Source organism: Pimephales promelas, chromosome 2, assembly GCF_988280905.1.
Source record: "Pimephales promelas chromosome 2, fPimPro1.hap1.1, whole genome shotgun sequence".
Lineage (NCBI taxonomy): Eukaryota > Metazoa > Chordata > Actinopteri > Cypriniformes > Leuciscidae > Pimephales > Pimephales promelas.
Window position 1 is genome coordinate 48754961 of NC_142770.1, and position 144179 is coordinate 48899139.

At 39.3% G+C, this 144179-nt stretch overlaps 3 protein-coding genes and 1 long non-coding RNA gene across 13 annotated transcripts; 2 read left to right on the top strand and 2 right to left on the bottom strand.

Annotated features, from left to right (window-relative positions):
• Positions 1 to 15836: 15836 nt before the first annotated feature.
• LOC120478913 (uncharacterized) lies at positions 15837 to 17681 on the bottom strand. Its single transcript, XM_089119102.1, has 5 exons — positions 17173 to 17681; positions 17011 to 17072; positions 16849 to 16925; positions 16628 to 16746; positions 15837 to 16508 (listed from the first exon to the last, which is right to left on the bottom strand). Exons 1-5 carry the CDS (start codon positions 17368 to 17370, stop codon positions 16317 to 16319), a joined length of 648 nt encoding a protein of 215 aa, XP_088975228.1. The 5' UTR covers positions 17371 to 17681; the 3' UTR covers positions 15837 to 16316.
• A 4313-nt stretch (positions 17682 to 21994) lies between these two features.
• LOC120473870 (NLR family CARD domain-containing protein 3) lies at positions 21995 to 89119 on the top strand. Of its 10 annotated transcripts, XM_089119079.1 has the most exons (14): positions 21995 to 22147; positions 32879 to 32966; positions 33077 to 33190; positions 33856 to 33981; positions 34270 to 34365; positions 34447 to 36174; positions 39725 to 39796; positions 44926 to 44994; positions 45848 to 46021; positions 73183 to 73356; positions 78953 to 79126; positions 82804 to 82977; positions 83656 to 83829; positions 84419 to 86093. In XM_089119079.1, the coding sequence occupies exons 2-14, from the start codon at positions 32917 to 32919 to the stop codon at positions 84423 to 84425; spliced, it is 3132 nt and encodes a 1043-aa protein (XP_088975205.1). In that variant the 5' UTR covers positions 21995 to 22147; positions 32879 to 32916; the 3' UTR covers positions 84426 to 86093. The 10 variants fall into 10 exon arrangements, with proteins under 10 accessions (XP_088975205.1, XP_088975206.1, XP_088975207.1 ...); XM_089119080.1 differs by lacking the exon at positions 44926 to 44994; XM_089119081.1 differs by lacking the exon at positions 33856 to 33981.
• A 15198-nt stretch (positions 89120 to 104317) lies between these two features.
• On the bottom strand, positions 104318 to 107747 carry LOC148997691 (uncharacterized). Its single transcript, XR_016146392.1, has 4 exons — positions 107643 to 107747; positions 106457 to 106485; positions 106196 to 106217; positions 104318 to 105149 (listed from the first exon to the last, which is right to left on the bottom strand). It is a non-coding gene; the product is annotated as an uncharacterized LOC148997691 (long non-coding RNA).
• A 21716-nt stretch (positions 107748 to 129463) lies between these two features.
• On the top strand, positions 129464 to 130568 carry LOC148997692 (uncharacterized). The gene is made up of 3 exons (XM_089119107.1): positions 129464 to 129831; positions 129974 to 130169; positions 130329 to 130568. The coding sequence occupies exons 1-3, from the start codon at positions 129711 to 129713 to the stop codon at positions 130381 to 130383; spliced, it is 372 nt and encodes a 123-aa protein (XP_088975233.1). The 5' UTR covers positions 129464 to 129710; the 3' UTR covers positions 130384 to 130568.
• The last annotated feature ends 13611 nt before the right edge of the window (positions 130569 to 144179 follow it).

The following is a 144179-nucleotide window of genomic DNA, read 5'->3' on the forward strand; positions in this document are numbered from 1 at the left end:
TATGTATGTTTTATAGATTCAGTTATAAGTCATTTACAATTGTTTAGTTAATGATTAACTAATCATTTACAAAACATGAACATGCGTTTCAGAAATGTTTAATAAATGTTTTTATTTTCTCCCTACTCTTACACAATTACAAACAACCATCAGAAAAACACATGTTGTATGAAGACTGTTTAAAACACCCCTCCTCATCCTCACAGAATTTGCAAGACAGTGTCTAACACCTGGGCTTATCGATACTGCGGTCTTCCTTAAGTGCCATCGATACTGCGGTTTTGTTACAAACTGCTCTGAGAAGAGTTGAGATCCAAATGCAGCTTTATTTGAGGGCAATCCAGAGGTGTAATCCAGTTTACAGGCAAGGGTCATACACAGACAGGCAGTCCAAGACAGATACACAGAGAAACAAACAGGCAGGGACCAGAGGCAAGAGAGTAATCCAGGGAACAGGGCAAGATTTCCAAAACCAAGAGACAAGAAAACCATAAGAATGCTCAGAAATGCAGTGTAACACTTAAACAAGACTTTGCGGTGAGTGAATGAATGAACATGGTATATATAGACAGACTAACAGGATGATGAGACACAGGTGAATAGGGATGGGTACCAGTGATGCGCGGGTCAATGTATAAACAACCCTCAACCGATCGACGTTTTCAGCTACCCGCCCGCAACTCGGACCGCAAAAAAAAAGTTTAAAAAAAACATTGTACTCGACCCGCTTCCTGACCCCATTTTTTAAAGTAGTAAATGCTCATCGGAGCGTTATTGGGCCATAGATGTGTAACAACACGGCATCGCAAGAAGACGTAGGCCTACACATAACAAAGGCAAAGCCAGTAACTTTGGTCATCATCTTTCATTATTTCAGCAAATGTCTCCCACACTTTTACTCTTTCTATTTGTGTATTTGCGGAGCTTCCACTCCCCAGTCTTCACCTTTTCTCTTGCCGCCTCCATCTCTCTGCAGACTGTAGTGATCATAGACATGGCCGGTTCGTGAACGAATCGTTCTTTTGAACCGGTTCTTTTTACTGAATCGTTCGAAACAGTTCGCGTCTTGCGTCAGTGCTGATCCAGAAGTTACTAAAGTTACTCACTTTCAGACATGCCTGACAGTCGCCTCTGAATCGAAATAAATCAATATCCTGAATTATATTTTACTCCAGTAACTCCAACAGTTCACTGAACCGAGACATGTTGCTGCCACTGTTGAGAGAAGTGATGAGCACGAGCAGCTGATACTGCGTATACCGAACACACAGGGACAGCGGTTCTCCAATCACCAGTACAGAACCGAGAACTGTTTAGACTGAGCTTGTGTTTTATCTTCGTGCCAGTTATTCAGCCAATACATGTAGCCTGTAACACGCTCTCACGCGTTTCTTTTTTTTTTTAGCATTTTTGGGAGTATTAACATTTACATATGTGGTTTCAAGAACCAGATGCATTTACACTTGTCCAGTTTCGTCTGGAATGCGGCCCAGACTACCTTCTGAAGTGGTTTGAGTGATCGGATTCAAATCCGTCTCGAATGCGTTTCGGGGGCATTTACACCTGGTCTTTTCACGATCGGATCACAGAAAACGCATGAAGTGGCCAGGTGTAAACGGCCCCTATAATGTAGCATAGGGTTCTTTAATCAACTCCGAAAGACATTTTATGCTAAAAAAGGTTCAAAAATGACAAGAAAGAACCCCTTTGGCTCAAAGGTTTTTTAAAGGCTATTATTCATTCATATATTACATTATTCTGCAACATTTGTAGTTGTTATTAAATTATTGTTTATTAAACTGTTGTAGTAACTTAATATCACATTTTAATCATGCAGATTTTTGGAGGATAAAAAGTGAAATGGCACTCTTCGTCTGATATTGATTAATTACATTTTTAACCACCATATCTTGAATTTTGTGATCATTCACATGCATTGCATTTTAGGGGTTCCAAATACGTAACGCTTTAGAACCTTTTGGTTCTATATTGAACCTTTTCTTCTAAGAGTGTAATTGTTACAGCAGACACAAAGCGAACAGAACATTTCAGGGTAACACTTTAGAATACGGTTCCTTCGTTAATGAATAACTACACAAGAACTAATGAGTAACACAATATTAACAATCTAGTAACTATTATTAACTAACAAGAAACTCTGATTAACAAACTAGTAAGTAATAGTGCACAGATGAAAGTGGTAGTTCACTATTAACTAATCAATAACTACTATTTTTTTAATACTTCCCAGAGAACTACTGAAAAAGTTTATTAAGAATCTAGTAACTAATATTAACTAAAAGAAACTCTTATTAACGAATTAGTAAGTAATAGCTCACAGATGAAAGTGTTACTAGATACTTCTGTGGGAATTACTAATTATTTGGATTCGTATTATAAAGTGAAGATCATTGGAACTAACTAGTAATTACTCAAGTGTTACTACATGATCTAATCATGATTTGTGCAACCGTAACCTGTTGTGTTATCACAAATAAATTGGATGTTGCACTTAAAATGCAATGGTTTAACTAAATAAATTATCGCCTAATACGACAATTCATATTGTGTCTTTCTGTCATTTGCACTAAAAACATCCCTGTCTCATGTTAAGGTCCCTAACCCCTCACATAATGATGACACATTGCACTCGCACATTTATCAATTAGACATTATTAGTGTCATAAGGGAGTTCAATCCATTGTTTATGGCCTGACGAGCCGCGCGTGAGTTTTAGTAATAGTAGTTTTTGACAATCAAGTGCCACCCCAAATAAAAGACTGGCACAAGCTGGCCCCCCCCAGAAATAATGTCCTGGTTATGCCCCTGTTGATGATGATATAAGTAGGGGAAGCTACAGTGAAATGTGTTAAATTTATGTTTTATTTTCCTAATTCTAATCTATAATCTTTTTCTTATTCATGATGAGGTGACTGCGGGTCTGATTTTTATCAGGAGTGCAAAGTGATTATTCATTTAGCCCGGCTTCAGGTGAATTGCTTTAGTTGCTTGCTAATTATTAAGGGGCTATCCCCACAAAAACAGCCTTAGCTCTTTCTTTTCAAAACACTGTTTTCGCAAATGTTTAAGAAGAGTGATCATTTATATGAAAGTCAGAAATGAAGAGAATAAATGTGATGATATGACTTAAAATTTGCTCTAAAAAAATGTTTATTATTATGATTTTGAGAATAAGAATGATAAAAAGGAGGGACTGTAGTGGGAAAAAAAATTAAGTTAGCCTGATTCTATAGTAATTATAAAGAGTTAATTATTAGAAGTTGATCAATTAATGATTTGATAGGTTTGTGTTGAACAAGATGCATGTACAGCATGTGCTTTTTTACGAATCCTACGTGAGGAACATGCATGAGGGGACATATAGAAACAGGTGGAAAGAAGACCTCTGACCCCAGATGTCATCCTGACTAGGCCAGTCAGCAAGTGCTGACCTTTTCTTTAGTAGCATAAGACTTCCTTATCAGGAACTTGTACAACAAGAAACCTTGAGTTTGGGTATAAAAGCTGTGTGGAGGGGGCAGACTGGGTGTCACTCTCATGCACAGCGTTACTTCTGTGTGTCAGACTGAACCTTCTTGCAAGAATAAAGTACTTCTTTTATTTCATTAACTCGACTCTGAGTGTCTCTTACGCAGTGATGATGTTGGAAAGGATTTTTGCCGCAACAATAGCATGACCCTCTCTAAAACAATAGGAAATGCTTTATTGCGGACCTCTTTAACAAAAGAAATATAATATTACAGAATGGTCTATGAGTTTTATAAATAAAATGTAATGTGATTGGGCAACTTGTTATGTAATATAAATTATGCCAGTTCTCTTAATTTGACTGGTACCATTAAATTCATTAAAGGATTAGCTCACATTTAGTTCAAGATTAGTTCACAATTTTTCAAGTCAAGTCAACTGATCACTTTTTACAGTGAACAATCGTTCTTCCAGTCACATTACAGTCTTCCTCATTCGCTGAAACTGGGATCCACCTGATCTTCATCGTCACATTATTAGCAGAGTGGAAGTCTTCTCTTGCAAATGTTTAAACACTTTTTCATTTGTTACACACATTTGTGTAGTTTAGAATCATGATATAGGCTAGCTAGCTTTGCAATAAGGGGTTTTCCTCTCTCTGAACACACTCAACGGGTGTTAAGAACATGCCTGCTTCTCACCTTTATCATAGTTTAAGAAGAAAGAAAGACGCTGCTTCTGTCCGAGAGGATGTTGTTTTAACAACTGCAGATGAAGGAACTGTTAAATGTATATTAAGCTTTCTAGGTGGCAAAAGATGAGATATGCGTGTGTGGTTTTTACAAAATAGCTTTAACTGTGAAAGTTCCAGGCCAGTTATTTGACCTTGTAAGGGATTGTATTATAAGTACAGCCCCAAACTGTTAAGACGGCCCCAATTAAAACATATAAAAGGTTTTGTTTTCTGTTGTTCGGGGCCACAAGTCGGGTGAAGATCTATATGCATTTGATGTTATTTTTTTCCTGAAATGTATTATTCTGAAACTTTTTTTAATTAAAAAGAAACCAATTTTGCTGATTTGAAAAACTTTCAAAACAAGTCTCAGAGGGATCTTTTCCTAGAAGTATCTTTACTTGGTTGTAGATATTAATACTAAGCAAACGCTCAGTGAAACGGACCCAGGACTGAACTGAACCGCCGAGGACCCTGAAACTACTTCTAGCATCTTTGACCTGCAGGTAAAGGCAATTTATGATTGTAATCGCTTATAGAAATGTTGTAGAATGATTACTGCGGTATACAAACTTGGAGAACAGCCTCCAAAGCATGGAGTTACAGAAAGAAAGTATATTGTGACAAAGAAAAACAATTTTGCAATTATGTATAATAATCACAACTACTGTATTCACTGCAATTACAGCATTGAACTGAATAATGTATATGTATGACTGTCTTTAAAAATACAGTGACCCAACTGCAAAAGTCATAAAGTCGGTTTGGTCGCATCATTATAACATCAACTGTGTTGAACTGATGTTTAGAGACTGTAGTGCTCTTACGTTACTGGAAATGTTATTAGATCTTTTAAATCTGTCGTTTGTTGTTATAAAGGGTTTGATTTTTAAAATGCATCAAGGTACCATCAACTATTTTGTTTTCTGTTTCTTTGTATTGCAATTAAACAAGTAAAAATGCACTTTTCTATGATTTTATGGTTTGTGGCAACAGTGAATCTACAATCTGAGATGTTAATCTTACAATAATATCTCCAGATGCTAATAATGCTGTTGTTCGTGGTCATCTCGACTCTCACACTCCCGCCGGCTCTGGGTCTGGGTCAGCAGCGCTGTGATGATGTGGGGAATGCAACTCTACATGGAAAACAATATGAGACATTCCTTAAACATCACCTAAACAACAACGTCCCAAAGAGTGACGACATCGGTCAATGGAATAAGTTCATTAACTACATTGACACCTGGCACCGGCCGATTCAGAGCTTCTTTCCTTTATCAGAACATAATAATGTGTTAGGTGTGTGTTCAAAAGCGGGAAAGATATATCCGAACACAGTTAACCTCTGCATCAGCAAGAAGCCTATCAAGTTCTACGAGGTTTACGTCAACATTAAGAGGAAGAAGGTCACGAAGGTCAAACAAATAATAGATCAATATGTGATTCTTGGCTGTGAAAAAGTCGACAACGCATGTAAACCTATTCATTTCGAGAAAAATAGAAATGATACTGAACCAGATAATAATCAACCAGACTGCAGTGCTCTGTAACACACACACGCTTTATTCCTGACGAGTGTTTAACGTGTTGTGACCGGCAGAAATGAGATGATGGATGATGTCACTCTTCAGCTTTGCTTCTATCACTTTATCAAACCACTGTTGAAAAGGAATTAATGTGAAGATGTCTTCATTCTGCTCACACAGCTTTCTATTCACCTTTTGTGTTATTATTGATCATTAAATAAAGAGCATTAAAAAATCTGGATTTTTACTGGAACACACACACACACACAGTTCTTGCATGACACAGGATAGTGTTAACAATATTTATTAAGAAGTGAATCACTTCCAGGGTTGTTATTATTAACTCCAATATATATATATATATATATATATATATATATAAATATTAGATTATATATATATATATATATATATATATATATATATATATATATTTCTTGACAATAAACAGAAATAAGTTTAAGTTGAAGCATCAAAACATACAGTAATATATATATATATATATATATATATATATATAATGAACATGAATACACACGTAATATATGTATAGTAATATATATATATATATATATATATATATATATATATATATATATATAGTAATATATATATATATATATATATATATATATATATATATATAAGGCTTTATTTAGCAAAAGAACAACATTACGTAATTTCAAAACATAAAAATTACCAAAACAAATATTAAAATTAAAAATATAAAATTATTTTAACATGAACAACTTAAGATAATAAAATAGAAAACTCTGTTGCTGCTGGGAAGTTGGTCATCATCACAGCATCTGCCAAATAAGAATAAAATAATTAGCACAAGAAAAGCATTGTTGAAAGTATTTTACCTGTACGTTTGTGTGTGTGTGTGTGTGTCTGAGCTATTTGCATTATTGATATACTGCCAGATACTTTTTAGATTTGCTTATTTTATATAGCCAATCATTTGTATTTTTATGCTGTATTATAAAAATTAATTTGAAAGTTTCAAACTTGAATTAATGAGGGCATTTTGAATGAAACCTCATCTTATTGTGCTTTTACAATAACAAACATTATTCTACTCTATTAGCTTATGCTCTCTAACAAGCCAATGTTCAGACAAATTCAATTTTATAATTTATATCAATGATGAACTTTGTCAAAGATGAGAGATTTAGTGAGGAAATGCTATTTTCATATCACAAGAGTCAAATATAATTGTGGCTTTCATAACACTTTATAATAGGTTGCATGTGTCTTATGTTTACAGCTTTGGATTCAGTATCGTTCCGTCACAATGTCTTGTAGGGCACAATGTCAACTGGGCACAATGTCTTGGATGTATAGTTTGTGTAGAAAATTTTGTACATTTTAAGGTTAAATGCATCAATCTGGTGCACTTTGAGAGCTCAAAATTAAGAGCTTTAACCGGCTTCAACCCATGAACTGTGACATTGAACAAAGCAAAAGCCTCGACTTGTACCTGAACATTAAAGAGCGATCAAACATCTTTTTAGTTATGATATAAATGTAACAGGTACATAAAGTGTACTGTTAAATGTATTTATAGTTTATTAGAATTCCCACAAAATTGTTTGTTGACATATACCTGATATTACTGCTTAAGTGAAGTTGAGTGTCTTTCCCTTTAATTGATGTGATGTCATGAGTCAATATAATTTCCTGTTCTGTCCCCTCCTCTTCCTCTTTGCACTGGTGATGCAGTGAGAGGTGAGGTTATTTTGGGCTCCTGATAATCATCTTTAATCGTAATCTTAATTGTTGCTTTTATGTCTAAATTTTCATTCTAATTCCTGTGTATAATGTTATTTTACTTCTCTGTGTGGCTATTTTCGTAATGTCTCGTCCCGATTAAGTGATGTTTTAACATCTGGGCCTAAACGTGAAATGAGAGCACGTGTTGTAACGAGTAGAAATATGGTGTGACCCCTTTAAGAATCTGTGACGGGTGATAATAGGGTGTGGCCCCTTGAAGAGCTACGCGCTCCTGTTAGATAGTCGGCATTATTGGTATTCTATGTGATATATGCCGTGTGCCTCGAACACCCCCATGTGTGTAATTTATGTTTGATGCCGACTTTTATATTATTTTTACTTTGCTTGTTAAGTAACGATGTGGATGGGAGGACGTGCAACAGATAGTTATATGCACGAGTTCGATGTGGAATAAAACACGAGTTTTGAGATGCATATCGACTCCGTGAAATCTGTCTGGCCTCCGCACGTAATATCTTCAGTCGTGAGTTATCCATCTCCTTCTTCCTGAAGCAGCGCGTTACAAGTGGCGCCCGAACATTTTATCTCTGGCCTTGGATTTAACGCGAGGACACGGACGACGGACCGGTTTGTGACGGACGGCTCCGAAAATGCTGTGAACATCCAGCCAGTCATGTGTGAGTTTATACGAGGAAAATTTCACTGCGTATGCGTGTAAGGCCCAAGTCGCTTGAAGCTGGAGCGGACATTTTGTGTTGCTGACGCAGTGGATATTTCTTCACATTCAACTGGATTTAAGTCGTCACGGACGCATTCTTTGTGAATTTGTACTGTGCACGTTGTATTGTGTTTCGTTGAGGAGGTAACGTTAACCTGAAATTCAACTGTTGGTGTACTTTGACTGTTTCAGTAATTCGGGCCTGGTTTCTACGTTCATTTGTGGCCATTTGCTGGAACTAAATGGTGAACTGGTTGAATTAAACATGGACATTTCTTCGTTTTTTTGAAAAAAAAAAAAAAAAAAAAAGAGACATCCACTGGATTTTTCCTGAACTTCTGTATTTTCATTTATCGTTGGGTAATAACTCCTCGACGCCCACGCTGTGATTGCTCGTCGGAAAAAAAAAGAAAAAAAAAAGAAAAAAGTGACTATATATGGTTATATGGTTAATTTTTTAAAAAAAGAGTGTCCAATTGTTATTACATTTGTCTTGCTTAGTTACTCACATACAGTAAGTTAAGGCAAGTTGGATTTATTGGTTGCATGATATTGCTGTAATTCATTATTTTGAGTTTCATATTGACTGATTTTGTTATAATGGCCAGACGTGTTGATGACGAGACTGATTTATTTGACCAATCTGCCTGCTTTGAGTTTCCGGCCAGACGGAGAGCGCCAGTGGCAGTGCCAGAGTCAGGAGAGCGCCTGGAGACACAAGTTAAGTCGTTGAAGGAGGAAGTGGAAATGCTGCGGAGGTGCCTGAGTGAGTCTCTGGATCTTCAAAGAGGTATTATTGACCGTTGCACAGAAAACTTGCATGTACCTGATTCTTACCAAGTGCCTTCACAAGTCAGGCCTGTTGCTTCATCTACTCCACATGCTCAAGCACCAGCTGGTCACTTACAGGGGCCTTGGTCCTGTGAAGTAGAAATGAACGTCAGAAACGAAAATGCGTTTGGCCTGGCTCAAAGCTCTCACGATTTGAATAATGCCACCAGAACTTTGGCCTCCGTCTTGCACCAATCGAGACTGGAGCCCCCAGTGTTTGAAAATGATGAGAAGATTCAACCTGATGATTGGCTTATTCTTGTGGATGCCTATAGAACTTCTTTGGCTCTCAACGATGCTCAAATTTTGCTTGAATTACCACGGTTCTTGGCTAAAGAGCCCAGGAAGTGGTTTGCGGTACTGAGTTCACATGTCACATCTTGGACACAGTTCTGCACCCTGTTCAAGACTGTGTTTCTCCCAGCAGATATCCAAGAGCGTGTCTGGAGGGGTATTCTTGACCGTGTACAAGCTCAAGGAGAACCATTTCCAACTTTTGTAGCACACATGTTATCTGAATTCAAGAAACTAAAGTCTCCCCCACCAGAACAGGAGCAGATTGATCTTATCTGCAAGCATGCACTTGAGCGCTACAGAGTTGCACTGTACGGCGCACGTATTACTTCAGTCATAGACCTTGTGATGTGTGCCCATGAGCTGCACTCCGCTCTCGGCCCTGCCAGCCGTAATGAACCAGTACTGCCGAGGAGCAAAAACAAGCAAGAGCCTTATTGTTTCAGATGTTCTGCGCCTGGTTTCACTTCAAGAAACTGTCCGAACTGTAACTTTACACAGCAGACTGTGTCTTTTACAGCCAGGGATATACGGACAAGTCCAGGCTCGAATGAGCCACAGAGCGCTGAGGAAGACACTCAAGCTAGGACATACGAGAACAGGGAGGAGCAAAAGCACAATTCGGTTCGGCAGAAGGTAAACTTCAAAGGGGGGAGGACGTTTCACCGAGGCAATCCTCCCTCCAGAAGATAAATGCGCCTCACCCTTGTCTTATGTCCCCACCTGAGCCGCTTGTCCTCGGCCATGTGGAGGACCGTACTTCTCCTTCATTTTGGAACACACCGTTTATGATCAAGGTCAATCTCTTTCATAAAGCCAGCGACGCAGCACTGGACACCGGTGCCTCACTGTCAGCTGTTCGTACAAATATGATTTCTGATGATTTACGACATTCTCTGAAGGTTCAGCCTTGGACTTTTCCCCCGATTCAGCTCGCAAACGGTGCTGCTTGCACTCCGACTGGTGTTGTGTGGTTGAACATTGGCCTCCAAGGGAAAAAGTTCTACCATCGGTTTGTCATTATCCCTGATCTATCCTCTCCAATCATCTTAGGGATGGATTTTTTGCTGCGGGCGTCAGTCAGCATTCACATACCATCAAGGACGGTGACCCTGGGGGAATCTACACCCCAAGAGGTTCTGAGTGAGTGGTTGGATGAACCTGAGCTCGCGAGTTTAATGTTCTTAAATGTCTGCCCGTCTGCCTTGGATGAGAAAGTTGAGAGCGCTTGTCTGAAAAGGGAAGAAAAAGGGAAATTGTTGGACCTTCTTAAAGACTTTTGGAGCCTGTTTGATGGACACTTGGGGCACACTTCATTGGGGGAGCACGAAATCAACACGGGTGACGCAAAACCAGTTCACCTCCCACCGTACCGGAGCTCACCAGCTAAAAAGCAAATCATTGAAGATCAGATTCAGATGATGCTGGAGGAAGACATCATCGAACCATCTTCCAGTCCATGGGCTGCGCCTGTGGTAATTGTCAAGAAGCCATGTGGAGACCACAGGTTTTGCGTAGACTACAGAGGCCTTAATCAACTAACACGTAAGGATTCGTACCCCCTGCCCAGAGTCGACGAATCATTGGATTTCCTGGCTCGTGGAAAATTTCTTACTACAATTGATTTGGCTCGAGGGTACTGGCAGGTGTCGGTAGAGAAACAGTCAAGGCCAAAGACAGCATTTGCATCACACTGTGGCCTTTTTCAATTCAAAGTCCTTCCTTTTGGGCTTAGTAACGCACCAGCCACTTTTCAGAGAGTAATGAACAATGTCCTTGCTGGATTGGTATACAAGTGCTGTGCAGTGTATTTAGATGATATTGTCATCGTGTCCCCAACCTTTGAACAACACTTGCAAGACCTCCGGGAAGTCCTTTCTAGACTTGAGTCAGCTGGTCTTACTCTCAAGCTAAATAAGTGTCAGTTCTGCTTGAGTGAGCTCATCTTCCTAGGATACAAGGTCACTCAGGATGGTATTTCTCCTGATCCGAGGAAAGTGGAGGCGGTCACAGAGTTCAGAACGCCGACAGACGTGAAACAAGTGAGAGGATTTCTCGGCCTCACAAGCTATTACAGACGGTTCATTCCAAATTATGCTCAAAAAGCTGAGTCACTTTTTAAACTCACAAGAAAGGAAACTCCATTCACCTGGGACAACAGTTGTCAAGCTTCAATGGATTACTTGAAAAACTGCCTAACGTCTGAACCCATTCTGTGCCTTCCGGATTTCACACGCCCATTCTCCATCCACACTGACGCTTGTGACTTGGGCCTTGGTGCGGCCTTGATGCAGAAGGATGACATGGGGCGAGATGTGGTGATAGCTTTCGGGAGCAGGACGTTGCACAAAGCGGAAAGACCCTACTCAACACCTGAGAAGGAGTGTTTGGGAGTGATTTGGGCTCTGGAACATTTCAGACCTTACATCGAGGGCCTTCAAGTAACCATTTATACAGACCACAACAGCCTGAGGTGGCTAATGAACCGTCCCAACCCCTCTGGACGACTGGCGAGATGGTCCTTGCGCCTACAAGATTTTGATTTTAATATTGTCCACAGGCCAGGAGTTCAGAATAAAGTTCCAGACGCTCTATCACGCAACCCACTGCCGCATTGTGAGGGCCCTATTGACATTCTTCCTCCGCATGCAGTCATCGCTGGGTTGGATCTGCGCAGTCTCTCCTCAGTCCCGATAACAGACAGAGAACAGTTGACGCAGTTACAAAAAGGCGACCCAGTGGTTGGAAATCTTCTTCGAAACCTTGAAATGGGCGGTACGGACGAAGAACATGTCATCCATGATGGTCTGCTCTATTTCAAGGACCCTAAGATAACCTGCAGTCTCCACCCAATGAAGCAGCTTAAGTTATATGTCCCAACACTAATTCGATCCACTGTACTCAGATATTTTCATGACCATCCTACAGCTGGACACCTGGGGGTGACAAAAACGCTGGCCAGGCTGAAACAAAGGTTCTTTTGGCCCAAAATGGGGACAGATGTGAAAAGATACGTTATATCTTGTCCTGTGTGCCAGTTGACGAAGACGAGCCAAAGAAAACCAGCAGGGCTGATGATTCCGATCAGGCCAATGAAACCCTGGGAATACACAGGAGTGGATTTTGTTGGTCCGCTTCCACGTACTCAGAGTGGCAATGAACATTTGATTGTCTTTGTTGATTACTTTTCGAAATGGGTGGAAGTGTGTGCAGTGCGGTCAGCGACAGCTCAAGTGGCAGCGAGCAAGTTTTTGAGTGAGATATTTGCTCGACATGGTGCACCAACCTACCTCATATCGGATCGTGGGACACCGTTTGTGAGCAATCTTTTTGAGCATGTGCTTGGGGTCCTTGGTACTGAACACCGGCTGACAACTGCGTACCACCCACAAACGAACGCCACTGAGAGGATAAACCGCACACTTAAGACTGCCATACGTGCTTACGTGGAGGACAAGCACACTTCGTGGGATAAATATCTTCCACAGCTCTGTTTTGCTCTTCGAACTGCTTGCCATGAGAGCACGGGTCATTCGCCGGCAATGTTGTTATATGGCCGTGAGTTGGACACGCCACTTGACTTGATAACACAGCCAAATTCTGCGGGAGTAGATGATCCTGGGGTACCCTATCCTGAGAGTTTGAGATGTTCCCTGCAGGATGCTCACGATCATGCCAGAGCTGCTCTAAGTGCAAGCCATTCAAAAAAGAAGCGATATTATGACAAGAAGCGACGCTCTGTTTCCTATGCTGTGGATGACTTGGTCAGGGTTAAAACCCACCCCAAATCTGATGCTGGTGCAAACTTTACAGCCAAGTTAGCCCCAGTTTATGCCGGACCATTTCGCATCTCTAAGAAACTTTCAAGTGTTAATTACAGACTTGCGAACGTGGACACTGGAGAAGATGCTGGCGTGTTTCATGTAGTAAATCTGCAGCCTTTTCATTCATGGGACACGGCCGTGCCCACAACAAGTTCCTATGCTGATGTTGGGATATCACTACCTTTGGGTGAGGACTTTGATTATCAAACAGGCAGTGAGGAGTCGGGTAATGCTGACCAGAGTGTTGGTATTGACTACTCAAACGAATCTTTGTATCGACACTCAGATGAAAATTCGCCGGAACGTTGTACTGGACACTCACTTGACCTTACTCCTGACATTATTGACGGGGTGGGGGTTTCTGACTCTCATGACTTGACATCTGAAGCAGTTACTGCAGAACCCGCAAATCAGGGTCTGAGTCGTTATGCGCTGAGACCAAGAAGAGTCCCTAGGGTTACTTCTGACTGGACGGTGAATAAGTGGACTAATCCCTACCATGTTAAAAGGTTTGACTTAGATTAAGGATGACAGGCTGCATTAGACTGTTGTTCTAGAGTGTTAATTGTTATTGTTCCTGTGTGTTCGGGGGTCTCAGGGAAGGAAAATTGAGCGTTTCATTTTTGGGTCGTGATCAGACTTTTCTCATGTGTTACTGAACTAAAGTAAACTGTGCTAACATGTATGTTCGTACTGTTTGTACTTTATCTATCCCTATGTCTTGTTAACTTTTCAAATCAGTCATGTATGAGTGGTTGTTAAGTAGAAGTCTTCCTTTGCTGTGTACGGCTGAGGACAGCCTTTTTTTGGGGGGGGGAAATTTGTAACGAGTAGAAATATGGTGTGACCCCTTTAAGAATCTGTGACGGGTGATAATAGGGTGTGGCCCCTTGAAGAGCTACGCGCTCCTGTTAGAGAGTCGGCATTATTGGTATTCTATGTGATATATGCCGTGTGCCTCGAACACCCCCATGTGTGTAATTTATGTTTGATGCCGACTTTTATATTATTTTTACTTTGCTTGTTAAGTAACGATGTGGATGGGAGGACGTGCAACAGATAGTTATATGCACGAGTTCGATGTGGAATAAAACACGAGTTTTGAGATGCATATCGACTCCGTGAAATCTGTCTGGCCTCCGCACGTAATATCTTCAGTCGTGAGTTATCCATCTCCTTCTTCCTGAAGCAGCGCGTTACAGTGTGACAAGTGTACATCACATTTGTTTTATAGAGCTAGAGAGGGCGATTCTCACTAAGAGGCTGATTACATTTTGTTTGTGCATCAGAATAAAAGATCGCTGAAACTGCTGAGTCCTGTCCTGTTCTTCTCACATGAATGAAAAACACAACGCAGAAAAGAGACCAGTTACATTACCATCACAGAGAGCCACAGATTCACATTACCATGCTGGAGGAATGATCCGGCCACCGATGCAGAATCCCTCACAGCTTTCAAGACAACTGAAAACTCATCTTTTCAGTGAGCACTTAACATAAAAAAACCTTTGTATTTTGAGCACTTCTTGCGTTGTTTTGGCTCTTCATGATGACTCGCTTGGTTTAGTCCTCAGTTGTAAGTCGCTTTGGATAAAAGCGTCCGCTAAATGACTAAATGTTATGATAGGACAATATTTTGGGTGAGATAAAACTATTTGAAAATCTGGGAAAAAAATCTAAACGTTGAGAAAATCGCCTTTTGTGTTTGTGATTATGCTGCATCCAATTACAAAAATATGTTTACGGTAGGAAATGTACTAAATATCTTAATGAACATGATCTTTACTTGATATCCTAATGATTTTTGGCATACATTTTTACCCATACAATGTATTGTTGGCTATTGCCACAAATGTACCTGTGCTTGTGACTGTTTTTGTGGTCCAGGGTGGCACACACACACACACACACACTCCTAACTCTATTCATCTCTAGTCTAAGCAAAGGCAGTCTGTGGTGTTGATTCCTGATCCTGAGAGCAGCGGTGGAGGTGGTTTGCTCCATGAAGACCCCTGCAAACCCAAGGGCCAGTGGGGGCCTGAGAAAACGTCCCCGCAACCAGCCGTCCAAAACCTCCGATGCCAAACTGGTACAAACCACTAGAGTTGGGGAAATTGTTCACGAGTCTTCAGTTGAGCTGGGAGCTCTTGCTTGATCAGAATCAGGGCTAAAAAGGAGAAGTTTTCCCACGGTCAGACGAGTTTTCGATGTTTGGATGGTTGTTAATGAGTCATGAGATTATGTAAGAGATTTAAGTAGTGTATTACATGAGTAGCTCTCGGCCTCTTTCGTTTTTAAAAAGTATAGCTCTCAAATGAAAAACTGTTTGAGATCCCTGCTATAACTGAACACAATACGCATGACATCATCATTTTCAGAGATTGGCGTTTTTGCTGTTTACACAGAGACCGTTTCAAAAACGTGATCCGTTTTTAGTTGGAAACGGTGTCGTGTAAATGGCTCCTTAGACTTAATGTATGGTTAATAGGCACAATAATGAAGTGTAGGTTAAGACGAGTGTTTTGTGTGTGTTTAGGGAGAGCAATAGAAGTAACTGTGCCGAGCGTCTTTTCCGAAGCGTTTGACTGTGTGTATCACTGCGTGAAAAGAGCTGTAATCGGGCATGTAAAACTCCTGAGTACTCCTGTGTACTCCACAAATAAACGTGTGCATACGGGAGTTTGCTGTCCCGTCACACAATCCCGAAAACTCCTGGATATGTACCAAGTTTGGAGCACAGCAGGGAGCCACTAGGGCCATCAGTTACCATGGTGAATAATCCCCAGGTCGGGGTCAATGCAAGGGAACATTAGCATTTCACACCTTTGGGACACAAGGCAGTGGCCTCCTTCAATTGGTCAGAGATCTTACATAGGATTGGGTGTTCTCAATGCTTTGTCCCTCCTCTAAACCCCCACACTATTGGTCCAGTTTATGGCCTCATTTGGGTTTATTATTACTCATTATTAATATTCATTGTCATTGGTGTTCATGGTTATAATGTCAAGACAATCAGATAGACAAAGTTGAGTTTGTTATTTTTATTATTTGTAAATGACACTGGGCACATGGCATATATATTTATATACACACAGTCAAAACTCTATAAAAAAACAAACAAACAAAAAAAAACATTAGCACAGAATACATTTTACTATTAGTCATACAATAAATAACCCCATATAATATATAAGGCCTGTGTATAATATATGTAAAACAATATAATAACCCGAACAACCCACACCGACTTTCCATCCAATATCCAACTCTTCAGACATGTGGTCAACTTTTGCAGTCTTCCAGATAGCTGCATCTTCCTCTGTCTGGAGAACCCCAGTCCTGCAGCTCAGTAGCTGCAAAATGGGAGGGAAAAAAGTAATTAAACCACTGAAAATATCAAATGTGTTGGGATGAGAGCCTCTCCCAGGCTGAGGCTTTTACTCAGATTTATATGTATTTATATAAAATACACTCTTCTTTTTCTTTGTCTCATGAGCATAATGATCCTGCTGTCCTCCATCTTGTCTTTGTTCTCATCTTGGGCCATCCTGTAACCCCTTCTAACAGTTTCAAAATATGTCTTGCAGGATGCTAGAGAGATGGAGATAGAGAGGGGGAGAATATGTTTATTTGTAACTAACTAATCTATACAGTTAAAAAGTTGTAGCCTTGGTACATTCTCTTGTGACTTACCTTTAACAACAGCAGGATCTACGTCCGGTACAGCCATTAAAAAGATTATGACCTCGAGGTTGTGGGGGGAGGATAGACTGTGAAGCAGTAATTAAAGAAGCTTGATTAAAAATATAATTTAGAAGAAAAGACTGTTATGAAAGCATAGTTTTACAGATATACCTTGTCTGTGCGTCATATTTGTGTATGTTGCTTTCCCCATTGTGCAATCTCCATACAGCTTCCTGTAAAAATCCAACATAGTATGAGGGCTCAATTCGAATAGATTTATAAATAAAGCACACAAAGTTAAGCAGACACCATGATGGTCAGAAAATAACTTACCGCAACAGAATTATTCCCAGCTCTCTTTAATTTCTTTGAAGCAGGCTCCTCTTTTGCCTCTTTGAGCTCATTGATGTCAGCCTCCATCTTATCCAACCTCATGTCCATCATCTCCAGCTTTTCAAATATCCTCTTCAAACTTTCATTTGCCATATACACCAGTCTGTTTTCGTTCGGACTCAGAGATTTAATAGCCATATTGTCCCTATGTAAAGGAGTAACATCTCCACTCTGCTCTCCGTAACACTTGTTGAAGATTGACACAATGTAAAGCCTATCACCTTTCCTGAATACTAATGAGGGGGGCAGGGGAATAGGGGCAAACTTGAGCCAGTCCCAAAAAAAATTAGCATTTAAAAAGCCAAGCCATCAACTAACAGCATGTGGTCAGACAAGTTCCTGTTTCCGGGCCTTTACAGGCATTTACAGGTACGCATAACAAAGTTCCAAAGATCCCTGCCAAACAGCACATTTCGCGGGCGTTTTCATTGTCCGAATTCTCCCGTATACACACCTTGCTGTTATGAGGCAATACCACTAATGAACTTTCTCAAACCACTTCTCTCTCCACAGGTGAACTCCAGGATCATTTCTGAACAAATCCTCCATTTATTTCTATTGGCCATTTTCTTCTTTGTTTGTTTGTTTGTGTTTAAAATAAAGTATGTTTATCGCATTTTTATTTTGTATGGGTGTTTTTTTTAAGGGTTTTAAAGCGTCTGTCTTTTCCGTGTCTGTCCATCTCTCGGTCTATGTTTGTCTTTATGTCCCTCTTTTCCGCCCGTCTGTCTGTTTTTCCGTGTCTTTTTTTATTACTCCTTGCCAGTGTTGGGAGTAACGCATTACAAAAGTAATACATTACAGTAACATATTACTTTTTGCTGTAACGCAGTAGTGTAAGGTATTACTAATCAATTTTCAGTAATATTTTACTCGTTACTCGTAAAATAAAATGAATATTTTAAGTTCTATGGAGACTGGAGAGCCAACCCTTCCTCATCCGATTTGCGCAGTGTAATTAACAGAATTACAAAAAATATATTTTGCCTCCTATTTTTTTGTCACGCATGAATGTGTGTCTTTTCCCTAATATTAAAAATAAAACATAGACTGATATTTGTCTAATGTCTGGAGTCCTTTAAGGAAGTAGCCTATTTTCAATTTTATTTCAAGTTTTGACTGCAAATGTCATCATGTCCACAATACTGGACTTCCCCAATTTTAAATAATTTATCCTCAACTAGTTTTGTGGTGTAGGTCTACGTATTTTATAATGTTAACTTCAAATAATACTAATAGCCTAATTAAAGATAAGGCAGCATAGGATATGGACGGTAAGGAGAATAACGCTGGAGTTGGAAGAGGTGTGTCGCGATTCTGTAGGTTCGTGGATCTGAGTCGTGTGGCGAATCGCGATTTCGATTTCATATTGCATATCGTTACAGCCCCAAAGTTAAGTTCTACTTAGTTATTTTGGTGAAAGTAACTCAAAAGTAATACATGAGTAATGTAACGCATTACAATTCTGGGACAGTAATATTATAAGGTAATGAATTACTTTTAAATAACAGTAACAAGTAATACCTAATGTATTACAGTTTGGAAGTAACTTGCACAACACTGCTCCTTGCACAATATAGAAGTATTACACAGGGATAATTTCTGGTTCAGTTTTGGGGACTGTGGTATAATATTGGCCCAGTTGTGTCTGTTTTCTGCAGCTTCTGGATAAGATGTGTCTGAGTTCTGGCTTAAAGGTGGTGTCCGTTTGGCTTTTGTCTGGCTGACATATGGGGATTACGGCGTTGTTTTGGGCCAGTTCTGGATAATATCTGGGTACATTGTAAAGCTCTGGGCAAGTTTTGGTTTTGGTAAGCGTTTTAGAATGACCCCGATTGGCCGACCCGTAGCCGCCTACACACTCACTCAATGCATGGACGATCTGACAGGATTAACGAACGTTACCTCGGTTGAGTGGCCTGACTTCTACACCTACCTTACAGAGAAACCCATCGTAAAGAGAAACTGAGGGCATATAAATCTTTAGATGCCTATATGGTCCTGTACAAGACTTGTGTGTACGATCCCTAGTTCTACTGAGACCACGACAATATAAAGAATGATTACAGTGCGATTTTAATCATGTGAATATTTTCTAGAAATAAAAGAAATCAATTCTTGCACCAAACACAACAAGATGACGTTTAATAATAGTAACAATAATTTAAGCTCCTTATTATGTAGCCGAATCTGTGCTGGTTTGTATTGGCCGCCTCCAGTTTTCACTTGTTTTGCCTCCAGCTAGAGCCGTGACGTAACTGTGACGTCGGCGCAAAAGGGGTCTATAAGGGACATTGAAGCAGCTCCTGATTACATTAGAGCAGAATCTCTGCAGTTTTTGCAAAGAAGTTCATACAGTTTCTGAGTTTTTATGTCTGTATCTGTTTTTTCTGTAAATGCCAGAGGTGTTAGAGACCCATTGACAAGGAAATGTTTATTTTTATTTCTTCAAAACAAAGGTGCTGATTTTTATTTTACACAGGAGACTCGTGCTTCTAATTCGGATATTTCTTTTTGGAAGAGTCAATGGGGGAAAAATATATGGTTTTCATTTGGGAGTAACCGGTCAGCAGGGGTCGCTATTTTACAGGGAAACTTTAAACATTAAGCAGATTCAAGTGGGAGATGGGTAATACTGGTTGGTGATGCAGATCATTCCCAATTCATTATTATTAACATTTATGCATGTAACAAAAAAGACAACAAGTTATTATTTACAACAGTAGAAGATAATATTAGCCAGCTGATTACAACTTTTCCTACTGCCAAGATTATATGGGGAGGTGATTTTAATACAGTTATGGATGGAAATCTGGATAGACGGCCTCAAGAAACAGTTCTTTAGATGAGTTGGAGAATGTATGTCACAGGATGAGTCTTGTAGACATCTGGAGACTGATCTCAGTGTGTGTCGACACACCTGGCCAGGACAAAATGTCTCTCCTCTTGCCGTTCATCCAGCTTTATCTGCCCAAACCCTTGATTCGCGTCTAGCACAGAAAAGTACTTTGCATTCGGCATTCTTGAGACCATCTTCTGCTGTCAGCATTGGATAATGCTCTCTTTTTATTGCCAGATTCAGATCTTTAGGATCCACACAAATGTGCGTTTTCTTGGATGTAACTACAGGTTCAATGCTGTCGACCCATTCAGTCGGCTCAGTTTGCTTTGCGATGACCCCCATCTGCTCCATCCATGTAGTTCTTCAAGCACTTTCTCTCGCAGAGCTACAGGTCTCCTTCTTGGCGCATGCACAACTGCTCTGACATTTGGATCAGTTTGTATGTGGTGTTCTCCTGGTCAACAGCCTAGTCCTTCATATAGATCGCCACAATCCTGGAGAATGTCTCTGCTCTTTTCAGTTTCAGACAGTCTTTTAATCATGCCCATTTTTGACATGCAGATCGTCCTAGAATGACAGGTGCATCATGCTTCATTATTTCCAGCAGGATTTTGTATTTCTGTCCTTTGGACACACAATTTAGTGCTTTCTTGCCCAGTGGCGCCATCTTGTGTCCAGAATATGTCAGACGTTTGCAGCTTGACCTCTGCAGTCTCCCTGCTGTGTTTAGCAACTTGTGCTCTCTTTCTGACATGATGACAGATGACCACTAGATGTCCTCATAACCTCATATATGTAGAACAGATCTAATATGTCACACATCGAGTTAAATGAAATCTTAAGTCCATGTCCAACTCTAAATTGTAAGGAATTTATATCTTTGATTTGATAGTAATGATTTACAATAAGGTTCATTTGTTCATTATTCATGTATGAACCATGAGCAACACATTTGTTACTGTATTTGTTCATCTTAGTTAATAATACAACTGTTTGGCTAATTGTTTATTCATGTTATGTCACAGTCAGTGCATTAATGAGAACAAATACAACTTTTGGTTTTAACGTTTTAGTACATGCTGAAATTAATATTAGGCCTAACTAAGATTAATAATGCTGTAGAAGTGCAGTTCACATTTACAACATCAACAAAACTAAAAATGAATTTCCCATAATGACCTTCTTGATTCTCACTGTTTTGTTTAGTGAAGTAAATAATATTTAGTAATATTATCATCATTTCCCTATTTTCATTTGACGTGTTATGCATTCTAATTGTATCAACATAGTAATTACCACTTTATCTAAAACGTTCACACAACTACAATACTGCCCTACAAAGCAAAAAGGCAGTAACTACGCAGAGTGCAGAACTGAGAAAAATGACTTTTGCTAGGGCTTTTTGCAGTTACTGTACAAACGACTACCATTTTTATCTAAAACGACACGCATTTAAGATAAGATGTTTTGTCATATAACAAAGGATGCCTTGAATGTCATGAAAATTGTAATAATTAATGCTTTATCAAAACTGCAGTTACTGCCTTTTTGCTTTGTAGGGCAGAATACTCACACGCGCGCGTCTCTGTTTACCCCCCCCCTCTCTCTCTCTCTATCTCCCACGTCACACATTGAAAGTGAAAGTAAGTTCTGTTGATGAGGATCATGTTATATGGGGACGCGCGCGTGCACTAATTATTAAAATAAATAAATGTTAACATGTCCCTATCCACAGTTGTCTTGGCTATTCCTCAATTTAAATTAAGCCACAAATTGTCATTATAAAAATAATCTGCGAATACCCACACATTGCATACTTTATTTAAGGTGTGACGAATCTGTCGCTGTCTAACATCTGCAGGAAATCCAGGTAAAACTCTCTGCGTGCACGCGCAAGGCGCGCCTGTAACACCTGATCCGCCATTTTAAGCAGGAAAAATAGGAATACGACACGGAAAACAAACAGAACATCAACTTGTTTATCAACGTTTAAGAATAAACTTCCGTGTAGTTTTATAATGTGAAAGCTGGAGGATTTGAGATCCTGTATCTTGTAAAACTAGTTTGATCAAGGTGAGTGTTCGTGACTTCCTCATATAACGTTAACGTTAAATATGAATCTCTGAGGACTTTTTACTTGATTGTTAGATACGAAATCTTTATAAAGGGTTACTTTTTTGTTTCAAGGTGTCGTGTTTCGTGATGTTTGTGATTAAACACACAATTAAACGCCAATAAACTTTTATTTACTCATTCACACACACACACACACACACAGAAAGTGAAACTAAGTTCTCCTATCGCCATTTCGATATAATATAATAGTCTACGAAAGAAAACAAAAACAAATAAGACTATCAACGTGTTCTTTAACGCTTTAGTCTCTCATGTCTATTGATCTAGTTTAATAACACACATTTAAGGCAATTGGTAGGTTTGTTATTGTTGCGTTTGTTTGTGTTTTTTCATTTTTAAGATTTTTTTGTGTATATTTTGTAACTATATGTTTTTACCCCTTAACAGATCTTGAATTAAGGAAAGTAATTAAGTAAATTTGATAAAGTATTTGATTTAAAATAACTATTTACATCACTGTGACTGTACCATTTACAACATCAGCATTTTGTTCATGTAAGGAAATTGTTTCAAACTAAAAATGTAAATTTTATCTGAAATTATGTTTTTCTTAAGAGTTATTTTACAGATACATTACAGATATTTGGCCATTGTTATTTTTTGCTTTTGCTTTTATTTTTACTTTCTTACATATTAAATTTATTCATTTAGCTGACGCTTTTATCCAAAGCGTCTTACAATTGCTATAGACCATTTCACAAGATGTAAACAACACTGGTCCAGAAGCACTTCCTGTTTCAGTTTGTAACTGTTGTCTTTATTTCACATGTAAAGAAAACATCTTAAAGATGTTTGTTTAACTTTTTGATTCAGTTTTAAATGTTCTGTTGGTTGTATTTTATCCCAGCTTTTATGTAGTGTTAAAAAACTGAAACAGGAAGTGCTTTTGGACCAGTGTTGTTTACATCTTGTAAAATGGTCTATATGTCAGAGGTCGCACGCCTCTGGAGCAACTAGGGGTTAAGTGTCTTGCTCAGGGACACATTGTAGGTATGATGACAAAATTTTCAAACACCTCTAAGCTCAAAATTAATCACATGACTGCACAGAGCTGAAAATTCCCGTTAAAATGACACATGGATTGTGAAAATTGGTTGAGGATTGAGAAAGTAATGATATTTATAACATCCTGAATAACATTAAAATAATATACATTAGTTACAATAGAAAGCATGTGATCGAAAATTCCTATTATTCACATGTTTTTGCTGTAATTTCCTCATTTTATCAGATATTTGCATGAAATTTGAACAGAAGGTAGATTTTTGTTAATTCTATTAAATGAAACCATGAACATTTACTTTAGTTGGAATGGGCATTAGACCCTTCACGAAAAACAATAATTAATAATTATTAATTATTAAGCGTTCATTCACATTCATACACATTTATTTTCAAAATACAAGCAAAGACAACTTTTTATTACTATTACTATTAATTGTGAATTCATATTTATACTTAAATATGCAAATATACATTTATATTCATTCTTTTTTTTCTAACAATAAATGATCTGTACAAATATATACAGGATATCTGTGTGATGGTGCTGACTGAGTTGGTAACTTTGACAAGCTATTGTACAACCAAGTCATCCAAGATGATATCTGCTGCCATCGCATAGATTGACACATCAGTGTCATGTGCATCAAATTCATACCCCTCCCCACTCATGTCCCAATAGCCAACAGTGTATTTCTTGTTTTTTTTGCCTTGAAAGTTTTAATTTTCCCATTGAAAATTACCCAGTTTCCACCCAAATCCCACGCATAACATATAAATGCTCCCACCCCTATAGGCCACCCAACAACTCCTTGATCAAGCTAATTTTTTTTTCAGGGAGTTCTGGAAACATTTCCTCGATCTTGTCTGCACCTATTCTTCAATCTTTTTCTCTAACACTTTCCGTTCTTGTTCACTTCTCTATCTTTCTTTTGTGGCTTGACGTTTGTGCAATTCCTCCTGTGGCTCTCCTTGTTTCATCCTCCTCTTTCTTCTTTTTATAATTAGCTGTAAAGAAATAACATCAAATATTAGTCTACATAAGATTCAGGGAAATTAGACATAAATAGACTAATCAACATGGCTTGTTTTGCAAGATAATTCGGGTAAACTAGTAAACGAAATTAATACAGACAACACACAAGCATAACTTTTTGATCACATTCATAGATCCAATGAAATGCCACTTTAAATTATATACACAGTTATGAATTGTAAGGATTTGATGTATTCAGCTAGAGAAGTGATTCCCAAACAGGGGTATCCACATTGCTACATGGAAATATTTAATAATTTATTGGAAGTACTGAGAATATTTTATATATCTTGGAAAATGCAAGAAGAAAATTCCTGAGAATAATACATTTTCAAATTAAGGAGATTAAATAAAAAGATTTTCATTTCATAATCAGTTATGATGTAAACTAATGCTATTATTATGTCAGGAAAACCATGAGATGCATTTTAAACTTACATAGCATCAGTAATAATTTCCAGGAGAACAACGTGATAATTAGTTTTTTTTTTTTTTTTGTTTTTTTAGAACGCTGCTAGTTTCTCTGACAGGACGTTCGCTAATCTCATCACAAATGTGACCAACAATATTTCCGCGATTTATTTAAATACATTCTCCACCATGGATTTCGATGAAACTTCGTCAGTACCTAGATAAAAGGTATATATTTATGTCCACCTACCTTTCATTAGTGTCCAAAAGCTTAGATGAGCCCACCGACCGGTTGAAAGCCACTCAAATGTCCCGTGAGTTGCGGTGATCTGAAAACACCTCAGGGCTGAAAGCTCGAAATGTCTAATGCTTCCCGGGGTTGTACTCGTCGTAGTTACTATCGTATTCAGGAAAAACATATTCACACCAGGCGGCGAGGAGTGGATATTGCATGACACACATCTAAACAGTACCGCAGAGTTTGGAACAAATTATTGAGGCAGAATGTCCGCCGCGTGTGGTTGCTATGTCAACATACCTACACATTGGTGTCTCACAGTGGATTCGAACCCGGGTCTCTCACACCAAAGGCCTTTGAAAAGTTTTCAGCAATGTGCATTAAATAAAGGTCCTTAACTTTTTTTTGTTCAAAATGTATATAATGAGCGAGCTCACTGATGTTTTTGTTATTGTATTTTCAATATTATTGGCTATCATTTGGGCATAAACATATCTGGTTATAGTAAACATGCTCCAAGCTTACAAGAGCGATAATATCATTAAATGTGAAGGGGGCCCCTAAAATATTTTTATGGGAAAAAGGGGTTCTCAGACCAAAAAAGGTTGGGAACCACTGTGTTAGATCATAACACTAGAATCAGAGCACTATAATTGTTCTTCATGCGCACAGACATTTGAAACTGTTAAAAGAAAAGGCTCATAAGCTCACAGCATGAGCGCTGTGTGCCGCACTGTACTGAGCCTTTCATATCATAATGCAGTGACGCAATGACAGATTATTAATAGCCTTTCTTGTTCTGTCCTATCAGATGTTGCTGCCTCATTAAACAGCTGTGCTATAATTTAAAACATGTCTCAATTTTATAGTAGCCTAGGCTATATAGCCTAGGCCGAGGTCCTGACTCTCTGTGGTCATAAAAAATCCCAGGATGTCTTTCGAAAGAGTAGGGGTGTAACCCCGGCATCCTGGCCAAATTTGCCCAGTGGCCTCTGTCCATCATGGCCTCCTAATCATCCCCATATACACCAATTGGCTTCATCACTGTCTCCTCTCCACCAGTAAGCTGGTGTGTGGTGAGCGTTCTGGCGCAATATGGCTGCCGTCGCATCATCCAGGTGGATGCTGCACATTGGTGGTGGTTGAGGAGATCCCCCCCCCTCTATGTGAAGCGCTTTGAGTTTCCAGAAAAAAAAAAGCGCTATATAAATGTAATGAATTATTATTATTATTATTATTATTATATAGCCTAATAATTGATCTTTTTGATTTTTGTTATCTTGTTTTTCATGGATGTATTTTATAACAATACAAAGAGCAATATGTAAAGTTTTACCAGATTTAGTGCTACACTTATTAGTCGTTTGTATTAGTAATGTCCAGATTTTATACAGTTATTGTGCACTTATGATTTTTTTAGACAAAATTTTACTGCTGAATTATCCACTAATCTAGTTTATAATAGCATTTGTCATAGAGTATGATCTAGGGCTGAACGATTTTGGAAAATAATCTAATTGCGATTTTTTTTTAACCAATATTGCGATTGCGATTTAATATGCGATTTAAAAAAAAGTTATTTACCTTCTGTATTAGTCGACAAAGACAATCAATAAATCATTGTACAGTAGGGATGGGAATATTTAGATCTACCGATCTACTTTTTTTCTTATTAATTAATCTTAATAACTCTTAAAATATGTATTTAATTACATGTGTAAAAACACATACTTTAAAAAATAAATATATAAAAAACATTTAATTAAACCAATTACATGTCAAGAATTTTAAATAGGCTATATAAAATAATATAGCTTCAAAATATAAAAGCTAGTAAATAAAGAGAAACAAAAAAAAACATTACAAGCAATAAACAGAATGGTCTCAGTATTTAAAAGTAGGCTGTCTGAATGTTTTTCATTCAAGAGCTGGAGTGATTTCCCCTCAGTTTAGATACGATAAGCTGCATTCACACTAATGCATATCTCTTTTGAAATTGTAAATGTGGTTTGTCTTGTTGGTTTAAGATATAACTGACCGTGTTTACATTAATTTCGTGTCATAAAAGCATTTTGACATGCAAGTACATTTACCAATGAGTCACTCACAGCCGCATGCACGAGCGCTCTTCACAAAGCACGCGTTAGTATTTTAAAATGAAAGCAGCCTTCTCAGTGATTTTCATGGTTTTAATATAAGCCAACTGCATTCCAAAAGGCATAAATAATGCCTCTGTGAAGCATTTGTAAAGAAAATTCCCGCGGGAGAGAACGCGCACTGCAAGTGTAACGTTATAACATCAAGCAAAGCCGCAAAACCTGTTCAATGAAGCCCGCGAATGTCCTTGTAATTCGGTTCAATTCCGAACTTTATGAAATAACGTTACTATGTTTTGGAAGGTTCGAGCGGTGTCGTGTGTGTGAGTGAGGAAGAGAGAGAGCGAGAAAATAGAAGCAAGCAGATTCAGAACACGGTTCGTTTCTAAAGCACGCGCAGCGTCATCACACATCTGTGTTTAAAAACTACACTCTAAAAAATGATGTGTTGGATTTACTTAAAATATATATGCACCATTTTTGCATCATACTTTTTAAGTAATCCCAACTTGGAATAATTTTACTTAAAATTAACAAGAAAATCTTTGTTATATGTACTTAATTATTTGAGTTCACGCAACATTCTTTACTTAAAAATGTATGCATCACGTTACATATATTTTTAAGTAAAGAATGTCACGTGAACTAAAATATTTAAGTTTATTTTATGTAAAATTATTCCAAGTTAAAAATTTACTTAATTAAATGATTACGGATTACTTAAAAAGTATGACGCAAAAATGGTGCATATATCTTTTAAGTAAATCCAACACAGTGCAGGCCATGTGAGATCAAAACAAATCTTAGTTCTGTTTACTTAACATTTAAGCTCATTTATATATAAAAATAAGACAATTAAATCAGTTGAACCAACCATTTTAACTTATTTTAGATCTTCAGCTTACATGTCTTAAAATAAATTAAACATGCAAATCACACACAATAAAGCATTTCACTTTATTATTTATTTTTTGCATCTTAAAATATATTAAAATAGAAAATAGTTGTTATAATAATAATAATAATAATAGTCACAATATTACAGTTTTTTTCTTGGATCAAAGAAATGAAGGCTTGGTGGGCAGAAGATATATGCCTATATATTTATTTTTTTCCAAAAATCAATAAAAAACAATTAAATGTAACAAATTAGTCAATTATTAAATGCCTATAAATATAAAAATTAGTCTATTAATATCTATTAATTTAAACAAAATAGAAGTTAATTAATGACTTTTGTCCAGAGGTTTTGAACGAATCTCTTCAAAAACATTTGAACAGTATACTGGAAAACAGTAAAGATCTACAATCTTTATTTGAAGCTAAACTTTTGTTTAAAGGGTATTTACTTATTTTGATAATAATTTTGAAGGTTTAATTTACTGAATTGTCGCTGTCATTTAGGAATAATATTGTGCTAGAATCAAGATTGCCATTATTTAATGATAAATTGTGCACACGGAGCTGTAGGCAATGTGTTTTTGAATGTAATATTTATGTTAACGTTACCAAAAATTAGGCTAACCCGCGCCCAAAGCCCCCTTCCCCGCGATCCATGTAGAGAATATGGGAATTTGTAAATATGCAAGGTACATTTGTTTTATCCAAAAACAACTCGCTAATAAAGTAGGCCTATAATCTAGGCTATCCGTGGGGGAGAAAGCGCCGTCCGAATTGGTCACCGAACGCGTCAAACACGTCGCGTCTAGTTAGATGCTTGAATCTTCCGCAGCCCGCTCAAGTTCAAATTTTTCTACCGAGGAAGACGTTCGCGGCAAACGAGTCACCCAATTCGCGACGCCCGGCGCGAATGATGCGTCTTCGCGTCTTTGCATTGACTATGAATGTAATCTGCTATCGCAAATAATTAAATGCACGTTCTGTGTGAACACACCATTAATGCATAAGCCAACATCATGGTCATATATTTTGAAAAAACACAATATACTCTTCAAATACTCGCGTGCAAAACACTTATTTCATTCATTAACATGTAGACTACAAACGTTTACATTCGTAAGTAACACGTTTCTAATTGTTGATGCAAATTTGTAGCAATTCTGAAATTCAGTTAAAAGTAAATTTCTTGACCAAAAAAGCAATAAATGATCATGTGTAGGCCTAAGTACAAAAAATAAGCTTACCTCTTCTCAACGTCTTCACATGTGCTGTGAAATAAAATGGCTTAAAATGTTTGTCTGGATAGGCATCACGGGAAATTGCATATCACGTGGCTCATATAGTACTTAAAATGATATGCTAGATTTACTTAATTTTGACGCAAGTTGACATGCCTTATGTATTTTTCATTTTATTTATACATACATTTAAGTGCACCTAGTAACTTATATTTTTGTGTTACACACACTATATATGTTAAGTAAACATTGAAAAGTTATGAATACTTAATTTTTTATGTTTGATCCAATTACTTTTATAAGTAATGGTTGTTCGGCCAACGAATCGTTTTTTAGAGTGTAAGCTCATACTCGATTCTGAAATTCTCTGAATCGATCCAGGATTGTTGAGGAGAGGAGAGAATAAATAACACAATAAACTGTTCTTTTCTGAACGCCAGACCGCGTAGCGTGGCAAGTTGATGCTTTTATCTTGCAGACTGCTTTTCTCTCGCGTGTCACGTGACCAGTGTAATCGCAGCATATCGCGATTTTATCGCAAATGCAATTAATCGTTCAGCCCTAGTATGATCATATATTTTTTTGATTTGTTGTTATCTTTATAATGAAGTTGTCTGTATTAAGTAGATTGTGTTTAACACACAAACGAGTGATTATTATCAGTTCAACACAGAGTGCTAGTTGATTAAAAACTGCGCTGGTATCGGATTGGTATCGGTATCGGCCGATACGCAGAATTTTGGTATCGGATCGGTTTTGAAAAAACGGTGTCGTTGCATCCCTAAAAAAAGCAGGTCTTGAAAACTTAAATAGCCGCGTTTCCACTGCCGGGCTAGGGCTGGGCCAGAGCTAACAGCGAGCCGGGCCGAGCTAGTGGCCTCGGGCCTCAAGCACCGGGCTTGCGTTTCCACTGCCGGGCCAGTAGCCCCACAGCGCTGCCCCAGACCCCACCCCTAACACGCCTTTCAGGATCAAACGTCATAAAACCCAACCCATTTCAGCGGGTATTATGAATTAATTTATTTTTTTTAATTAGGAAGATAGCATGTATATTAACTCAACTGCCGTAGTGGCTGCAATAGTTTCCCGAGACCAGTACAGGCGATTCTTTATTTCAAGCAGCGATTTTTTGCGCGATATAACAAGTAGGGCTGCGGGCGCGTTTTCAAGTTATTCATTAATCGTTAACCGAGGCCCATCGGTTAATACTCGGTGCATAGTGTGCGCGCCGCAACCTCGAGATACAGAGTAAATTTTTAACACCTTTAATAACTGATTGGACCCCATTTGAAACGAAATTAATTTATAGAAATAAAACGCAGCAAGTACGGAGCAGTTAAAGCCCCATTTCCATCACCCTTCAAACTGAAATTGCCAATTGAAAATAAGCAAAACGTCCATTTCACAAAAACTCCGTGTCTGCAAATAATAATAATAATAATAATAACCATCATCATCATTATTGTAACATTTTATTAGGCTGCATATGTAGAAGACGCCTTTATCCAAAAAAGGAACAGAGCACAAATAAACACAATATTTTTGACAAATATCAGCGCATATCCAGTGTGTGTGGAGCATGCACTGATGGCTGCGAGACGCCCATGTGAACAGTTTCATTGCATTTCTTTCAGTGGAAACAACTTAAAATACTCTTTAATTTCTGGTCATACAGAAAATAATAATACATTATTCGCAAATAAATTTATTTATAACAAGAAAACGTTGTGCTTTAACAATTAATCTAGGCGCGCTTCATGATCTCCGTGAACTGAAGCGTGAGACCTGAAACAGCCACCGCATTCGAATTTGTTCGTTTTAAATTGGACATTTAAAGCTTTAGTCTACAGGGGTTATATCCTTTGTAGATTAAAGCTTTAAATGTCCAATTTAAAACGAACAAATTCGAATCGAAAGCCAATATCTTCTATGTTTATGTAGCTTAATTTCTCTCTAAATGTGCATCCGGAGATGGAGATATGTTTTTAGCCGAAAATCATTTAGAAAACAATAGTTTATTAATAAACAATTAATGCCTCGTTATTTTATATTATTTTATTATCAGACACATTTATTATAGCCTATAAATCACCCATAAATCCCCTTTCTGTAGGCTGTGGTTACGGCTCTTCTCATTCAGCACTGCGGGGAAAATATCATTTCCAGGTTCTAATTTGGCCTCAGAAAACCAGTAAAATATATATTTTTTTTCATATTAATTTGTCAAATATTTTAAATGTTTAAGGGGCAAAAAAATCAAACAAATATCTGAAAATTCGTCGATATGTAGCTATATATAGCCTATATATTGTTGCGCAGCATTTGGCATAGGCCTACAGTTCAAATTAAAATGTTATGCAATTTTAAACGGTTAATCGGTTAAACATGGACACCCCTATTATATGTGCATCTTGCTTCAGATCATAAAGTTCCATAACACCGATAAACTCCGCCTTTTACCTTGAGCACGCCTCTAGCACGAGCTGGCCCCCTCTGGCCCAAGGTATTCGACGGGCCAGAAATCCTGGCCGTTGGCCCTGAGGAAGCCCCGATCAAGCCCCGGAAGTGACAGTGGAAACGCGACTGGCCCTGGCACGCACTAGCACGGCCCGGCCCTGGCCCGGCAGTGGAAATGCGGCTAATGACTACTTCTATCACTATAATATTTACTGCATTAGCTTTCAACTCGTTTTAGAGAACTCTGTTACGAACTCATCCATGTCCGGTTCGTGTGTTATTGCTTCTTCATGAGCTAAAAGCACAAGTTTTTTCCTCTCCTGAATCATTGTTTGGAGGAACGGTGTCCACGTTCTTGCCAGAGTAGAGAATGAGCTCTCCATGAAGCAGTCGAGACACCCGTGACCACAGCAGATACACACAACTGATGAAGACCTGCAAATGCGTCTTTATATTCCTGCAAGAGTTTGCAAACAGCAGGACATTCAGCATCCGATGGAGGTTTTTTGGCCAGCGTTGGTGTGGCAACAAGAATTTCATTCGGTTCATTTTCTGCAACCCCTGCAAGACTACAGAGAGCCTCAAGCAACTGGATGTCCAGAAATGTTTTGGATTTTGGCATTACACCTGAGAGGATTGCATCAGCTGTGTAAACCTGTTATCTCTGATACAGCTGTATCTAGTGTGTTCAACATGTGTCGTCTCAGAGCTTCAGTGGCAGATTCAGAAGCGGACCCTTCTTGCTCTAAAGCTGAAGCAATGCCAGAGTCCCCATAGGAGGGGTTCACAGTCCTTCCAGGGTTTGGTGAGAGCTCAACAGTAGACATGTCAGCGCCGGACTGCTGAAATCCACTGTCATTTACTCTGAGATTTACAGTGAACCAAGACATCCCTGCACAACTTCAGCTGCACTGCTCAAATCAACATGCTGAGACTGTAGGATGGCGTTTGCTGCTTTTAAAATTGCGAGAAGATGAATCAGAAATTTGCCAATTTTTAAAATAATGGCATCGCTTCATCTGAGAGAGTAGCAAGGTTTTGAAAAGTCAACTGATGCTTTGTCATCATTGGAAACCTTTAAAAGAGTGTTAATATTCTTATTATCCTCAACACATGTTCTGGCTTCATAAAGTCCTGGTGTGGGGCCAGGGTGGGCCAAGCTTCTGATTGGGTGGGAGCTGGGCCTGGCTTCAGTTAACGCAGTCTAATGATCATTTTTCTCACACACTATAGAATTATTATGAAGGTTATTTAATAATTTAATATTGTGTGTGAATGTTTCTTCATCAGAGTCAGTGGAGGAGATCAAACTCATCAGTTTCTTCATCATGGCTGATTCACAAGCATCCAGAGATGGAGATTTCTCTCCAGGACGCAGGTACTATCAACTAACACTGTTAAATATTTACACACACACATACACAAAGATCAAATGATCTTTTAAAGAAGTAATGTAGAGGATTAAACTGAATCTGTTCTCTGTTCCAGTTCAGTCCAGCAGAAGAGCTCAAACCCAGAGTCCAGCTGTGTGTCTGTGAAGAGTGACGCCTCTATGGAGAAACCACTACATTTCAAGAGTGGAGACAAACGGCCTGATCTCAGGTATATCATTTCTGTGTTATGCTTATAGTATTTGATATTTATTGAAATTTTGATTAATATACAACAATCATTATTATTTTATATGAAAAAAAATTATTTTATTGACAAAATATTTTAGTTTGTCTTGTATATTTTTTCTGATCAGATCAGATAAAATTTTAATCTCTCATATGGTCGTGTTATGATGTGCCTCACCTATGGGGCATGTTGTCACACTTCACTTCCATTCTTTCAGTGGAAATAAAGAAAAAAGTACTCACTATATTAATGAAACAAAACCACATAATTGTTCTAGACGTGTGAAATTAATGGGGAAAAATAAATACTCTGAACCCCAAGTGTATTTACACAAACTGAGAAAGTTAAAAAGTGTTGGGTTGTGCCCTGCTCTACACTATCATTTCTATAAAAGTGTTGCTTGTTTGACATTTTTTTGTCAAAATGTATGCAACATTTAGCAACATTTATCAGTCAGTCAGTTTATTACTTGCAATGACATCAAGTAAATGCACGCTGAGAATTTTTCCACATTTATATAATGTAGTATTATAATTAAGAAGATTGTTCAGAAAGTTTGTAACAACACTCTCTGTTGTTTCCTAAGAGAGAATATTCCTGTAAAACTGCACAACATTTATAAGTCTGGATGTTTTTATTTTACTTAGTTTGAAAACCAGTTCAATCCCGCAGAAGAGCTCAAACCCAGAGTCCAGCTGTGTGTCTATGAAGAGTGACCGCTCTATGGATGAGCCAATACGGTTTAAGAGTGGAGACACACAGCCTGATCTAAGGTATATCATTTATATAGAAGATGTGCTTATAGTATTTGATTTTTTTTTAAATGAAATGATTATTGATATACAGCAGTTTAATTGTCTGGATTTGAAGCAATGCATTTTAAGTTGAAATCCTGTTAGTTTGAGTCTATTAATGATGATCATTGTGCTCTTGTGTAAAGCTCTATTGTATTGTTAATACATTCACACACTGTAAAAGCTGTTGGTGTGTTACTCAGTTAATGACACAATTACATCAATATCAGTGTGTCTGATTCTTTACCCTCTTCATTCTGATTTAAGGTCAAATCTTCCATCCAGACCAGTTAATAACAAAACTGTGTTCATGTCTGTGATTCAACCACAAGACTTTCATGAACGCATGTGTCCTGGTTTCAGGTAAAATGCAGGACTTTAGTTGTAGTTTATGGTTATTTACTTCTCTGACTTGTGTAATAATGTGTTATTGTAATCTTCCAGCCATGACTCTAAAGCTGCTGAAGTCCTCAACACACTGAGATCAAATCTGAGACAAAAGTTTGAGAGTGTGTGTGAGGGAATATCAAAGCAGGGAAAGCCAACACTCCTGAATGAGATCTACACAGAGCTCTACATCACAGAGAGTGGAAGTGGAGAGATCAATAATGAGCATGAGGTGAGACAGATTGAGACACAGTCCAGGAGAGCAGAAACAGAGGACACACCGATCAAATGCAGTGACATCTTTAGACCTTTACCTGGACAAGACAAACCCATCAGAACTGTGCTGACAAAGGGAGTCGCTGGCATTGGAAAAACAGTCTCTGTGCAGAAGCTCATCCTGGACTGGGCTGAAGGGAAAGAGAATCAGGACGTCCAGCTCATATTTCCACTGGCTTTCAGAGAGCTCAACTTGATGAAGGACAAAACACTCAGTCTTTCAGATCTTCTTCATCGCTTCTTCCCTGAAAGCAGAGAAATGGCCATATCCAGTGATGAGTATAAAGTGCTGTTCATCTTTGATGGTCTGGATGAGTGTCGTCTGTCTCTGGATTTTCAGAGCGATGTGAGGTTGTGTGATGTGACTGAATCAGCCTCAGTGGACGAGCTGCTGACGAACCTCATTGTGGGGAATCTGCTTCCCTCGTCTCTCATCTGGATCACCTCCAGACCAGCAGCAGCGGATCTCGTCCCCTCTGAGTGTGTCCATCGAGTGACAGAGGTACGAGGCTTCAGTGACACACAGAAGCAGGAATACTTCAGGAAGAGGATCAGTGATCAGAGTCTGGCCCACAGGATCATCTCACACCTGAAGTCCTCAAGGAGCCTCTTTATTATGTGCCACATCCCAGTGTTCTGCTGGATCTCAGCCACTGTTCTAGAGGAGATGTGCAGTGAAGCAGAGAGACGAGAGATTCCCAAGACTCTCACTCAAATGTACACACACTTCCTGCTCATTCAGACCAACATCAAACATGAGAAGGACTATGAGAAGAAAGTGAAAGATGAAGACATGATCGTCAAACTGGGGGAACTGGCGTATCGGCAGCTTGTGAAAGGCCACCTGATCTTCTATGAGGAAGACCTGAGCGAGTGTGGCATTGATGTGGCAGAAGCATCAGTTTACTCAGGATTGTGCACTCAGATCTTCAGAGAGGAGTTGGGCTTGTGTCTGGGGAAAGTCTTCTGCTTTGTTCATCTGAGCATTCAGGAACATCTAGCAGCTCTATATGTGCATCTCTCCTTTATCAACAATAACATCAATGTGTTTGACCAGATTACCAAACCAACTAATGGAGGCAAAGTGTCCCTATCTGATCTCCATCAGAGAGCTGTGGATGAGGCTTTACACAGTAGAAATGGGCATCTGGACCTTTTCCTTCGTTTCCTTCTGGGTCTGTCAGTGGAGTCTAATCAGAGTCTCTTACAAGAACTAAAGACACAGACAGCAAACAGCTCTCACAACAATGAGGAAACAGTTGACTATATTAAAGAGAAGATCAGGGAGAATCCCTCTCCAGAGAAATACATCAATCTGTTTCACTGTCTGAATGAACTGGGGGATCTTTCTCTAGTCAACGAAGCTCAACCTCATACTTGGTCTGGAGGATTACGTGATGTGAAACTCTCCTCGTCTCAGTGGTCAGCTTTAGTGTTTGTGTTGTTGTCCTCAGAGAAGACACTGCAGGACTTTGACCTGTGGAGATTAATTGGAGTCAGTAATGATGGGTAAGTAACACTGAGTGCAATCATTACAGTCTAAAACATTATGAACAAAGAGAAACTCAGAGATCAGAGGTGTTTAAATCACGGGCTCAGACTGATTTCTGGGATATTGTCCATAATTTGCGGGTGTTTCTCAAACCGTGGCTGTGTCCTAGTAAGGCTGCATATCTCGACTGCCACGTCATCAAGCGCCTCTGAAGGCCGTCTCAGTTTGAAGGATCTTTTGAAGACAGACTTCATTTTGTGTCTTTAATTCAGATCATTTTGAAGGATGCATCAAGTGTGTCCTTCGTGTTCTTCAATCTCCCACAATCCTTTGCACACATTCCAGTTCATGTAGAAGAACTGCTGGAAAACGAGTCGGCACTGAGTTTATCTGAGTTCATCATGAAATGTAAGACACAGATAATGTGTTCGGGGATGAAGGCATACATGTTATCTTCTGTTTGTGTGTAAATGAGTCACTGAACACTAAACTGACAATAATGTAAGACACTGGGAGACACAGACGGCTGTCATTCAGTGATAAAAAAAAAGGCAAAAGGTTAATATAAAGATATAATAGAAAGTATTTTTCCATACTTAAGAGTTTGGTCTTTTAATATCACTGTCTTAGTACAGTAAGCCACGTTAAGCCTTTATTGCCTTACCCTTAATTGCCGCCTCTGTGCGTCTCCGTCTCAGCAACCAAACCAGCTCTAATCACCAATAATCAACTAAGATTCATATACATTAATTAATTACTACTTGATATGTCTATTTAAATGTTTTAAAGTTCATATGATCTGTATTCCCATATGAAACTGGGATCCGAGTCAGCAGCGCATTGGCCTGGAAAGTCCCGGTAAGTGTTTGGTGGGACTCTGAATGAACCGGAATGGATTTGAGCAGCAGCGTGGAAATCAGCGCTGTAGCTAAAATGTGGAACGGAGTTAAATTTATTAGGGCTTTTTTCAAGTGGAATGGATTTGACTGACGGCGCTCTGAAAAGTGAACAGACACATGTGTTGAATTAGAGACTGTAGAAGTGAGTGGGTCCAATATCATTGGTCTTAAAAAGTGGGTGCGGGTCTTGTCCCACACATACACAATGGTTCTGACGCCCATGAATGAATCACTGAACGCTACAGCTACCACGATGTCTTACCTGGAGATTCAACCAGATAACAAAATATATCTGGAAACGACACCTCCAGCCATTTGGTTGGATCATTGACCCAGTTTTTAATTAAATAAGGGCAATCATAACCTATTGCAGTTAAATTTACAACATACCGTTGCCGGTCGGCAGGCGTCAATGACTCGCAATATGACATTTTTGTCATTCAAATTAGGGATATGCACATTGATGCTGCAGTATCGATATATCGATACTCACAAGCTACTTACTTGGTATCGATACCTCTATAAAAATATTGATATTTAAATTATATTAATAATTTCTGCATCATTAAGTGTTTTTGGTACTTCTGTTTAATGTTTGTGCTAAATAAAAAACACCCCTGCCTGACATATTTAGCTGGCCCGTGAGAGAAGCGAGCGACGTGCCCTGCCCACACGTGCACGACACGTCATGTACACGACACGTATCGCACAGTTGCACACTTCCGCATAGAACGGCACTATGGCTGAAAGAAAGCGAAGCGTGGTGTGGTGTTATTTTTCAATGGCAGGCAAAAATCTGAAGCTTAAAAATTAGAAAATCTTTATCAGTAATTAAAAATAAATCTTTGAAATTTAAATATCTATCTGAACATTGCTAAATGGGAAAAACGATGTTTAATTAATGTTTAATTATAATAATTTATTTTATTAATATTTGTTATAATGTTATTTAATAACTTTTTTTTGTAAAATAATGTTATTTTAAACATTGTTTATTTGTTGTCAAATTTGCTTTTGGAATAAATGTATTAATGGCCAGTGTTTATGTGGATGTAATTTGCATGTAAGTGTAATAATCAAATTTTACAAACAATTAACATTATTTTAAAAAATCACATGTACAATTAAAAAATTAAATGGTATTGATATCAGTATTGTTCAAATTAAACCAAAAAATATTGGTATTAAATTAAAAAAAATTCTGGTATCGCCCATCCCTAATTCAAATACACACAACATTCACAGTGTTTTCCCCCACGCCGACCACGCCCCCTAACTATGACGCGTTGCCGACTGCATAGAGTGCTGAAGCGATGACGTCACTTTGTAGGACAACTGGGAAGTTAGCGGCGCATGGGTTCTTTCGATCGAAAAGATATGCATTCCCCATAGACTTTTGGAAAATTGCAAAAAATAAGATCTGTGTTAGACAAAGAGTTTTTTATACATTACAAAATTACATATTCAAAATATACAAAATGTATACATTTTGAAGCCTAAATAGAGCCGTCAGATATTTTTAAGACACAATAAAGTTTTAAAAACCGCAAGCAGGTTATAACTGTGTGTTTTATGTCATAGATCAAAACGTGAAGATATTTAGAGGCTTTGTTCACCACAGACCTTATTTCAGGCGATTTGGCAAAAATCCATTCAAAAATCCCATAGACTTTAGTGCGAGGGAACCGGGAGTGCTAACATGCTAACTCACTTCCGTGTTTTGGCCTACACAGTGACGTCGTAACTTCGGCACTCTATTGTATACCAAGTTTGGCCTTGGTTTCTGTAGGCCAAACCCCGCCCCTTTTAGGATCACTCCATTTTCAGGTACATATAACATTGAATACATATACAAATACTTAATCTATTTGATAATCAATTATAAACACATAATTAATTCACACATACAACACAACACATAATGGTTGCATTTAAATACACACGAGAAACCTATTCACATTAGACAATTGTTTCGTCAGTTTCCGGTTGCGATTCGCCGGCACAACTTGGCCGTGACGTCATCAGATGCTGCCGCTCGATTGTTCGTTTTGACAACTTTCCGCTGGATGACTGACTACACACACACACGGAGGAAACGACGAGACAGTGCAGTGCAAGTGTATGAAGTGACCAGGAAAGGGATCTGGAAGGGAGAGTGGAGTATCAGCATATCGTGTGCACGCTCCTGTGTGATAGTGGCGATGTGATGGAGGAATGACACGAGTGTGTGTGTGTGTGTGTGTGCGTGTGTGTGTGCGCGCCAGTGCTGCTTCCCCAGCTAATGTGACTTTATCACTATTAGCTTACTTTTCATTTCAAAAACAACTTGTTTAACACAAAATACTTCTTGATTCATGAAAATATACGCATTTGACTCAACAAAATCTGATATGTGAGAATAGTGTTGTAGTGTAAATGTAGACTAATAGACCTTGACAAACGACATTGACAAGAAAAAGAGAAAACAAATCTGTGTTGCTGAATACGAGACTTCTACAGTTATAGATACTAAACAACTTTAACACACGTCCTTTATAAAGCTGTGTTTCATTACAAAATATATTTGTGTGAGTATTTAGGAAGGTATATTAATGTATTATTTACTGATGTTATGTATTATTTTTGTTAGCATTATTAATTAACTTGTTTATTATTTATTTTCTATTAGTGTCCAACAAAACACTGCAGATGAAGTTCTTCAGAAGCTGATGCCTGTGGTTACAGAAACTAGACACGCTGAGTAAGTAACACTGAGAACAAGCATCACTGCTAAAACATTATAACACTTCTTACTTAAACATTATAAATTAATGGATTAACTAATTATATGAGTGACACACTTCAGCTTTTAAATCAAATGGATAAAATTCAGGGAAATAACTATTATTACATTAATTACAAGCAAAGCTATTGAAACAACCTTATTAAATTCATGAAATAATTTAACGTCTGTTCCAATGACGTCTGTTCATATGATGTAAGAGGATTAATATGTATAAAGCGTTTGCTGTGTTTCTCCTGCACTGTGAGTTCATGTGTTTGATCTGTAAATGCTTGAACACATGAGCTGCTCCTCATTAAGCTGAAACTGCAGGACTGATAGTCACACTGAAAACACACTCTGACATCATGACATACATTTAACACCCTTTACTTTAAACACACTCAATCTCAGCACAGGCAGGATTAACAGTCCATTCACTTTAATTTTAGGAGGAAACTGGATACTGTGGAGATTTTTCTCCAGGTTTAAAATCTACATCATGTCAAAGTCACAGATTATGACATGGAGAAACACTATAGTCCATCGATGACATGTCAGTGTGTGTGTGTGTGTGTGTGTGTGTGTGTGTTATTAATGAGATATGACAGACGCTTCAAACTGTAAAATCCTGCAGTAGTGTAGAGAGGCGTTCATGGGTCGCAAGTAGGGGTGTAACGATTCATTTTAACCACGATTTGTTTTTATATCACGATTCGTGGTTGTCGATACGATTCAAGGACGATATTTGTTCATTTTGAACGATAAGATCCGAAACGATTCAGTGACTTTTTAGCCAAAAATTCAACCGGTGTGACTGAAATAATCCCCTGGATACTGAACAGTGCAGGGGAATTCCTGTTGGTTCTTGTAAGGGAATCAGGGATCAATTATAGATATTAGGGCTGTGCCATATCATACCGTCCATGATAATACCGGTATACAATTTTACATGATAAAGTGTCATATCGCGATATTGATGATATAGCTGTGCGAGGACGCGATATTGATGATGTCGTATTTACGTTACTTAGCGCACACTCAACAGCACAGCAGCATGTCAGCCTCTGGATCAGATCAAAATTTAGTTCCTAAAAAGAGAGCTACTTCAATAGTATGGAAGTGGTTTGAGTACAAGAGGTCAGATCTCCAACAACACACAATTTTTTTGTCAAATATGCATGAAAACTGTAGATAAAGGTCGCATAAAACAACTTTATCTTGCTGGACTTTATTGCTTTAATCATCATGTTACTTTCTACCGGCCGGGTGTCTGTCACTAGAGTCAGAGCACTGTTGTTCATCATGCGCACAGTAACTGAAATGTTAAACTGTTAAAAGAAAAGACTCAATAAACGATTGCATAGCTAGATACTGTATATTATACACTACGCTACGCATCAATATGTATTTCCTTTGTGCTTTGAACTGCTCAGTGCGGACTCTACGCGCTGCGACTCCGTGTTGCTTCAAGCGCATCATTCAGCGCTCGGGATGCGCATAAGCGCTGTGCGATGTATTGGAGCCTTTCATATCATAATACTTTTGCGCAATGAAAGATTATTAATAGCCTTTGTTCTGTCCTATCGATCATATGTTGCTGCCTCATTAAACAGCTGTGCTATACATTTTAAACATGTCTCAATTTTATAGTAGACTAGGATATAATAATTAATCCTTTTGATTTTTGTTACCTTGTTTTTTCATGAATGTACAATACAAAGAGCAATGTGTAAAGTTTTACCAGATTTAGTGTTACAATTGTCTCTTATTTATTCCCCACTAAATGTTTTTTCCTTAAATGTTCAGATTTTATACAATTATTGTATAAATTAGGTATTTCATTTGGTGCTAATCCAAAAAAGATGCAAGGCAACTTTTAAGTTTTGATCATTTTTTAATATAATATATAAGCAGTAAGTATTTTACATTTTGAAGGTTTGTTTGGATTGCCGCTGTTTGTTAAAATTTTTTGTACTTAAAAGTTTAGGTAAATTTTATTAGGTGACAATATTGTGCAGGCTTTTGAAGTTATTGTTAATATTGTTAAGTTATTACTTATTGTTAAACTAAAATGTTAAGGAGTTATGTTATACTTTTTTTTGCTTCTGCCAGCCAGGTGCAATCACCAATAAAACGTTGTTTCATATATTTTTTTCTATATCGTGATAAATATCATTATCGCAAATATTCTTGAAATATCGTGATATCATTTTTAGGCTGTATCGCCCACCCCTAATAGATATAAACAAACAAGTAAACGACAATTAATGGCAAATGCATTCACATTTTATTTAAAGGTGCCCTATAATGGTTTTTTTATTTATTTTATAATGTTTCCTGGGTTGCCCTTATAATGTTAGTATGTTTTTTAGATTAAAAATAGTCATAATTTAGAAATAAAAGGCATTTTTCCTAGCCTGATTTTAGCCTCTGCTTTGCACACTCTGTTTGAAGGGGCGTGTCTGCTGTGTGTAACCGGCCTCTGCTGTGATTGGCTGACATGCTTGCATGTGAAATAGCAACATATTACATGTGAAACTCTCGAATAATTATAGTACAGCTATTATACGTTTTTCCTATTACAGCTATCGAGATTAACGAATCGTGAGATATTTTTGAAGTATATAGATCTATTACCGTCACATAAAGTGTTGCTGTGTTGAGCAAGCAGAGACAGTCTGTTGATCGCGAGAATGAAGATCTTATCACTGCAATGCAGTCTCTTTACTCTAATGCAGCAGACACGATTATGTAAATACAGTTAACGTTAGAGCTTCGTTGTGCAGTGTAACGTGCGTCATTGAATTCATTGTGATTGTTCGCGCTGTGATTGTTCTTTGATCGCTTTCTTTCTGTTTATAATTCACAATTTAAATAAGATTTTTTTTTTTCATCCTACTAAAAGAAACGATGTGAAGTTGATTTTTAATCACTGGCCTGACTTACTGATGCAAAAACAGTATTGAACGATTTTAAAGTGAAAGATTACCTGTCTGAACTTCAACAACACATCAGCTCGGTCCGAGGCCAGCTCTTGGCAAGTTGAGGAAATAAGTCGTCGTTGAAATGGTTGAAAATTTCCAGAGAAAATAAAATTAACCCATTGTTTCTTCAGAGGCTCGGACGAAGGAACTAAAATATACTTTTGTATTGTGTACATCCGAACACTTATCAACGGCCATGCTTCGGCTGCGCAGCTCCGTCTCGTCTGTCACTGAACATGGGCTGGCATATGCAAATATCTGGAGTCATACATATTAATGATCCCGACTTTTACGTCAGAGTCGGTATTATGTGGAGATTCGCCTGTTTTTCAGGGGTGTTTTTCAAAAACGAGATTTAAGTAAGAAGGAGAAAACAATGATGTTTGAGACTCACTGTATGTCATGTCCATGTACTGAACTCTTGTTATTTAACTGCCAACATAAATTCAATTTCACATTATGGGGCACCTTTAAATAAAGCACAACTAACACAGTTTATGTTGAATTAACAGGAATTTAACATTTCCACTCTCAATTTCAATATTCAGTACATTTTCTTTTTCTTTTTTTGTAACTTTTTCTTTATTGGAATTCGGTACCCACTAATCGCTTCAGTGTTTATCTAAAGCCATGTCCACACTAATAAGTTTTTGTTTGAAAACGTATATTTTTCTCTCCGGTTTTGGCCTTCCATCCACACTGACACGTCGTTTTAAGTCAATGAAAACGTAGCTTTTGGAAAACACGCTCAAAGCGGATAAATCTGAAAACACAGTTTTCGTGTGGGGAGTGTGGACTGTGAAGCTGGAGGTATTTGAAAACGATGACGTAAGTTTAGTCATGTGATCCACGTTGTACCAATAGAGGTTGGATATTCATGTTTACCGGTATTGTGCCTGTTATGTGCTATTCACTTTCACACTGTTGCTAAAATATGTTTCTTTGCACACTCTTCATATCACAGTACAGCAAAGATGACAGAAAATTTGCTCACATTTGCTGTTGCGTTTTAGACCGAAGTGAGACTGAGTGTGACCTGGACGCATCAGTGATGGTGTGATATTTTCCTAAATATAATAATCCTGTTAGAAGAATTGCGCGATAACTTGATTTATTTATTTTTCCATCTGTATCATCTCGGTGAGCTTTTGTGAGGGTTCACGCATGCTCAGTAAGGTGAATTTAGAAGTTTCTCATCCACACTGAAACGTCGGAAAACGCCTGAAAACACTAGTGTGATGCAATGTTTTCCTTAGGCAATGTTTTCTCAGTCAAATCATACAATTTCCTATTGATTCAATAGAACACGTGAGCTCACTAGGGAATACCAATATGGCGGTGCGGTGGCTTCACTGTTTATGACGTCATATCGTCACTATCCAGTCATTCTATATAAATCAGCGGTTATATGACCTTATATCAGTGACATTTGTTTTTTCACAAACCACACATAAACGTCATTATCTCAAAACTACAAACTTTTACATACATGCTGCTGACATATAATTGTAGCAGAGTTTGTGCTGAATACAGTGTAATCAGACTTTAGCCATGAAAATGTCACTAGTATCAGAAAAAAGCACACGTCAGAACACCTCCAGGACCCAGAAAACACCTCAGACCCCAGAGGGTTAAGCCATGTTAAGTGTTTTTCACGTTATGAGTGTTAATGTGTTGGGGATCAATATCTTTAGCATAATTTTCACTTATGCACTCTGTAATATTTTAAAGAAACTGCGCTCATATTGTCTCAGCTGCGATTGCGCTTGTACGCCAGCAGAGGACACTCTTACCGCTCACTCTACACACATCATGGACTCAGTTTCCCACAATGCTTTACCTGTCATCTGTGTAATCCTGTGCAGCAGTTTCCCATCACCTCATGATCCCTCGGTCTCTCTGCCTATTTACCCAGTTCAGTTGTTTGTCTCAGCGCAGAGTCTTGTCTAGAGTTCCTGGCATTACTGAGCGTTGTCCTTGTTTTCTGCTATTCCTGGTGTGGATCTCTGCCTGTGTCCTGGGGTGTGTTTCAGAAAGCAAGCTTATCTTACCGTCAAACATATTCTGAACTCTTGCTTGATTAAACCACATTTTTTTTTGGTTTTATTGTTTAATTTCAAGGTTCACACACCAGACCTTCTCAACAGAGACGAATTCACGAGTCCCCATGGAAACAGAGGCTGAGAAAAAGTGCGCCAAACTACTACTTTCTTCTTTTGTTAAATGCTGATTTACATAGTGCATATCGCCACCTATTTGGTGATTGTGCAATCATTTTAAAATCTTTTTACATAATAGCATAGACAATGTCCTGTTGTAAAAAAACAAACGAACATCTGAATGCAGATAAACAATGTGTGAGATGAGCATTAGCTATATATTATAATAAACTGAACATGACCTTGTTTTAACAGCGCTTTCTATAGATATAACTGTCAGGCCCACTGGAGCCTCATCAATAGAGATGCATGCGCTGAACACCTCTGGAGTAAACTGACCCTGGATCAGAACCGGCTGCGGAGCTGCTATGGCTACTTATGAGAGAGATAGCTATGGGAGAGATAGATTGTGAATTTAATGACTTTTATAGGCGATTTGATACACACGATTTTAATGATAATAAGCAACGACAAAAATAAAGCCATTTAATTTGAATCAATATCAATTCTGGAATAAAAAAATATATATTTTAAAATTGTTAACCAGAAAATTGCGATAGTTATGGGGATCGATTTTTTTTTTTTTTTTTTTTTTTTTTTTTTTTTTTTTTTTTTTCTAGTCCTAACACACACACACACACACACGTTCTTTAAAATGTTTACAAATACACTAAGCACACACACACAAACACACCGTTGGGTTTCCATGATTTATGGAGATTTTCCATAGAAATAATGATTTTATACTGTACAAACTGTATATTCAATCCCCTAATGCTAATTGATGTAATTTAACAACTTGAACCAATGAGTATTTTATTTATAGTTAAAGTGTTGTGTTTATCTCTGGATATAGGCTTAATGTGTGTCATTGTTCTCTACAGGTTGAGTAGGTGTGGAGTCACAGATGAAGGTTGTGTTGCTCTGGCTTCAGCTCTGAGATCAAACCCCTCACACCTGAGAGAACTGAGTCTGTCTGATAATAAACTAGGAGACTCAGGAGTGAAGCAGCTTTCTGATCTACTGGCAAATCCTCACTGTAAACTGGAGACACTGGGGTAAGATCATCTCTACCATAAAGACTCTGAGTGAATAAGGATTAATATGTAGATAGTGTATAGGATATATGTTTGGCGTAAGCCCCATCCGGTGGTTCAGCGACAGATTCCTGCTTGAACCGTCAGATCCTGCCGGCGGTAGAAGACATCGGTGAGGAGTCTCCCTGAAGAGGAACATTTACATCTCTCTATATTATTATCCCACAAAACACAGTAAAACCAACAGTTAAATAAACCGGACGAACTACAAACCAGACAACAGATGCAGGATACAGTGAAGAGGGTTTTTAAAGCACAAATGTTTGGTGTAAATCAACTTGCCTTGTAACGCTTGAGCAAACAGACCCTTGCAAAAGCGTGAGCATTTCCTCAAAATGTGTGTGTGCAGCTGAAAAGAGGGAAGTGGTGTGTGTTTCACCTGAACCAGGACTGACACCAGATCAGATTTATCACTACATGATTATCATGGCCAAAATAACATACAATAACAATATATCACCATAACTATAGAAATCTTAAATAATAATAATAATGCTATCAGTCAAATTCATCTTTACTTTGTTTATTTTGTGTTATTTTGAGAAAGAAGAATCACTCTGTGAGGCCTACAAAATTGATCCAAAGACGGCGTTCGACTGGAGGCGAAGGTTTCACGTGTGTTCCGTCTTTCCCATGGCAAAGTGATTTTTAATTAAATGAATAACATTAATCGTATATGTAGGGCTGCAACTAACGATTATTTTGACAATCGATTAATCGGATAAATTATATATTATTTTTTGTTTATTATAACTAAATGAAACCCGAAAAACCACTCTTTTCTGTGTTAAAAAATCTACTTAATACAGACAACTTCATTATAAAGAAAAACAACAAATAAAAAATATATATGACCATAACCTATGACAAAAATGCTACTGTAAACTAGTGGATAACTCAGCAAAACTTAGCCTAGAAATATCACAAGTGCACAATAATTTTATAAAATCTGAACATTTAGTGAAAAAACCATTCCTTAGTGGGGAACAAATAAGAGACAATAAGTGTAGCACTAACTCTGGTAAAACGTTACACATTGCTCTTTGTATTGTTGTTATACATTCATGAAAAACATCTTTAAAATCAGATGCACGGATGTTTTAAATGTAAAGCACAGCTTTTAGTGAGGAAATAAAATATAATAGATAGGACAGAACAAGAAAGGCTATTAATAAGCTTTCATTGCGCAAAGTATTATGACATAATCATGAAAGAGCTGCACAAAGTGCTTATGCGCATCGCGAGCGCTGAATGATGCGCTTGAAGCAACACGAAGTCACAGGGCGGCGCGCAGCTCTTCAGTGTCCGCCGCATTAAAGTTAAAAGCACCAAGACTGTGTATTATACAGTATTTATGAAATAGTTTATTAATCCTTTTCTTTTAACAGTTTTAAATTTCAGTTAGGTTACTGTGCACGTGAAGAACAATTATAGTGCGCCGTCTCTAATGTTGTGAGCTAACAGACACTCAGTAGAAAGTGATTAAGTCACGGCAATAAAAGTCTAGCTAGATAGAAACCATCATAGACCTTTATCTACGGATCAATTATAATAATAACATTGAATCATCCTGGAAAGAGTTTCATCATGTTAACTGTTGTAACGCGACGCGCTGTTTGAACACCGAATAGAGAATGACTGACAGCCGCAGTGGAGGGAAAAGATTACGTCTACTTGAATTTAATGACTTAAATATACATTTCTATCTCACATTATACTATTGTCACGTCTACCTAGCTCACAGTAGCAGTGACATAGGGGAGACCACACCGTTTGTAAAGTTAAATCAAAAAATCGTTTATTTAAACATTAAATGATGAAATGAAATCATAATTCAAATCAAGAAATGCATTAAGTCAGTGAATGAGAAGCAAGAGAAAACTAATCAAAATGTAGTGCAGATCAGTAAAGTGTAAACTAGGTGTAATGCAAACAAAACAAAAGAAAATATGGTGGAGTTGCTGCCTGCCTGGCAGCCCGAACAAAGCCGAGACGCACAGCACAGAGCAGACCAAACAACTGGCAGGAGATGCTTTTAAACAGTCCCTTCCATCAGCTGCTGTCTGGTGGACTGGAAACCAACAGCTCCCTCTTCAGGCTGGGAGTAGAAGACCGGCCCAACATCTTCTGTTCATGGTGAAGTGAGCACACCTAGCACAGCAACGTCAGGCATGACACTATAGTATGGCTTCATATAGTATAAAGTATACACGATTAACGTGGGTCACCTATTTTGGTTTCAAAACGGCGAATTTTCCGAAAGGTGAATGATTTTCGTGTATGCTGCATATTGATAGCGGTTTCCGGATGCCCGCAAATTAGTTCAAACTCACGGAATCAAGAGCGCACATGCGAGACAGAAGATAATGTGCTCCAAACCGTCCGTGTTGCGCGCGCGAGACAGGGTAGAGCGGCGAGGGAGAGAGGCTGCGTGTGTGCCTCATCAAGCGAATGTAAGAAGCGCATGTAGCATATAAACAATCCCCGTGACGTAATCAGACCAACTAATCGATAATGACATTCATTGACAACGATTTTCATAATCGATTATAATCAATTTTAACGATTAGTTGTTGCAGCCCTAATCTTATGTATTAACTCGTTTTCATCTGACTCCATAAAATGAAAAAGGTTTAATAATGATCCCAGGTGAAAAGGAAATATATTTAAATTGTACTTATTTTGATATACTTAATGTATTTTAAGTGTACCGTATTAAATATGTATTAAATGTGCTAAATTGAAACAACTTCAAGTATATTAAGTGTACTTTAATATGTATTTAAGTTCAATTTTAAGGTAATAGTAATATATTTTATTATACTAAATTGTGCTAAAATGGAACCATTTTAAGTACATTTAATGTAATATAATAGCACTTATTTAAAGTGTATTTTAATACACTTTAAATCGACTTTGAAATACAGCATTAGTATATTTTTAGCTTCACACTAATGCGTTCTGAGTATATTTTAAATATAATTTCAGGTTATTAATAATGTATTAGTAGAACACTAATAGGACCCACTATTAACATATTAAAAATATATTTTTTCCAAAAAACGTTTAATATAAAAATAATATATTTTAATGTACTAAAATTACAGTTAAACATTTTAATTCAACAAAACCCAGTAAAAAAATATTTCTACAAAACACACAAACACTCTTTGAAAGATAAACTTTAATGCACTACATCAGTAAAGCATTATGAAAACTAAACAAAATACATTAACATAAAATGCATTGATTTGCAGAGGTATTAACTCTTTCCCCGCCAGCGTTTTAAAAAAAAGTTGCCAGCCACCGCCAGGGTTTTTGACGATTTTCGCTAAATTTGAATGCCCCTGCTGAATATTTTCTTCCATGAATATATGAAGATGATATATATAAAAATAAAGATCTGAGCCTCTGCTTTTTGGCAAAAAAAACGTTTTTATTTTATCTTCATCTGTTCTTTTTTTATTGCCTCTTGAACAGAGGTAGGTTTTGTCAAAAACACAACATTTTGGACAAAAAACTGAGAAAAAGGTATTTTTATCAAACAAGTGCATTTAAAAGCAGAATACATTCAGATGTTGTTTCCTTCATATCTAAAACTTTCCAAAATAAATTAAAAACATAAAATAAATGTAAAATATATCAAATTTCCCAGGATGTAAGGTAAATGTAACTTTTGCAATAAAACTTCTGCCTCTCTGTGTTCTACCTGTGAATAATGAATAATTGGAATTACAATAAACAGGCCTAGACACACACACACACACACACACACACACACACACACACACACATACACAAATACATATTACAATGTGGTAAATGTGCACAAAGAGAGAAATAATTTGACAATTACACCTTCATATTTAGACAGCCACACATAAATGCCTGCACACACACATAAATATTATAGTGTCATAATATTATACGATCTATCTGCGGCACGTCCATGGCTAGCATGAACATGTGCATCTCTCTCACTGACTACTTCGTCCCGATCAGATTCAGAATTATCAAATAAAGAGTGATCGGACTCCGAGTCCATTAACCTCCAGTACTTCAGCCATATACCTCTGCATTGTCTGTCTGATACATTCTCACTACTCCACTGTTTGAGACGATTGCGATCTGTTTCTCTGATCAAAGAGTTGCGCAATCATTCAGGACATGCGCGCGGGTCTTCCTTACCGTATACCACCTAAAACACGGATACCCGGAAAATTCCGTGTTTGGCGCAGATGCGTTTTTTCATTAAACACGGAAAATTCCGTGTTTGGCGGGGAAAGAGTTAAACAGAACACAAAATAAATAAATAAGCTAACTAACTGAAAGTAGTTCACTTTAAAAAAAAAACTTTTGCTGATAATTTACTCACCCCCATGTCTTCCAAGATGTCCATGTCTTTCTTTCTTCAGTCGAAAAGAAATTAAGGTTTTTGATCAAAACATTCCAGGATTTTTCTCCATATACTGGACTTCACTGGGAACAAAACGGTTCAAGGTCCAATGGCTAACAGTCAATTTGTCGTGAAAGCATGAGAATTGGCTCAATTGCGAGAGTCTCGTGCTGAATGCTTGAGAGTTGGCAGCCCTGACAAATCTTTTTTCGAGTCAATTCATTTATTTCGTTCGTTGAATGAACCTAATGACTCGGAAAAAGATTTGTCAATTTTGATGAACAAGTTCGAATAGGAAAATCATGAACATGCATAACAGAACAGAGCAAGGCGACCATTTGAGCTTATACAACTTAAATGTTGTTTTTTTTAAAAAAATGACCGATTGTTTCGCTTGATAAGACCCTTATTCTTCGTCTGGAATCGTTTAAAGCCCTTTGAACAGTTTGCACAGAAACTGTCTTTTGGACTTTGAACCGTTTGGTTCCCATTGAAGTACATTATATGGAGAAAATCCTGGAATGTTTTCATCAAAAACCTTAATTTCTTTTCAACTGAAGAAATAATGACATGGATATCTTGGCATGGGGGTGAGTATTAAGTTATCAGGAAAATTTTATTATTATTTTTTTTTAAAGTGAACTAATCCTTTAAGTCAAACAAAGTGAAATACAATAGCAAAAAGTAAAGTGGCCAAATCTTGAGTAAAAAGAGAAGTTCGTGACTTGTTCAGTCTGCCATAGACTCTTTTGGGGACATCAGAACCACCGAGGGAAATCTGGCAAGAATCAAAAAAACGAGCATTAGTATAAACTTGTTCATTTATAATTCTAATAAAAAGCTGTCACTTTGTTACTTAATTCAGAACACTTACTGAAGTATTAATGCACAAAAAGTCAGATATAATTATTATAACAAATAGGATTTTTCTTTATCATAAAGAATTTTCTAACCATTTCTGAGGTTTCAGGAAGACACAGCTCAGATGATCTTGGGCTTGAGCTGAATGAGCCTCGTTTCATGGACTCCAGGGCCTCTTTGAGAGATGATAATATCCCTGGAAGCTCTACAAGAAAAAATAAAGTTACATGTTACACAAAGTCAGGGCAGAACAAACACTAGTTTGTGTTCTTCATATATAATTTGTATTTTGTTTAAATGGTGAAACATATTTAATGAACCATTACTGTAACTTCCACGCTATTATTAAAGTAATTATTCATTATTAATAAAGACAGAACATTCTATTGAAAGCTGATAACGCCTTGATTAAATGTAAAAAGCTGGATACCACACATAAAATCATATAAATCAGTCCCTCGAGAAAAACACGATTATGCGATTGCATAATCAGGCAAAATACATATTCATGGAGACGCAATTTTTCAAATACGTGTTAACATATAATAGGTCACTTAGCTACTTAGCTGCTACATTTATTTATTTATTTTTATTTATTATATTTATTTAACAGGGACAGTGTATGGCATGCAGCCATACCAGAATTAGCTACAAGCTAAATTTCATATGTAGTCCCTGGGCAGGAAAGGAAAACATACAACCAACAATCCAGCAACACATATAAAACCATAAAACATCATCATACAAGCTTCATGGAACAATTGACAATCAACAGACACATATATACCATAAAAACATCACACAAATCGCCTCTCAGACAACAAGTTTCACATGATCAATGGGTATATGATTGTATAGATTTTAACCATAATTTCATTTTATATTTGAAACAATTGAATGTACTAATGTCTCTAAACTCCTTTGGGACTAAATTCCAGTGTTTAGAGGCACTGATAGAGAAGGCTGATCTTCCAAACTCGGTACGTCTGTGTTGAATGGCACAGTGGCCACTACTGGATGCCCTAGTTGTTCTCCGGCTATCTGAGAGCAATATTATTAACTCCTCTAATGGGGGCGCAGCCAAATTATTTAATACTCTGTACACTAAACAAACATTACCAAAAAATATAAAATCTTCAAAAGTAAAAAAATTATGTTTTCGAATGATATTACAATAGTGATAACTTGATGTTTTTTTATCCAATACTTTAAGTGTTTGTTTAGCGTTTGTAATGGAGCCAGTATTGTTTTTCCAGTTTGTGACCAACTTGTAATGCAATATGTAAAATGTGGGACAATCATTGAATACATATACAATTTAGCAGCATCTAGAGGTAACTGATTACGAATGTGTCTAAAATTTCTTAAATTAAATTTCACAGTAGTACAAACCTGCTTTATATGTTTCTTAAAAGACAACTGTGAATCAAGAGTAACTCCCAGATATTTAAAATGTGACAACCCGGATGTTTTCCCCATTTACAACCACATCTGGCTGATTTTCATTTTTCCTTATAGAAAAGTACAAACACACAGTTTTACTGACGTTTAGCGTCATGCAAGACCCAGAAAGCCATGTGGCAATTTTAGCCATTGCTACTGTTAATTTGTTTGCCACTTCGTGTCTGTCTCTTCCATGTGCCAGAATGACTGTGTCATCTGCATATATTAGAGTATCAACTTGAGGACATACTAATAGCAAGTCATTAACATAGAGACTAAATAATAAAGGGCCTAAAACTGAGCCTTGTGGGACGCCAACAGTACAGTTACTAAAAGATGACATTTTATTCCCAACCCTGGTACTATGTCTTCTTATGGTAAGATAGGACTCCATCCATTTCATAGCAGTATCAGAAAAAATTAAATTTGACAACTTAGACAGAAGAACATTATAATTTACTGTATCAAACGCTTTCTTCAAATCTAAAAAGACTGCTCCCACAGCACTCCCATTGTCTAGTTTTAATTTAATTTTTTCAACAAAATAGCAAGTAGCCATTTCAGTCGAATATTTTTTTCTAAAGCCAAACTGCATCGGATGAAGTATTTGTTCAGAATTTAAAAAATCAGTTAACTGCTCAGTTACCACCTTTTCTGTAATTTTTGATATCACCGGCAAAATGCTGATGGGTCTATAATTAGCAACATCAGTAAGCTCCCCTGCCTTGAAGATCGGAACTAACACTGCATCTTTCCAAGAATTTGGAAAAATTGATTGTTCCCATTCAGGGAACTTCGAGCTGCGTGTAAACGCCGTGGGAACGCCTCTGCGTGACGAGTCATGAAGCACGTATGAAATCTGTCCAATGGCGAGACGGAACGTCATAGGCGGGGTGACGTATCGACCAGGAAACTATAAAGCATCCCCGAAACACAAGCGCAACAGCTTCTGAGTCTTCACAAGCGCTCTATGTATGAATATTGTCTGTCTGTCTGATATTGTATATATATATATATTGGAAAATATGGCGAGCAAACAACAGCAGAATTTCAGAAAGTGTGTTCATCCCTGCCCTCGCTTCATCACGGGTGGGGATACACACGATCTGTGTGTTGTTTGTTTGGGAGTGCAGCATGCTCAGTCGGCTCTCGAGGGGGCCGGCTGTGAGCACTGCGAGTGTCTGTCCATGAAGACACTTCGCTCCCGCCGGGCACTCTTCGAGGAGAGTGGTTCGGTGCGCGCTCCCCGCGGCTCGGGTCCCGCTGCTGCCGAGGCACAGCGAAGGCTTGCGTCGTGGGGTTCGCAGATGGATCTATCAGCGGGGATTGAGACGGGCCCCGCCCTTTCTCTGCCCTTACCTGGTAGATCCAGTGCCTCAGTTCTCGCTGCGGGGGTCCGCGTTGCGGTTTCTCCTGCCCGGGCTGAGGCGCCATCACTTCAATTATCCAGTTCTGAGGAGCTGGATGTTGAAAGTGTGGATGCAGAGTCTATGGACTCAGTGGAGATCGGGGACTCGCCATCCTAGTCTCCCGCGAATGTAGAGCTGATGGAGGTTTTGACTCGGGCTGTGGAAAAATTAACCATTGAATGGCCAGTTGAAAAACAAGAGTCGAGAGTAAAAAGTAAAATGGATGAGAGATTTTTAAAATCACACTCACTACCTCCACGCCGGTGTTTGCCATTTTTTCCCGATCTACACACCGAGGTGTGTAGATCGTGGAACAAACCAGTGTCAGCTAGAATTTTGACACAACAGACCTCTATGTACGCTAATATTGCTGGGTCTAGGGGACACGGTTATGGGGCGATGCCGAGGATGGAGGAAGTTTTGGCGAGCCATCTTTCTCCTGAGACGGCATCGTCTTTTAAAACACCGGCGTTGCCCACCAAGCCACTCAGAAATACTTCGGTTTTGGTGGGCAAAGCTTATTCAGCGGCGGGACAGGCAGCATCTTGCTTGCATACGATGGCCATCCTCCAGGCGTATCAAGCAGATCTGCTGAAGGATATGAGCGAGGGGGAGGTCGTCAGCACTGACGTGATTAATGAGCTGCGTCAGGCGGCAGATATTTCTCTCCGTGCCACCAAGGAGACGGCCAGATCAGTCGGCCGCTCTATGGCAGCCCTGGTGGCCACGGAGAGGCATTTATGGCTAAATCTGGCTAATATGAAGGAGAAAGATAAAGCTTTTCTCCTGGATGCGCCGCTGTCGACCGAAGGTCTTTTTGGTGGTTCTGTGAACGCAGTGATTGAGAGATTCCAAGAGGGAAAAAAGCAGGCGGCGGCGCTCCAGAAATGTCTCCCCGTCCGTACTCATCCTTCGGGGGCTGCTGGGCGAGAGCAGCCCCGCCCGTCGGGTTCCTCGCATAGGGCGCAGCAGAAGAAGAGCGTCGCGTCTCGGGCTCCTCCCCAGCAAAACTGGGCTGAGACGCGGCGTTCTCAGGCGAGGTCTTCCCGGGATAGAACCGATCTGAGGACGGTTATTGTCGCCAGGAAGGCTTCGTCGAAGAAGTCCTGACGCCACTGGTGTCAGGCTACTGAGGGTGGTCCCCACCGTGAGACAGAGGTGTTCGCCGCTGAATCCGGCGCCCGCTCTCTCTCGGTGCCCTCAGGGGTTCGTTCTGCCAACCCTGCCTGTAATGGAGGGTGCAGACGGTCCCAGCGAGCGATTTCCCGAGGGACGCTCGTTTGCTCCGAGGAGCGATACAGAACGGTCGTTGAACCCTGCCTGTGCGCGGTCACAGGGCGCTGTTTCTGTTTTAAAAACTACTCCAGAGGCCAGTCTCGAGAGGCTGGTACCCTTAGTAGAATTTCTGGTAGAATGGGGAAGTCTTCCAAATATATCTCGTTGGGTCCTGCAGACTATCGAACGCGGGTACGCGATCCAGTTCAGGTCGCGTCCACCTCGTTTTCGGGGGATTTTGCCCACAGTGGTGACCCCCGAGCAGGCTCTGGTTATGGAACAAGAAGTGAAAGCTCTGCTAATGAAGGGGGCGATAGAACGAGTTCTTCCTCCCGACAGAGAGCTGGGGTATTACAGCCGGTACTTCATTGTTCCGAAGAAGGATGGGGGGCTGCGCCCGATTTTAGACCTGCGCCTCTTAAATCAGTCAGTAGGGAAGCTCAAGTTCAAAATGCTGACTCTCAAGCAGATCGTGTCACAGATCAGGTCCGAGGACTGGTTTGTCACGATAGACCTAAAAGACGCGTACTTCCATATCTCCATCCTTCCGCAACATCGGAAGTTCCTGAGGTTCGCTTTTGGGGGCGAAGCGTACCAATATCGGGTCCTTCCATTCGGCCTAGCGTTATCTCCTCGAACCTTCACGAAATGCATGGACGCGGCCTTGGCTCCGCTGCGTCTCCAGGGCATTCGCATTTTAAATTACATCGACGATTGGTTGATTCTGGCTCAATCAGAGCATCAGGCGATTCGGCATCGAGATGCCGTCCTCGCCCACATCAGAAGGTTGGGGTTGAGACTCAACGCCAAGAAGAGTGTGCTTTCGCCAGTTCAGCGGACCACTTTTCTAGGCGTGGTATGGGATTCGACGACGATGCAGGCACGTCTGTCGCCGGCTCGTATAGCCTCGATTATCTCGACTGTCACGCAAGTGAAGCTAGGCCAGTCACTCACTGTAAAGGAATTCCAGAGAATTCTGGGTCTGATGGCAGCAGCATCCAACGTGTTACCGTGCGGCCTGCTGTACATGAGACCACTACAGTGGTGGCTCAGGACCAAGGGGTTCTCCCCGAGGGGAAACCCGCTCCGCAAGATCAAGGTCACGCGACGTGGTCTCCGTGCCCTGGCTATGTGGAAAGAACCTTGGTTCCTGTCCCTGGGACCTGCGCTGGGAGCTCCGTGTCGCCGGGTAACGGTGACGACGGATGCCTCTCTCACGGGCTGGGGAGCGATCATGAGTGGTCGCTCGGCCCGCGGGCTGTGGCAAGACCATCATCTCCGATGGCATATAAATTGTCTAGAGATGATGGCGGTGTTTCAGGCTTTGAAACACTTCCTCCCAGACCTCAGAGATCATCATGTTCTTGTCCGGTCAGACAACATGTCTGTGGTCTCTTACATAAACCACCAGGGGGGTCTGCGCTCACGTCCATTGTACAAGCTGGCGCGCCAGATCCTGTTGTGGTCCCAGGGGAAACTTCGGTCGCTGAGAGCGATTTATATCCCAGGATACTTAAATCGGGGAGCGGACATCCTGTCGAGGCAGGGGCCGAGGCCCGGGGAGTGGAGACTTCACCCCGAGGTGGTGGAGCTCCTTTGGAGACACTTCGGTCGGGCCGAAGTGGACCTCTTTGCGTCCAGGGAGAACTCACACTGCCCGCTGTGGTTTTCCCTGAGTCCTCCAGCTCCATTGGGGCTGGATGCGTTGGTACAGGAGTGGCCGAGGGCACCCCTGTACGCTTTTCCCCCGATTGCTCTGCTCCCAGGGGTTCTGGAAAGGATTCGCCAGGAGGGGGCCAGTGTACTTCTGGTGGCCCCCCGTTGGCCAACCAGGGTATGGTTTGCGGACCTGATTTCCCTTCTCGAGGGTCCTCCTCTGGAGATTCCGGTCAGGAGGGACCTTCTGTCTCAAGCGGACGGGGGGATACTCCACCCCCGTCCGGAACTGTGGAGGTTGTGGGCTTGGCCTCTGAGGGGGCCCAGCTCATAGATTCAGGTCTCTCGACTGAGGTCGTGGAGACCATCCTCCAGTCCAGAGCCCCATCCACGAGGAAGTTGTATGCCTCGAGGTGGAAACTGTTCACCTCTTGGTGTGGAGAGCGACAGTTGGATCCAGTTAACTGCCCGTTGCCGGCAGTGCTGGAATTCCTTCAGGAACGCTTCTCCACAGGGTTATCGTACTCCACACTAAAGGTGTACGTGGCGGCCCTATCCGCTTACCATGTCCCTTTGAGTGGAGCTTCTCTTGGGAGACATCCCCTGGTAACCCGTTTCCTTCGTGGTATCCTGAGGCTGAGGCCGGTAGTGCGTACGAGGGTACCGACCTGGGATCTAGCGGTTGTGTTGGAGGGGCTCTGTTTAGCCCCTTTCGAGCCCATTGATGAGGTGCCTGAGAAATTTCTTACTCTCAAAACCATCTTTCTCCTAGCCATCTCTTCCCTAAAGAGGATTGGAGATATTCAGGCGCTGTCGGTTTCCCCCTCGTGCTTGGAATTTGCTCCCGGTATGGCGAAGGCTTTCATCCTCCCTAGACCGGGGTATGTTCCGAAGGTTCCAACTACGGTTGTCAAACCTATAGTGCTACAGGCCTTCTGTCCTCCTCCGTTTCGGACACCAGACCAGGAGAAACTAAATCTGCTCTGCCCGGTGAGGGCCTTAGACGCATATGTCCACAGAGCTGCCCTGTGGAGGGAATCAGAACAATTATTTGTCTGCTTTGGGCCTCCTAATAGAGGTTCTGCGGCGTCTAAGCAGAGAATGAGTAAGTGGGTGGTCGAGGCCATTTCACTTGCTTATGAGTCCTCTGGTCAGCCTTCTCCCTTGGCTGTCCGGGCTCATTCAACCCGGAGTATGGCTGCCTCTAAGGCATTTGTATCAGGAGTTCCCTTGTGTGACATCTGTGAGGCGGCAGGATGGTCTTCACCTCACACATTTGTGAAGTTTTACCATCTGGACTTCAGCTCCACCCCTGGGGCTCAGATGCTTTCGTCAGAATGTGCACTCTGATATTCATACAACGGACACCTGCTCGCATGGCGGCGTTGGTATTAGCGTTCCCACGGCGTTTACACGCAGCTCGAAGTTCCCTGAATGGGAACGTCTCTGGTTACGTATGTAACCTTAGTTCCCTGAAGGGAACGAGACGCTGCGTGTCTATGCCATACTCCCAGCATGCCCGTGAGCGCTTGCTTCAGTCCTATCAGAAGCTGTTGCGCTTGTGTTTCGGGGATGCTTTATAGTTTCCTGGTCGATACGTCACCCCGCCTATGACGTTCCGTCTCGCCATTGGACAGATTTCATACGTGCTTCATGACTCGTCACGCAGAGGCGTTCCCACGGCGTTTACACGCAGCGTCTCGTTCCCTTCAGGGAACTAAGGTTACATACGTAACCAGAGACGTTTTACCGATAAGTTAACTAGGTGTGTAATGGGAGTGCTGAGGGAATGAATATTGTTCTTTAGAAATGTTGAATCCCAATTAAATATATCTTTTGCCTTTGAGAACTTTAAAGTGCTTAATGTCTTACAAATTTTATCTTCAGAAACTTCAGTTACCTTAAAAATAGTCTTATTATAATCTGGTGTTACTATATTTTTACTTCTTGCACCAAAAGTGTCAGATAAATTCTGCACTGATGCGGTAAAATAAGTATTAAATACAGAAGCTATTTCACTGGGATCATTATTTAAAATTCCATTAATCTTCAGCTCATAGCCATTTCTCTGATTTCGCTTGTCTTTCTTTATTAGTTTATTTATATTGCTCCATATCAATTTACTATTTCCCTTTCCGTCTTTAATAATATCCATAAAAAACTTTGCCTTTGCTTTCCTTAGTTCATTGACTACTTTATTACGTAGGTTTGTAAAAATGTGTCTGTCAGTAATTGATTTAGACTTCAATGCTACTTTCAAGGCAAAGTCCCGTTTTTTTCATCAGGTCACACAAATGGTCATTAAACCATGGTAGGTTACCCTTACTCCATCTGTTTTTAAAAGGTTTTGTATATTTTTCTTTAAGTCTATTTATTGTACCAAAGAAGGACTCGCAGGAGGCATCTATATCATCTGTGAGTAAAACATCTCTCCAATCAGTTTGGCTTAGTTCTTCCTTAAATGCATTCATGTCACGTTTCCCTATTCCATAAGCGTTTTTGATTATCTCTCGTTGGTAAATAATGCGATTTTTGTTAATTTCCTTACAATAAGAGTCATATTATGATCTGACAAACCAGTGAGAAGATTATAAGATTTTATAATTCTCTCTGGTTTGTTACTAAATATAAGATCAATTTGCGTTTTTGAGACATTTGTTATTCGTGTATGTCCATCTATTAATTGAGTCAATTCAAATTTATCTGTAAGTACTTTTAACTTTTTTCTAGTTGTTTTTTCAGCCCAATTTATATTAAAATCACCCAGAACTATACATTCTTTCTTTGTATCCAATACTTTAAGCAGGTTTTTAAAATTTTCATAAAACGTGACATCATATGACGGTGGTCTATACACGCCAATCACATTAAATGACATCTGCTGAGAAAGAATAATAGTAATGGCAATACATTCAAGTTCATTTACACATGTTAAATCAATTTGTTCGCATCTAATGTTATCTCTCACATACATAAGCAGCCCGCCACCTCTTCCCTTATTTCTGTCCTTTCTGAAGACCTTGTAGCCAGGCATTGTAAACGAGGCTACAGGTGAAGATTTGGATAACCATGTTTCAGATAGACAGAGAAAGTCCAAATTAGAATCGGTAAAAAGTTTTTCTAGTTGTTCCGTTTTTGCTCTCACGCTATGAATATTAAGGTGACCTCCAATGAGACCCCTCGGGTTTGCCTGTGGATCCCAAACAAATTTGGAGTGCTGAACGGTTTGGAAGAGTCCAATGTTAAAGTGTTTTGTAACCGCCGGATTTCCATGTGAGTGTCTTTGTTGATCGGCATTACCTGAAGTTATGAGCATGCTCGCCGGGAATTCATCTTGCACCGCGACAGGTCCTGGGTTCAGCTCGACATCGCCAGCAAGGAGGAGTGTAGCAAACAGGTATATGAGCAGTTTTCTATAAGACCGTGGAACTTTAGATCTATCACTCGCAGTATTAGTTTGCTCACATGGCGCTATTGCTTTTCCATCCCGAAGTATCAACGTATAAAGGGTGAATCGACTCCATTCATTGTGTACAACAGGTTGCGCTGGTGATAGTGCAGTGTCTCGCGAGATCAACTGGTTGATCCCACAGCCAAAAACAGAGAGGATCAGCAGCAGTATAATATAGACCAAAAAGGCAGATCGCTGGATGAAATCATCAGTCCTCAGTACATACCGGTACTTGTTTTTTGTAGTATGGTTAAAATCATAACATTTTCCGGTCACTTTAGGCGATGTAAATGAAAACAGACATAAAAGTTTGGTGAGGACACCTGCAGCTCCTGCCAAGCCGCCGCCCGCCATTTTTTCCTAGTGATGACACTGAATAAATCTGTTAGCAGCACAGACTGTTAGTTTACGTGCTATTTGGCGTCTATTGTTCTTGAGTTGTTCAATCCTTACAAACTCTATCAAAGGCCAGTTGAATGAACATAACCACTTTGCTAAAGTTGTAAATCTTTGATGACATGGTAACGCTTTTTTCTGTTTTTTCATGCCTTTAAAATCTTGACACACTATTGACTGTTTTTGTTGTTTTTCACCAACAAAAAGTTACAAATCAAGAGGATCAACTACTACTTACTCGACTTGACCTCACGGTTAGGTTTAATAAAAAAAATGTCTTTGCAGTGTGCAAATTCCTTGGTTAGGCTAAATATTAAAAACTCTCATTTCATTATTTAAAATCGTTTTAATTTCTCAGTGCAAGATATTTAATAATTGGTTTTGTGAAAGCTTATAGTTGGTGATTACAACTTAATTTATTTATCGAATTGACATGAAAACTGACAGCCTACTAATAATTAATTAGATTTTACTATGAATTAAATCACAAATGTGTAAGTTTTATTAGAGCTTAAAATATATTATAATATTTAAAACACAAGAAGTTACTTAGGGACAATCAAGCCTGTCATGTAATTGTGACGATCAGCAGCCGTGGTGCCCTCGAGAGCCACTAGAGGGCATCCTCTCCCCATGTTTGTTTCCCCATGGACTCTTTGTGTTTCATTATGTTCAGCTGTGTTTCATTATTGGTTATTGAGTTCCTTATTTAAGCCTGAGTTTTCCCTGTGTCCCTTGCGAAGTCTTGTTACCCTGTAAGCGTACAATTCCGAGCGTTATTCCCTGTTCTGTGTCTCCGTGTTTCCCTGGACTCTTGACCCTTGCCTGTTTCCTGGACTGCTCTCGAACCTGTGCTGCCTGCCTCGACCATTGCCTGTTTAGACCACGAGTTTCTGGATTGCCCCTTTGTTTAACTGTTTGCCAGTTTTCATGTCTGCTTGTCTTAATAAAGTGCTGCACATGGATCCGACCGTCTCTGTCCGTACGTTACAGAAGACTTCGCCAAACGAGGATCCAGCAGACTTTCAGCATCTATCCGCCGTGGTCAAGACCCGAGCTTCAATGCTAGCCTCTCATAGTTCTCAGCTGGCGAGACTAACTTCTCTCCTCGAGGAACTAGCTAGCTCCGTGCAATCATGGTCTCCGCAGAGCTCAAGCACAGCGGCTAATCAAGCCCAAACCCCCGCTGCACCTGTTCCACCGCAACCCAGTGTGAGTACCGCATGCAGTAATTCCAGTACGCCGTTTCCCGAGAAGTTTAATGGCTCACCTGAAGCGTGTGAAGGATTTCTGCAGCAGTGCAGCTGGTACATGAGTCATCAGCCCCAGTTATACGCCTCGGATATCGACCGCGTTTCTTTCATCTGCTCACTGTTAACTGGAAAGGCTCTGGAGTGGGCAGGCACGTTTTGGGAACCAGGTCGGATGTCGTTTCCTCCTTTCGACGTGTTTACCGCCCTGTTCAGAAAGGCTTTTGAACTCCCCGCAGAAAAGGAGGGTCTCGAGGAACTGCTCTTTTCCCTGCGCCGGGGAGTTTCGTATGCGGCGGATTTCTCTCACTCACTCCGCACGCAGCATAAGCCTCAGCTCGCTAAACTGTTTGATCCTCCCTTAAGGACCGTCAGAGGAGCTTCTAAGCATATCGTTCCTGCCAAAACCACTCATGTCGGACCCCTCGAGCCCGTATCCCGCACTGGCCCTGTTAAAAGTGCTGTTCCTAAGACAGCGGAGGTGTCGCGGGTCGAACCGGAGTTTGAGCGCGTGCCAGCCGACTCGAGTGAGTCAAGTGCCGAGCTGAGTGAATCAAGTGAGTCAAATAGCGAGCTGAGTGAATCGAGTGCCGAGTCAAGTGAGTCAAGTGCTGAGCCGAGTGAATCAAGTGTGTCCAGTGTTGAATTTAGTCTGTCCAGTGAGTCTTCAGTTCAAGTATTTGAATCTCCTCTTCAAGTGAGCGCTGCATCTCCTCTTCAAGTGAGCGCTGCATCTCCTCTTCAAGTGAGCGCTGCATCTCCTCTTCAAGTGAGCGCTGCATCTCCTCTTCAAGTGAGCGCTGCATCTCCTCTTCAAGTGAGCGCTGCATCTCCTCTTCAAGTGAGCGCTGCATCTCCTCTTCAAGTGAGCGCTGCATCTCCTCTTCAAGTGAGCGCTGCATCTCCTCTTCAAGTGAGCGCTGCATCTCCTCTTCAAGTGAGCGCTGCATCTCCTCTTCAAGTGAGCGCTGCATCTCCTCTTCAAGTGAGCGCTGCATCTCCAGTTCAAGTGAGTGAGTTGTCCAGCCAAGCGAGTGTGTCTAGCCCTGTGACGCGCCGCCGCAGGAGGAGAAGGAGGACTCGTTTGGTTCGCCAGGCCCCGGTGAGCGTGCCCAGACTCCTCGCCCTGCCGGCCCCGCCTCTGCGCCTCGCCCTGCCGGCCCCGCCTCTGCGCCTCGCCCTGCCGGCCCCGCCTCTGCGCCTCGCTCTGCCGGCCCCGCCTCTGCGCCTCGCTCTGCCGGCCCCGCCTCTGCGCCTCGCTCTGCCGGCCCCGCCTCTGCGCCTCGCTCTGCCGGCCCCGCCTCTGCGCCTCGCTCTGCCTGCACCCTTCAAGCTCCGGGAGGCCTTTCCTGTACCCGTTCACCACCCAGAGGTTCCTCCTGGGAATTTCCCCAAGTATTTTTTTGGGGGGGGGCAGTAGGTACTCTGTGGGGGCCATGGAGGTGATCCTGACATGGACCTCTGAGTCCGTGAGGGCCATGGAGGCGAGGCTGTCATGGACCTCGCCTGTGTCTGCTCCGCCCTGGCCGCCATCACGTCCTGCTCCTTCCTGGTCACCCACGCTCCACGGCCCCAGGCCTCTCCATGTGCCTGGCCTCCTGCCTCTCCATGGGCCTGGCCCTCCATCCCAGCCCCCGTTGACCTCCCCCCGGAGCTCTTAGGAGCGTCTGGAAGCCGCTCCTTAGAGGGGGGGGGTTATGTGACGATCAGCAGCCGTGGTGCCCTCGAGAGCCACTAGAGGGCATCCTCTCCCCATGTTTGTTTCCCCATGGACTCTTAGTGTTTCATTATGTTCAGCTGTGTTTCATTATTGGTTATTGAGTTCCTTATTTAAGCCTGAGTTTTCCCTGTGTCCCTTGCAAAGTCTTGTTACCCTGTAAGCGTACAATTCCGAGCGTTATTCCCTGTTCTGTGTCTCCGTGTTTCCCTGGACTCTTGACCCTTGCCTGTTTCCTGGACTGCTCTCGAACCTGTGCTGCCTGCCTCGACCATTGCCTGTTTAGACCACGAGTTTCTGGATTGCCCCTTTGTTTAACTGTTTGCCAGTTTTCATGTCTGCTTGTCTTAATAAAGTGCTGCACATGGATCCGACCGTCTCTGTCCGTACGTTACAGTAATCACCATTAATAACCTTTTTTCTGCAAACACAGTGTGCAATGTTTTTATAGTTGTTTTATGTCACTGTCTAGATCTATAACAATTAAGTTGATAGACGTCAATGGATAGACGTTAACTCGCTTTAGTGTCAAATCAACAGAAACGCCAGTAATTCACAGAACATCGTCATCAACTTCTGAAAATATTTTCTAAACTCAAAGTGAGAATAAAGCCAATTATACTAATCACTTAAACTAATAAACTTACCACCAAGAAGTAAGATCTTTTCTGGCAGTATCTTGCTCTGTCCATGTCGTGGCGGCGCACCTCTGCGTTGTCCTCTTCACTGCTAAATTGTTTGCGGGAGCTGACGACCTGGTAATCTGCTCGTGTGTTCTCTTAATATTAGATCGGTGCTATCCACATTCACTAGGTCCGAGTCAGTGAAATAACAAAGCAAAATTTGGAAAATACATGATTTCTGTTGAAATATCCGAAGCTATAATGGAATACCACAGACAGTCAGTATCCGTTGTCCGCGCCCCGCCCAACATGTAAGTTCAAATGGCAGTGTGTGATTGGACAATTGCCGGCAAGCTTGTTTTGAAAAGATTGGCTCTGATTGGTCCAAATAAATGCAACTGGAAATACTAACTAACTAACGGCCACAAAAAAAGAAACAACTCTGTTAATATAAACATAACATGCTTTATAAACAGGATTTTTATTCATTTTGGCTAAACAAATGTAAGAGTCAAGCTTTTAACAAATTTATTTTGTTTTTCTAGTATGTACACCTGATCTTTTATGTTGATGTGTGCAAGTACTGGTATTCACTTGTTTTGTGGAAAAGACTATTTGATTAATTAATGCAGAAGTATAGAAGTGCATTACTTGTAATTTTTAAACTTTATATATATGTCTCATTTGTTTTTCACAATATTTTTTTAAAGCAGGGTTGAAGCACATGCTACAGTATAACATAAATATTAAAAATATATTGCTCTAGTCCTATACAAGGTTAAATAAGTTATAAGGTTACAAATTGCTATACACACAAAGTAAACACAAAAAATACTTTAATTTAGCAACAAGTATGCTTTCTGTAAATACACTAAAATTTCACTAAAACTATGTTTGTTTTTAGCATATTTCTAAAAGTGTAATTAAGTGTATATTTATTAGCATTGTGTTTCTAGTAAAACATTTTTAAATATAATTAAAATATGTTTGTATTTAGCATATTTCTTAAAAATGTAATTAAATACCAATGTACTTCTACACTTTTTAGAAACATTTAAAGCATGATTGTCATTAGCATATTTATTAAAATATAATTAAGCATACATTTATTACCAATGTACTAATAATATACTTTTTTAGAAATACATTAAAAGTATGCTTTTCTATAGTGTATTTCTTAAAAGTGTATTTAAACATATATTTATTACCAATGTAAGTCTAATATACTTTTTAGAAATACATTTAAAGTATAATTATCATTAGCATATTTATTAAAAATATAATAAAGCATACATTTATTACCAATATATTACTAATATACTTTTTATAAATACATTAAAAGTATGCTTTTCTATAGTGCATTTCTTAAAAGTGTAATTAAATATATATTTATTACCAATGTACTTCTAGTATACTTTTTAGAAATATACTAAAATGCAATAAAATACATTTTTAGTACACTTTAAATAAGCATGTTGTAAATACAAATGTATTATAAACACACTATTTGTATTTCAAATATATTTTTAATACATTTAATACAACGTCTTTTTCACCTGGGTGTGTTTCTAGTAAAACATTTTTAAATATAATTAAAATATGTTTGTATTTAGCATATTTCTTAAAAATGTAATTAAATACCAATGTACTTCTAGTACACTTTTTAGAAACATATTTAAAGCATGATTGTCATTAGCATATTTATTAAAAATATAATTAAGCACACATTTATTACCAATGTACTACTAATATACTTTTTATGAATACATTAAAAGTATGCTTTTCTATAGTATATTTCTTAAAAGTGTAATTAAATATATATTTATTACCAATGTACTTCTAGTATACTTTTTAGAAATATACTAAAATGCAATAACATACATTTTTAGTACACTTTAAATAAGCATGTTGTAAATACAAATGTATTATAAACACACTATTTGTATTTCAAATATATTTTAATACATTTAATACAATGTCTTTTTCACCTGGGTCGCTATACACACAAAGTAAACACAAAAAATACTTTAATTTAGCAACAAGTATGCTTTTTGTAAATACACTAAAACTTCACTAAAACTATGTTTGTTTTTAGCATATTTCTAAAAGTGTAATTAAGTGTATATTTAGCATTCGTTTCTAGTAAAACATTTTTAAATATAATTAAAATATGTTTGTATTTAGCATATTTCTTAAAAATGTAATTAAATACCAATGTACTTCTAGTACACTTTTTAGAAACATATTTAAAGCGTGATTGTCATTAGCATATTTATTAAAAATATAATTAAGCACACATTTATTACCAATGTAGCCTACTAATAATATACTTTTTTAGAAATACATTAAAAGTATGCTTTTCTATAGCGTATTTCTTAAAAGTGTATTTAAAAATATTTATTACCAATGTAGTTCTAATATACTTTTTAGAAATACATTTAAAGTATAATTATCATTAGCATATTTATTAAAAATATAATAAAGCATACATTTATTACCAATATATTACTAATATACTTTTTATAAATACATTAAAAGTATGCTTTTCTATAGTATATTTCTTAAAAGTGTAATTAAATATATATTTATTACCAATTTACTTCTAGTATACTTTTTAGAAATATACTAAAATGCAATAAAATAAATTTTTAGTACACTTTAAATAAGCATGTTGTAAATACAAATGTATTATAAACACACTATTTGTATTTCAAATATATTTTTAATACATTGAATACAACGTCTTTTTCACCTGGGTAGTGATCATATACAATCTATGACTGAGCTGATCGGTGATTTTCTGAACTGAAAAACAAAATCGACTGTATAAATGCCACATAAAGGCATCACCTCGTTTTAAAAAAAAAAAAAAAAAAACACCCTATGCCTGTTGACTTTCCCAGATGTGGCAGATTAGATTTGTTGAGGGGAATAGCTAGTCTGAAAATAAGGCTTTTGCACTTAGTAAACACTGCAAAATGTGGAGACCATTAACTATGCATTAAGATGAGTGGACAGAGGCAAATAATGAATGAACACAAAAAGAATGGTTGGATAAATCAAACAATTTATCGTCGTCTGGAAATAATGTTTTATCTAATAATTTAACCCATTGTACTGTATAAATTGACTGAGGTATGTTCACTGTTGTGTAAACCACTATAAAAGTAATTATAATAAGTAAATTTATGTAGTACAAGGTTTATGCAAACAACAAATGAAGGCCTACATAAACTTTTGACATCCTCTTATAGCAGGAAATCATATTTTTATTTTATTTATTTATTTATTTACTGTACGGAGCAATGGAGGATATAGATTCTAAAATTATGGGCTATGAAAAACATTTCTTAATACGTCATATATCATTTGAAAGATATTTCTAATCTATAAATTGCAACAAACTTGTAATTAACACTTACATTTAAAATGTTTAGTTATTTTTAGATATATTTGAAATAGTTTTAGCCATTAATTCTCTGGAATATGTTGTATTTCACATTGTTGTGAAATTCTATAGAGGTACATAGGTTTAACTGAAATTATATACTTCAAAATGTTGTCCTCCTGGCCAGCAGGCAATATCTGATGACCGTAAGGCAGGCCCTAGTAGTCAATCAAGTGAGGATCTGCAAGAGGGCAGCCACAGTAAAAATATGTTGTTGTTATTTTAGTTTATTATTATTTTTATTTTTGCACTTATTTTGCACATGCTTTTTTGTTCATAATGATAGACATTGCGAGATAAGCAAATGTTTAAATAATACTTTGCTGAAGACATGGGTCATGGGTGATTGGAATACTAGTCAAATAACAGTCTGATCATGCATATCTAGTGGTGATCAGTAAGGCCTTTTTTTCTTTTTTTTTTTTTTTACCTTTGTTTATTGTTGTAATCCATGATTTCAAGTAAGAATCCCCCATTGGCTTTTTAGTCCAAATCATTTGCCCAAATAACGCAAAGTAACGACTTGAGCACTAGTTAAAGCCCAAATTATGTAAAATAACGAATTGAGTTTAAATCATTTGCTGACAGCTTGGTCCCCCCCAGTTAAAAAATCCTATCTGCGCTAGGGCGGAACGATTATGGAAAATAATCTAATTGCGATTTTTTTTTTTAACCAATATTGCGATTGCAATTTAATATGCGATTTAAAAAAAAAAGTTCTTTACCTTCTGTATTAGTCGACAAAGACAAGCAATAAATCATTGTACAGTAGGGATGGGAATCTTTAGGCAGCTCATGATCCAATCTACTTTTTTTTCATTAATTAATCTTAATAACACTTAAAATATGTATTTAATTACATGTGTAAAAACACATACTTTAAAAAATAATTATAAAAAAAAACATTTAATTAAACCAATGTTAAGAATTTTAAATCGGCTTTATAAAATAACTTCATAATATAAAAGTTAGTAAATAAAGAGAAACAAAAAAATCATTACAAGCAATAAAGAAAGAGTGGTCTCACTATTTAAAAGTAGGCTGTCTGAATGTTTATCATTCAAGAGCTGGAGTGATTTCCCCTCAGTTTAGATATGATAAGCTGCATTCACACTAATGCACATATCTCTTGAAATTGTAAATGTGGTTTGTCCTGTTGGTTTAAGAACTGACCGTGTTTACATAAATTTCACGTCATAAAAGCATTTTGACATGCACGTTTATGCACATTTAACCAATGAGTCGCTCACGGCCGCATGCACGAGCACTCTTCACAAAGCGCGCGTTAGTATTTTAAAATGAAAGCAGCCTTCTCAGTGATTTTCATAGTTTTAATATATAAGCCAACTGCATTCCAAAAGACATAAATAATGCCTCTGTGAAGCATTTGTAAGGAAAATTCCCACGGGAGAGAACGCACAGTGCAGGAGTAACGTTATAACATCAAGCAAAGCGGCAAGCCCCCGAATGTCCTTGTAATTCGGTTCAACCCTGAACTTTATGAAATAACGTTACTGAGAGAGAGAGAGAGAGAGAGAGAGAGAGAGAGAATAGAAGCAAGCAGAACACGGTTTGTTTCTGAAGCACGCGCAGCGTCATCACGCATCTGTGTTTAAAAACTAAGCTCAGACTCAATTCTGAAATTCTCTGAATCGATCCAGGATTGTTGGGGAGAGAATAAATAACACAATATCACATACATTAAAAATAAACTGTTCTTTTATGAACGCCAGACCACGTAGCATGGCAAATTGATGCTTGATCTTGCAGACTGCTCCCGCGTGTCACGTGACCAGTGTAATCGCAGCTCTTGCGATTACAAAACCGCGTTTCATCATATCGCGGTTTTATTGCAAATGCAATTAATCGTTCAGCTCTAATCTGCGCCACTAGGTTGGTGGTTCAGTCCTCGCTTCCACCTGACCAAGTGTCGAGGTGTCCTTGAGCAAGACACCTAACCCCAGCTGCTCCCGACGAGCTGGCTGGCGCCTTGCATGGCTGACACCGCCGTCGGTGTGTGAATGTGTGTGTGAATGGGTGAATGTGAGGCAATATGTAAAGCGCTTTGGTGGCCATTAGGTCTATGAAAGCGCTATATAAATGCAGTCCATTTACCATTTCAAATTTGAAATCACAATTAATTATCCCTAAAGTGAAACCTGAGCTATTTGAAGGTATCTTTGTTAAGGTTACTCTTCATGCAAATAAACAATTAGTAATTGGCAACATATATCGGCCACCAACATCTCCCAAGCTAGAGTCTGATCGAAACATCCTAGCCACTGTCTCATCATTTGGTGACTCATCAGAAATTTTGCTGTTGGGAGATTTCAATTTAAACTGGTCTGATGCGGGTACTCTCACGGAACGTAACATGTTCAATGGTTCAAATTTTACACAAATTATTAAAGAGCCTACTAGAATCAGCCCAAGTTGCAAATCTCTTCTTGACTGGATATTAGTCACTCATCCCAAAAGAATAATCAAATCTGGTGTTCTTTTGGATTGTTTTATTGACCATTCTTTCATATATTGCATTTGGAAAATTTCAATTCCCCGTCTTTCTCCAAAATTTATTCTGATCCGTGACATGAAATTATTTAACAGTGATTTATTTATTAATGATGTGAGAAGGATAAATTGGAATAGATTTAGCCTAATTCCTGACGTGGAAGCTGCCTGGAATTTCTTTTATACTGAATTTGTGCAAGTCATTGATAAGCATGCCCCATGGACAACTATTAAGGTCAAAGGTCATCACCTACTTTGGGTAAATGGGGAACTTATCAGTCTGTTTTAGCAAAGGGACAGGGCGTGGAACAAACATAAAAAAAAACTTCTTAATGATTGGGAGGAATAAAAACGGCTACGAAACCTGTGCACAACCCAAACAAGAAATGCTAAAGCCAATTACCACAGAAATAGTTTGTCACATGACTTCAATAATCCTAAACAATTTTGGAAAGAAATGAATACCTTAATTGACAAGTCGAACAGTACCTGCAGTAACATGATAATTAATAATGCAACTGTTAATGATCCAGCTGTTATCTCAAATGCATTTAGTTTGCATTTTGCCCAAACACCTCAGGTACAGTCATCGTTCTTTCACCCAGAGCCGACCGTTAATCCTCAGCCCAGCGACAGCTCTTTCACATTCCGACAGGTTAGCTCAGCTGACGTCCAGCTGGCCATTAGCAAGCTATCCTCTTGTAGTGGACCGGGCCCTGACGGCATTGAGGGTAAGTTTATCAAAATTTCTTCACATGTCCTATCCTCTCCATTGGCTGAGCTCTTTAATCTGTCATTTCTAACCCATGAAGTGCCTCTGGCATGGAAGTGTACCAAAGTCATTCCATTGCATAAAGGAGGGGACACCCAAAATATGAACAATTATAGACCTATCTCAATAATTAATAGTATTGTGAAGATTTTTGAGAAAATTGTTTTCGATCAATTAACTACCTTTCGGATAATAATGTACTATCTCAATGCCAGTCAGGTTTCAGGAAACACTACTCTACTACCACTGCTCTTTTGAAATTTATGAATGATATTTTCTCTAGTTTTGATAACAATATGAGTACTGGTGTCATCTTCTTAGATCTTACAAAAGCGTTTGATTTAGTTGATCATTATCTGCTCCTGGATAAATTATACTCAATTGGCCTTTCCCGTTCATCTCTTCTGTGGTTCAATTCATATCTACATCACCGTCGCCAGTGTGTGTCCTTCAGGGGTAGTCAGTCGAATTTTACAGGTGTAGATAAAGACATACCCCAGGGTTCTTCACTTGGGCCTTTGTTATTCTCCATTTTTAATAATGACTTGCCGCTCTGCTGTTCAGGATGTGACATTCATCTTTATGCAGATGATACAATTATATATTGCTCCAAATTGAATATTTTGGATATAAATTATTCATTACAGTGTGACTTTGATTCTGTCCAGCACTGGCTGTCATTTAATAAACTCCTGTTGAATAAGTCAAAGTCTTACTGTATGCTTTTCCAGAAGAATGAAAGAAATAATCTTAATCTGCATTTTCGTGATTTTTCTCCTTTAGAGTCAACTGAAAAATTGAAATATCTCCGTGGTATCTCGGCTAGAAAATGATCTTTCATTCAAAGCTCATATACACTCGCTTAGCTTTCGTCTTAGAACATTATATCAATCGATAGACTGCTTTAATTTTCAGGTTAGGAAAAGAATAGTCTCCCAGTTGCTGCTACCTATACTGGACTATGCAGAGATTATATATGCTAACACTACTGCCACTTGTCTACACTCTCTCGATGTGGTATACAACAGCCTGTGCCGATTCGTCCTTCGCTGCCCCTATAGGACACATCACTGTGTGATGTATGACCAGCTGGCCTGGCTTGCACCCTCAGCCAGAAGACAATATCATTGGTTTCAACTTATATTTAAATGCATTTACTTTAAATAACCAAATTATTTATCCCAATATTTAGTGCCTTTTAGTTCACAATATAATCTTCGTCACAACGAACAGATCTTCTTTACTGTCCCTAGAGTAAAGAGAAAAACTGGGAATTATGCTTTCTGTGTTGAAGCCCCTCGTGACTGGAACAGCCTTCCTGCATCTATCCGCTCGCTTACGTCTTTTCCTCTGTTCCGAACTGCTTTGTTAACACATCTTCAGAATACTTGTCTATGTTTCTACTATTTCGGATTTAGCATTAATTTGTGTCAAGTTATCTATGGGTGTATGAATGTGTTTATGAATGTGTATACATATCTAGTGATGTCAACTTTGTCAGTTTTATTTGGGATTATTGTGTGTCACACTTAACACCACTCTCAAAATGCTTGACTTTTAGAACATCATCATGCTGGTTTTAAGGTCAAGGTTAACCATCAAGGTTTTATTGTTTAGTGGTATTCATACCACAGTTTGGGAACCACTTTGATTTACTTTATTCTATCTGGGTAGAGGGGGATAGTGAGAGCTTGTGTGTGTGTGTGTGTGTGTGTGTGTGTGTGTGCATTGAGGTTTTTCTTGTATCCTGTATACTGTATCTACTCTGTTGTTTTACTTTTCTTTATTGTTTGGAAATATTACTGAGGACCCCCATGAAAACGAGATGTTTCATCTCATGTGGCTGATCCTCTAATAAATGTTTATAAATAAATAAATAAATATAGGCTTAATGTGTGTCATTGTTCTCTACAGGTTGAGTAAGTGTGGAGTCACAGATGAAGGTTGTGTTGCTCTGGCTTCAGCTCTGAGATCAAACCCCTCACACCTGAGAAAACTGCTTCTGTCTGGTAATAAACTAGGAGACTCAGGAGTGAAGCAGCTTTCTGATCTACTGGCGAATCCTCACTGTAAACTGGAGACACTGTGGTAAGATCATCTCTACCATAAAGACTCTGAGTGAATAAGGATTAACCCTCTAGGCGCCACGGTTGTGTTTACTCGACAAGATGCGTCACTGAATAAAACAGCCGATTTTGTCAAATTGGGTGTCAAATTTCGTTCGACCTCCCCTCCACTGGATGGCAGACATGTCATACTTCATCCCCGACTGAAAAAACGTCATGTTTCTATACAAAATGTTCGAGTTACAGCGCATTGAATCAGTGCGATCAACAGCGGAGCTAGTATGAGAGTGAGCAATTTCATCAGAGTGTCTCAGCAATCGTTGCGACAGTATTGTGGTGGAGTCTGTCTATTATCACTGGGTATGTTAGACGAGGTCGAAGTATTCATAGTACAGATAGGGGCAACGTGAAGGCAGGGTGAGGAGTCGCAATAGTGTGCATACTACATACCGCGCTCGTATCATCTCACTCATGATCTGTGCCTTGCCGTCGCAAGTGATCTTTTGAACTAAACAGGTTTTGTCTACTTGTGTTTGTGTGTCATATGGATTATATATATATATATATATATGTGCTGTGCCTCCAGTGGTGGAAAGAGTACTGACAAATTGTACTTAAGTAAAAGTATTGCTACTTAAGTAAAAATGTACTTGGAGTACAAGTAGAAGTACTGAAATATAATATGACTCAAGTAAGAGTAAATAAGTAGTTTGCTTAAAAACTACTCAAGTAACTGCGTTACAAAGTACTTTAGTATTTTTCTATTTTTTACCCAAAATAGGGAGATGATAGCGAAATGGAGCGCTAAACAACTCTCATGTCATCTGTTTCATTCATACTGAAGGCCCAGTACTGATGCATAGAAGTATTAAACTTACACATTTCAGGAAATGCCTTATATGGATATAATAACTTGCAAATAGTGATGTTTTGACTGATGAAACATGAAGACAAACATATAATAGCTATAATATATCTGAGTTTATCAAACTGTCAGGTATTTTCAAAAGAATGATGTGTGACTTTAAAGGGATAGTTCACCCAAAAATTTAAATTAGCCCACGATTTACTCTCCCTCAAGTCATCTTAGAAGATATGACTTTCTGCTTTCAGTTGAATACAATCATTGTTATTAAAAAATGGCCTGGCTCTTCCAAACTTTATAATGGCAGTGAATGACTGGAGAAAATTTGAAGCCCAAAAAAGTGCATCCATCAATGATAAAAGTGCTCCACATATAGACTACTAGTTTCCTCTGTTGTCAAGAGCAATTTTTTATTACTAATTTTGAAAAGGAAGTGTAGGTAAGGTCATTTGAATGTTTTGATTTGAATCATTCATAATTGAAAGCAAAGAAGGTTAATTGAGAGGTCCGATTAAAAAGGTATGAAAAACAATAAAACAGTATGAATAAAAAAAAAAGTAAAAAAATAACAAACAAAAAACAAAAAAACCTAATTAATAGGGTAAAACTAAATTAAATGATCTTTTTTTCATCGTAGCCAACCGAAAATGTGCTGTGAGCCCACTGTTGCTATAGGAACGAACTACACTTTTACATGCATCTGATAGACAGATCAATCATGCGATCATATTTCACTGTTTTTTCAGCTTTGTAAAAAGTTTGCTTCGTATATTTAGTTTAAATGTATTGTTAAACAGGGAAAGCTTTACCATTTATTGAACTGTGTGCATGTATTTTAGACACTTACATTCTTGCTCTGTCCATTGCAAACCGTGTCCATGCATGTTTGAGCTGAGCTTTTTTATTTACCTCAACTGCTCAGTGCTCTGGTATTATCAATGGTGTGACCCATTTCAGTAGTTGCCATAATTAAATATGAGCAGAATACTCACTTACAGTCACTGATATATTGAAACGTTAGCGCTACTGATTCAAACACGAGCGCCAGTGATTGAAATGTCAAAGCGCGGTTTGAACGCCCTGCCCCCCAGCCAAACTGGAGGTTTTGATTGGTTTTGCACCCGAGTCAGACCTGTCTGTTATTGGCTGAAGTGCTTCAGATATGTCTGTTATTGGCTGAAGCGCAGGGCTCCACCACAGTTGTTTTGAAATGTGTCTGTCAAATCGCAACTTGCGCTGTTGCTCCGTTGGCACCATAGACTGTCAGTAGAAAATAGGTCGGCACCTTTGTCAAAGTACTTTGTACTTTTTATGAAATATAAATGTAGTGAAGTTGAATACTTTATTTTTATTTTACTCAAGTAAGAGTAAAAGTACCACAATTTAATTATACTCAAGAAAGTAGAAAAAATGAAAAAATCTACTCAAGTACTGTAACAAAAGTATTTGTAATTAGTTACTTTCCACCACTGTGTGCCTCATACATGGAATCAGAGTGCCTACTGTATATAGTAAATGGAAAATCTCTACAGCAAAAGGCCAACCACTGCATGCATACAGTTTGTTCTACCATTTATTAGTAATGATTTACACATCAGTTTGTTTACTACTTACTATATACCTGAGCATTCAGTATTGTGCAATATAGCATACAGAAGGTGATGGACATTTTGGGGGGAAAGAAGTGCTGAATTTTATCATTTAAACATGTGACTTTTCATGAAAATGCTCTAATCCAAGATTGCTGCCACCATATGATGTCATAATATGCAAATTAGAGGGAAAATGTAATCCCTACATAAACTTTTGGTCATCCTTAATATTTCTCTAATTTACAGAATCTTTTTTTTTTTCAATTTTAAGATAAAGCCTTTTGAAATTAAGATGTAAAAATCGAACGTTTTAGGAAAAAACCTCTGGCGCCTGAAGGGTTAATATGTAGATAGTGTATAGATGCAGGAGGTGGAGATTTATAGCCTTTTCTCACAGCACTGGATATAATTAAACTAATTAATTTGATGGCGGATCCAGAAAGGTTCAAAAGACAATCACCAGAGACACCTGGAGACTCACCGCTGTAACATGCAGAAGACTCTGACTGAGAGTTTGGGGAAAGAGACTGCAGCGGCCCATGCCAACACAAGGATAATATCAGAAGGACGTCACATGTAGTCACGCAATGCTGACGTTCAACATTTTATGTTCAAATTTATGTTTGGATGTAAAATTCAGTCGCACACTCTCAAATTTTGGTCGCAAAATGCGACTATTTGGTCGAAGTCTGGAGCCCTGATGTCTGCACGAACAGATGTTTGTTGACTAGCTACCTCTTAGCTTGTTATCTTAGCTCTCTTAGCTATAGCAGGCCTGTCAAAACATGACAGCAATGGGTGTGGTCAGAGCCTGCGTCCAGAGTTTAGCTCCTCTACCGGACGGAGAGCAAATAAAAACATATGTTCGTGTGAGAAATTCAAACTTCCCGGGCATCGTTGGAATCGTGCACTGGTTGGCTACATGTTTTATCAGTCATATCATGTCGTTTCTTTTATTGGCTTTCGTTGTAAAGACAGAATGATATGATGTGCATATCATGACGTCAAAAAAACGGACTGCAGTGTTTGCATATTTTGAACTAGATATCGCTTATCTTTGTATTTGTGTGTGTGTGCGCGATCGTAATTTGTTCATTACACTCTAAGCGACACACCCATATAACGGTCTGCTACCGGGAGTCTGTTTTATATGCACTATTTTATTGCATAACAAAACCGCATGATATTCACCCTGAAGAAATGCGATGTAAACAAAGGAATAACCATGGATATTACAACATTATTTTTTCTTTGGACATAAAATGCTCTATGGGATGTTATTCAGTGGACCCTCAGCTTTCCATTCAATCTGGAATTTTTAACAGTGGATGCGTGTCTGGCTCGTTATTACAAAATAATGGTGAGTACTCCATTTTTGTTTACGTGCGTTTTTATGTGTACTGCTTACCTAAATACAAGAAATACATTTGTTATAAGCTTTCCATCGAAAAACAGTGCACTGACATCGATGCCCGAGGCTTAGACCTTTAAAATTATATATAGTTTGCCAAGATTAATGATATTCTTTCATGTAACCATTCATAAATTTTAAACTAGTGGGGGGGGGGGGAGGCTGCAGAGCGCCGTCGGGGGTCCGAAGGTTAACTGGATAAAGCACAAAAGCTGTCGGGATAAAAACAGAAAAAGAGAGAGGGAAAACGAGATGACGTGTCAAGAGATGCGACAGCAGATAAATAAGATAATAAATATTGAACATTTATAATATAATGTATGATTTAGGCTATTCACATAACACGGCCAAGAGAGCTGTTTTGATGAATATTATCAGATCATTATCGAATTTCGTACATTATAGTATATTCAGCGTTTTGAACGAATCGTTTGAACGAATGACTCTCTTATTAATATGGTCACTTGCTGCCCCCTACGGTTTAGTTTCATGTTTAAAAGTATTATTTAATTTTTTCTTATTTAAACGTTTATTTAAAACATTCATCTCATAAAATTAGTCTATTTATTGCAGTTGCAATTTTGCAGTGTTTAGACTATATAATATAATTTAATTGGTAACAGCCCCATTTATTATTATAACTGAATTTATTGATCAAATGTAAGAATTTGACATGAAAGATGATGCAGACATTTAATAAGGTAAAATTAAAGCAGTGCCTTTATAAAGGTAAATAACGCCCTGTGGTAAATATAACACACTGATGAAAATATTGCTTCACAATTAGGGGTGTAACAGTACACAAAAATCACGGTTCGGTACGTACCTCGGTTTTAAAGTCACGGTTCGGTACGTTTTCGATACAGCAAAAAGAAAGAAATGCCAGAGAAATGTCCTATTTGTTCAGCCAAACTGGTTTCAGTTAGTGATATTAAATCCATGGTGAATGTTGCTGGTCTGTGGACGTAAAGTATTACACTAGTTCAATCACGGCACAATGTTTCTCCTGGTTTCCACGACAGCGCTGTTTGATCTAATAGAGATCTACGGTTAATAACGGAGAAATGTGAATGCATCTCACTAGATCTCGCAGCGACGTTATTACCTCAGTGGCGAATTCAAATGTTTTCTTTACCGGATCTCTTAGCGCGGTGTGGTTACAGTGTTGCTTGATCGAGATCGGCTCGCGCTGCACAGATGTTGCTGGTCCGAACTGATAAACGATCCGTGAAGCACATAATGAGTAGTGCAGTTTCGTTTCGCTTTCATTATGCTTGCCATTTGATGTTGCGCAACGTTGTGTTGGCCACGCCAGCACGAATTTTGCCGGCAGGAAAAATGGTCCAAGCAATCGTTTGGTTTGTATGCGTACCGAACTGGAAGCCTCGAACCGAAACGGTTCAATACAAATACATGTACCGTTACACCCCTATTTACAATACATTAGGCTATTTATACCCAAAGGATGCGTGGCTGTAATGATGTGTGTGTAACTGTAACTGTAGTGTGTGTGTGTGTGTGTGTGTAATGGGTGGCACCAACACTGATATTGCAAACCCCTCAGCAAATGTGCAGCTGTGCCCATGACACACACACACACATACCTCTCTCTCTCTCTCTCTCTCTCTCTTTCTCTCTCACACACAAATGAATATGAAATATATATTTCATATTGACAGCATTATGTTATAGTTTAAGTGTTGTGTTTATCTCTGGATATAGGCTTAATGTGTGTCATTGTTCTCTACAGGTTGAGTGAGTGTGGAGTCACAGATGAAGGTTGTGTTGCTCTGGCTTCAGCTCTGAGATCAAACCCCTCACACCTGAAAGATCTGCATCTGTCTCATAATAAACTAGGAGACTCAGGAGTTAAGCAGCTTTCTGATCTACTGGCGAATCCTCACTGTAAACTGGAGAGACTGAGGTAAGATCATCTCTACCATAAAGACTCTGAGTGAATAAGGGTTAATATGCAGATAGTGTATAGATGCAGGAGGTGGAAATTTATAGCCTTTTCACACAGCATTGGATATAATAGACTCTATGCACGATCGCTTCCGGGTTTGTCTCAGCACGCCCAGTTACATCCGGTGCTGTGTCAGTCTACGGTCAGAAGCCGGTTTTGCGTTAGGTGGAGATAGTGTCAAATTACACTCGCTGTTTACAAAAACTTTCTGCAGTTAACGTGAATGATGTTAACAACACTGTGAGGCAGTTAGCTGTCACACAAGAGTAAAAAAGAGAAGTTATTTAAATTATATATTTCGAGCTACATCAACAACTTTGAGGGTTAGTACTCTCTCATATCGTACGAAATTCGACTAGCGAATCAGCGTTTCTAAAATCGTTGTCTCCGTTTCTGAGAAAACAGATTTTATTAAAGTTTTGCCGCTATACACTTGGCCTGCAGAACGCGCTTCCGGAAGTAAAGATGCTGACTGAGATTCTTTTGGACACACGTCAGCAGGGTTCGTGCATAGAGGCAATTAAACTAATTAATTTGATGGCGGATCCAGAAAGGTTCAAAAGACAATCACCAGAGACACCTGGAGACTCACCGCTGTAACATGCAGAAGACTCTGACTAGCCGCGTTTCCACTGCCGGGCCAGGGCCGGGCCGTGCTAGTGCGTGCCAGGGCCAGTCGCGTTTTCACCGTCACTTCCGGGGCTTGATCGGGGCTTCCTCAGGGCCAACGGCCAGGATTTCTGGCCCGTCGAATACCTTGGGCCAGAGGGGGCCAGCTCGTGCTAGAGGCGTGCTCAAGGTAAAAGGCGGAGTTTATCGGTGTTATGGAACTTTATGATCTGAAGCAAGATGCACATATAATAGGGGTGTCCATGTTTAACCGATTAACCGTTTAAAATTGCATAACATTTTAATTTGAACTGTAGGCCTATGCCAAATGCTGCGCAACAATATATAGGCTATATATAGCTACATATCGACGAATTTTCAGATATTTGTTTGATTTTTTTGCCCCTTAAACATTTAAAATATTTGACAAATTAATATGAAAAAATATATATATTTTACTGGTTTTCTGAGGCCAAATTAGAACCTGGAAATGATATTTTCCCCGCAGTGCTGAATGAGAAGAGCCGTAACCACAGCCTACAGAAAGGGGATTTATGGGTGATTTATAGGCTATAATAAATGTGTCTGATAATAAAATAATATAAAATAACGAGGCATTAATTGTTTATTAATAAACTATTGTTTTCTAAATGATTTTCGGCTAAAAACATATCTCCATCTCCGGATGCACATTTAGAGAGAAATTAAGCTACATAAACATAGAAGATATTGGCTTTCGATTCGAATTTGTTCGTTTTAAATTGGACATTTAAAGCTTTAATCTACAAAGGATATAACCCCTGTAGACTAAAGCTTTAAATGTCCAATTTAAAACGAACAAATTCGAATGCGGTGGCTGTTTCAGGTCTCACGCTTCAGTTCACGGAGATCATGAAGCGCGCCTTGATTAATTGTTAAAGCACAACGTTTTCTTGTTATAAATAAATTTATTTGCGAATAATGTATTATTATTTTCTGTATGACCAGAAATTAAAGAGTATTTTAAGTTGTTTCCACTGAAAGAAATGCAATGAAACTGTTCACATGGGCGTCTCGCAGCCATCAGTGCATGCTCCACACACACTGGATATGCGCTGATATTTGTCAAAAATATTGTGTTTATTTGTGCTCTGTTCCTTTTTTGGATAAAGGCGTCTTCTACATATGCAGCCTAATAAAATGTTACAATAATGATGATGATGGTTATTATTATTATTATTATTATTTGCAGACACGGAGTTTTTGTGAAATGGACGTTTTGCTTATTTTCAATTGGCAATTTCAGTTTGAAGGGTGATGGAAATGGGGCTTTAACTGCTCCGTACTTGCTGCGTTTTATTTCTATAAATTAATTTCGTTTCAAATGGGGTCCAATCAGTTATTAAAGGTGTTAAAAATTAACTCTGTATCTCGAGGTTGCGGCGCGCACACTATTAACCGAGTATTAACCGATGGGCCTCGGTTAACGGTTAATGAAAAACTTGAAAACGTGCCCGCAGCCCTACTTGTTATATCGTGCAAAAAATCGCTGCTTGAAATAGAGAATCGCCTGTACTGGTCTCGGGACACTATTGCAGCCACCACGGCAGGTAAGTTAATATGCTATCTTCCTAATTTAAAAAATAAATGAATTCATAATACCCGCTGAAACGGGTTGGGTTTTATGACGTTTGATCCAGAAAGGCGTGTTAGGGGTGGGGTTTGGGGCAGCGCTGTGGGGCTACTGGCCCGGCAGTGGAAACGCAAGCCCGGTGCTTGAGGCCCGAGGCCACTAGCTCAGCTCGGCTCGCTGTTAGCTCTGGCCCAGCCCTAGCCCGGCAGTGGAAACGCGGCTACTGAGAGTTTGGGGAAAGAGACTGCAACGGCCCATGCCAACACAAGGATAATATCAGAAGGACATTACATGTAGTCACGCAATGCTGACGTTCAACATTAACAATTTGAGAACAAAGGATAATTTGCACGGTTTGACGTGATCTGATAAACGATCGTTAGATTTAATCAGCGCGATTTACTGCAATTCTTTTTCCTTTAGTTGGTCTCTTTCACTCTCACACACACTCACACACAGACACACACACACACACACACGAGTACGAGTAGTGAGTTGTGATAAAGCACAAAAGCTGTCAGGCTAAAAACAGAAAAAGAGAGAGGGAAAACGAGATGACGTGTCAAGAGATGCGACAGCAGATAAATAAGATAATAAATATTGAACATTTATAATATAATGTATTAATTACGCTATTCACATAACATGACCAAGAGAGCTGTTTTGATGAATATTATCGTATCATTATCGAATTTCGTACATTATAGTATATTCAGCGTTTTGAACGAATCGTTTTGAACGAATGACTCACTTATTAAGATGGTCACTTGCCGCCCCCTACTGGTGATTTAGTTTCATGTTTAAAAGTATTATTTAATTTTTTCTTGTATATTTAAACATTTATTTAAAACATTAATCTCATAACATTAGTCTATTTATTGCAGTTGAAATTTTGCAGTGTTTAGACTATATAATATAATTTTGATTGGTAACAGCCCCATTTATTATTTTAACTGAATTTATTGATCAAATGTAAGAGTTTGACATGAAAGATGATGCATACATTTAATAAGGTAAAATTAAAGCAGTGCCTTTATAAAGGTAAATAATGCCCTGGGGTAAATATAACACACTGATGAAAATATTGCTTCACAATGCATTAGGCTATTTATACCCAAAGGATGCGTGGCTGTAATGATGTGTGTGTAACTGTAGTGTGTGTGTGTGTGTGTGTGTAATGGGTGGCACCAACACTGATATTGCAAACCCCTCAGCAAATGTGCAGCTGTGCCCCTGACACACACACACACACACACACACACACATACATATACCTCTCTCTCTCTCTCTCTCTCTTTCTCTCTCACACACACATGAATATGAAATATATATTTCATATTGACAGCATTATGTTATGTATAGTGTTGTGTTTATCTCTGGATATAGGCTTAATGTGTGTCATTGTTCTCTACAGGTTGAGTGAGTGTGGAGTCACAGATGAAGGTTGTGTTGCTCTGGCTTCAGCTCTGAGATCAAACCCCTCACACCTGAGAGAACTGAGTCTGTATAAGAATAAACTAGGAGACTCAGGAGTGAAGCAGCTTTCTGATCTACTGGCGAATCCTCACTGTAAACTGGAGACACTGGGGTAAGATCATCTCTACCATAAAGACTCTGAGTGAATAAGGATTAACAGGCTAGGCGCCACGGTTAAGTTTACTCGACAAGATGCGTCACTGAAAAAAATGACAGATTTTGTCAAATTGAGTGTCAAATTTCGTTCGACCTCCCCTCCACTGGATGGCAGACATGTCATACTTCATCCCCAACTAAAAAAAAAATGTCATGTTTCTATACAAAATGTTCGAGTTACAGTGCATTGAATCAGTGTGATCAACAGTGGAGCTAGAATGAGAGTGAGCCATTTCATCAGAGTGTCTCAGCAATCGTAGCGACAGTATTGTGGTGGAGACTTTGACGTTTTCACAATACATTAGGGTATTTATACCCAAACAATGTGTGGCTGTAATGATTGTGTGTGTAACTGTAACTGTAGTGTGTGTGTGTGTGTGTGTGTGTGATGGGTGGCACCAACACTGATAAGGCAAACCCCTCAGCAAATGTGCAGCTGTGCCCCTGACACACACACACACACACACACACACACACACACATACATATACCTCTCTCTCTCTCTTTCTCTCTCACACACACATGAATATGAAATATAGATTTCATATTGACAGCACAGCATTATGTTATTTATAGTTTAAATGTTGTGTTTATCTCTGGATATAGGCTTAATGTGTGTCATTGTTCTCTACAGGTTGAGTGTTTGTGGAGTCACAGATGAAGGTTGTGTTGCTCTGGCTTCAGCTCTGAGATCAAACCCCTCACACCTGAGACACCTGGATCTGTCTGATAATAAACTAGGAGACTCAGGAGTGAAGCAGCTGAAGGATCTGAGGGATGATCCACATTATAAACTGAAGACACTATGGTAAGAATAGTTCTTAACAATTTTCATCATTATATTTTCATTTAAAGTTCAAATGGCTGTTTTACTTGCTAGAAATAAAAGTAAAGGTCCAGGTTCAGTAGGTGTTAGTGTGTGTGTGTGTGTGTGCGTGTGCGTGTGCGTGTGTGTGAATATTTTGTCAGAGATTCTTAAATTCAGCTTCAGTTTCTGTCGGTCTCTGAAATGTAAACTGTGTTTATTATGACTTTAACTCTCCTCATACTGTTGTGACTAATTTTGAGAGTAATATTAATGTTATTTTCAGCTTTTCCCCTTTAACTGTCTTTAACTGTCTGTGATAATCTGAGATTTGGGTTGTTATTAACTGATATTAAATCTGTATTGAGTGTAATGATGTTTTCTGCTGGTTCTGGATCAGCTGTCCGTTGTGTGAAAGTGACTTTTCATGTGCTTTTGATTTTGTAAAGTGACTTTGAGCATCAGATAGAAGCTATATTATCATGTTGGAGAAGGAATTAATATAGATTATCTAGTTAGTTTTCTTATGTAAAGATGTGACAGATGTAATATCTCATACTGCATATGTGACTGTGTGTGTGTTTTATTTTAGGTTATAGATGACAGTCTGATGTTCTGCTGATCATCTGATGGTGAATAAGGATCCACTACAGAGACTCACAGTCAACAGAATCAACAGAGACTGAAGATACAGTGACTTCACTGTTAGAAATTAAGACTTCATTTACATTTCAACCATCCTCTGACAGATCTGATGAGGCGGCAGTGAAACACCTTTTATTTCACAGCAAATTACACTTTCTCATTCATAGATTAACCATTTTATTTGTATAAACGCACAGTATAAACTCAAAAATGTTGGAGTTTTAGAGTAACTATTGATCCTGAATGTGTTTGTGTTGTACCAGCAGAGGGCAGGCCCGGTTCTGGAATCAAATCACTGAGGGTGCTTCTGAAAATAGTGAGGGTGCTCAAAATAGGGCTGAGCGATACCTAGTGTCTACAGCAATACTGTAATTGCTGTTATGTTAAACGATATGTGATCTGCATGATTGAGTAGCCTATGTCCCTGTACGAGCTTTTGTGCTTTACATTTATATCATATGATATAGTTAAATGTTACACACAGAGTGCTTTTCCCCCAAATATCAGCAGTATTGCAAATGTGTGAAATATTGAAACTGAAACTGACTACATTTAAGACATTTAGTTTCTGACGACAATGAATCAGTCCATTTAAACAGCTGATTTAAAGATGAAATGACTCATTCATTAAGACAGTCAAATGCTGGTCACTCGATCGGCCGCGGCACATGCTGGCGATTATCGTCGGTGTTTGAATGGGTGTCCTGCGGTGAGAGTGAAGGCAGACGGTGTCATTTCGTCTTGTTGTGATGTAGAGCTTTGAGCTTTCTTGAGCCAATGTCGTATGTCCATGATTAAAAATGGACAATTAATATTTTTAGGCTACCTAAAGGCCTCTAAAAAGTCAGCTATCGAATTTTCTGAGCGGGACGCACACCCAAGCAAAGTGGGCAATTAAAGAGACAGCTTCACCTATGTATCACGATCACAAAAGGACACAACCAATCCAGTGCATTAAACATGAATCACGTTATGATTTAGGCCATGTCCACACAGACATGGGTATTTTTATAACTGTGACTTTTTTTACGCAGTTCGGCCGTTCGTCCATGCGGAAACGCATTATCAGGACACTGAAACCGAACATTTTTGAAAACCCCTGCCAGGGTATTTTCTGAAACGCCGGTTGCAGTGTTGTCGTGTAGACAGTGAAACCGGAGTTTTTGCAGCGCTGACGGCTTCTGATTGGCTAACGTGGCTTTACGGTTAGGTTTATATCGCCGCCTGCTGGTGTTGCATGCTCTTGACAGCGCTTGATAGTGTGTTTTTGCGTTTTCATGTGGACATAGGGTTTTTTTTAAACGCAGGAGGGAAAAACTCTGGTTATAAAAATACAAGGCCTTACATGTATGAGTGTGAAATCCGTCTGTGTTTCTTTTGTCGACAGAATCTCGTTTACATGTGCGCTAATACAAATTTAATCTGAGGGTGCTTAAAAACCCCCGTAGAACCGGGCCTGGCAGAGGGAGACAAACACTAATGAAAGATTCATTTTTCATAATTATCAGACGAAAAAACAGTTCAAGCTCATTTTTGGAAAACAAACAATGGAAGCTTGAGTGTATAATCATGTTTTTAATAATAGCTTCATTATGTTTGTATTAAAGGGATCATATGATGCACTTTCATGTTTTCTTTTTCTTTAGTGTCTTATGTTTCTGTTTGTGCATGTATAAGATCTGCAAACTTACCTGGATGACCCAGGTCAGATAAGAAGCAGAGGTCACATATCTAATGCCGGCACACACTGTATGATAGTGTTCCAGATGAAAGATGAGCATCGTGAAACACTCGTGGAGATTTCTGTGGTCGCGGCTCCTAAACGGTGTTTTAATCAAAGATAGCCTGATCATTTACTGAGAGTCATGATCATCTCACAGTGTGTTGCTGCTATACGACCCACATCTACTGCAGTGACTAAAAATCACCGTCTAGCCCTGCTTGATGCTATTTGATAAATAAAGAGCATTTATATTAAACGCGTTAAAAGGCGTTAAAAATTTAAAAGGAGCATCTATTCAATTCAACAATAACTTGAGATAATTTCTCATAATTTATTCAAGTGTCAGCATGATTTCCGTTACACGAGAGTAGATGTTAAAACTTCATGCTGATTTGTACTCAGCTATTTTAGGGACCGACCGAATAGCAAACAGTCATTGAAACTGTTAAATCAACAGTCCGTTGTCAACATTAAGTCATTAAATCAACATCGAACTCTGATATTGATTCTACATCATTTTGCACCCTGATTTAATATTGAAACCACATTGAAATCCTGTTCATAGATCAACGGAATTTCAATGGTATTTCATTTATCAGGAATATTGAAACAATGTTGAAATTTCAACTGAACTAAGGATCAACGTGATTTCAATGGAATTTCAATCGTTTTTCAATTTAAAATGTAATGCCATAAATTAAATAGCCTGCTTTATCTACAGCCAGGATGTTAAAAAGTAATGGAACATTTGAAATCTTGTATAAAACACTGAACACACCACACAAACAAATTCATTTTTATTAGCCTCTTTATTTACACTTCACTTCAATGTCCTCTGACGCCTGAATATATTTTGTCGTCCAGTCCCTCCTGCCCGGTCTGGCTCATGTGAATCGGATGACGGCGTCTGTCCCCATCTGCTGAGTAAGAGCACCTAAAACAGAAAATAAAATCACAATGCAAAGAATTAGCATTTAAGTTAAACAGGAGACATTGGTACATTCGTGCTGTGAGATGTTTCTATATGAAGTATGTAACGTGGGACTAATTATTCCTGAATATATTTTGTCGTCCAGTCCCTCCTGCCCGGTCTGGCTCATGTGAATCGGATGACGGCGTCTGTCCCCATCTGCTGAGTAAGAGCACCTAAAACAGAAAATAAAATCACAATGCAAAGAATTAGCATTTAAGTTAAACAGGAGACATTGGTACATTCGTGCTGTGAGATGTTTCTATATGAAGTATGTAACGTGGGACTAAGGTGGGAACATCACAAAAATAGACTGGACTCAGAGGTTTTGTTAACTTTATAACCTAGAAGAGAACTACAAAGTAGGCCTAGGCAATTTTTGGCAGATTTTGACACAGTGATAAAACAGAAATCTATTCCAGTGTCTGCAGCACTGCGTAGGTTACTACACTAACCATCATGTTAACAATCAGCCTAACAATTCATTCATATCTAACATTAAGCAAGCTTACCTTTACGCTTGTGCCAAGGGTCCAGAAATGAGCTGTGTCCGGTGCTGTACGTTGGTTTTTCATCGACAGGGTAATGGTGATTAAACGTTAATTTTGCATTGACATTTCAATATCAATCATAATGATCATTCAGATGGAAAAACAACGTTTATTCAATGTTGGCTTGCTGTCTGATATATTCCATCAATACTATTGAGTATCGAAACATGTCTTGTTTTTCAGTACCGAATTTCGATACGGTAAGGGGCTAATCTCGTCAACGTTAGTGAAACAATAAGCATGCAGCATGATTGGCTGTGGCGGAAATAAGATGCTTTGTGTGTGTGTGTGTGAGAATATAAATTAGTGTAATTCTGCTCATACTGTTGTGAGTGATTGTGAGAATAATATTAATGTTATTTTCAGCTTTTCCCCTTTAACTGTCTCTGTGTGTGAAAATCAGAGATTTGGGTTGTTATTAACTGATATTAAATCTGTAGTGAGTGTAATGATGATTTCTGCTGGTTCTGGATCAGCTGTCCGTTGTGTGAAAGTGACCTTTCATGTGCTTTTGATTTTGTAAAGTGACTTTGAGCATCAGATAGAAGCTATATTATCATGTTGGAGAAGGAATTAATATAGATTATCTAGTTAGTTTTCTGATGAAAAGATGTGACAGATGTAATATCTCATACTGCATATGTGACTGTTTGTGTGTTTTATTTTAGGTTATAGATGACAGTCTGATGTTCTGCTGATCATCTGATGGCGAATAAGGATCCACTACAGAGACTCACAGTCAACAGAATCAACAGAGACTGAAGATACAGTGACTTCACTGTTAGAAATTAAGACTTCATTTAGATTTCAACCATCCTCTGACAGACCTGATGAGGCGGCAGTGAAACACCTTTTATTTCACAGCAAATTACACTTTCTCATTCAGAGATTAACCTTTTTATTTGAATAAACACACAGTATAAACTCAAAAATGTAAATATAGATCCTGAATGTGTTTTTGTTGAACCAGTAGAGGGAGACAAACACTAATGAATCATTTTCATAATTATGCAGAAAAAACAGGTCAAACTCATTTTTGGAAAACAATGGAAGCTTGAGTATAGTCATGTTGTTAATAATAGCTGCATTACACTTGTATTAATGTATTAAAGGGGTCATATGATGTGTTTTCATGTTTTCTTTTTCTTTAGTGTGTTATGAAGCTGTTCATCTCCCCATTCTGGCCGCTTGCACTGGTCCCAGTTGTTTTTAGGATTTAGTTCAGAGTTGTATTGTCTGTTTTTAAGGCACTTAATGGGCCGCCCCGACCTGTATCACGGCCCTTGTACAGTTGAAAGGTCACTGAGATCCTCAAACATAGGGCTCCTGCTTGTGCCGCTCACGGCTCAGAGGGGTGATGGAGTAAATGTGTAAATGTGCTTTATAATATATGCTCAATAAAAACTTTACAAAATAAATGAAATGTCCTTCTTGCATGTCTAAGATCTGCAAACTTCCAAAGCTCAAAGTCTCTGAAAGACTGTCACTCGCGCCTTATAGATCATCTCTAGTCGGGGATGAAAAGCTGGAATAATGGAGGGATCTTGAATGCTTTTGTCCTGTGAAGTATTTAGTCTTTTAAAACACACACTGCATCTCCACATAGTTGTGTGTTTGGTGGCCGCGTGTTAGCAAGTCTCTCCTATAGCTGAGAGCCAAACTCTCACGTGGATCGTAGAGAACCCGTAGATCGCTCAGGAACTTCTTGTATCTGTAACGAGTTCAGACAAATAATGAATTCACAACAATAAATCCCTCAAAACAGGCTTCAGAAGTGCTAATAAAGTGTGTGTGCGACCTCTAGCGGTCTACTATTGTCTCCAGCTGTTGGTCAAAGGGTTGTCCAGGGCTTCTGGTTCAGCAACTCAACTGTACTGGTCTCGCTGGCGTAAAGCATGTCTTCTACTGGGCTGAACAGTGTCCGCCGCTCCTTCATCTCAGTGTTGTGCTCTCTGCTCCACAAGCGCCTCCACACAGAGACATCTAGGAACGTTTTCTCTTTTTAAACGTTTCTTTTTTTAAACGTTTTGTACTAACATTTCCACCAGTTTTAAAGAGCGTTAGTGAATGTTCTGGGAAGGTTCCCTGTTAGCTGGGAGGAAGGAGACGGACACATTTGAGCTCCGCTGTTGGACTATGATCACCAGAAAACTGTGGGATTCTCTGAAATATATGACAAATATGACTCCAGCCAGAAGATCTATCAATGTGAGAGATGAGGGGGCAAAGGCGAATGAGTTGAGCGATGTTTATTGTAGGTTTGCCGTCAGAGACTTCTCACAGGAGCAGAAACTGCACTGGATGCCTCGTCTGAACTGGATTCTCCTAAAACACTCATTGACCCGCATATGGTGGAGAGACTGTGTCCACATGTGTGTCCTAACAAGGCCAGACGCGTCTCTGGGCGGACACTGAAATCTTGCAGTAGAAGAGCTTTATCATTGATCAGACATCTATAGACACACACACACAGTTCCTCAATGTGGAAGAGCTCCACTATTATCCCTGTCCCAAACAAGCTTTGCTGTGAGGAGAACAATGATGATCCTCCAGTAGCGCTCACTCAACAGTAATGAAGTGTTTGGAGAAAATGATGATTCATTTAGTAAAAACAGAGGTCAGTGCTCTATCAGACCCATTTCAGTGTGCACACAGGAGCAATAGAAGCACAGATGATGCAGTTATAGCTATAAGTTATTTTTAAAAAGTGTAAATCCCGTTTTCCTGAACTTCTGCTCTCAAGCTTTTTTATCTTAATGATGTATTCGCTAAATGTTCCTCCTGCGCAGTATTATTCGGTAAAACACTGATCTCCAAAGAGAAGTCATTCTAGTTTTCTCATATCATTGTTTTCCTCCTAATGCAGACAAAGCATTACAGTTATTACAATAAATCTCTGCTGATTATAGTAGTAATTGATACTCTTTGCGGTTTTGTTTTGCGTGATCTACAATATTCAGATTTAAAATAAGGCTGGTAAATTCTTAAACTCGAAGAATCAATCTTTTAGTCCGTCATTTTTAGTTGATGAACATTGTAGTGCACCTTCATCCTTTAAATCGCAATATGCTTCGTCATAAAGTTTTACATTTCAAATTCTCTCTATTTTATGACCAAATTTAAACAATAAATACCATGTTGGCATTTGTAATCTGGCGTGTTGAAGCTCCTTATTCTCATTGTAGCTCCTCAGTTCAAGAATACCTCGACTGAATACTTTTTACTCATTTCTAAATAACTATCATGAATAAACTAATCAACATTATTCAGAAATGCATTTATACGTATAATCAATTGGATTTCAACCCATTACCCAACCAACACTGCACCTACATTGTATTAACTCTCAGTCTTTGTGTTTTCCAGGTATTTTTCCCATTCTTCCAGCCCTTGTACGCTAAGCTTGCTCTTTCTGTACGCTTTCATTAGCATTTCTTTCATTTGAAATGTCCTTACTGTCGAGTCCAATGCTCTGTGACGCATCAACCGACTGCTGACTATATCAGTGTTCATGTCAACGCTTTTCTCCAATGTTGAAGAGTCTGTTTCTCTTGTTTTTCTTAAATGCTGTGATTTGGTCTTTCCATCAGGAGTCTTTCCTATAAAAGAACGTGTCTGTTCCTGCTTTTCCAGATCAACAGCTGCTTCCATGAATCTCCCTTTCTCATCTTATTCCTTCTCCAGGTTCAGATCAGGTAAGTGTTGGCCATCCTGTCGTAGATCTGCTTCTGTTTCTTCTGTCTCTGCTTGAGTTGCTCATGCTCTTCATCATTGTCTCCGTGGTGGGCAATGCAGATGATGTCGGAGCCGTCTCCCCATCAGTAATTGTGCAGGTGATGATCCTATCTCTTCCATTGGCGTGTTACGGTACTCCAGTAGTGCTATGTACGGATCACATTGACTATTCTGCGCTTTCTTTAAGAGATGTTTTACTGTTTGCGCCGCTCTCTCGGCTTGTCCATTAGACTGTGCGTAACCAGGACTTGAAGTCACATGCTTGAATCCCCATTCCTCTGCAAAACTTGCACACTGAGGTCCATTGTCAGATACTCCTATATCTGCAGTTCATGTCTTGCAAAGATGGACTTCATTTCCCTGATGACTCCACAGCTTGAGTAGTTTTACCTCAATGTACTTTGAAAAGTAGTCCACGCATAACAGAAATGCTGAACCGCTATGGTGAACAATGTGTGTCCCTGTTTTCCCCGAGGTCGCCCTGCACTTCATGTTGGACCAATGGCTGATTTTGACTGTTGTTCCTGTCTTCATTGCAGGTCGCACATCTGGAGACTGATCCTCAGTGTGTGTCGACACACCTGGCCAGGACAAAATGTCTCTCCTCTTGCCGTACATTTGACAATTCCCAGGTGTGACTCGTATTTGGTTGATCATTTGCTGATTTGCTTTCAATAACAGACCATCTTCATGACTGATTTCCTCTGGATATGTCCAGTATTTCTGTATTGATCTTGGCATCATAGATCGTTCTTTGGCCCATCCATGTAGTTGTTCAAGCACTTTCTCTCTCAGAGCTACAGGTCTCCTTCTTGGCGCATGCACAACTGCTCTGACATTTGGATCAGTTTGTATGTGGTGTTCTCCTGGTCAACAGCCTAGTCCTTCATATAGATCGCCACAATCCTGGAGAATGTCTCTGCTCTTTTCAGTTTCAGACAGTCTTTTAATCATGCCCATTTTTGACATGCAGATCGTCCTAGAATGACAGGTGCATCATGCTTCATTATTTCCAGCAGGATTTTCTATTTCTGTCCTTTGGACACACAATTTAGTGCTTTCTTGCCCAGTGGCGCCATCTTGTGTCCAGAATATGTCAGACGTTTGCAGCTTGACCTCTGCAGTCTCCCTGCTGTGTTTAGCAACTTGTGCTCTCTTTCTGACATGACATGACATTCAGCTCCTGTATCCAGTGTCACTTTTACATCATTCTTGTTTATCTGGATTGTCTCCATCCATTGTTCATCGTCATTACTTGAGTTGATGGACATTACATTTCTTTCTTTCTCCACTGTTACTGTACCAATAAACATGTGCGCATCTTGTCCAATCACGTGCGTTCTTTTCCTCTGACTCTGCAGGTCTTGGGAATTACACATCTTTGTAAATGATTGTTTTTCTGAGCAGACTTGCATGTTTTCCCGTAGGTTGGGCATTTTATGTCCTCGAGCTGGTTGCCGCATCTGCTGCGTTCCTCTCTCATCACTGACGTCTGCTCTGATTTGGTGTCTCTTTTCTTTGGCTTTTATTGACATTTACTTTCATCATTGAGTGCTTTCATCTGACTCGACGTGATCTCGCTGGCTCTGCAAATGTCGACGGCCTTTTCCAGTGTGAGATCCGTTTCTCTTAGAAGCTGGTCTTTTAGTTGATCCTCTCTTCTGCCACATACAATCCTATCACGAATGAATGACTCGTGGAGATCACCAAACTCAGTCTTTTGCTTTGCTTTTCAGATCTGTGACGTACATGTCGATTGTTTCAGCCGATCTGGTGAAAAACACACGTCTGATGTACGGTAGGTTTCTTCGAGGCAGAAATGTAGCACACTCCCACATAGCAACATTGTTTCGGCCCAGATCCGGCCCACATCTGGCACTTGAGGGATGCGGATCTGGCCCACATGCAGCAATGGATGACGGCCCTTGGGTGGCCCACTCCTGTTTGCCAGATCTGGGCCACAAGCAGGCCATAGCAATGCCACATGTCAGCCAAGAGCAAAGAAATAAACCAGAACTGGACTTTATCTGAGCCACAAAATCTGTGTATATTAAACATGGAGTCATCTCAACCTTAATAAGCCTGTTAACAAACAGAATCACTGAAGGAAAGAAGAGAATGGAAAAAGAGACGAGCAGAACAACTACAACTGACTTTAGACACAGTCTTAGATGAAATCACCTGAAGAGAAAAGAAGACATTAAATATCTGAAGATCTCAGCAGAGGAGGATTAAACAACTCCACAAACAGTATTACCAGCTTCACTTATTTACTAACCAGACTGACTTTATTTCTGTCAGACTTCTACAGAAGTTTTCATTGAGAACTAAGAGAAGTTTAACTCTGTGTTTCATTTGAAGTCCCCATAACATCAGAATCTCTAAAAGAGAAAATCATAATTGGTTACCATTATGGAGATCAGTGTTTGCTTTAGTTGGGCTCTTGAGCCTAAAGACATTTATTTTTGAATTTGTTCGGCTATTGTACTTCTGTTATAACAGCTAAATGAACAAAGAGAAAAGGTGATTTGATGCTGTTTAACATTATCATTATTTCATGATCATTTGACCTGAGTAGAGCCCAATTTCTGAGATAAATTTATGTCATTGTTAATTGTTACAACACTGTCCTTGATAATCATAATTATCTTAACTTTTACAATGTAACGCAGATAATTTCTTATAAAAACTTAATTTTAAAAAGACACCAAGAATCAGCCTGTTAATCTCAATAATGTTGACAATTATAAAGCATTTTGCAGTGTATTCTGGATTAGGGCTGGGTGATATATCGCACGATATTGTTATGCGCATCTAATCAGTAAAGCCGGTTACTTGATTAGCAGTAAATCACCTTCACATGCTTTCAGATGGACGATATGAGTGTTAAATAAATTAACCCCCAAGAGTGTTAAAGTTAATGAGATAATTAAGTGATTAATTTAGTGATGATTGAGCATTATTGAAGACACCTGATGATCACAAGCAGAATCGCTGAAGGAGAAAATCACAAATTGTAAGTCACCGTTATGGAGATCAGTGTCTGCTTTAGTTGGGCTCCTGACACTTTTACTTTCACTTTAAATTTTGCATGTCTGCTGCTATTGATTTATAGCAGCCAAATAAGACAGCTGTGGTCTGATAGTGTTGATTATGCTTAGACATAATCATGCATGATCTGAAAAATTATTTCTATTCAGGTGATTTGCTTTAATTTATTAGGAACAGTTTTGTGGTTGAATTGCATATTTGTATTTTTCTTATAACTTAAAATTTTTAATATATATTCTGATCAAATCACTCTCATCTTTATTTAGAAACACAGATATCAATAATCAGCCTGTGTATCTCAATTGTGGTGACTAAATTAATCCTTGTTGCCACCAATCACAACTCATTAATGGCTCCCATCATGCATTGCTGTATGAATAAATTACGATCTGAACTGTCTATGTAATTTACTTTTCCTACTTGAATATTCTACTCGTCACCGTTGTTGAGAAGCATTGACTGAATCTTGAGGTCTGCGTGTGCCTAAAGGAAAGTTTTTTGTTTTTTTTAAAGAACTTTTGAGAAAATTATAATTATATTTAACGTTCTGGACATTTATGCAGAATCTCAGTTATACACTAACCAACAGAACAAATTATGGACACACATATCAAATGATGAAAGTCGTTATATGACCAACATCAGTTTATTATTGTTTATTTTTGTTCATCTGACAGATATAACTCAGATGCAACAGCAAATTACAATATAAAATATATATTATAAGGGTCAAGAGCCCAACTAAAGCAAACACTCATCTCCATAACGGTGGCTTAAAATTTTAGATTTTGTTTCTTCTGATTCTCCTTTAGGTGTCTTCAATAATGCTCAATCATCACTTAATTATCATTATTAATCACTTAATTATCTCATTAACTTTAACACTCTTGAGTGTGGACTTACATACAGTCCCAGATGTGTTAATTTAACACGGGAGAGTTTGTCATGATGAAGAGCCATAGTTACCTGACCAGCTGAGCCATATCGCATTAAATATCGCTGGCGATTTGGCTCAGCTTGTCAGTGAACTACGGCTCTTTGTAGTAAATGCCGCTCCATCTGAAAGCAGATGAAGGTGATTTACTGCTAATCAAGGAACCGGCTTTACTGATTAGATGCACATTCAATATCGTTCGATATATCGCCCAGCCCTACTCTGGATACCACTGATCTCCATAATGGTAACCAATTACGATTTTCTCCTTTAGAGATTCTGATGTTATGGTGACTTCAAATGAAACACAGAGTTAAACCTCTGTTAGTTCTCAATGAAAACTTCTGTAGAAGTCTGACAGAAATAAAGTCAGTCTGGTTAGTAATAAGTGAAGCTGGTAATACTGTTTGTGGAGTTGTTTAATCCTCCTCTGCTGAGATCTTCAGAGATTTAATGTCTTCTTTTCTCCTCAGGTGATTTCATCTAAGACTGTGTCTAAAGTCAGTTGTAGTTGTTCTGCTTGTCTCTTTTTCCATTCTCTTCTTTCCTTCAGTGATTCTTCTTGTTAACAGGCTTAAGGTTGAGATGACTCCATGTTTAATATACATACACTCATTTTGTGGCTCAGATAAAGTCCAGTTCTGGTTTATTTCTTTGCTCTTGGCTGACATGTGGCATTGCTATGGCCTGCTTGTGGCCCAGATCTGGCAAACAGGAGTGGGCCACCCAAGGGCCGTCATTCATTGCTGCATGTGGGCCAGATCCGCATCCCTCAAGTGCCAGATGTGGGCCGGATCTGGGCCGAAACAATGTTGCTATGTGGGCTGCAGCGTCTCAGACGTCTCTACTACTCCGCTAGCTAGCGAGAAAAGATCAACCTCTGGATCCAGTTCCTCCAGTTTTCCCAGAGATTTCCTTGCAGGATCAATGGCGGCGGTGGCTGTAACTGCCATGCTCTGTTTCTGCCTTTCTATACATTTATTTTATTCTGACACCATGATCTGTTCTTTAGACCAACAGACGAACATCAGACCCTGTGTCATCACATAACTTTATTATACTCCAGTAACAACACACACACACACACACACACACGCGCACACACACACACACACACACACCACACACACACACACTCTATATCAAACACATTCATTCACACACACACACACACACACACACACACACACACACACACACACACACACACACACACACACACACACACACACAAGAATTAGACAAAATGTGAACAGTTTAGTGGTATATATTTATTTGTATTAGCATTATTTTTTTCTTAAAATAAAGATGTTATCTTACAGCATTGTTGAATATGTGATGCATATTTGTATATATTTTGATGTATCTATTCTATAACACAATACACAGGATCATGATAGCTGTAATATGTCTGTAGAACTCCGGCTCTGACGTTTGTGTGTGCGCCGCTTATGAAGACAGGGTCCAGAAGGGTGTTTTTTTCTGTTGTTCCAGTGCTGATCAGCTGTGTGTATCCTTTATCTTCAAACAAATTGAGAATAGGTTTGTTGCAATGAGAAAGCTGATCTTCATTGAAGTCGCCACAAATGATTAGAGGCCTTAAATCGATGATCTCCAGAGATGTCAAGAGCGCATTCAGATGTGCCAAAAACTCTCCCAAATTATAACTTGGTGGTCTGTAGACTACTGCAAGAAGTGCTTGTTTGGGGGCTTCTATCTTCAAAACCAAATATTCCAAGTCAGTAACATTCTGTATGTACATCAGAGGACAAACTTTAAAGTTGTTCTTCACATAAATGGCCACTCCACCACCATTCTTGTTTGCCAAATGTGCATAGTTTGTGTAGGATGCATGCCTGTTGCGTTTGTACATGGTGTATCCATCCAGATGTAGATGTGCAGGAACAGTTGAGCCTGACAGGTGTGTTTCAGTGAGACACAAAACATCAGCCAAGAGAAGCTCATGGTGGCATTTTAAATCATCCATATGGCACTCCAGTCCCTCTGTGTTATGATGGATGATTTTAAGAGCTGAATTAAGGTTCAGATCCTGTACGATATGTAGGATGGGCTGGATGCTGTGAAAATCTGCTTTTGGCATGTTCTCCAAGGAGGCACTTATTTCTGGATCACAGAAGATTTTCTTTTCATCAAAATCAGTAATATGCAGTCCACTGAGTGATGTTGTTCTGCTGAGTGCAACGTATGCCATGCCTGATTCGAATATGTGCTTCAGAGATACAACAGCGCGATCAGTCGTCATTCCTTGCACTTTATGGATGGTACATGCAAAAGCAAGCTTCATGGGAAATTGTCTTCGAATTGTCCCTTTTCTTTTCAGTGGTTCCTCTGACCTCTCAATATAGACAATGTTGTCATCTCCATCAGGTGCTTTGTTGCGATGTTTCTGTCCAGCAGTCACATTGTCTAAATGAAGACCAATTAATTGAACATATCCATCTCGGGTCTGAGTTGTTGATGCCACCTTGGCAAAGGAGCCATTGACCAATCCGTCCTCGACATCAATATTTCTGGTCAGCATGACTCGTGCACCAATAGAAATCTGTAGTGTGTCAACAAGGTCACGACTGTCTCCTTTAAATGGTGCCGCTTGTCTTTTCATTTCTCCTGTTCGGGGATCTTTTTTGTAATCATGTGCATCAATGTTGATGATATTTGAAAAGCGGGAGGATATGGCTTCACTGTTGTGGTTGTCTACCTCTTTATTGGTTGCATAGATGTGCAATGCATCAGCGGGACACTCTTCCGGGGAGGATCTTACCACAGTTTCTAACATGCACCTGTCTGCATCAGTCAGCTTCTCATGCTTCTTTTTTACTCTCAGTCTGTTGAGCAGCTCAGCGTATGCAAGATCATCTCTCTGTCTCATGATCTGTGTCAGAGTTGTCATTTGAAAATGATCTGTCCAGAAGTCCAGCACATGGTCCTCATACACACACAGTGGTTTTGCTCTTCCCAGAGGCTGTAGCTGGAAAAAATCTCCTACAGCAAGTATAGATAATCCACCAAAAGGTTTCTGGTTTCCTTTAATCTGTTGCAGTCTCCAGTTCACATAGGCAAACAACTGTTTTGACAGCATTGATATTTCGTCGATAATTAAAATGTGTGCATTAGAAAGGTCTGCCCTGATTTCATCCAAGCTGTTTCCCAGGCCTTGGTATGGAGGCTTCAAGCTTCTTGGGAGTTTCAGGAGACAATGGAGAGTTTTGCCAGAGATTCCAAAGGCTGCCGTTCCTGTGAATGCAGTCAAAAGGACGGTTGGCTTGGAGATGTCGGTATGCTCTCGTGTGCATGGAAGCCTGCGCAAAATCTTGGTTGCTTCTGCATGAATAGATTTGATAACATGTGATTTACCAACTCCTGCTCCTCCATTCAAAAAATACAGAAATTGCTGTGGGTTTTCACCAGAGACACATCTTTTGCACCAGTCTCGCACTGCATAAAATATGGAAGCTTGTGTTTGATTCAAGCTCTGGTACATTTTTCGAATCTGTGCATGATTTTGTTGGGTAGATTCCACGAGTGGCATAGCTGTGTTACTGACAGAGGTAGATGCTGTGTATTCAGGAACATCGTCCTGCTCGTTCACATCATTGGGATCAGTGAGTTCACGTTCTGATATGCTCTCCAAACGGACCATCTCATTTGCTGGAGCCAATGTAGACCATGCATCTTCAACTGGACCATTCTGTTCAAAATCCTCAATTGCCTGTTCAATAGCCTCGTTATGTTTTTCGTATTTCTCACGGTTTTCATTTACAATATTGCACACACGCTGCAGTTCATCAGTTCCTGGTAGTTTTACAGAAGCAAATGCAAAAAATGATTCATATGTCGGAAATCGTGTGGACTTCAGCTGCTCATCTGAGCGATACGGCAAGTAAAGCTTTAGAAAAGTTCCGTAGAATTTTTCTGGGTTTTTCTGCTGTGAGAAACGGGCAAATCTGATGACAGCAGGTTTTCCTCTTGTTCTTTTCTGTATGTGTCCCATATTATTTTGAAGTGGCAAAACATTTTTACCTTTTTTCTGTCGTGCATAAACAATGCGGTATTCACTTGCAAATTCAGCCATGCACATGTTCTCAAATTCAGGTCTGTTTGGTCTGGCCTTGTACTTGTCTGGCAATCCTTTCATCCACACGTTCTCTATGTCATCATCCATGGCCTGCAAGCAGCTCATCGGTAAACTCATCTTTACAGCGTTGTCATCAGTAGGAATGAATATGACAGCTCATGATGATGATTTTAATTTCAGACTGCATGTGCGAGCGACTGCCTCCTGAGCACTGACTTCTCTGTTCTTTGAGTAGGCATTCATGACCTGCTTCATGCACTCACGTTCAGTCAGATTATCATGGCTTGAGTCTTTTATCACTTTTTTAAGGTAATCGCTCATCTCATGCTCAGCTTTTGAAATGTACGAGACAATATACATGATACAGATGTAGGGGTTGAGAATGAACTGTATGTCCATGTTTGCATCCCAGGCTCTTAACAGCATTGGATTATAGCCGTTTACCCAGCAGTCCTGTGGTCGTCTCTCCATAAATATTGAACTTGATGTAGAAATAGTATCAATATGTTTCTCGTACTCTTCATAAGTCATGTTTACTTCATGAAGTAGCTGTGTAATGCTATCAAAGCTCTGAGTTGAGGCATTCAGTAGATCCCACACTTTCTGTAGCTGTTCTTTTGCAAAACTGGCATAATCTCTTTCCTCTGATTCGTTCTCTTCATCAGACTGATCTGCAGGAGGAGGCCTGGGCCGGGATATCATGGTCCTGTTAATGGGTGGTTTAGGAAATCCAAACCTGCAGTGCTTCTTGTTCTTTCTACAGGATTTTGAGTGGTTACGACTGTGCATCTGCACTTCACTCACAATTCTATGTAGTTCTGGGTCTCTGTCTGGGTCTGGTAATTTGCACGAGATGTATTTATCAATGAAATCACACACATCCTGATCTTCATCTTTTTCAAACTCTGGAGCATCTTTCACCCAAAATAAGCAGTGAATGTGTGGAGAGCCACGTAGCTGGAACTCTACTCTGTAAAAGAAGTCAATTACCTCACCGATGGGTTGAGCAGGTGAATTGATCAAATCTCTCATCAAGGCTTCAACTCGTTTTTCAAACATCCGCATGGCTGTGACAGGGTTGCTTCTGAGGATTTCACATTTTTCGGACCAGTCTAATTCAGCGAAGTTCACAGTTTCACCTTGTTGTGCTTTAATAGCAGTAATCACATCAGGCCATCTCATCTCAGCAGCACTAAACGTACAGAAAAATGTTGGAGTGCCCAGTTGTCTCAGCATAGCAAACAGATCACGGAGAGATTTCTCCCAGTATGCTGGAGTTCCTCTTAATGGTTGCATGAATCGTGTAGCTTCCTTGTTTATTACAAGCTTTTCTAACTCATGCTTGTCCTGCAGCAGTGAACAGTTTATTCTGCGTCCATCACGGGTCATGGGTTTTGCTTTCCTCATCTGAATAGACATACTAGATGTGGCCATGTGCATTTCAGTCACAAACTGCGCAAAGAAGATATAGTTGGTATCCTTCGCACAACGATTGTCGATAGAGAATAGTCTAGAGTTAAAGTATCTGCTGGGGGAAACATGTTTTGCTCTACCAGGCTCATCAAAAGTGTTCTTGCCATCGGGAAACTGCACTGGAAACGCCATAGACTCGAGTTTAGGAACTTTGAAAGTGTTTACAGGAGTGTTTTTCTCTGCTGGGGCAATGCAAAATACTCCATCATCATAAGACAACAGCTGCTGGCCGAGATCTGGGGGCTGAAGACATGTGTCCAAGGCAAGGCCTCTCGATTGCTGTTCTGAAGTAGTGTCTTCGTTTGCATCATCGTGTTCATTCTCATTGCTCTGTTCTTCAGTGTTCTCAATTTCCATTTCCTCATCTGGAGCACTGATGTCATTTGCACTCTGTTCATGCTCATTAAACATTTCTTCTTCATAGAGTTCTGTATTAATGAAGATATCTTTATATTCTGAATGGATATCTTTTAGCTTTCTTAAAGCAGACAAAACCTTTTGCATGTTCAAAGTCTGAAACTGATAGTGACCTTGGTAACACAGACGTCTCTTCAGTTTCACTGTGAGCAGTTGTGATTCACTTCTTGGTCTGGGTAAAGAGTTCACTGTTGTTTCTACTTCAGATGCAACAGAAATCACTGCGCCTTTTATAGCTCTTTGCTGGCCTTTTGGTAGTGTAACAATCTTAGCAAAAGGAATGTACTTTGCAATAACGTGTCTTTCAAGAACATTCAAATCACAGAGTTCTGGAGGAATGGGAGCGAACTGAAGTTGATTGGCCAAAGCAATGTCTGGCATCAGACCTCTCGATAGTGTGTTATGGCAGCAGTGACAGATCCACTCTGTTTTCCTGTGATCGAGGGCACACTGATCAGGGCAGTCGGAGCAGACATGAACATAGTTTCCAGTCAAGCAAACTGAAGCAACTGTCGGATTCTTCTGATAGCGCTCACGATCACATGATTTCACTTGATTTGAGAAGAGCGCTCTGGCACAGCATGTGCACACATAAGTTGGTCCCTGTTTTATAACGTCTCTGAAAACATTTAAGGCTCTTAACACAGTCGGATCTTGTACTACGTCAGGCTGGGTATTTTCTAACGTGTCTCTCTGCTGGCGCATCAGATACATGTTTTTGTATTTGCGCTGTATGTCTTGTGCACAGTGTACTTTGTGAAGTATCTTGAGTGCAGATATTTTGTTTTTAGATTTGAACAAATTATATTCTTTCTGACGAGCCCTAAAATGTACATCACTGTGATAACGTTGTTTGAAAACGTTCTTCCTTTTTTCATAGAAGTTAGGATAGTTTCTGCATCGGTTTGTATAATGACCCATTTGCCTTTGCCTAAAAATTGGATCCTTTAAGTATCGATCAACAATATATTGCCTCTGCTGCTCCTTATATTTTGCATTGTTCCTATAATTTCTCTTTATGTAATTCTTTTGTCTCTCTCTGAATTGTTCATCATCCCTGTAATTTTTAATTATATAATTCTTTTGTTTCTCCCTGAATTGTTCATCATCCCTGTAATTTTTAATTATGTAATTTTTTTGTTTCTCCCTGAATTGTTCATTATTTCTGTAGTTGCTAATTACATAAGCCTTTTTTCTCTCTCTGTATTCATTAATATTTTTATATTTGTTTGTCATTGCTTGTTTGTGTTCTTCTCTGTAAATCACATTATTCCAATACTTTTTCTTCATGGCTTGTTTAAGTCTTTGCCTGGATTTATTACTTGTTTTATAATCAGAGACTTTACGTACAGCCTGTTTTTTGTCATACACACCTTGCCTCTGATCCATTTCTTTCAGCCATTTTTTACAGTAAGCCTTTCGCTTCCGAGTCTTGTTTAGTTTTTCTGTCTGCTTGGTTGTTGATTGTGAATATTTATTATTTGGAGCAGACAATGGCAATTGATCCTGTGAAAGCATGCCATGAGAAATTTCACTGAATGACACATTTGTATTACTGTCTTGATTCTGAGTGACGGTAGTTAGAATGTCCATTGTATCTTGATAAATCAAGTGAGCTTGATCATTAGTTGATGTGGCTCCATTAGTCTCAGATGGTTGTTGAGCTGGATCTTGGACACACTCTTGTAAGACATCAGCAGACTTGCACAGAGCTTTGTTCTCAAAAGAGGTGGATGGTTGTACATCATGTTCAAGCTCACAGCAGTTCAGGGAGACTTCAGTACGTACACTGCTTTCAGTTATCTGGTTAATGAACGATACAGGCAGCAGATTAAATTGTTGCTGGTCAGTCAAATCAAAACACCATTGAAACAATAGCATGAGTCTCTCGATGAGGTCTTCTAAACAGAAGAAGGTCAACATCACGGCTGTACCGGTGCTTTCATTTTCATCGGGTATTCCATATGCTGTTCTGCAGTGAGGATCAAAATAACCAAACCTCCCTGAGCGATCTCTGAATACGGCGATACACGTGCATCCACACAGCAGCAACGCGTCACTCACATCAGCTCTGGCACTGCAGAGTATTCTCGAGGTTTTCATACCCGCCTAGCTCAGGTGTATCTTTTAGAAGACCAACTCTCTCGGGATGTTTCAGGATGTTGTAGCAGGCTGAATTGGTCTTAACTGTGTTTGGCAGCTCATCAAAGTTTAAATGATCAAGCACAAATTGTCCTTTGCTCCGCAGTGTTCGTTTGACACTAGTGTAAACTGCATCACCTTTCTGTAAAATGCGGTCTAAATCAAAACCGAGTAGCTCATTACGTTAAGTATGGAAAGCTAGGAACATTAAGGCATTGCAAGTACACTGACGGCCTCTGGAGTAAATCTTGTACCTGGGATCGCTTTGACAGTGTGATGCGGTCAGACAGAACATTCGGGTTCGCATCGACGCTGTTTGACACAAAGTTACCGCTACTGGAGCCACACGAAGCTTCCTGCTTTCTGCGCTGTTTCTGAGATTCACTTCTCTAACCTTTTCTTGGCATGTTTTAACACTGAATAATAAATTTAATTTAATTATAAAGATTATTGAATAATTATTAATTTGGAACTCAAAATTAATATATTTTATCGAAAAGTTGCAGTTGTCAAATGCTCCTTCAATATGAGAACTGTACAAGTAAATTTCTCCCTTTCTTACCGTTTCTGAAGATTCAGCCAGTGAAACGGTAGTATTGTGCAAAACACCAAATAAAAACACTTACTCAACAAATAACAGATTATTCTTTGTTTGTATTACAGTGCATCAGTTTTAAACCAAGTCAAACAATAAACGGTTAATATAAAATACAATATTTAATTTATCTATGAAAAGGAACCTATTATACTTAACCTAACAAGGAATATGTTGTACAGTAAATAATAAAACAGAAACTAATATTAGTTTAGACAATTTATGTAAAGTATTTGACCAATATAGGAAATTTGACCCAAAAAAAAAGTCTGCAAAAGATATTACTTCTAAAACTGTAACTTAGGTTAAATGTCACTCAAAAAATGAGAAAGTTGTAAACGGCTAACCACTGATGTCACCAAACCATATTAGACCAGTTTAAAAAATGATACCCAAAAGATTGTGAACTCAACAATACAGTATAGACGGTACAAGACTCAACTTACTGAACAGAAACCGGACTTTATTAATACAGGCGGATGCAAAGCAGTCACAAAAACTAATCAAGTTAAATTAATTTAAATATGTGATAAGATCATAGACAATAAACAACCCTATGTAATGTAAAGCTAAACAGATGGTTATCAAACAAATGACTGTATGTTTGCTTTTCCAACGCAGTCCTCAGATCAGGAGGGTAGCAGAGCAGACTGGAGATCAGCAGGGCAGAAGATCAGCAGTCACAAAAACTAAACAAGCTAAATTAATTTAAATATGTGCTAAGATTATAGAAAATAAATAACCCTATGTAATGTAAAGCTAAACAGATGGTGTGTGTGTGCTTTTCCAACGCAGTCCTCAGATCCGGAGGGTAGCAGGGCAGACTGGAGATCAGCAGGACAGAAGATCAGCAGGGCAGACTGGAGATGGTCCCTCTTTCAAGACTGTCTGGCACTGTAAATCAATTGGTTATTGGGTTCAAAAGTTTGGGTTTGTTTTTTGGGTTCAAAAGTTTGGGTTTACTGGCTCTTTTTTAAGATGCGTTAGCAAGCTGCATTGGTGCGTTTGGGTTGGTTTTGCATTGGGGAAGAGATTGCAGATTGGTAGCGTTTGGGTTGCGAGCAAGCAAGCAGCAAGCAGAGCAGCAGCGTTTTGAGATGCAAGGCCAGATTTTTTTTTATCAGTTTGGGAAGAGAAAGTGAAGAAATGGCAAAGGTTTAAGCAAATAAGCAGGATAAAGGTTTGAATGAAAATGGATATAAGGTGTTGATAGGATAGGATAGGACAGGATAGATAACACACACACACACACACACACACACATGCACACACACACACACACACGCACACACACACACACACACACACACACACACACACACACACACACACACACACACACACACACAAAAAAAAAAAAACAAGTTAATTACATTCTTAAAACACACAAACATGCCTATATAAAAGTACAGGAATTATTGAATCATTAAATGTGAATAAGAACTATATTGCCATTGAATTAATCATTTTGAATACATCAATAAGTAACTTATATTTTTTGTTATAACTAAAGATGGAATTTATTATTATTTTTTAAATCTTAGTAAACAACATTCCAAATTTCACTATACAGATTTCTCTGTTGCAAAAACATTCTGTTAAACAATTATACTTGTCACGAATAGCCACGCACTCCCTGGATTATCATGGACTACATTTCCCATCACGCACCTCCCTGGACTGATTATAGCAAACACCATACACCTGCACTGTGCTGATTACACAGTGCAGGTGTACGGTTCCACACACCACACCAGGGCGAAGTCTTGATGTGCCCAGGCCATCATTTCTAAGCGTTATCTTCCCGAGTTTGATTCCTGTGTTTGACCTGTGGATTGTTTACTGTTGCTGACCCTTCTCTGCCTGTCCTGACCCTGGACTGTTTACTGGACTCTGATTCTCTCTGCCTGTCTTGACCCTTTTCTTGTATATGGTTTGTCTCTGCCTTGTCTCCGCTGCCAATCCATGCCTGTCAGACTACTCTATAAAAGCTGCATATGGATCCCCTTGTGTCTGCTGACTCATTACAATACTTACCTAGATGGACACAACTTCCAATCTAAAATAAAAAAGAAGAAAAAAAAGAGACAATTTAGATTTGTTCACAGCTCAAATAAGTCCACGTTCACATTTATCAAAATTGTGTACTGTTATACATTCTTCTTCAAATATATATTATGTTGTCCCATAATAATTCATAAACATGCTGCAGTGATTTTAAAACTTTCTACCAATCAAAAGTAAGTGAACAATATACAGTGCAAATGGCCAACAAATGAGCATTACAGTAGTACTTACATGGTGAGCTTCTCCAGAGATGACCAACACTGCGAACAAGAAAACAATGTTAAGTTTTAACAGCAAAACAGAACTGACAACATTTTTCATTCACCATTTTCATAGTGTTGGGCGACATGCTCCATTTTCATATCCGAGATCGGCAATACATGATCTTATCGTGAGGGGGCGGGGCTTACTTATTAGATTATTAACTATTTTGCTAGCAAAGGTGGAGTGTTTATTAATAGGCTTGATTAGGTTATTTCCCGATATAGTGAGGTAAAAAAAATCTTTACAGATGCAGCATTTTGACAGTATTTCTGTAGTTAAAAACGGGTTTTAATAATTTCTTGGGTCAAGAGTCAGAGTTTAAGATATGCGTCTTCCTACACTTCACATATGCGCACTTCAATAAGCCCAAAGAACGCGAGTTAATGTGTTTTAAACGGCAGGAGAAATCAGAATAAGGGGCAAAAATCTAGCTGAGTCGATCGGTTTATACAAACTTACGACTTGACTTCGATAAAGGAAAACGGGTTAGTGCGTTTACATGACCACATGCATTGTCAGTTTATTCAGCAAAATCGGGTTAAGAACGTGCATGTAACCGCGCTCATTCTCTGAAAGTGAAAATAAAAAAACGGACTGACCTTTCGGCATCTGTCGCTGAATTCTCTCCGAGATGATGATGGATATAATGATTTAGCTAATGTCTTAATTTACTGGCTTAATATTTCTACATTAATGACAGTGGGGAAAAAAGGAAGAAGAATATTTCTTGTTTAACAAGTATTTGAAGCTACTTTTGATTTTTAAAGATGGCAGAGTTTTGCTGTGTTTGTAAACTAAAGACTGTTATTAGGCCTGTGTCATTTTAGTGATATTACTTTTATTTAGTAGCATAAGTGTTATTAGTGTCATTAATTGTGCTAAGGAAACAAAATAGTGACGAACACGATGCCGTTTTCATCTTGGATCTGTATAAGAACGATGCGTCTGTTAAAACAAGCTCTCTTGATCATTTGAGAATGAATGGATCACTTTGCAATTAAATTTTGTGGGATAAATTAAATATGGGATGTAGTTTTTTAGTCTGTTTTAAAAACATTTTCTTAGATGAGTCGTCATACGCATTGATAATTATATTGCATTAACATTTAGTGGTAAATATATGCAGTGCAAATAGCATTACAGTAGTACTTACATGGCGAGCATCACCAGAGATGACCAGCACTGCAACAAAAAAGGCATTAAAAACCATATTCCATAAACCAAATTCCATAGAGATCAATTTCCATAAAGAGATAATCATAACAATGTTTAAAAAAACACTATACAAAATTAATTAAATAAACATACTTTATAAACATTTATTTGAATATATATTCATAAATTCATGATGATCTCAATTCTAGAAATACTCAACCAATAATTCTGGGAAATTTAGTTATAGTTTGTCTGCAAAAAATTAAAAATTTGATCCATATTAAAATAAAATAATAAAGAAACTGCATGAAACCAGCAGAATGTGATGCTTGCCTCATCTGGCTGGATGAGCAGGGCATCTGGATCAAAAGTAACTTTAAGAGTGACAGCAACAAGTACCTGCGATTGCAGAAGGGCAGATGGCTCTTAAAAGAGCCTTTGGGTTTCTTTTATGCTGTTAAGAAAAAACAAAAAGGATGAAAAAAATAATCACCATCTTATATATTACATAGGTGTGTGAGAATTTGGAAAGCGTGAATCAAAAAGGATACTTACCTAGCAGAGGCAATGACCGTTTTCTAAAGTGAAAAAGGAAGAAGAAAAAAAGCATCACTGAATATCTTAGTCAATGTAGATATTTATTCAATCTAAAGAGAAATCATCACTGACCAATCAGTTTGCTATGCCTAAGATCATATAATGCCTATAATCATTTATGTCTAGAATAGAATAGTGAGAAATAGAATGTACTGATGATGAACTTTATACAGTCAATAGAAATGATTACAGCAATATGTTACAAATACAAACATCATAAGTAGATTATATTGCATAAATTATGTAAAGAAAAAAATTGGGTGGACAATATGTGCAGCCAACGAAAGTAATGTTAATCTTAAATTGTGTAATGATGTAGAGCAAAAACATACATTTACATGTAAATATATTGTAAATAAAACAGTTTGTGTGTGTGTGAGAGAGAGCGAGAGAGCGAGAGAGAGAGAGAGAGAGAGAGAGAGAGAGAGAGAGAGAGAGAGAGAAGCTGAATCTGACAGCAATCTATAGAGGGAATGCATTTGACACGTGACTTTCCCGCGTGACAACCCCCCTCAGCCTGACCGAGTGGCAAAAGATCTGCTGCGTGACTGGATTCAATAGGGAAAAACTGCGGAAATGCGACTAAATCGAACAATTTTATCAATTTAAACTAAATGTTGGACTCAATATAGTGTTCCTTACAACTTACTAAAGATCCAACGATCCATGGATATTGACATGCAGCCAGGAATCGTGTTGCCTGACATTTACTGCCTGATTTCGACACCAGGGAAATAAAAGCAAGACCTAAACATAAAGCAAATTTGCCTGTGAATGCTTTATATAAATACAATATAGGTAGGTCTAAATCCGGGTGATCACTTATATCAGTGTTATATCCTATATATATCATATCGTCCAGCTCTAAAACTTTATACGTTTTTTGGTCAGTGTTTATTAAAAAAACATCCAATAATATGCAATGATAAATATTTAATTGATGAGCTGTTAATAACAATACAAAATATACGGGTATGGTTTTACAGCTAAATTCAGCATATTGACACAAAATGATAACTGCAAATCCACCTTTGGCTGACTGGAGTCCAGTCGTTTCTGTGAATTGCTACGATCCATTTGCTCCTCTTTCCATAGCAGTCTGTAAAAATATACCTCCGATGTTTTGTCAAATCTAGTTGTAGGCCTACAGTCAATCGCAAAGCTCTTTCCCACTTTATTTGTGTGTGTTGTGTTTGTTTTTCGCGGTATTCACGCTGAACACATATACAGCCGCTCAGTCTTTTTGTCACTCACTGTGAGGAACTGCAGGCACGCCGGCCGACGGTGACGTCATGCGCATTCCCTCTATTATGAAAGGCTGAAACATGAATCATACGTAATTGACCCTTTGCAGGGAGTTTGATTGACAGGTGACCTGACCAATCATAATCCGCCATTTTGTCCGACACAGCAGACAGGAGAATTATATTAACGTTGGAGGATTTCAACTTGAGAAACGGAGTGTAACGTTACTGACGTCTTTCCGCGGTTAAAACAACATACATTCAGCTGTTCATTCATGTTTATTTGATGCTATAACGTAAATGAACTAGAAAGAAGAGATGGTCGGCTTTAACTGATTATCTAAGCGATCTGTCAGACACATTATAAAGCCACAAAGATATATTTATAGTTTGAATTTCTTTTTTAAATTGACCAAATTTGAAAGGTGAGCGCTTGTTTCATATTAAAAGTTTTCAATTCAATACTAGTAAGAATTGAATTGTAGAGCTCTCTAAATCAGTTTTTACTAGTAATAATTGCATTAAAGAGCTCTCTTAATGTAATTCTTACTAGTAAAAAAACTGATTTAGAGAGCTCTCTAATGTAATTCTTACTAGTAAGAATGCAATTGCAGAGCTCTGGAATTCAATTAAAGAGCTCTGCAATTATATTCTTACTAGTAAAAATCGAATTAAAGAGCTCTCTAATCGTAATTGTTATTAGTACGAATTTAATCAGAGATCTCTATAATTGTAATTGCTACTAGTAGGAATTAAATTGTAAAGCTCTCTAATTGAATTCTTACTGGTAAAAATGCAATAATGACGAGTAAGGCTGGGTACAATTTAAGCTAAAACGGCTTGCCTGCCATAGTACGCGAGAACATGGAGTGGCGTCGTGTGAGTGAGAGCGTCGTAGCAACGTTATCTTGTGTATTACATAAACAGCTTCGTTTGCTTTTGTATTTAAAACGTAAGTTAAAGCCTTTACATGTTCAATTTGTGCACAATATCGACTTAGCCCGGCATTTATGGCTCGGCTATTAACATCACATCCTAATAACAAAACGGACGTAAATGAATTCCAGTTAACGTTAATTAACTCCTATACGTTTCAAAAGATAAACATTTAAAACGCAAATTAACTCTGAAATTACCGTTAAGTTACCTTGGAGTGTAACAATAACGTTAATGGCTTGTCTACTCGGCTAACGTTACGTTACATCAGGCCTCTAAGTTTGAACAGCATAGACGAAAGTAATACTCATAGGTCGTAATACTCTGTCGTAATCAGGAAATAATACGTTTATTTTTAGTCCAATTAATTCATTCACCACTATTTTGACGATTCTTCTGAATTTTAAAAGACATAAGACAGTTACCTGACTGCAGCAACACGAGTTCGTCGACGAGAGAACAGGATGATTGATTTCCGAAACGCAGTTCCAGCAGTCTCATTGGTTATAATCAATCACGTGCTGAAAACTGGTAACGGTCACCTATTTTTGTACGTTTTAAATTTTATAAAATTTCCCCATTGTGTTTAATCAAATAATACATCATTAAAGAATACCAACAACAATAAAATTATTAAAGAAATAAAGTCAATAAAAAAAATAAAGTTAAATAAAATGAAGTTAAATACATCAATTTTTAAAATAATAAATAGGCATACTAGTGCATAAAAAACAAGTTTATTTAAATACATTATAATAAATGAAGTTCATTAAAAAGAAGTTAATTTAAATACATGCATTACTATAATAAATACAATTAATTAAAATACGTTTATTTAAATAAATAATAATAGTTAATTAAAAATAAGTTCATTTTAAACATTATAATAAATACAATTAAAAATAAGTTATTTAATGCATATAATATAGCAATAAATACAATCATTAAAATAATAAATTCAATAAAAACATATTAAATAACATTTATTAAAAACAAATCATTCCACCGGGCGTCCAATGTACTGTAGAAAAACAAACAGAACAAAATTAGAGTTAATGACCCAGTAGCGCTGAAAAGGGGCGGGGCTTCATAAGGTTTATTATTACATGCACGCAAGAAAAAAGAAGACAATTGGCCAAAGGTCATCATGTGCCTTGGTGATATTTCTGATTGGACTTCTGCCAAGAATAAAAGACCCTGGCGCCCCTTGTCTTTGATCATTCATCAACACCTGTTTTCTGAGGTCACTTCTGAAGTCACTTTGTGTTTTTCTTCAAATGTTGCCTAAATTGTAACTGAATCACAACAAAAAACGTAATTATTCCAATAAAAGGAAAGTGATATATAGGGCCCAAATGATGGTGACGAGACAGCCTGACAATAGAGGATTAATAAACTATGATTTGACAGGATTTGTTGTGAGAGGAGTATTTCTGACAGCAAAATGTATTTTCTGAAGTAATTTTTTTTAAACTTAATTTTATATTATATGAATGATTTTATAAAACGAAATGAAGTCCCTGACAGTACACTATTGTGTCAAGATTAGTTCTGAGAGGAGTATTTCTGACAGGAAAATGTAGGTTCTTAAGTAATTTAACTTAATATAGTTTATTGTATTGTCATGTCTTCATTACGTTTTAAAAATCATTAATGTAATTTGAAGTTAAATTACTTCAGAAACTAAATTTTCCTGTCAGATATACTCCTCTCAAAACGAATCCTGTCACAATGAGTATTTCTGACAGGAAAATTTAGTTTCTGAAGTAATTTAACTTAATATAGTTTATTGTATTGTCATGTCTTCATTATGTTTTAAAAATCATTAATGTAATTTGAAGTTAAATCATTCAGAAACCAACTTTTCCTGTCAGAAATACTCTTCTCAAAACAAATCCTGTCACAATATAGTTCATTGTATTGTCATGTCTTTGTTTTAAAAATCATTAATGTAATTTGAATTGTGACAGGATTTGTTGAGAGGAGTATTTCTGACAGGAAAATTTAGTTTCTGAAGTAATTTAACTTAATATAGTTTATTGTATTGTCATGTCTTCATTATGTTTTAAAAATCATTAATGTAATTTGAAGTTAAATTACTTCAGAAACCAAATTACACTTAAACATCACTTCAGTCATTTTTGTATGTTTAAGAAATAATTCTGCTTAAAAATCAGTGACTAAACATCTATTTACATAAATAGATATAATATTTAAAATACATTTTGAACTTATGTATGTGTTAGGTGCATTAAGTCACCCTGTGCCCTGTAAGACAGTAAATAGTACAGACAAACAATTAGAAAAATTAAACAAAGTCTTTTGAACCTTTTTTTTCTTCAGAATAAAGAAAAAATTAAAAAGGTAACTGACTTTTTCCTCTCACAAATCTGACTTTCTTAAAATTGCAAGATTAAATCTCAAAATTAGGAAGGGGAAAAAAAATCTTCTGACAATACATCAACATTTTCTCATGTTACACACACACAAAAAAAAAAACAATAACAATAATAAATACTGTTACTTACAATTTCCATAGTTTGGCTGGGTTGTGCTGGACTTTCGGGGACAAGGGGATCTTCTAACCCATTATTGGAACTACAGAGATAGAAAGTATTTCACTGATACGGAAACAAACAACAGTTACGACATTCTGATTTTTTTTTACAAAACATATAATAAAAATTATACAGCACATTCATCAGCAGATGTTTTTGCATGGCCTTTCTTCATCGGGACTTCAAAGGACTCATCATCATTTTTCGTCGCTGTTGCGGAGTATTAATTGTTTATATATTTTAGCATAAATCACCAATAGTTTTTTTTTCTCCTCTCTCTGTAAATTAGCAGCCATTACTCACCTCTCATTTAGGTTCTCTGCTGAGGATTCTTGGTGTTCTGGTGTTAACACGCATCCAAAACTTCTGCTTGCCTGTGCAGAAGTGGCCTCTGCTTCAGGTCTCTCTCCATCCCCAGCTCTCTCTTCCACAACTGCAACCTATTAATCAAATCTGACTTTCTTAGAATTGCAAGATTAAATCTCAAAATTAGGAAGGGGAAAAAAATCTTCTTTTTTATTCCATGGTGAAAACTGTCACGGGGTGTGGTGGTGGGAGTGCAGGAGTACAGGCCGAAGGAACAGGAGGAGTCCACATTAATACAAAGATACGTATTTAATCCAAAATACAGGCAGGAAGCCAGGGTAACACCAAGTAACATTCAACATCGACCGACAAAGACAGACTGAAGGAGATGGAATGAAATACACAGAGGAATCAAACTAAACGAGGTGCAAACAGGTGAAAATGATGAAGACAAGACGAGGAACAGGTGGCTGATTGGGGAGTGAGTCCTGGAGTAGAAACAAAAGGATCCGGGGAAGTGTAGTGCAGATGACGAGACAGACTGGTGCAGACGGAGGACTGTGACAAAAACAAGCTTCCATACTGGAAAACTATACATTATGAAACAAACTCAATTCTCTTTTGAGACAAATGCAAAACTAAAAGAAATGTAATTATTTCAGCATTTCTGAAATATGAATAAAGCAAGCAAACTGTATATATTTATTAGGGATACAGTTTCTTGAATTAAAGGAGACCTTTATTTACATAACTGGGCCTTTTACATAGGAGTCTTAGCTTAAGACCGATTCGGGACCGATCTGAGAGCAACTCTGAGTAAGGAAAAGATGAAAACTAGTGAAGAGGCGGGGCTGACCCCGTTGCTATGCGTGACAATCTTTTGAAGACTGTGATTGGTTGGTTGTCCAAGAAGGTAAAATGAAAAAGTTATTTGAAGTATAGAGTTTACACACACACACACATTATATTTATGTACACAAATCCTTTTTTTTTTTTACCTTGCTCTTAAATTTCCTATAAAGTATTTGATTAGCTTGGAATGATAAAAATTTTTTCAAATTACACTGATTGCTGTCTATTTGGTCTGAATGTTGGTTTTAATATAGAAAACAAGAAAGACGAGAAAGCCCGACTGGACAGAAGAACCGTGTTTACTGTTAGCCCAGTTAGTGGATGAACACTAGGCCATAAAGGAAAATTCGGGCCGGGCGTCACAGCACCGGGCAAGAAGCGGACGTGGGAGCTTATAGCGCACATTATTAACCGTTCATTCCCCCTGCTTGTGCGCACCAGGGAAGCCTGCTACATTCATAACTGCAGATTTTTGAGCCTGCAAGGTGGGAATGTCCAGTGAAAACTAAATGAACTGTGACACAATAAGAGGTTCTGAAAGTGCTGTAATGTTTGTGTGATCACTGCTTACAGAAGGTTGTGACAGAGCCAAATCACTGCTGCTTTATTGCACTTTACCATTTTCCAAATATATTAATGTAGTGATTACTTTCATTTCTGGCGTTATGGCACTGTGCTGTGTCTGATCTTATTAGAGACACGTTAATATCTCTGTCACAAACATGATCCCGGCACGATCTCGTCTATAGCATCTTATTAACTCAATGTCATCCATGGCAACACATTTCTTCTCCCTCTCTCTGTTCTCCTCTGCTAAAGAAACTCTTAAGCCTCTTAAAAGTCCTCATCCGTACTCCTAACAATTTTGACCTTAAGACCTCTTTTAAGGGTTAAGATTCTTTCTGAATTACTACTAGGATTTTTTCTTTAATTTTAAGAGTAAACGCCCACATTTCTAAGAATTGTCACTAGGAGCTACTCTTTGCATGAAGATTCTTTATGAATACGGGTTAAGGAGTAAACAAATATCTCTGTGTCTTTATGATGTCTAAAAGCATTCAAAACTTAGTCTCTCACTTCTGCTAAAATGGATCAGGAATTTTTACGACATCACTGCAGACTTCAGCTTCTCATCACATATTGTGTCCAATCAAATGCTCTCTAGAATCTAAAGCTCCGCCCCCTACGCTATAAACGCCACCTAGCCAAAGCGTGCATTGACGCGTCAGCAAATATAAGACAAAAACTCATTTGGGGACATACCTATAACTGACATAATTAGATTAATAATTCCATAATAATTCCATGATTTGTTGCGTCTGTTTTATGTTCCGCATGATGGCCCTGTCATCTAACCACCAATCACCGTGATCATTGCAAGAAAACTTGTGCATGAGAATTGACGCCATCCATAGCAACAAAGACTCACTCTTAGTTTAGGAGTTGTCATTTTCCCTCACTAAGAGTAGGTCTGAAAGGCGTTTTGATGAACTTTTAAGAGAAAACTCCTAGCTAAAATATTTTAGTGCGATTTAGGAGTGCTCCTGGCAAGATAAAATTCTTTGTGAATACGGCCCCAGAACATGTCAGCGCTGTCTTCTACACAAGTGTCCACAGTTCCTGAGGTGTTTATAAGTTCAACATGATGAGATGATCAATGTACCTCCATAACAACTACATAAATGTCTCCACTAACATTCAGAAACTCTTCCCGAGTCTCTCCGTAAGGCTGCACTCGCTACTGGTTATTCTGGGATTCTGGATGAGTGAGATTGGCCTGTTTTGTTATTGGCTACCCCTTTTCTCAGGTTACAATTTTATGCACTGTTGTAACCTCATTTTCCTTGCATGCACATTAAAAAAAATATTTTATTTAAGAGGAATAGTTTCAAAAGGTAAATGCACTTTAAAAAGTGAATGTCATTTCAATAAAAGATGCAATGCTGGATTTGGTGCGTTGACAGAGCAATGTGTTGGAGTCTGTGTGTGCATTCGGTTGCTTAAACGCTCGTTTTATTGCGTTTTCCAACTGTACGCTGGTTAAGAATGAAATGGCTAGAATTTATTCACAATTCTACGATTGAATCCAGCGCATCTTCAGCGCTCAAGTTCACTTCCATTGTGCGATCGAGTACGACTCGCATCTGTGAGGTATCGTGTATCAACGATAGTCTGAGATTTCGCCGACGGCAGACGCCTTTGACGATATCAATACGATAATTGGCTCGTTTTACCATGAACGTATTAAATTATTATTATTGTAAAGCTTAAACCCAATCTCACGGAGCTGAATGGCCTCTTCCAGATCTCTCTTCAGATGAACACACAAAACACATTTTAATCAATAATAAAAGAGAAAACATCACTGCAGAATGGGATAGGGTTAGACTTGCTCTGATAGTCGGTGTTGACGTGTTAAGAAGCAACACCAGTTACATCACTTGCCCACTGCCCTCACCGTCGATTTGATTTATTTATTTTAATACAATTATTTAGTTCAGTTACAAAACAGACACTACAATTAAAAAACTGAACACATCTGTTTAATGAATCATGAGCTGTACGAGTGTCGCAGACTTCATTAATCACGAGAGTGAGGAGCTGACTGACAAGATGGAGGAATATTTGGAGTCAAAGCGAATTAGTCAATGTACAGTGTTTTTCACTGAGAATAATAGGTGAGAACATTCAAGCAATCTGCCCCCGAATTGGCGCTAGTATGAAAGAGAAACTAAGATGCGCACCTGCTGAGCGAGCAGAACGTTTTCAGTTCAGTTCCTATGGAAAAACGTGCATCTGACGTTTGCATTTTACCTTTAAAATAGCGATTTAAAAGCCCTCGCGGTGAGGTCACACGCTGATTAACCGGTGGGTAATATCCTCAGTCACATCCCTAATATGAATAAAACAGAAGCATTGTGCATTGTGAGGACTAGAGCTCTGGTCGTACCCGTTCACGCTCACAGGTTTCATTCTGTGAGCGCAGGAGGTCTTCTGAAGGCTTCTTCAGCTCCAGTGCGGCGCTCTTCTCCTCAGCTCTCCGTCTCTCCTGAAACTGCGTCTCCAGTTGACAATGCAGCTCCTCCAGCTTGTTATTCAGCTCAGAGAGCATCAGCTGGACCTCAGAGCAAACGCAGAACAGAGGAGATGAGCACTGAGTCTTAGCGTCCAGCTGACGCTCCAGAGATGCCACCTTCAGGGCTAGCTGGTACGCTTGGCGAGAGTTGAGGAGAAATCATAGAAACATGCATTTATGCTGCAGAAAAGCTGCTAGGGCTGCACGATTATTCACCATATTCACCATGAAATCGCACTCAAATCGAGTAGTTTGATTCCTATGATCCTCTGAGCAGTTTTGACGATCCGGGTCAAAGCTCGTGGGTTTTCTGTTGTGCAGCTGGAATACCACACTGTGATTCTCTCTGTTGTGTTCCTGTAAAAATTTACTAAGAGCTGGATTGGCACGTTTGTTTTATAAGTTTTCTTATGAAAAAAAGTCTCTGCTGTCAGTGTCTAGTCAGTGACAGCGTGCAAGCATATTCATCTAAAATAATTCTTTATTTTCAGCTTCAGAATCATGAATATTTTTATTCTGGTGTCTCTTTTGTCCTGTGCATTGGGTTTTTAGCACCAAGTCCAAGCCTATTAATATCGTATAGAGTTCAGTATCGTGATATGTATCGAATCGAATCGAATCGAGGGTATCGTTACACCCCTAACAGTTACAAATAAACCAACCAGAAGTCAGCAACAGTGAGAAATGCAACTAACGGCAAACATGCATTTCTGCCTACATAAAATATAATCATGCATGGAAACGTTTTTTTTTTTTTTTTCAGGAAACATTTACATTCGAAAACTTTAGCAGTAAACAAAACTAGGCAAACAATTCAAGCCGATTTAAACGGCCATTAGAGTGCAAAAGCGCTGTTGATATTGATAATGCGTTCTCACCTCTCCGAGATGCTGCTCATATTAGATTTATCCAGAGAAGTGATGTCAAAGCCGCTGTCGAGCTCATCCATATCTGCATAAAACAAAACAGCAGAGCAAACGCCTCAAGAACCTTTATCTCGTGATGGACACACAAATATTCACAGAATGTTCAATCTATCGGCTTGACCAGAATTCAGCGTCACGTTTTTAATGAGAGTTAAAAAGAATTATAAATGAGCCTGTCTTAAGATGGACCAGTTGGTTTGCGTTGCCATCATATATCAAATCGTTATTAAGCTTAAGAAAAATGAAAGAAAAAAAAAGACGAGGGATTTAAATTGAAGGCTATCCTAATTTTAAATAGTAATTTTTTGTTCAACTTGTATATTTAAAGGACACAAGTTTTGAACCACTCAGACTGAGGAAAACCGTCAAAATGACTGAAAAGATGAAGTTTATATATTTTAAAAAAAAAAAAATGATGATGATTTTTACGAGCATTAAGTAATTTGGAGTTGTGTCTGCAGAACAATGGTTGTCTTCAGTCCCTGGTGTAGCACTGAACATATTAAGCATTTTCGGCCTAGCCTTAATTCTGAAAACGACATTTACTGTACGTGGTTCACAGCAACTGCAGAATGCTCTCTGCTAGTTAACTGGAGGTATTTTATTTATTTGTATTAGTTACATCCGTGCCGCGAGATGTTTCAAAAGTGGTGGGGACAATATAGACCCTGGCAAAAAGCGGTGGGGACATGTCCCACCCATCCCCCCCGCAAATTACGCCCCTGCTCAAAATACACAATATCTCTGACTGTTACGATAGTCTCCGTTATGTGATTTTGACTCTTAGAAACGTATGACTACACCTTGCATCCCGACCAATCATCACTTGCTCTCATTAACGACGTGCTAGCGAAGTAGCTATTATTAATTGGCGACTGACTTCCAGAAAGAGCGTAAACAAACGATGGCTACCAAAGCAGTAGGGCTGGGTAAAAATATCGATTCATCAATGCATTGCAATTTTTTGCTTCTCAATTCAATATCGATTCATCAAATCCTATGAATCGATTCAGCCATCCAGGCCAGTGGCGGCGCTGTGGGCTACACTCTAGTGAGAGCGTTCAGCGTTGATGATGCAAAACAGCGCGATGACGGACAGCAGCTGCACTCCGTTCAAGCCTGATTCAAGCCTGCACCGCCAACATTAAAAGCCGACGTTTGGGCTCATTTTGGATTCCACTGTAAGCCGGGAACTATGGAAGCTTGTTTCCGCCACAGAATGGAAAATTAAAAAGGTAATTGCGACTTTTTATCTCACAATTCAGACTTTTTTTTCCTCACAATTGGGAGTTTACCTCTCGCAATTCTGACTTTATTTCTCAGAATTGCGAGATATAAAGTCACAATTGCGTGATATAAAGTCACAATTGGGTGTTATAAAGTCAGAAATGCATGACATAAAGTCAGAAATGCATGATATAAAGTCTATGAGATATAAACTTCTGAGAGGGAAAAAGGTTAGTATTTTTCCCCCTTAGAATTGGCCTGATAACTCGCAATTGCTGTTAAGTGTGATCAGCTATTAAGTGTTATTGTTTAGAAAATTATAATTAGAATATAATATTGCACTTTTTTGAGTATGCACATTTTGTGCTTCTGTTTACATTTCTTTTATAACTTGAATGTATAGGAAGAAAGAAATATACTTTCTACTACTTAGTTACTTGCACTTTAGAGCTGTACAGTGCTTGTCACAGTTGTGTTTGAATTCAACACATACAATATTGTACATTTTTATTCTGCTGAATAAACCATGACAGGAAACAAACATGCTGGGGTCAATTTGTTCTTTAACATTGGTAAAACTGCGCACATTACTTAAAAATATACTCAGGCACTTAATTACTTGTGTATTTACTTATTATTGAATCGATATTGAAGCTAATAAGTCAATATTGAATCGAATCGAATCGAAGCCTCAAGAATTGAAATCGAATCAAATTGTGAAATACCTAACAATACCCAGCCCTACAAAGCAGCGTGTTATGTACTGGCTGTTACTGGCTGTCTTGTCGTCAGAAAAGCCCCAAAAATAAATAAAAGTTTGTCAGGACATTTTTAATATAACTCCGATTGTATTCGTCTGAAAGAAGAATGTGATACATTCGTGGAGATTTGGCATTTGTGATGCTTCCTAGAGGAACTGCCATGACAGAAACCCGGTGAGAGCTGGAAACGGCATTTAACTAGCAAATCATATTCTCAACAAATGTGCCAGATTTGTAATCTCCATCATTTCACCATGTTTGCAGAACGAGCGAGTGAGCGATTCAATGAGAGCAGCTTTACTTTCTCCTTTGGTGATCCAGGACAGCACTTGTTCCGGAGACGTCAGCACCACTTCGGTTGGATCAGCCACGTACACGTTTTTCTGTGGACAGTCAGTGGGTTAAAGGGATAGTTCACTCAAACATTTAAATTAGCCCATGATTTACTCACCCTGAAGCCATCCTAGGTGTAGAAGACATTCTTCTTTCAGACGAATACAATCAGAGTTATATTAAAAATGTCCTGGGCCCGGTTCCCCAAAAAGTTCTTATCACTAAGTAGTTCTTAACCTATTCCTTATCCTCTCTCTTGACCTTATGGCACAGTTCCCAAAACGTTCATACGCATATCTCATAAGTATATCTTCTGTAAGTCACACTTTCGTAAGGTTGGTCTGGACCATCCATAAGCTCTCTCTTAGTGCCTCACATCTCCTTGAAAAATGTAACTGCATTCAAAATGCCATAAACACATGTCAGAATGAAGCATTTCCATCAAATGGCAAACACTTAAACCAAAAGTATATTCTTTATAATACAGTAAAGGACACAATTGATTGTGTGTGTGTGTGTGTGTGTGTGTGTGTGTGGGGGGGGGGGGGGTTGATTACCTGTTCAAAACAGGTAATCTGACCTTTGACCTATTATAGGCTTATATTACAGTAAAAGCAGTGATTGGTTAGTGATCAGTAAAGCAATTAGTGTTTGGACATAAGGAGTGTGTGTGTGTGAGACCTGGTGAATAAGTGTAGCATTTTGACTGGTGTGTTTGGAAAAGGAAAGCAAGTAAATTCCTGCTAGATGGTTTGTGTTTTAGGTAGAGAATTGTGTGTAGTGTTTTGAAAAAAGTGTTTTATGCAATTGAAAACTGAGTCAAAGGCTGAGAAATAGCTTATGGTTTTGGAGATTTGGTGAGTAGGTTTGCACTTGGAGTGAGAGGTTTCAGGGCTGGAGTGGGACTCATTTTACCCACATGCCCACTTTAGTTCCCCGCTGACTATATTACAGTTTTTTACAATCACTTTGCTACTATTTTCAGAGCCTTGATGTCATTTTTCAACAAAATTTCAAAAAATACAAATTTACTGTGAAACACCACTGAAACATAACTATAGATCACACACACACAAGCAACCGATATTTTCACTGTGTGATTGTTCATACAATCATTATATATATTGTAGAACAAAATAGGTGATACAAGTTTCATTATAATACTACATGTACAGTAAATATACATCTCGTAATCTTGAAACTTTTATGATTTACTGTAAACATGGAAGGTTATGTGTCTGTTTCCATACAACTATGCATTAAGAGTACTGCAACAGTTACTTAGCATTTTGAGCAGTTGTATCAATTGATACTTATATCATTGTAAGGAAATGAATAGACTCTCATTTGAAATGTAATGTGTGAATTGCCTTTTGAAATAGTAGTACTGTGATGTTAAGTTGTGTGAGTTTGTGTATTTGTATCCAAGCAATTGAGAAATGGTTTAGAGTTTTGAAAAATGTGCATTTTGAATCACATCACAATTTGATAATTTAATTAATAGTCTCTATTTTACTGATAACTTAAACAAATGTTAAAATAAATGTTACTCGAATAATTTGAGGAATGTTTAATTTGCATAGAACGTGTTATCTTTCTTACGCGTGAAGTGGAAAATCGATTCCTGAGCAATCGATGCCAACTAATTCCTAAGGGACGCTTCAGGGAACACACTCAGGAACATATACAACTTCTGTAAAATATATCTTTTTGAGTCTTCTAAGAGTGAGCGTTATCGGGGAACCGGGCCCTGGTTCTTCCAAGCTTTAGAAGCATCCATCCATGATAAAAGTGAATCTTTCCATCAAAACAAAAAGTTACTTATGGATATATGCACTTTTATGATGGACAGATGCACTTCCATCAGAAACAGAAACGGCCATACACTGCCATTATAAAGCTTGGAAGAACCAGGACATTATTTAATATAACTCCGATTGAGTTCGTCTGAAAGAAGAATGTCATATACACCTAGGATGACTTGAGGGAGAGTAAATCATGGGCTGATTCTCACTTTTGGTTAGGACCCCTTTAAGATTTGAAACTACACTTGCATCTGCTGTACGAGTCCAACCAAACACTCACGTGGTTCCCTTCACGGATCTCCAGAGGCCTTCTCTTCAGATCTGTGACCGTCTCGTTATAGATTTCCATATAGGAGACATGCAGGAGAAACTCCTTCTCCGGAAACTGGAGAAAGATGCAAAGAAATAAAGCTATTAAATGTTCACTGCCAGAAAAGACATTTGTTAATGGTGCATGGTGCAAGACAGACGTACTGAAATAAACTGCTCTTCAACCATGATTCACCCCAAAATCACAATGCCGTCAATTGTGAGGGGAAAAGACTGAAACGTAAGCACTGTAAAACGGTTCAGATCTCAAAAGTCCTGGTAAACCTTTTTGGTTTTCAAGAACTACAATCAGAGATCTCACTTATCAAACAATATCTTCATTATCTTTCAAAAGAAAAGGTAAATGGACAAATGAAAATAAATGAATAAAACAAAATGGTACTAATAAAGTGCAGCAAATGCAATGGCTGAAAACTTCAACATTAGAAAGGATACAATGTCAAAGATATTTTCCTTATTCAAATGGAGTATTTTTCTTATGAATATATGATTGACATGAAGAATAAAAGCTGTATCATAGTAATAGGCGATAGAAACGATACAAAATTGGCCTACAATAGAGATTTTAATTCAAGTGCACCATCTTCTCAGAGTTTCTCTCCTGACATACAGTATAAAGCCTTGTTCACTAGCCTGACTTCGTCATTCTCATTTTCGAATAAGAAAATGGGTCTGAGACCGTTCCATTGGGCTTTGATTATGAGGCGTTTCTTAAAGGGTTAGTTCACCTAAAAATGAAAATTAAGTCATTTATTACTCACCCCCATGCTGTACCAACCCCGTAAGACCTTCGTTCGTCTTCGGAACACAAATGAAGATATTTTTGATTAAATTTGAGAGCTGTATAACTACCACATTGGCTGCCTAAGGGACTGCCTCTTGACGGCCCAGAAAGTCAATGAAGAAAATGTTTAAATATCCCAAGTGACTACCGTGGCTCAACTATATGTTTATCAAGCGACGAGAATACTTTTTGTGCGAAAAAACAAACAAAAATAACGAGTTTATTCGACTATTCCTTTTCTTCCTTGTTGGCCAGAAACGAGACTTCCTTAGATTTCTACGATGCATGCGCGAGAACTGAACTGAAGTAGTGTAAGGAGATCGCAATGGGCTATATGCACGCATAAATTCCGCATTTGACGCAAGGATGCTCGTCCATTTCCGGTTGTGGAGATTAAAGCGGAGGAAAACCGAGGAAAACGGGATTATGGCAGAGTCTTCAAAATTTACTGTCCTCCAGTCTTTGAAATGAAACGTACATACGTTTAGATGTAATTTTATATATAGCAGTGTTGTAGTCGAGACCACCTCACTCGAGTCCGAGTCGAGACCGAGACCAGAGAGAGTCGAGTCCGAGTCAAGACCGAGTCCATAGAGAGTCGAGTCCAAGTCGAGTCCGAGACCAGAGACGGTCGAGTCCGAGTCGAGACCGAGACCAGTGAGGGTTGATTACCTAATTTACTTTTATTTACTTAGAGAAATCCTTTTTTATTTTACTTAATTTACTTAGAGTTTTAAAAATATGATCAGTTTAGGGTAAAAAGGCCGCATAGTAGGTGGTGTTAAAAGTAATTTTATTACAATTTGTCATGCGCAGTTGCACACTAGAAAATCACCAATCACTGGGCGTGTCGATCAATTTAAAGAAATATTTAATTAACATACATTAATAATCATGAAAATTATTTTGAATTGAACTCGAGTGGACTCGGGAATAAGTCCGAGTCCTAAAAAAAAAATGTTCGAGTACGAGTCAATTCCGAGTCCAAATGCACACGAGTCCATGACAAGACCAAGACCATTAAAATATGGTCTCGAGACCGAGTCCGAGACGAGTCCGAGTCTCGAGTACTACAACACTGATATATAGTTATATTTATTTAATATAATTTTAAAAAGAAGCATAAACACAACGAGGGGTGTCTGTTTTATCTGTTTTTGTGACTAACGTTTCTTTAGTATAACCATGGAGTATAAAATTCAATATAAATTCTCGGTATTGCATTGGACTCTGTACTAAACCGCTTTACAACGATAGGACAGGAGGAGCTAAATAAACTTATCATTGCATCTAAACCAACAACTTGTTTATTAGATCCAATACACACTAAACTACTGAAAGAACTATTACCTGTAGTGGAAGAGCCTCTCCTCAATATTATTAACTCGTCTTTATCTTTAGGTCATGTCCCAAAAATATTCAAGCTGGCAGTAATAAAACCTCTCATTAAGAAACCGCAATTAGATACAAATAACTTGGCAAATTACAGACCCATTTCAAATCTTCCATTTATGTCCAAAATACTTGAAAAAGTAGTGTCCGCTCAATTGTGCTCTTTTCTGCAAGAAAATGATATCTATGAAAAATTCCAGTCAGGATTCAGACCGCATCATAGTACAGAAACTGCGCTAGTTAAAATTACAAATGATTTACTTTTAGCTTCTGACCAAGGCTGTATCTCAATACTAGTCCTACTTGATCTTAGCGCTGCGTTCGACACTATAGATCATAAAATACTCTTGGATCGACTACAAAACTACACTGGTGTTCAGGGACAGGCATTAAGCTGGTTTAGATCGTACTTATCGGACCGTTATCATTTTGTCTGTTTAAATGGGAAAAAATCAAAGATAACGTCAGTAGACTATGGAGTACCGCAAGGATCGGTTTTAGGCCCTCTGCTATTCTCAATATATATGCTGCCACTTGGTAATATTATAAGAAAACATGGAATTAATTTCCACTGTTACGCTGACGACACTCAATTATATATTTCATCACGACCAGATGAAAACACTAACTCATCTAAATTGACAGAGTGTCTCAAAGATATAAAATGCTGGATGACGCGTAATTTCTTGCTATTAAATTCAGATAAAACGGAGGTATTACTTATTGGTCCAAAAAACTACTCACAAAACCTCTCACAATACAACTTTAATATAGACGGATGTCCTGTTACTTTATCCACTACAGTAAAAGACCTGGGTGTTATACTAGACCGCAACTTGTCTTTTGAAAATCATATTTCATATGTTACAAGAACAGCCTTTTTCCACCTTAGAAACATTGCTAAGCTACGTAACATGCTATCTATTTCTGATGCTGAAAAATTAGTTCACGCATTCATGACCTCGAGACTAGATTACTGTAATGCTTTATTAGCCGGTTGCCCTGCATCCTCAATAAACAAGCTACAGTTAGTACAAAATGCAGCTGCTAGAGTTCTTACTAGATCAAGAAAATATGATCATATAACACCGATTTTATCATCTCTACACTGGTTGCCTATTAAGTTCCGTATCAATTACAAAATACTGCTACTAACCTATAAAGCCCTAAATGGTTTAGCTCCTATGTACTTAACGGACCTTCTTTCGCCCTACAATCCACCGCGTTCCTTAAGATCACTAAATTCAAGGCTTCTGGTCATTCCTAGGATATCGAAGTCCACTAAAGGAGGGAGGGCGTTCTCGCATTTAGCTCCAAAACTCTGGAATAGCCTTCCCGATACGGTCCGAGGCTCTGACTCGCTGACACAGTTTAAAACTAGATTAAAGACGCATCTCTTTAGTCAAGCATTCACATAATACTTACTTTTTAGTCCTCTGTTATGCCATATGGAACCGTTTGCCACTGAAACGCATTTCCGCGACAGTGGGGCTCGACAGCCTTAGTCAAACGGGTCGGCGCGTATGGTTGGGTTACGGAGAGTTTGTGAGATAGTGGTTTTCTAACACCGACTCCCGTATAATGGAAATCATTATGAACATCAGCTATGCTAATTATTTCCCATCTGCCTTTCTGCTGTTATCTCGGGACGCTTGTCCCGAGAAAAATGGCGTTCGTCAGGTCCAGTTTTGTCTCCAGCCTCTCACGGGGATTCGGATGCCCCAACGCCTGTGATGAGACGACTCAACGCCTGTGAAGAGACGACTCAACGCCTGTGAAGAGACGACTCAACGCCTGCGATATGTTATGGCGCCGTTTTATGCATAAACAATATTTACATTTATGATTTATATATAAACAATATAAATGTAAGCCAGAGGAGAACTGGCCCCCGACTGAGCCTGGGTTCTCCCAAGGTTTTTTCTCCATCCAGTCTGATGGAGTTTTGGTTCCTTGCCACTGTCGCCTTGCTTCTGGCTTGCTCAGTTGGGGTTATTTAGTGTTTAGCAGTATTATTGATCTGTGTTGTACTACTTTCATGTTATCACTGTGAAGCTGCTTTGATACAATCTGTATTGTGAAAAGCGCTATATAAATAAATGTGACTTGACTTGACTTGACATGCAGGTAAATTGCTGTTCTTAAATGTATTTGGTAATGATTACACTGCACTGTAAGAAAAAAACGTCTCGGTTACGGATGTAACCCTCGTTCCCTGAGTAGGGAACGGAGACGTTACGTCAGAAGTGACGGAGAATGGGGGTTTCGCATGAAAGCCAATCCTCTTCGAGTATTTAACAATGAGCCAATGGAATGAAAATGCCTTGGGGCTGCGGAATTTGCATAGCGTATCTCCGCCCCACGCAGTGGGTATAAAAGGAGGAAGTGAACGCAACCGCAGTATGTCTTCACTGAGGAGCCAAGACTGAACTCCGGCGTCTACCCAGCGATACAGCTGAAGTGGCAGGGAGACGTAACGTCTCCGTTCCCTACTCAGGGAACGAGGGTTACATCCGTAACCGAGACGTTCCCTTTCGTAGTCACTTCGAGTTACGTCAGAAGTGACGGAGAATAGGGGTCAGTGCCATCACGCCATCTTCAAGCTGTCTTCCAGTGCCCTGCGAAAGTCTGGACCCCTGCACCTTACCCTTTTTTTTTTTTTTTTTTAGGGATCCCACTTTGACACAGGATTACCAAGGTACACTGGGAAACATATCCCGGGAGGGACATGCTACCAGATGCCTACCGAAGGAGGACTTACAAATACACATATGGCCACATAGGAACGCATATGGAGATCACTGGAGCACCAACCGCAGGTGGCTACTAGAATTTAACTCCAGGGGTGGCAGATGGCTTGCCAAGGGAAGACACATGCTCAGAGAGGCTTACAGTGGATAATACACATGAGACAGTTACCATAGGGAACCGTGCACATGGAGGCACCTAGCCAGCATCCAGAGCAACAGCAGTGGTGCCCGCATCGTCGGTGCTGGAGGACTCAAGGCTTCAACAGAAGACACTGAGGAAATATCGCACTTATCCAATCCGAGGAGTGGAATGGCAAGCAAGCGAAGACACTTAAGCGGGTCCAGTACTGGCGAAAGCGAGTACGTGAGAGGACACCGGCTCAATTCGCAGATTATAGAATCTGGCAAAGGTGTTGGGTGTCGCCCAGCCTGCAGCTCTGCAGATGTCTGTTAGCGAGGCGCCGTGCGCTAGAGCCCAAGAGGAGGCCACACTCCGAGTGGAATGGGCCGTCACACCAAGGGGGCATGGACGGCCTTGCTGCTGGTAAGACAAAGCAATGGCGTCTACTATCCAGTGAGACAGCCGTTGCTTCGAGAGAGCCCTTCCCTTCTGGCTCCCCCCATGACAGACAAAGAGCTGGTCTGAGGTCCTGAACACCGCGTTTTGTCAACGTAGGTGCGGAGAGCACGTACCGGACAGAGCAGTGCCAAGGCTGGGTCTGCCTCCTCCAGGGGCAGCGCTTGCAGGTTCACCACCTGGTCCCGGAAGGGAGTGGTGGGAACCTTGGGCACGTATCCAGGCCGGGGTCTCAGGATCACGTGAGAGTAAGCCGGCCCGAACTCCAGAAACGCTTCGTCAATGGAGAATGCGTGCAGGTCCCCCACCCTCTTGATGGAGGCCAGTGCAACCAGGAGTGCTGTCTTCATGGACAGAAACTTTAACTCTACCGATTGCAAAGGCTCCAGGGGAGGCCTCTGCAGAGCACTTAGAACTACTGAGAGGTCCCAAGAGGGTACGAGGGGAGGACGAGGCGGATGTAGCCTCCTCGCTCCCCTCAGGAACCTGATGACCAGGTCGTGCTTCCCTAAGGACTTACCTTCCACTGCTTCATGAGAAGCGGCAATGGCCGCGACGTAAACCTTAAGGGTGGAGGGCGACAGCCTGCGCTCCAACCCTTCTTGTAGGAAGGAAAGCACGACACCGATCGAACATCTCCGGGGGTCTTCTCCACTTCAACGCGTAAAGGTGTCTCGTGGACGACGCTCTAGCAGAAGTGATGGTTGCCGCCACCGCAGGTGGCAGCGAACTCAAACCTGCCTCGTCCCGTCCAGGAGCCACACGTGGAGTCTCCAGAGCTCGGGACGAGGGTGCCACAGAGTGCCCCGTCTCTGAGTGAGTAGATCTTGTCTCAGAGGAATAGGCCAAGGAGGTGCTGTCGCGAGGAGCATGAGTTCGGAGAACCACGTCTTGGTGGGCCAATAGGGGGCTACCAGCAGGACCTGCTCCTCGTCCTCCTTGATCTTGCACAACACCCGTGCAAGAAGGCTCACTGGGGGAAACGCATACTTGCGTGGGCCCCGTGGCCAGCTCTGCGCCAGTCCATCTGTGCCGAGCGTACCTTCGGTCAGGGAATAAAACTGGGCGCAGTGGGATGAGTCCCGGGAGGCGAACAGATCTATCTGTGCTTCCCCGAACTGGTCCCAAATCAGCTGGACCGTCTGGGGATGGAGTCGCCATTCGCCGGAGATAGGGCGGACCCGTGACAGCTCGTCGGCTGCCAGGTTCCGGTCTCCTGGAATGTATACTGCACAAAGGGACCTTAGGTGCTTCTGACTCCATAACAAGAGGTGGCGGGCGAGCTGCGAAAACCGGCGTGAGCGTAGACCACCCTGGTGGTTGATGTACGCTACTGCAATGGTGTTGTCTGAGCGGACAAGTACATGTTGACCCCTGAGCAGCGCTCGAAAGCGGTGCAGGGCCAGGCGTACTTCCAGCAGCTCGAGGCAATTGATGTGCATGAGGCGCTGGGGTCCTGTCCAGGAACCCGCGGCTGCATGCCCATTGCACATGGCACCCCAACCCGTGGTAGATGCATCCGTGGAGACAACGAGATGCCTGGAAACTCGCTGAAGAGGGACACCGGTCCGTAAAAAGCTGAGGTTCGACCACGGGAAGAAGGTTCGGCGGCATGCTGGAGTCACTGGAACTCGGAGGGAGCCGCGATGCCATGCCCACCTCGGGACTCACCAGGCCGTCCTGTGTCCTCGAAGATGGTGAGGCCAGGGTGGCCTTCAAGCACAGCACAACGAGTAAGTTTGCATCACCTGTTTTTATATATACCTGTTAATATATAGATTTTTAGGCAAACATTTAGGCTTAAAGTACATTTGGATACCCATTTCTGATCATTATAATTAAAAAAAACTATATATATTTTTTTTTTGCAACCAGGAAGATGGGTCGGGGATGAAATACCGCTCAGACATGAGATGCGGTTACCCCATGTGACCTGGGTAATTCGGCGATCGCATCCCTTGCTTATCGCAATAACCCTGTATACAGGGATCCCAATACAGGGAATACACCAGGCCATCCTGTGTCCTCGAAGATGGCGAGGCCAGGGTGGCCTTCGAGCACAGCACAACGAGTAAGTTTGCATCACCTGTTTTTATATATACCTGTTAATATATAGATTTTTAGGCAAACATTTAGGCTTAAAGTACATTTGGATACCCATTTCTATTTTGTTTTGTTCCAAAATGTTATTTAACCATACTTTTCATTATCATTCTGTATGTTTCAACAGGCGCTTGCGTTCGGAGGATCCTGTGCCAGACAACTGGAGGGATCTCTGTCTGTAACAGATGCACTGTTTAATGTTTAAAGTGTCTTTCTGCTTTTTATTGTGTGTGTGTGTGTATATAGTTCTTAACTTGTTAAAGCTTCAATTGAGTTCATTTATATATTTCTTTGTTGTTTCTGTATTAATTGTGTATATAGTTTTTACTTTGCTTTATTGTAATTTTAATAAAATACAGTTTGCTTTGAACAATTGTTTGATTTGATCACAATACAAGCTAAGACGTCATATCCCAGAGGGCTTTGCATCTAAACAAACATGGCTGCACCCTCAATGTTACAAGACACACAAATAACACGCAAATATCTCTGCAAAACCTCGACAGATTTGGAAATATATTTTAAAAAATGAGAAGAGTAGATCATAATGATATTTATTTAAAATAAATTATAAGTCCTCCATCTCTTCATTGTTGGCACAATACTGTAGAGAAATAAAAATCAAACGAAAAGTTTACACAATTGCAACAGAGTTTGACAGCTGTCTGTAAAATACTGTAGAAAAATCAAAATCAAATGACAAGTTAAAGTTATTTTAGTCCTATTTTATCTCAGTCACTCTAACATTTGGTGAATGTAGGGTCACAGACAATACTTATACTAATAAAAGATTTTTAACAGGAGATTATTTAAATCGAAAACCATAAGCTACAGCATAATCAACAAACAATCATAATGCAACAATAGGTTTGTGAAAATTATTTTTTATTAACAATATAAAAGAGCACTCCAAAAGAATATGTACACTGCATGTTGTTCACACATTTTATAAACTTGACACCATTATATATAAATGCACAGCCTCATCACATGCTCAAAAACACGTCACACAGTTTTACAGTTAGGGATTAGAGTTTATTCAGTTGTTTTGAATAGAGATCACTGTATTCTAATTTTTAGAAATCCCTTCCTGGGCATCTGAGAATGTGTGGAAGAAGATGCAGGCCCCGTGAACACTCCCGTAAGGCTCCCACTGTTAAAAGAATGATTGAATTCAGATTAAGGGAAATTATGTTTTTAAAACAGAAAAGAAATATGCATAGCAGCTTTAATTCTAATTCTTATTCGTATAGTTCTTTACACAATAGTGCAATTCTGAATTGTCCATAGAAAAATACAGTTAGTTAATCATGTATTAGTTTATGGGAAAACACATCACCGATGTTGAGTCGCCTCTTCACAGGGGTCGAGTCGTCTCTTCACGGGCGTTTGGTCATCAAATCACAGGCGTTGGGGCATCTGAAGTCTCCGTGACACGCTGGATACAAGCTGGACCTGACGAACCCCGCTTGTCCCGAGATAACAGCAGAAAGGCAGATGGGAAATAATTAGCATAGCTGATGTTCATAATATTAATGCATTTGATCTGATTCAGCAGTAGTATAAAAGGTGAGCAATATGTGAATGAATGGTTAAAGAGATGCGTAACTTTATGGAAATGGTTCTCAGGTTCTGGCTCGTTCTCAGCATCCCTCAAGGAGCTCTGAGGAGCCGACGATGGAAGGAGACACTGTCCTGGGATGCCCGGGTAGAGTGCGTGGTGCCCTCTTCAAAATCCTGCTGTGGTAAACCAAAAACAGAGAGGTTATTTTACTAATGTACAGTGAGCATAAATTCATGTACAATACTGTTCAAAGTATTTACAATACACTTACAATAAGTACTTTACTCTACTTACAATACAGTCTGTCTGTGTTGTCAGTTCACAATGAGGCTCCATTTAAATTTGTCACACATGGTCTGTGAGAGGCAAGCAGACGTCCGGCAAAATCACAGTCTGAAAAAATAGAGTCTGTCCGGGTTGTCAGAGATCCAACCACTCCAGCTCCAGGACGTAGATCAAACTCAATTATTTCATTGGTCACACTGAGGCTCCTTTTACATGAAACTACAACGTTTAGACGCTACTGAGGCTCCTTTTACATGAAACTACAATGTTTAGACGCTATTGAGGCTCCTTTTACATGAACATCAAGTCCATACGCAAGCTCCCAATTTTGTCCAAACATTGATAGTCCATACGCAAGCTCCCAATTTTGTCCAAACATTTATAGTTCATTCGCAAGCTCACAGTTGAAAAACAAAACATTGATAGTTCATAGTCTTGTGTCATAAAATGTGACACAAATTGTAAAGAATCAAATGTCCAGCCACTCCAGCTCCTCTATCTCCCCACGAAAAGTCCTCTTCTTGATGCCATGGTCGAAGCAGATCTTATCATCTTTCTTAATGTCCGTGGTGGCCTGAAAGAGCAGGACGTGCCTGTCTCCCCCCTGAAGCTTCACTATGCAGTGGCATGGCTGCACGTTGCACTTCTTCTTTGAATGTGTAATCCATCTCCCGATGGTTTCCAGAGACGGGTGGCACTCACAGGGGAAAGTCTCCGCATCGATGCAGATTTCGTCAGGGCCATGTTTGAAGAAAAACAGGTTGCCCAGCTGGTCCTGCGTCTCTGCCATCTCCCTGCCCTCAGCACCTGTGATCACCTTTCCGTGGAAATCACACAGGATGGAGCCCTTCCCGAAGGCCTTGGTTGCAACAACGCCTGTGGTCAAAAAGAGGGAGTCATTAATGTGCTGTTCATGATGTTATTATATTCATTTTATTTATGGATTTTACTGAGCTCATAAGACAGTTGTACATACCTTTCTGCTCCCCAAAGGCCTTCACAGCCAGACCCGACCATTTCTGCCTGGTCACCCTCTTGATGATGCCCGGGTCACTCTCCGCCTGTGCTCTGCTGAGCGGCCTCCACTTCGCCATGATGTCCTCTGGACGAGGATGATTGGCCGTCCAGCCCTCTGCATCTATGACTTTGGCCACCATCGCTGCAGTTGGGGTACGTCTTGAGAATTTTGCTGTCAAAGAGAGCACATTTGAATTAAAATTCAGGTTCACATACTAGTTCTAAGTGTTTCTGTTGGAGCAAATCTAATCATTGGATCATAAGGAAGTATATACACTTACACAAAAGATGTTGCTCCCGAAGGCTGTACTGCAGAGCCCTCCACTTATCATAAAAGACTCTGTCGCCGGGGAACCCAGCTTTTTCTCTCTGGGTCTTGTTGGGTGGTTTGCCAGTGATTCCCACAGGGAAGGCCTGCAGGAAAGCATTAAAGTCCGGGGCTGGGCTGCCAACCTCTTCTTCCACCCGCCTTCTCTTCACTGCCTGGGTGCCCTCGTCGCCAGAGTCGTAAGAAGAGGAGCTGCAATATCAAAAAGGTTTGGAGGTTACAAACTAACGAACTGATGGATGAGCGTTGAGAAACATTATTATTATAACAGATTTATAACATAATTATATTACAGATAATTACATACCGTGTCAGGGAGCTGACAACGGCTGCTTCAGACTGGCCACCGGCTGCTCCAGAAGGTTCACCCGCCGTGCTGGTGGACGCCTCTTCTGAGTCCAAGTCTGCCTGTTCAGGAGCATTAGCCACAAAAAAGTCTCTTTGGCAAAGCTCTTTCAGAAGAGCCAGTCTGGATGGTCTGTGGGGGTAACGTTTCACCATCTCCTTGTAGTCCCAGTTCCTGGCTTGCCGTGTCCACGCCTTGGCAGACTCCTTTGCCCTATTTGTTTCCTCCATCCGTTCTTCGGGTGTGTTCTTTTTCATACACACCCTGCTCAGATGCGTCGACAGCATCTCCTGTGGTTTCCCACACAGCAAGCAGTGAATGATGCGACGGTCGGATTTCTGTCTGTGAGACAAAGCAGACACACCAAAACTTACAAATCAAATGAATGAAGACAGTGAATTCTTAAAACAGAGGCCTAATGTGACCCTTGACCAGCAAAACTTAAAAAAGAGATAAAAACTTAAACCTTAAACTCTTAAGTATGCAGCAGAACAGGGCATTGTCCTATTACCATTGAAATGGAGCTCAACAGAAAATACACAAAAACACAAACATTACCTCTTCTCAGCTTGTCCTTCCATTTCAGCAAAATCCAATTCAGATTGTCTCAGCAGATCAGCAGAGTAGATAGAATCCAAGTGTTCTCAGCAGATCAGCAGAGTAGATAGAATCCAGATGTCCTCAGCAGAATCCAGGAGTCCTCAGCAGATCAGCACAGTAGAATCATTTGAAGAAAAGTGATTTCTCTAGCAGAATGCTTCCCAGATAAACCTCCTGAGTGTCTCAAACCAGCCAATCAGATCGCAGTATTATACAATGGGTGTCTGCCTCTGCGCAGACCTGATAATGGGCCATCATGAGATAGCTGAGCCATCAGTGAGCCATCAGTGAGCCATCAATGAGCCATCAGTTTTACTGCCTGAGCTTGTGAAATGAAACTGATTAGTTCTAATGGTTTTTAAATGGGCAATCATATTTACTGCCAGGGATACTTAAGTGTTTGTTGGCTTAAGAGATGGAATTAATTTAAGTCCTGAGGGAAATAATCTTTCTCAACTCTTAATCTTTCCGAACTCACTGATTAATTTGATGCTAAAAGCAGAAAGAAAGCTTGAGATTTGAGTTAAATAAAGACGTTTTAGCACAAAACAGTAACGACAAAGGCCTGGGGTGAGTTCAGCGGTGACCGCCGCAACTTTAGTCTGTATTATCAACTCCCTGAACAAGATACAGAGATTCAATGCAAACACATTAAAGTGCAGGTCTCAAGCTTTCAATAGATGTGCAAAACTTGTCTGTAGCATAAACAATGACTGAGATGCGTTCATTTTAATAAAATAATCCAAGTTGAAAACTGGTAAAGTGCTCCCAGATTTTCACCACGGCAAAGAGGTCAGCTAACCTGACGACCTCTCATTCCCTCTATGAACATGGTAAAGACAAATAAGTGTTGGGGTATGAAAGCACACATACCCCTAGATTAGTTTTATATTAAATAATAATATCAGGGTGTTTCATGTTTTTCCCGGCCTGAGAGAGCAGGGGTCAAACAGGCCTCGAATTAGGCCTCTGAGCTTTACAGTGACTGCACTAAAAATGGCTGTACGAATTTGTTTCTGCTTATTGCTGGTCAGAGAGGGGAAAAGATTATTTCCCTCAGGACTTAAATTAATTCCATCTCTTAAGCCAACAAACACTTAAGTATCCCTGGCAGTAAATATGATTGCCCATTTAAAAACCATTAGAACTAATCAGTTTCATTTCACAAGCTCAGGCAGTAAAACTGATGGCTCATTGATGGCTCACTGATGGCTCACTGATGGCTCAGCTATCTCATGATGGCCCATTATCAGGTCTGCGCAGAGGCAGACACCCATTGTATAATACTGCGATCTGATTGGCTGGTTTGAGACACTCAGGAGGTTTATCTGGGAAGCATTCTGTGCTGATCTGCTGAGGACTCCTGGATTCTGCTGAGGACATCTGGATTCTATCTACTCTGCTGATCTGCTGAGACAATCTGAATTGGATTTTGCTGAAATGGAAGGACAAGCTGAAACGAGGTAATGTTTGTGTTTTTGTGTATTTTCTGTTGAGCTCCATTTCAATGGTAATAGGACAATGCCCTGTTTTGCTGTATATTTAAGAGTATTTTATTTCTTTTTTTTTACTTATGTCTCATTCTTTCAGATCATAGTTTAAATAATTGATTCTATATCATGTAATTTTGTTTTTAAGGTCCGCTGATCGCACCGTTGTCCACTGCTTGCAGTGCCACAAACCCAAGGAAAACCTTGCTGTTCACCTGTCCAGAGTCTGCATGAAGAAACGCACGCCCGAGGAGAGAGCGGCCGAGGTCCAGAAAGCCAAGGCTTCGAGCAGAGAGTGGGTTCAGATGAACAGGACCTGGAACTACAACCAGATCTGTGCGCTCCTGCCTGATCACCGCTCTCGGGTCATCATGGTCAAGGAGTTTCTTCAGCGTGGTTTTTTTATCACGAACCAAAGGAGAGGAGAAACGAGCGGCAGCTGTGAGATGGGCGGAGATTGAATCATCGCGTTCACGAGGGGGATCATAAAAGCGGATGTTCGAGTGAAGAGGGCAAGCGGCAGGGGACAGAGAAATCCACGGCAGGGAAGGAGCCTGAAAACAGCAGTTCAACCTGGATGGAGAAGGAGAGACAGCAGTAACAGTAAAGTGCCATTGGAGATCCTCATTATCTGACTCCGGTCTCACACCGTATATAAACGACCAGTGAATTTGCCCTGGATCTTTGTGCATTCTGAGGTTGCCTATTGAGGTCTTCTGTTTGATATTGTGGTAACCTTTTTATGGCAGTGGTGTGTGCGTAGTATACTCTCCATACAGTGTGGACACGCTGTTCCATCGGCACGAGAGGAGGGAGCTGGCCGGGATCAAGAGTGGAGATCTTATTCACTGCGAGTGGTGTGAGTTGCAGTGCCTAGAGTGAAGTGACTAGTGTGGAGTGATCACATATGATTATTTGAAGTGATTGATGTTTGCACTGGGGTGAGGATTGTTGTGTCTGTTCGTGCCCCCAGCCGTCCTATTCCAGAATTAACCCCTTACTGTGTGCTGAGTATGCACTGTGCAGGATTGTGCCTCCAGTCCATCCAGTGTGAAGAGGAGTCGTGAGATGTTTATGCATTGCTGTTTGACTTCCCTGTCCTAAATAAGCACCAGTGATGCGCGGGTCAATGTATAAACAATTCGCAACCGACCGATGTTTTCAACTACCCGCCCGCAACTCGGACCGCAAAAAAAGTAAAAAAAATATTGTACCCGACCTGCTTCCTGACCGCATTTTTTAAAAGTAGTAAATGCTCATCGGAGCGTTATTGGGCCATAGATGTGTAACAACACGGCATCGCAAGAAGACGTACGCCTACACATAACAAAGGCAAAGCCAGCACTTAGGTCATCATCTTTCATTATTTCAGCAAATGTCTCCCACACTTTTACTCTTTCTATTTGTGTATTTGCGGAGCTTCCACTCCCCAGTCTTCACCTTTTCTCTTGCCGCCTCCATCTCTCTGCAGACTGTAGTGATCATCGTAGACATGGCCGGTTCGTGAACGAATCGTTCTTTTGAACCGGTTCTTTTTAGTGAACCGGTTGAACCAGTACACTAAATCGAACTGAATCGTTCGAAACAGTTCGCGTCTTGCGTCAGTGCTGATCCAGAAGTTACTAAAGTTACTCACTTTTAGACATGCCTGATAGTCCCTCCGAATCGAAATAAATCAATATCCTGAATTATATTTTACTCCAGTAACTCCAACAGTTCACTGAACCGAGACATGTTGGTGCCCCTGTTGAGAGAAGTGATGAGCACGAGCAGCTGATACTGCGCATAGATACTGCGTACTACCAAACGCACAGGGACAACAGTTCTCGAATCACCAGTATAGATCCGGGAACTGTTTAGACTGAGCTTGTGTGTAATCTTCGTGCCAGTTATTAAGCCAATAATGTGTAGGGCTGTATATTTCATCAAAAATTGTGTCTAGTACTATATTAATACAAATGTTTAATTGGCATCTTTTTTCAAACGACCCGACCGACCGCGACCCGAATATCATTAAAAACATTTTTAGATGACCCATAACTGCGGGTAACCGTGAGTGACCGCAGGCACCCGGTCATTTCGGATCAACCCGCGCATCACTGATAAGCACCAGTACCTGTCCATTGAGTCTCACATATTGAAAGCCTGAATCTGCCCACCGAGTCTCTCATGCTGAAGTCAAGTCAAGTCAAGTCACATTTATTTATATAGCGCTTTTCACAATACAGATTGTATCAAAGCAGCTTCACAGTGATAACATGAAAGTAGCACAACACAGATCAACAACATTGCTAAACACTAAATAACCCCAACTGAGCAAGCTCAAAGCAAGCCAAAAGCAAGGCGACAGTGGCAAGGAACCAAACTCCATCAGATTGGATGGAGAAAAAACCTTGGGAGAACCCAGGCTCAGTCGGGGGCCAGTTCTCCTCTGGCTTACATTCATATTGTTTAAATATAAATATTAAATATAAATATTGTTTATGAATCAAACGGCGCCATAACATATCGCAGGCGTTGAGTCGTCTCATCACAGGCGTTGAGTCGTCTCATCACAGGCGTTGGGGCATCCGAAATCCCCGTGAGAGGCTGGACACAAAACTGGACCTAACGAACGCCATTTTTCTCGGGACAAGCGTCCCGAGATAACAGCAGAAAGGCAGATGGGAAATAATTAGCATAGCTGATGTTCATAATGATTTCCGTTATAACTCGAAAACTCTCCGTAACCCGAACTCTCCGCAACCCAACCATACGCGCCGACCCGTTTGTCTAAAAGGCTGTCGAGCCCCACTGGTGCGTTAAGCAGTTTCAGTGGCAAACGGTTCCGTATGGCATAACAGAGGACTAGAAGGTAAGCATTATGTGAATGCTTGACTAAATAGATGCGTCTTTAATCTAGTTTTAAACTGTGTCAGCGAGTCAGAGGCTCGGACCGTATCGGGAAGGCCATTCCAGAGTTTTGGAGCTAAATGCGAGAACGCCCTCCCTCCTTTACTGGACTTCGATATCCTAGGAATGACCAGAAGCCTTGAATTTAGTGATCTTAAGGAACGCGGTGGATTGTAGGGCGAAAGAAGGTCCGTTAAGTACATAGGTGCTAAACCATTTAGGGCTTTATAGGTTAGTGGCAGTATTTTGTAATTGATGCGGAACTTAATAGGTAACCAGTGTAGAGATGATAAAATCGGTGTTATATGATCATATTTTCTTGACCTAGTAAGAACTCTAGCAGCTGCATTTTGTACTAACTGTAGCTTGTTTATTGAGGATGCAGGACAACCGGCTAATAAAGCATTACAGTAATCTAGTCTCGAGGTCATGAATGCGTGAACTAATTTTTCTGCATCAGAAATAGATAGCATGTTACGTAGCTTAGCAATGTTTCTAAGGTGGAAAAAGGCTGTTCTTGTAACATATGAAATATGATCTTCGAAAGACAAGTTGCGGTCTAGTATAACACCCAGGTCTTTTACTGTAGTGGATAAAGTAACAGGACATTCGTCTATATTAAAGTTGTATTGTGAGAGGTTTTGTGAGTAGTTTTTTGGACCAATAAGTAATACCTCCGTTTTATCTGAATTTAATAGCAGGAAATTACGCGTCATCCAGCATTTTATATCTTTGAGACACTCTGTCATTTTAGATGAGTTAGTGTTTTCATCTGGTCGTGATGAAATATATAATTGAGTGTCGTCAGCGTAACAGTGGAAATTAATTCCATGTTTTCTTATAATATTACCAAGTGGCAGCATATATATTGAGAATAGCAGAGGGCCTAAAACCGATCCTTGCGGTACTCCATAGTCTACTGACGTTATCTTTGATTTTTTCCCATTTAAACAGACAAAATGATAACGGTCCGATAAGTACGATCTAAACCAGCTTAATGCCTGTCCCTGAACACCAGTGTAGTTTTGTAGTCGATCCAAGAGTATTTTATGATCTATAGTGTCGAACGCAGCGCTAAGATCAAGTAGGACTAGTATTGAGATACGGCCTTGGTCAGAAGCTAAAAGTAAATCATTTGTAATTTTAACTAGCGCAGTTTCTGTACTATGATGCGGTCTGAATCCTGACTGGAATTTTTTCATAGATATCATTTTCTTGCAAAAAAGAGCACAATTGAGCGGACACTACTTTTTCTAGTATTTTGGACATAAATGGAAGATTTGAAATGGGTCTGTAATTTGCCAAGTTATTTGGATCTAATTGCGGTTTCTTAATGAGCGGTTTTATTACTGCCAGCTTGAATATTTTTGGGACATGACCTAAAGATAAAGACGAGTTAGTAATATTGAGGAGAGGCTCTTCCACTACAGGTAATAGTTCTTTCAGTAGTTTAGTCGGTATTGGATCTAATAAACATGTTGTTGGTTTAGATGCAATGATAAGTTTATTTAGCTCCTCCTGTCCTATCGTTGTAAAGCGGTGTAGTTGTTCTAGAGGGGCCATAATTGAAGCTGAATCACACCATAGAGGATTGTACATTTATAATTGTGTTTCAGATGCTTTCTATTTTCTCATTGAAGTAATTCATAAAATCATTACTACTAAACTGTAACGGTATATTTTGGTCTGGTGATGTCTGTTTATTTGTTAGTCTAGCCACGGTGTTAAATAAAAACCTTGGATTATTTTGGTTATTTTCGATTAGTTTGCGGAGATGCTCAGCCCTGGCTGTTTTTAGTGTCTTTTTATAACGTGACTGTCTTTCCACGCGATTCTAAAGACCTCTAAATTAGTTTGTTGCGAGTTTCTCTCTTGATAGTGAAGGGGTGGTCAAAATCCCTTGCCTCTTCAGCATATATATATATCATAATATCCTCTTGAATGATTATGTATTTCTTTTATAAAATCAATAATTAAGTATATTCATGGTTACTTAATCATTTATTGACATAAATGTATTCTTTGTGCTTTTGCTTGTGAAATAATATTCTTAAATGCATGCTGATGCACGTCACCAGCTTCTTTTAGGTGCACAAGGCCATTTGTCTCTTTCTCTGGTCTCAGGAGAAAGGTTTATGGATCCTAAAGGCGTCGTGAACACATATGTGCAACACATATGATACTTCTCTGTACAGACGGTCAAGCTATATTGAGCATTGCTTTATTGAACTTTAATTGTTATATTAAACTGTATTCTTTCTATTATATTTGCTTTCTGAGAAGCAAATGTTATCTGTTTTTCTCCCAAACGAGTGAATGTTTTACCATTATGTTTTGGTACACTTAACTGATAATAAGCCGCTCAGACTCTCTTCAGCCTTGATGGGAGCTCCTATTTGCTAGTGTCCTATGTGAATGCAGTAACAGTGAAAATAATAGGGAAATAGGGATTTGGTTTATGTTTGAGTGTTAAAACATAAAGGGGTCATTGAAGCCAACAGTTTAAGGCACTATTTCTTTGTTAAAGTCTTACTCCAGTTAGACTAAAGTTTAGTGTTAGTCTTCTTAGTTGCAGGTTAAGGAACCACTGCCATTATTGGAGATTGAATGAGTTGTTGTTCTGGACACACTGGCGCCAGCAACCCAAATCTGTGACCTGGAAGGTCATGACGTGCCTCATCGATGGAGATATGTTTCGTCTATCTGTATATGTGTGGAAAATTACTGTGTTTATCTATATCGTAGCCAATGAGAATCATTCAACGTGTAAGCAATGACGTAGCTTAGACCTTGAAAATGGTATAACTGCTGTGATCTTTGTAACTGTAAGGGGGCGGCCTACGAACTCCTGAGGGAGTCTTGAAGCTGACTTCTGCTGATGAAATGGCAAACTATGTTCAGTAAAACTTTCTTTAATTTTTATAATTCCGACTCCGGGTCTTCATTCTTCATATCTGGTTCTGGGTCCTTTAACTGTTAACCCCTAACAGTTTGGTGGAGAATGCGGGCAATTATTCTCGGTGACACCCCTGGCAAATCAACAAACAAGGTAGTAAGCTTTTGTTAATTGTTAGGGCTGTCTGACTGGAAGAGATTTTGAAGGAGGTCGGGAGAGTCTTCACTCCGATGAGCGAGTGAAGAAGTTAATTATACTAAAGTTTAAAGTATAAAATGAAGTCGCTGATAGCATTGTTTAAGGTTTAAAGTTAACAAGAGCAGACAGCGCAAGTGAAGCGTGCTTTGTGGGGGCCCCACTGGGCCTGGGCATTGTTGGTGTAGCAACACCCCAGCAAAGTACGTCCCTGGATTGGAGGTCCAGGGCACCGCGAACCTACTCTATCTCTTCCATCTCAGATAGGGGTACCCCGAATTTAGTGGATTAGGCAGTTAGGGATACTAACAAAAACAGGGTTGTTTGCCAGGGATGCATCAGGAACGATTCCGGGGAAAAATAAATAAAAAGTTGGGACCCAAATTGGCGTGGACCAGTATATGTAACTGTGATTTTGCAGTATACTTTGCAGTTTCATCACGCAGAAGCCAAGCTGAGTTGTTCAAAGATTGCCGCCTCCATTTCTGCAATAACTTCAGGTGAGTATGAACTATGATTAAGATATGGCAGAAACATTGGATAACTTAATCAGTAATCTGAACAGTCCTAAAACAAATAGTGCGACAGAAGAGAGCAAATGCTGTAAACAGCTGTGCTCTGAAGCCCTCGCTTTGAAGAAATTTGCAGAAATTATTAAGAAATGGTAGTCAGGGTATTGAGTCTGATTGGAAATTTAAACGACAACTTGACTGGTTATAAAGAAACTGAAAGATGAAAATGTTTAGCCTCATATTGCTAATGATTAGGGATGGGGCCGATCCGATCCAGTATCGGTATCGGGACCGATACCAGCATAATTCACGTATCGGATTTTTCCGATTCCAACCTGCGGAGAAATCCGATATTTATGATCCATGTCTGCGCTTTAACGTTGTCTGCTGAAATGACTCCAAAAGTGATTCCCGCCGGGCCTGCTAGTCTGCTATAGCTGACTGCAAACTGTGGAATGGATACCCTGAACGGAGGTGCAGCTCAATCAGTGACTGTAAAACATAGGGCTCAATGAGACACACCCCCGCTCAGGAAATCCATTCCGCAGTTTGCAGCCAGCTAGCAGGATAGCACTGAGCTATAACATGTTCGCTGTGTGGAAATCATATGGTGGAACTGGAAACACCGCTGCAGTGCAGAGCAAGACAGCAAAGTGCAATGTTTGCAAAGCCGTATTAATTAAACTATTTGATGCATGTTTGCAATTCGCAGTCCAGAAGAGAAAGAGAGAGATCTCTCACGCGGTGCAACAGCAAGCACAACATGACAGCCCGGCGTAATGAGTGACGACAGAGGAAACGTAGCCTGGTTACACTTTAGATCTGTGATATTAGTCTGATTTCCAAATATTAAAGAATATATTGAGGTAAAAAAAACATTAAAAACAATAGCCGCATTCTGTCTAGCCAACTTCCTTCCCATCGCGGCGGTGCGCTGTCATTTCTCCCTAAAACTCAAACTTTAAGACAGAATCAGCACGATCGATGATTGTAGTAAAATGCAGTCTCTGCTGTTACTAAATTGCGTCACGCTTTTAATAATAAAAAGAGCTATTAAAAGCACAAAATTTGCGCAAGAGATGTTGTTCCCAGTGCGGCGCGCTCCGAAACAGACCGCAACAAGACAAGCAAATTATAATCTGGGCTTCATATGCGCGTCTAAACGATCAAATGTAGCCTGCACAAAAATGTCAAACCGACCGACTTGGAGATTAACACTTAAACAATTTATTATGTCTAAAATGAACGTAGTTATAGAAATATTTGGGAGAAAATATGGTGCATCAGTATACTATGAAATCTGAACTCGTTCTTAAAGGGGCAGCAGTATAAATGTGACGATTGCGATTACTGAGAATCAAACAACCAAAGGCAAAGAGAAAATCACTCACAGCTCTTGAATGAATAACTTCAACTTTAATAAGCATAAATCTATCTATGATAAACTTTGCAGTGCTATTTTACTTTTGATTACTTTATTATAATTCTTTTTAAGACCATACCTGAAAAATGTTTGTAGACCTTCCTGAAATTAAAGCACTGTGTAGGCCTGTATAATGTGTATCTTTGTTTAATTGTCTATCTATTGTTTAATATATATATATATATTAGGGGTGGAGCCGAATCCGAATACGGTATTCGGAAAGGTACAAATAATGTGTTTTTTACGAATACTTATTCCGAACAAATACTTAAAAAAATATTTGTATTCGGGAACAAGAAATACTTTATATCAAAAAGCTGCGTTCCTCACGAGACGCGAGTTGAGTGACTTGAGTCAGTGCGCGAGTTGAGTGAGTGACGTTCAGGAAGAGGTGACTGACACAGGCTGCTCCACACAGCAACAGAGAGGG

Coding starts and splice junctions, on each gene's coding strand:
- LOC148997692 (XM_089119107.1), top strand. CDS start 129,711: ATGCTGGAGTCACTGGAACTCGGAGGGAGCCGCGATGCCATGCCCACC. Junction 129,832..129,973: donor CTTCAAGCACAGCACAACGA/GTAAGTTTGCAT, acceptor TTTTGCAACCAG/GAAGATGGGTCGGGGATGAA. Junction 130,170..130,328: donor CTTCGAGCACAGCACAACGA/GTAAGTTTGCAT, acceptor ATGTTTCAACAG/GCGCTTGCGTTCGGAGGATC.
- LOC120473870 (XM_089119079.1), top strand. CDS start 32,917: ATGGCTGATTCACAAGCATCCAGAGATGGAGATTTCTCTCCAGGACGC. Junction 73,357..78,952: donor TGTAAACTGGAGACACTGTG/GTAAGATCATCT, acceptor TGTTCTCTACAG/GTTGAGTGAGTGTGGAGTCA. Junction 79,127..82,803: donor TGTAAACTGGAGAGACTGAG/GTAAGATCATCT, acceptor TGTTCTCTACAG/GTTGAGTGAGTGTGGAGTCA.
- LOC120478913 (XM_089119102.1), bottom strand. CDS start 17,370: ATGGCTATTAAATCTCTGAGTCCGAACGAAAACAGACTGGTGTATATG. Junction 16,747..16,848: donor AGATCCTGCTGTTGTTAAAG/GTAAGTCACAAG, acceptor CCATCTCTCTAG/CATCCTGCAAGACATATTTT. Junction 16,509..16,627: donor TGAGACAAAGAAAAAGAAGA/GTGTATTTTATA, acceptor CCCATTTTGCAG/CTACTGAGCTGCAGGACTGG.